General features: G+C 40.6%; 1 protein-coding gene across 1 annotated transcript; it reads right to left on the bottom strand.

The window, feature by feature from the left end:
• Positions 1-11011: 11011 nt before the first annotated feature.
• Positions 11012-105878, bottom strand: SGCG (sarcoglycan gamma). Its single transcript, XM_077806105.1, has 7 exons — positions 105684-105878; positions 88381-88482; positions 77172-77259; positions 53837-53956; positions 40399-40471; positions 20542-20665; positions 11012-11185 (listed from the first exon to the last, which is right to left on the bottom strand). The coding sequence occupies exons 1-7, from the start codon at positions 105876-105878 to the stop codon at positions 11012-11014; spliced, it is 876 nt and encodes a 291-aa protein (XP_077662231.1).
• Between the last annotated feature and the right edge of the window lie 13519 nt (positions 105879-119397).

Raw genomic sequence — 119397 nt, 5'->3', positions numbered from 1 at the left:
GATATAGGGGATGGAGCTGTTTCTGTTGACTGTGAACCGCTCTCCGCTGGTGCACTATGTTGGGATTCAGGCTCCGGCTGAGCCTCTTGTGTAGGGTCATCGGCTGCTGCCAGTTCAGGGTCGGTGGGGCCCTCTGGTGTTGAGGTTGCAAGTACTGGATTCAGTGCTGACACTGGGTCTGGTGTTGGTTGTTCGGCTGGTTCCGGTTCTGGGACTGGTTCCGTCTGGGTCTCTGGGACTGGATCCACTACTGCTGTTGCAGACATTGGCCTGGGGTCCGGGTCCATCACCTCTGACTGGGTCCTGATAGAAGTTTCTGGAACAGAGCTAGGCCTCACGGCTTGTTTAGCCTGGCTGCGGGTGACCGTTCCCACCCTCTTGGCCTGCTTCACATGATTGGCCAAGTCTTCCCCCAACAGCATGGGGATGGGATAATCATCATAGACTGCAAAAGTCCATGTTCCTGACCAGCCCTTGTACTGGACAGGCAACTTGGCTGTAGGCAAATTGAAAGAGTTGGACTTGAATGGTTGAATCGTCACTTGGATCTCTGGGTTGATTAAATTGGGGTCCACTAAGGAAGCATGGATAGCTGACACTTGTGCTCCGGTGTCCCTCCACGCGGTGACCTTCTTCCCGCCCTCACTCACAGTTTCCCTCCGCTCCAAGGGTATCTGGGAGGTATCTGGGCCTGTGGACGTCTGGTGTGATTCCGGTGCAATGAACTGTAATCTGTTGGGGTTCTTGGGGCAGTTGGCCTTTACATGCCCCAGCTCGTTACATTTAAAACATCGTCCAGCTGACGGGTCACTGGGGCGAGGAGGGTTGCTGGAGAACGGGGTGGTGGGACGATAAGGGGTCTGGAGGGTTCTTTGGGAGGTAGGTGGGGCTTTGGGTGGCCCCTGGTAATAGGGTGTGGTCTGGGGTGGTCCCTTCTGCTCTCTGCTCCAACTGCGACCAGTTTTCTTCTTCTCTGCCACCTCCACCCATCTGGCTCCAATCTCTCCTGCCTCGATTACAGTTTTGGGTTTCCCATCTAGGATGTATCTTTCTATTTCCTCAGGAACACCCTCTAAGAATTGTTCCATTTGCATTAGGAAGGGCAAATTTACTGGAGAGTCAACACTTGCTCCTGATATCCAGGCATCCCAATGTTTCACAATGTGGTAGGCATGTCGGGTAAATGACATGTCTGGTTTCCACCTTAGGGCTCTGAACCTCCGACGAGACTGCTCGGGTGTTATCCCCATTCTGACTCTCGCCTTGGATTTAAACAGTTCATACTTGTTCATGTGTTCTTTAGGCATTTCAGCTGCCACCTCAGCTCAGGGTCCACTGAGCTGCGGCCTCAGCTCTACCATGTATTGGTCAGTAGAGATGTTGTACCCAAGGCAGGCCCTTTCGAAGTTTTCTAGGAAGGCCTCAGTATCATCGTCTGCTTTGTAGGTGGGGAACTTTCTGGGATGGGAAGTGGTACTTGGAGAAGGATTACTAGGGTTTGTTGGGATATTTTGCTGAGCCTTTATCTTCTCCATCTCCTCCACATACTTCCTCTTTTTTTCCTTCTCCTCCAGTTCTTTGTCCCTTGCTTCCATAGCTCTCCTGTGAGCAGCCGCTTGGTGTTGTTCTGCTTCTCTCGCTGCCTCCCTTTCTTGTTCCTTCTTCAGCTGCATGAGTTCTATCTGTCTTTCATGTTCCCTTTGTCTTTCCTCAGCCTGAAATTTGGCTACTTCCAGCTGTAGTCAAGCCGCGGATTTTGCCATTCTAACCTCTCTGTTTTTAACTAACTTTACACCCGAGGTTTAGAAATAAACAAACAAAACTTGGCTGTAAAATTTTGCTGTGCTGGAATAGAATACCTATTCTCTGATAGTGATTGTCAGCCTACAGAAAAAGACAATTCCCTTGTCTCTGCTCTGGGCCCAAATTAAAGCAAAAAACCTCCAACTACTTGGAAACCTGCTTACCCAGCCCAAAGAAAAAGCAAATGGGTAGAACACACACCCCCTATTTACTTTTAGGAAGAAAAAAAAAAAAACCTCTGGGTTGGAAGACTGTGAATTTCCCTGCAGGAGTTAAGTACCCTGCCTCCAGGCAAAGAAAACCTGCAATTCACAAAGATAATCCCCTTTTGTCTCTGCTTGGCCACAGTTTCAGCTTTCAGTTTCAGCTGCTTTCTGGACTTCCTTTCCAAAGGAAAAAAAAATTTCCTTTTTAAAATCTGTATTTCTAGTTCAAAAAATCTCAACTGGATCTCAAAATGATTTCAGGTTAATCCCACCACTATGACACCATGTCAAGGTTCCTCCCCCACTCTGAACTCTAGGGTACAGATGTGGGGACCTGCATGAAAAACCTCCTAAGCTTATCTTTACCAGCTTAGGTCAAAACTTCCCCAAGGTACAAAATATTCCACTCGTTGTCCTTGGACTGGCCGCTACCACCACCAAACTAATACTGGTTACTGGGGAAGAGCTGTTTGGACGCGTCCTTCCCCCCAAAATACTTCCCAAAACCTTGCACCCCACTTCCTGGACACGGTTTGGTAAAAAGCCTCACCAATTTGCCTAGGTTACTACAGACCCAGACCCTTGGATCTTAAGAACAATGAACAATCCTCCCAACACTTGCACCCCCCCTTTCCTGGGAAATGTTGGATAAAAAGCCTCACCAATTTGCATAGGTGACCACAGACCCAAACCCTTGGATCTGAGAACAATGAAAAAGCATTCAGTTTTTTACAAGAAGACTTTTAATAAAAAATAGAAGTAAATAGAAATAAAGAAATCCCCCCTGTAAAATCAGGATGGTAGATATCTTACAGGGTAATTAGATTCAAAAACATAGAGAACCCCTCTAGGCAAAACCTTAAGTTACAAAAAAGATACACAGGCAGAAATAGTTATTCTATTCAGCACAATTCTTTTCTCAGCCATTTAAAGAAATCATAATCTAACACATACCTAGCTAGATTACTTACTAAAAGTTCTAAGACTCCATTCCTGGTCTATCCCTGGCCAAGCACAGCATACAGACAGACACAGACCCTCTGTTTCTCTCCCTCCTCCCAGCTTTTGAAAGTATCTTGTCTCCTCATTGGTCATTTTGGTCAGGTGCCAGCGAGGTTACCTTTAGCTTCTTAACCCTTTACAGGTGAGAGGAGCTTTCCCCTGGCCAGGAGGGATTTCAAAGGGGTTTACCCTTCCCTTTATATTTATGATAGACCGCAAATATGGCGATCAGCTGAACCCTGAGCACATGGGCAAGATTCACCAGCCAGATACCCAGGAAAGAATTCTCTGTAGTAACTCAGATCCTACCCCATCTAACATCCCATCACAGGCCATTGGGCCTATTTACCATGAATATTTAAAGATCAATTAATTGCCAAAATCATGTTATCCCATCATACCATCTTCTCCATAAACTCGAGTTTGTCTTTTGCCCCCACTTCTTCCCATGTTATAGTAATTATTAATGTACTATATTAATAAATCATGGGTGTCTTATTCAGAAGTGTGAATTGCCTTTTCGTTTGGGTTTGGTCCCTGTCTCATTCCACTAATACTTAGTAATGCAGCCTCATAAGACCTAAAAGCAGTCAAGTTACTGTGACTGTGCAGGAATGCAATCCAGCAGAGAAACTGATTGCACAAGTGCATTTTGCATCCTTAGCTGGGGAAAAATGTTGGTTTACTTTCTCATCCTCAGTTGGTTCTACCAAAAACTGTGAGAAATGAAGAACATAAGAACGGCCACACTGGGTTAGACCAAAGGTCCATCTAGCCCAGTATCCTGTTTTCCAACAGTGGCCTATGCCAGGTGCCCCAGGGGGAATGCACAGAACAGGTAATCATCAAGTGATCCCATCCCCTGTCGCCCATTCCCAGCTTCTGGCAAACAGAGGCTAGGGACACCATCCCTGCCCATCCTGGCTAACAGCCATTGGTGGACCTATCCTCCATGAACTTATCTAGTTCTTTTTTCAGCACTGTTATAGTCTTGACCTTCACAACATCCTCTGGCAAGGAGTTCCACAGGTTGACTGTGAGTTGTGTGAAGAAATACTTCATTTTGTTTGTTTTAAACCTGCTGCCCATTAATTTCATTCAGTGACCCCTAGGTCTTGGGTTATGAGAAGGAGTAAATAACACTTCCTTATTTACTTTCTCCACACCAGTCATGATTTTATAGACCTCTATCATATCCCCCCTTAGTCATCTCTTTCCCAAGCTGAAAAGTCCCAGTCTAATTAATCTCGCCTGATATGGCAGCTGTTCCATACCCCTAATAATTTTTGTTGCCCTTTTCTGAACCTTTTCCAATTTCAATATATCTTTTTTGAGATGGGGCAACCACATATGAATGCAGTATTCAAGGTGTGGGCGTACCATGGATTTTATATAGAGGCAGTATGATATTTTCTGTCTTATTATCTATCCCTTTCTTAATGATTCCCAACATTCTGTTTGCTTTTTTAACTGTCGTTGCATATTGAGTGCATGCTTTCAGAGAACTATCCACAATGACACCAAGATCTCTTTCTTGAGTGGTAACAGCTAATGTAGACCCCATTATATATATATAGTTAGTCAGTTTAGTTTAATTTATGTTTTCCAATGTGCATTACTTTGCATTTATCAACACTGAATTTCAGTTGCTATTTTGTTGCCCAGTCACCCAGTTTTGTGAGATCCTTTTGTAACTCTTTGCAGTCTGCCTGCGACTTAACTATCTTACATAGTTTTGTATCATCTGCAAATTTTGCTACCTCACTGTTTCCCCTTTCTCCAGATCATTTATTAATATGTTGATTAGAATTGGGCCCAGTACAGACCTCTGGGGGGCACCGCTATTTACCGCTCTCCATTCTGAAAACTGACCATTTATTCCTACCCTTTGTTTCTGATCTTTTAACCAGTTACCAATCCATGAGAGGACCTTCCCTCTTATCCCATGACAGCTTACTTTGCTTAAGAGCCTTTGGTGAGGGATCTTGTCAAAGGCTTTCTGAAAATCTAAGTACACTATATCCACTGGATCCCCCTTGTCCACATGCTTGTTGACCCCCTCCAAGAATTCTAGTAGATTGGTAAGGCATGGTTTTCCTTTACTAAAACCATGTTGAGTCTTCCCCAACAAATTATGTTCAAATTATGAACAAATTTTGTTCTTTACTATAATTTCAACCGGTTTGCCCGGTACTGAAGTCAAGCTTACTGGCCTGTAATTGCTGGGGTCACCTCTGGAGCCCTTTTTAAAAATTGGCATCACATTAGCTATCCTCCAGTCATTGGTACAGAATCCGATTTAAATAATAGGCTACAGACTACAGTTAGTAGTTCTACAATTTCACATTTGAGTTCCTTTAGAACTCTTGGGTGAATACCATCTGATCCTGGTGATTTATTACTGTTTAGTTTATCAATTTGTTTCAAAACCTCCTCTAATGACACCTTAATCTGAGACAGTTCCTGAGATTTGTCACCTAAAAAGAATGACTCAGGTTTGGGAATCTCCTTCACATCCTCAGCCGTGAAGACCGATGCAAAGGATTCATTTAGTTTCTCCACAATTTCCTTATCATCCTTGAGTGCTCCTTTAGCATCTCGATCGTCCAGTGGCCCCACTGGTTGTTTAGCAGGCTTCCTGCTTCTTGTGTACTTAAAATAAATTTTGGTATTACTTTTTGAGTCTTTGGCTAGCTATTCTTCAAATTCTTTTTGGGCCTTCCTAATTATATTTTTACACTTGACATCATCTTCCCTGACCAACTTCTACATATAAACTGTGGAAAAGCCTTTTGTGGTAGCTCTTTGCAGGCATCTGTGGAAGTGAACAGTGGGGATGGCATGCAGAAATAGGCATGGCAAATGGGACTACACACTGCACTCATCCAAATTCTATGGAGCACCCAGGAGTGTGCACCTTCCTAGAAGTAAAACAAAGCTTCAGAAATGTATCCTTCACCCGGGTCCCCCCAAAAGGGTAAGAGCTGCGAGGAGCTTAGGCTAGGATGTGATGATTGTTATAGAATCCATATGAACCATACATTTAGTGGTAGATTTCAACTTCAGGAACAGGGTTGGTAGAGAACTGAGCATTTTACACAAGTGAAATGTTCACTCATGTGACTCCTCCAGGTTTCCATATCCTACAGCAACGTTACCACTTATGCTGAAGAGCACTGTTGGTTTGCCTTTACAAAGGGACATATGTAAACCTTTTATGGCTTATTTTTAATATTTTTTTGTGTGTAACCTGATATCATTAGAAAAGTTTCCATGGCCTATATAAAAATTTCTATGGAAACAGGGATTTTTTAAAGAAGTAACGTCCCTTGCAGTAATCTCTACTGAATCCTGCTTATGGGCTGCATTCAGGTGGTACTCAAGTTTTTTTCATTGTTGGCTTTTTTTAAAGCAAAGTCATAGTATCACTAAGAATCCATTAGAACTACACTGACTGAAATCAAAATAGTATACCAAGTTTTAGATGTGGTATTGCTTGGTCTTAGCTTGACAACTGCTAAATCAGCAGTGTATAAGGTAAATAGTATAAATGGAAAATAAACTGCACAGAGTGTGAACACTAAAGTAGATATTTCAAGTTTTGCATTTTCAATACTCTAACAAATTATAAGTAACCAAAATAAATTGTTTTAAAAACAACAACAGCTGTTTAATATACTAATACCGCTTTCAACAAGATGGAGGGCTGGCAAACTAATGGACATATGTAACCATGAGCATGGCGATAGGCATTGTCCCCATCAGCTTATCGTTAGGTATGTAACATGAGCTTGGCATCAGGTTTGCACACTACTTTCTATGAATGTAACATACTCCTCAGTCAGCTCCACCATTCTCTATGAAACAGTTTACCCGACATTTGGCTTGCCTTTCCTCTGCTGCACTCCCAACAGATGGAGTGCAAAAATCTGTGGCTAGTTAGCACAACAGGCCTGATGTATTTTTTTTTCTAAAACATGTGAGCCCAACTGAGTCTTTGCACCTATTATAGTTAAAGGATTTCTTAGAGGCAACATCATCTGATGACAAAACAAATTCTAGATTATGTCCTGGAGGGAACTCATTGTTTAATCAATATTTTGTATGGGTTATAAAAAGAAATTTACAAGACTTTGAGAAGATGTCTCAGTGAACAGACAACTGGAAAATGGACTTGAGCAGTAATTCACTCTGATGTAAACATGAAAGGAGAAACTTTTCAAAACGTATTAAAATGTATAAAGTTTATTCAATGCAATTTGTCAGTTAATTTTTGCAGTTTCCTTTTGCATAAGGCTGTATAAAAACAGACAGGAATGCTGAAGGACTGTGGGAAGGGAGGTGAATTTCTAATAAGCATTTTTATACCAATATATTCCAATTCTCTGTCTTCCACCTTACAGCAAAAATTCCTAATAAAGTTCCTACAGTGATAAGAATTGCTGTACATAGTACCCATTCTTTTGGAAAACATTCTAATCACAGTCAGGTACAATAGGATTTATCATTCTGTTCTTCATTCTGATGATCTGCAACCACTTCCTGTACCTTCCCAGGTGGCAAAAGAACCAGCTAACCCCTAGCCCATGTCAAAACTGTAGGTTTCCTCTTACAACATCCATAATACAGCTACGTATTTTCAATGTAAAATTCTATAGCAAAGTTAAAATATTAGACACATCCATAGGTAATGATGGTTCAGTGGTTAGGGCACCAGCATGGGTGTCAGGAGACCTGACTTTATTTCCTTGCTCCACCACAGGCTGTGTGACCTTGGGTATTTCAGCTAGTTTCCCTGTGCCTCCGTTTCCCATCCATAAAATGGGGATAATAGCCCTTTCCTACATTGCAGGGCTGTTGTGAGGAAAATTCATGAAAGATGGTGAGGTGCTCTAGTAAAGAGGATGGAAGGAGGGGCCTACAAGTATGAGAACTAGCTAGCATAAAATAAATTGAGTTCAGTATTAATTTAACACAAGGGATACTGTTTTTATTCTAGTAGTCATTTTTAATGCAATAAAAAAAAATCCTCCATTTTCATATTTTTGATGCTTTTGCATGGAGAGTTCTGCAGAATCTATGTTTCTTGCTGCAGAATTTAGCCCAAGCTTTCTCTAGGGCACTTGGGCCTTTACTGCACTGAGCAAGTACAATCAGCAGGAAGCTTTTCCTGTCAGTGTCCAGCTGTAAATACTCCTCCCTGGGCAGTTGGGCTTTGTCAGTGGCAAGCACCTACCTCACAAATGTGTTTTCTTTATACTTGTATAAAATAAGTAGAGTTACTAGTTAATTCTGACTAATTATTCTGAGTTTTTCCACCAGTGCCAAATTAGTAAATTACAGGCAGTGCTATAAGATGTCTGTATCTGGTCTAGCTATGCCTATTTTGTGTTGGGGCTTAATCTGTAACAATAGGACAGTTGTTTTGATATTATTGTTTTGACCCACCCACCAATAAGTGGGTTTGTGTAACTTAATAAGTTATTTAACATGAAGCTGTAACTAAGCATAAAGGTACTACAGTGATAGGTCCTCCAAAATAAGTAGTAATGAATAAAAATAGCATTAAAGGGGCTAAGGCCCAGAGCTGCAAAGATATTTTGGCATCTAGGATGGGCTCCATGAAGGGACTCAGGTGCCATGACACTCAGCGTTGCCATGCCTAACTTTAAGGTGCTCAGAAAATCCAGGAACACCACTGAATCCACAAAGCCAAGTCAGGCACTTCGGCTCCCTATACAGAGAAATGGGAGAGAGAGGCCTAACAATGTACTCCACAAAAGCCAAGCAGAGAGCTGCCTAAACTAGCCAATGCAGGAGGAGTATGTGCTAAGCCCTGGCTCGCTCTCAGAGATTGATTAGGGAGCCACAAACAGGCATCTGCCAGCAGGATTTGGATGGCTTAGGTTCCCATGGTGTTTCTTATGGGCCTGAGTTAGGCAACTGCCTCACTCCACACAAAACAGCCAGAGGAGGAGGGGGTGCTCACCTCATAACATTTACCCTAGTAGTTTGAGCACTCACCTGGCCTTTTTTCACCCCTGCCAGAGAGGGAAAAAGGATTTAAACAGGATCTTCCACATTTCAAGAGAGGTGTGTCACCACTGAGTTTATGATGTGGGGCTTCCTTAGTCTCTCCTGTTGAAGCTGTTGCACTGTGGATAATGAATGAGTGATCAGAACAGGGGTCGTGTACCCAGCCTCTCACCTCCCATGTGGATGCCCTAACCCCGGGCTACAAAATTCTTTCCCTGGCACTCTCTCTTGCTGGCCCAATGACTAGTTAAATATTTATTCTCAGTGGACCAGTCATTGGGCCAGAGAGAGCAAGAATGCATATGTAATCCAGTGGTTAGGGCATCCACCTGGAGGTGGGCGTCTTCCTCCAACACCTCTTGCATTATTTATCCGAAGTGGAACAGGTTCATCAGGACAGACTGAGGGAATCCCACAGCCCACTGCTTAGAGAGCTCGCCTGAGATGTGGTATACTCCTGTTTAACGAGAGGCGGGTGGGACTTGAACCTAGGTTTCCCCTTCCCAGGTGAGTGCTCGAACTGCTGGGCTAACAGTTATAAGGCACTCAGACATGTGGGGGCCTGACCTGGTAGGCATGCACCAAGTGCACCTAACAGGTCTGTTCCCATTCAAAATCTATCGTCCTCTGTTTCATGAATCACTCCGGAGTGTAGGCAGGAGATAGGTGTCCGGACACTTAGATGGAGGCAGCAGTGCTCATGCCCAGATGCAGAAACATAGGCACCTAGGGAACTTTCACTCTGGAAAACTTAGGTGCTGTGAGAGTTTAGATGCCTACAGGGTTTGGTGGGGGTTGCGTGGCTCCCAGTGGACCCAAAATTTAGGTGCCTAAAACAGTGACTCAGTGCTTGAGTATTTTCGTGAAATCCCTTCCCTAATTCCTGTTGACATCAATGGGAGTTAGCCTCAAAGGTATTTAGGTGCCTCTGTGCCTAAGACCCTATAAGGCCATTAAGTCCCAAATTTGCTAATCCAGATGGTTGCAAATGGTTCATTACTGACGGCTCTTCACAGAGTAAGGGGTCTGCATTTAGGTGACTCATGGGCTTCAGGAAGAGGAATTTTTTCTACCTATCAAATAGCATCATGTATTTGAGAAAGCTGGAACCATCTTTAAGATTTCTTTTCTTTTCATAGTCCAGCTGGCATATAGCCAAGAGTAGCACAAATTTCCCAGTTCCAATTACAATCACACTAAAAAAGGCTTTCAAGTGAGTATCCTGGTCTATGCAGTACAAGGAGCTATTGTTGGAGTGGGATATACGAACATATTTCACTTTTGTACAGTTAATAACTCTGATGACAAAGAATGTTATAAATCAGTAATCTTGGAGATTTCGCATTAATTATTGTGATTTCTTTCATGAATCCCAGTAATAAGCAAATCTACATACACTTTGCCAGTGTAGAAACAAAGGATTTTATCAGTTTAACACATTTTGCACAGGACTCATACAAAAAGCACAGCTTTTGTGGTTTGTGTTATTGCAAGAACAAAATTGCATAGACTCTTTGCTGGCACTACCTGAATTCACCAAACAATGCTTTTGTCTTATCAAATAGTTCAAGTAATTCCTTAAACTGAATTTCACAAACTAATGCAATTTGCACTGCTAGCAAATGTTTACATGTATTAAGAGAAAATCATAGAGCTAGGAAATATTAACAATTACATAATCAACTGACTGAATAACAGTTCAGTGGTGCAAACAAATCCTTTTGATTTTTTTTAACTCACTATATGGCTGACTTCCAAATGTCATTTCTAGAACATTTAGATTAGTTCAAACACTTCTGTTGAAGTTAAAATTTTAATTGTGCTTTTTTCCTTACAATCTAGAATTCTGGATGCAAACTTGTTTCCCAGATTACAGTGATTGTTTTTAAAATCTTGGAAACTGCTACAAAACAATATAAAATTCAGTGAGACTAGCCAGAGAAAATGTGGCATAGTTAGGTACTTTATTGACAGACATGACTGTATTCCTGGCAAGTTGAATACCGACCAGCTGCTGACAAGTAAAGCTTTCCATCTGGACAAACACAGATCTCGTAGAGTTCCTGAGACCTATCAGACCCACCTCTTGTCCCTTCAGGCAATTTGGGCAGCCGCACAGTTTCAGCATCAAGCAAAAGCTGTATGGGAGAAAACAGGACAAATGGGTTTGTTAGAGGTAGCAGTAACAGAGTTTAAGGGGTTAAGTTTTCAGAAGCATCTAAATGACTTAGGCTATTAAGAATCATTTTCAAAACTGACTTAGGCACTTAGACCCAGATCCTCAAAGATATTTAGGTATCTAAATCCTCTTGACAGTGGGAGATAGGCACTGAGACCCAGATGCACAAAGGTACTTAGGCACCTAAATCTGGGGTTAGGGGCCTAAGTCCCAGTTTTAGGCTCCCCTGCAATTCACTGAACCCTGTGTACACCTAACCTCACTCGGTACCTATGTTCTTGTAATCAGAGTTCCCTCAGCATCTATGTTCCTGTCTCTGGGCATATGTACTGCTGCCTCAGTCTAAGCATCCAGGCACTTGCTTGCTGACCAATTCCTAGAGAGCAATTCACAAACCAGGGAAGATAGACATTTGCTCACCTAACTCACATGTGGGGCCCAATCTGATAGGCATACTCAGAGGCTGTCTACCAGATCGGGTCTCTCAGGTAAATTCACACAAAACAGCTGGCTCGGGGCATGGGGAAAGGAAGAAGGAAAAGGACTCCTAGCAACTTTTAGCCCAGTGGTTAGGTTTCTCACCTGGGATGTGGGAGAGCCTCAATCCAACTCCCCTTTCTACCTGATGAAAAGAAAGGATTTGAACAGGGATCAACCAATTTTTAGGTGAATGCTCTCATCACTGGGCTATGGGATATTCTGATGAGGTGTTTTCTCAATCTCTCCTGTTTAAATTTCACTGTGGATAACTAGTTAAAGGGTTATTGGGGGAGGAGAACAGAGTGAGAGAGAAAACGTAAGTGTGAGAGTGACTCTATAGCCTGATGGTTAGGGCACTCACACCCAATGTGGGAGTCCCAGAATCCTGTCCCCCTGCTCCAAAAGAGAAGGTTACTCACCCTGTGCAGGAACGTCGAGATGGTGTCCCTATGGGTACTCCGCTCCAGGTGTGCTTGTGCTCCATGCATCTCAGACTGGGAAATTTTAGGAAGCAGCATCTATCTTGCCTGCGCATGCACCCCCTGCAGTCTTGTGCCCTGCACCCAGGCTATATAGAGCTGTGTGGGCAAACCATCCTCAGTTTCTTTTCTACCGCAGAGCCTGTTGTAAAGAACTCCAAAGTAGAGGAGAGGAGGGCGCATGGTGCAGCACCAATAGGGACATACATCTCACAGAACCACAGTTACTGCACAGGATGAGTAACCTCTTCTTCTTCGAGTAGTGTCCCTATGGGTGCTCCACACTAAGTGACTTTTGAGCAGTACTGTCTACAGAGGGGTGGGGTTTCGGCGTTGAGTCTAAGACCAAAGACAGATCAGGAGAGCCAAATATGGCAACAGAAGCTTAGGCATGAGTAACTGCATAGTTCAGCAAATGTATGAACGGAGGTCCAAGTCACAGCTCTACGTATTTCCATGGTGGGAACATTCTTAAGACAGGCTGCTGAAGTAGAGCAGGATCTTGTGGAGTAAGTTAATACTCTAGAGGCAGGTTGAAGATCCTGAGACTGATAGCAGTAGGTAATTCAGCCAGATACCCATTTAGGGAGTCTTTGCTTGGAAATCGGCGATCCCTTAGTTCTCTCCACAATGGAGAGAAATAGTCTGGGAGATTTCCTAAATGGCTTGGTCCTGTTTAGTTAAAAGGCTAATGCCCTCCCGACATCAATGTAATGTCACATCTCCTTTATCCAGGGGTGGCTTAGGGTGGAAAACTTGAAGGTGGATAGGTTGATTTATGTGGAAGTCCGAAGTCCTTATTCTTAAAGGAGACTGTGAAGGGCGGGGGGTATGCCATCAGAGCCCCTCTCTTACCCACTCTTTGAGCAGAAGTAATGGTTACTAGAAATGCAGGTTTTATAGACAGGTGTAGAAGGGAGCAGGTGGCCACAGGTTCAAAGGGAGGCCTCATAAGACATCTGAGTACCAAGTTGAGGTCCCATGCCAGTTTAGGGCACCTGATTTGTGGGAAGAAGTTGTCCAATCCCTTGAGAAACCTCCTTATAGGATGAGTGAAGACCTAAAAACCCTCTACTGTATGATAGAAGACCGTAATAGCTGCCAAACACATTTTTATGGAGTTTAAAGTTAATCCTGTCATTTTTAGCTCTAAAATGTAATCTAGTACAAATGATAATAGGGAGGATGGAAGTGAAAAATATTTTAGGTCACACCATTGTTTTAATTTAATCTACGTTTAGTATATGTGTCACAAGTAGATTGTTTCCTGCTATGTAACAGCACTCTCTTCACATCCTCAGAACAGGTTGTTTCTAACCCCGTGAATTGTGCCTTGAGTCAAAGAACCCCAAGGGTTGAGGTGATGGATCTGACTGCCATCATGAGCAAGGAGATGGGAGACAGTCCAGAAAGTGATCAGTTGACAAATAGTGACCTGAGCAAACTAAGGAAACCATGTTTGTCTTGGCCACGTTGGAACTACAAGAATAACTTTGTCTTTGTCTTTCCTTATCTTAAACAGCACCTTGGATATCAAGGAGTTTGGGAAAATGCAAACAGAAGAACTAGACTACAATGAAGCAGAAAGGCATCTTCCAGGAAGTGGTGACCCAGACTGCCTTTCAAGTAGAACTGGGAGGAATTCTTTTACTTGGCTGTGGCGAACAGGTCTATCTATGGGATGCCCCAAAACTGAAATATGCGGTCGAGTACAGTGGGATCTGTCTCCCATTCATGACATTGAGGGACACGCCTGATGACGGCATCCACTGTGTTTTGTACACCTGGAGGGTAAGCTGCTGACATGCTGATCTGGTTTGATATGCACCAGTTCCAAAGCCTCTCTACTTTGATGCAGAGGGAAGGCAATCTCACTCCCCCTTGACAGCTTATATAAACCTCACTGATCAGAAGGAGGAAATGGATTCAGGCATTTCTGATTGCCCTGAGTTCCAGCAAGTTAATGTGTAAGGTGCACTCAAGAGGAGACCACCTGCCTTGAATAGTATGAGGGTCTAAGCGAGCTCCCCATCCCAGTACAGATTTATCTGTTGTTATTACTGATGTTGGGGATGGCTGAGTGAAGGGGAACCCTGCGCAAACATTGTGAGGGTTCTTCCACCTAGTCAAAGGATATTTTTTACTACCCAAGGCATGGAGAGTAGTTTGTTTAAACTCTGTTTGCTTGGCAAATAAACAGTTCTGTTCCACCCTTGGAGGCAGCACATGTGAAGTCTCACACGATTTATTACAATAGTGCCAACCTCCATATGTCCCAATAGCTGAAGATAGTTTCTGGCAGATGTTTGAGGGCTGACTTGTACTGTAGTGACTAAATTGATTAGAGTTATGAACGAGTGCGAAGGGAGGAATGCTTTGGCTGTTACTGCATTGAGATAAACTGCTATGAACTCCAGAATCTGCACCAGGGTTAAGGTGGACTTTCAGGTGTTTAATTGTAGTCCCAGCCTGAGAAATAGGTCTACAGCCCTCTGAGTGGCCATTGAAACTTCACTGAGGGACCACTTTTTGGCAAGCAATCATCATGTTATGGGAAAATCAGTGATCCTTGTCTGCAAACATGAGCCGCTACCAGGGAAAGAACTTTTGAGGACACTGAGGGTGCAGACAAGAGACTGAACTGGAGCACCGTGTATTGAAAGTGCTCTTGACCCAGAGTGAATTGTAGGAATCTTCTCTTATATGGAAGTAAGAATCTTGAAGGTTGAGGGCCAAAACCCAATCCCCTTGGTCCAATGATGCAATTATTGCTGCAAGAGTTATCATATTAAATACCTGAATCTTTATGAATCTTTTGAATAATCTAAGATCCAGAATAAGTCTCCAACTACCATTCTTTTTTGTAACCAGGAAGTACTTGGAATAAAATCCCTTCCCTCTGAGTTGTGTGGGAACAGGTTATATAGCACCCAGATTCAGGAGAGAGTTGATTTCCTGCCGCAAAATGTGTTCATCAGAGAGGTCCCTGAGGAGGGATGGGGAAGCAGGGGGTAGGCTCAGGGGAGGGAGGTAAAGTGGATGGAATATCTTGTAGAAATGATCTCCAACACCCATTTGTCCATAGTGATATGTTGCCAATTCTGCCAGAAATGAGAAAGGTGGTCACCAAAGCAAGGAACACATGGAGATTATTGCAGCAGGTAAGAGTGGGGATGGCAACTCAGCACCTTAACCAGCCCATCAAAATTGGTTGTGGGTAGTGAGGTTGATACCTAAGAAGTAGCTGATCTCTTCTTCTGGGACTGTTGTCTCTTATGCTGGGGTACATAATGTCTCTGGGAGGCAGGAAACTGGGTTGGATGAGATCTCCGTGCTATCTGGGCCTTACTGAACTTTCTTTTTTGTGCAGGGGTGTAAATTCCCAGAGAGTGCAAAGTGGCTCTATAGTCTTTTAAGTTATGAAGAGATTCATCAGTTTTTTCCACAAACAACTTCAATCCATCAAAAGGAAAGTCCTCAATTGTATTTTGGACTTCCCTCAGAAAACCTAGGCGCTGAAGCCAGGAGGCCCTCCTTGTGACTACTGCCATGGAGACAGAAAGAACGGCTGTGTCAGTGGCATCCAGAGATGCCTGCAGAGATGTTCTTGCAAGCAGGTGGCCCTCTGCAAAGATCACCTGGAATTGGTCCCTCTGGTCTGTTGAAAGATGCTAAATAAAAGCATTCAACTTGGAATAGTTAGTTTGGATGTATTTCGCCATGATAACTTGATAATTGGCAATCCTAAATTGTAAGGTAGCCAATGAGTATGACTTATGGCCAAATAAATCAAGATATTTTAGGTCTCTATCAGATGGAGCTGATTTAGTGTGGTGCTATCTCCCATGTTCATTCACAGCATCAGCCACGAGAGAGTTGGGGGATGGATGCAAAATAAAAATGCAGATCCCTTTGAGGGAATGTACTGTTTTTTGTCCACTCTCTTACAGGTAGGTGGTGTTGTGACTGTGGTATGCCAAATTATTTTTGCAGGGTCTAACAAGGTCTCATTAATAGATAGCATGATTCAGGCAGATAAAGAAGTGCACAGAATGTCAAGTAATTTATTCTAGGACTCCTTACCTCTTCCAGTGGAATTTGCAAGGAGACAGCTATCCTTTTAATGAGGTCCTGGAACTGTTTAAAATCATTGGCCAAGGACAGTGGAGGAGGCAAGACAATTTCATCTGGGGAGGAGGAAGAGATATTACTTGTAGGGGTAGAGAGTTGCAGGTTGTAGAGATTTCTTGGTCCAATCTCACTGCCTGCTCCTCAAAGGTCTCTTGTGGATCAGGAAGATTCTCATTCTTACAATGCCTACAGAGAAAGGCTGGTGGGGATTGTCTGTTCTTCTCCCGGAAAGAAGCATTAGAGGACATGGAGAATTGTTGGCAGTAAGTCATCCAAGCATCCCGATACAGCCACTGAGGTGGTACATAAGACATGGGAGGAGGCAACCAAGGGTATCCATACCAGCGGGTGGAGTGTGTCTCTCACAAAGATAGTCTGACTTTTTAGAGGTCTCGGGATAGAACATTCCTTGATAATGGAAGGGAGAGCCTTGGACAGTAATGTGGGCATCGTCCGCCTTCTTGTCACTTGGTAGAGGTGGAGCACTCATAGAGATAAGGCTGAGAGGTGCTCAGTACCGAGAATGGGTCAGTGCCGAACGGGGGAGATTCAGGTGTTTCTGTTACTGCCAAGTCTGAGGAAATCAAAACTCTTGCAGTACTGTAACAGTGGATGGTACTGATGAGGTAAGTTGGGCAGAGATAACTGTGGCAGAAGGCACCGATGGTGCTGAAAATCTCATGCGCTCTGATGCATGGCCAGTAAGTGTTGGTCTGGTCCTTTGCGAAGCTGAAGTGCTGGTCCTAGTGTCTGTCCGTACCAATTTAGAAGAGCTGGTCTTCTTCTTTCTGCTGCTCCAATCACTCGATGATACTGATCTTCCAGAGCTAGAACCCTGGTCACAGTACCTGAAGAATCTACAGCCTCGTGGGTACCAAGTTGGAAATTGGTAGGTGCTGAACCAGTTGTCTGAATTGGAGACTGTCTCTTTGCGGTAGATTCTCTACCCAGAGGACTTAAAGACCACTTTCTAAGTCTTTTTAACAGGAGTCCAGAGATTTCCTCTTCAGTGCTGTAGGGCAGTGCTGTGCTGAGGAGGTTGAAGTGGTTGACCTGTTCAGAGACCATTGTATGGGGGAGGAGGTCCTCCTGGCTGGGGCCAGAAGCTGGTCAGAGTGAGCTCTCCATTATGAGGAGACATAGTTTAAGTTCCTAGTTCTTTCTGGCCCTTGATTTTAATTGCAGACACAAATTACACTTTTGGAGAACATGTGACTCTCCAAGGCAGCAGACACACCAGGAGTGTCTGTCTCTGACTGGGATAGCCTCTCGACATGAAAAGCTGCATTTAAACCTAGGAGAACCAGGCATACCCTCCCAAGGTTGAAGTCCCCTGAGGGGAAAAACAAAAAAACAAAAAGCAAAAAATAGGTGAAAGGACAACAGTCCTTATCCTAAAAGTATAAGTAAAATCTTTTAAAAGTTTTTTTTAAAAGCTATAAAAAATATTACAGCTAACTAACATGAAGGAAATTTTAAGAACTAACACTAACTAGTAAGAATGAGATAAAAATACAGTTGCGGTAAGTTCAACTTGGACGAAGTTGAGGTTCCATCTCAGGCCAAGGCAGTTGAGAAGGAATGGTACAAGGCATAAGGCTGCAGTGGGCATATGTGTGGGCTGAACAGACACTGCTACCTAAATCTCTGATCTGAGGTGCATGGGGTGCAAGCACATCTAAAGTGGAACACCCATAGGGATGCTACTAGAAAAAGAACTCTTTAGTTCTCCACATTGCAGCAGCTTCAACAGGAGAGATTGAGGGAGGCCCATGGTCGGATTATCCCATAGCTCAGTGGTTTGAGTTCTCATGTGGAAGTTGGCAGATGTGCATTGAAATCCCTTCTCCTTCTCATGTGGAGGGGGACTTGAACTGGGAGTCTCCTGCATCTCACGTGAGTACCCTAACAACTGGGCTAAAAGTCATGAGGCAGCACCTTCTCCTTGTCAGCACAAAAATGCCTTAGGTGCCTATCTTGAAGAGAGGGTTCACAGCTGAGAATCACTAACAGAGCTAGGTGCCTAAGTCCAAGCTACAGTGAGGTGTTTCTCTCCAGGAGTGGCAGGGCTTAGCACACACCCCTCTTGTTAGCATCTCCCATTGGCTAGTTTAGGCAACTTCCCACTTAGGCCATGTATACATTACCACTTATGTTGGTAAAACTTTTGTCATTCAGGGGTGTGAAGAAAGCACAACTCCCCTCCCCCCGCCCCCCGAGTGACATAAATTTCACCAGCATAGGTGGTAGCGTGCAGAGCTGTGTCAGTGGGAGAGCATCTCCCGCCAACACAGCTACTGCTGCTCACTGGGGGTGGTTTAATTATTTCGATGGGTGAGCTCTCTCCTGTCAGCATAGAGCAGCTGCACGAGAGATCTTACAGTGGTGCAACTGCATTGGTACAGCTGTGCCGCTGTAAGCTCTCTAGTGTAGACATAGGATTAGGATACTGGCTTTTGTGAGTTACAGTCTAAGATACCTGTCTCTCCTCATTCATGGTAGATGGAGCCTAAGCACCTAACACAGACTTTGTGGATCACAGTGCTGTGATTTTCTAAATGCCTAAAAGTTAGGTGGAGTGACGCTCAACATCACAACACTTAAATACCTTAGTGAATCCAAGCCTAAGTGCTTTGGAAAATCTCACAAAGATGCGTATCTGTAGGCATCTAAATACCTTCAAAAATCTATCCCTTAGATCTCATTGAAAGTCAGTAGGATTTAGGCTTCTAGGGGGCAAGATCCACAAAGGGATTTAGGCATCTACCTGCCACTTTAGGAACCTAAATCTAATATTTAGAAAACACTGAGATCCTCTAAACACCCACTCAGCTGCCTCTAAAGCCTGTTCCCCAGGTGCCTAAGTTTTTTCCAGTGGGTATGTGCAAAACCACCTAAGTCCTAACACCACCTGCTCAGTGCCCTAGCTCCTGCTTAAGCCCCAGCAGGATACTCAAACTAGGCGTTCCCTGGCCTGTCTTGCCTACTATTGGATAGCACACCTACTAGATCAGACCTGCATAAAATACACTGGGGATACCAAGATAAGGAACTTTTCAGGCTAAGGCATATGTGTGTTCCTGAATACCCGACAGCCAGGTAGTCACCTGAGATGTGGAGATTGTTTTCAAATCCTTGCTCTGCCTCATTTGAAGCAGGGACTGGAACATAGGTCTCCCATATCATAAATGAGGTCCCTAATCACCAGACTGTAGGATATTCTGTGCTGTAGAAACTGTTCCACTATGTACAAATACTTTAATACTCATTGGGCCAGAGAGAGGAAGCATGAGAATGAATGTTTAGGGCTCTCACCTAGGAGACTGGTGTTCCAGTCCCTGCTCCAATGAATATATATTTTATCAGTGCTTAATTTGTGGCTGGAGCACCTCTAGGGTTGGCAGTTCATCACCCCAGCACCTATGGGCTTGCTGCATCAGTTATTAAAGTAAAAAAAATTGCTTGATCCCTGGCACCTAATTCCTTGATCCCTGGCACCTCTTTCATTACAAATTAAGCACTGTAATTTATACATAGAGGATCTGGTTCAACAAGAGAGATTGCAAAAACCCCACCCCTGACAGTCTGGTGGTTAAGGCATTCACCTAAGAGATAGGAGACCTGGGTTTAAGTTGCAAATCAGGAAATCACACCTATGTTTTTCCACGTCCCAGGTGAGTGCCCCCACCAGTGGTCTACTGAGTATAAAGGCGGACACGACCACCCCTTTAGTCTTTCACTAGAAAGGACTGACCTGGCTTAGGCACTTATCTCCTTTAAGATTTTTCTCCTAGAGTCTTTTCTTGCTTCCACTGAAATCAATGGCTAAAGTCCACTAACTTCAATGGGAGCTGGAGCTGGACATCTGTTCTCTCTTGCATTTCATTATGTATAAGGTTATCACACTACCTCTCATGTTCCTGAATTACAGAAACTGAATGGACCAAAGCAGAGCACTCACTTCATTTAAAAAAACGTGATGTGCTAGGACAGAAGTGACTTCTTAGCATTTTTAAAACTCTTTCAACACCATGTCATTTTATATTATTATTTAATCCCTGCCCTGTAAACAGATGTATTATTATGGCACCATTATCTGGAACTATCAGCATATTTGCTAAACCCTGAACAATTATAATACTTCAAAATGACAATGACATTGATGGCAATATCAAACAGCATCAATATAAACCACAATAATAACAACATGATTTATCATATTCACCACTCCATCACTGCTATGCAATTTGATATCCATCTGAGAGAGAGCTTCAATATTGCCAGCTTGTGCTTTAATATTAATCCCTTTTGGTGCATCCATGCTCAAAGACCGAGTTGGTGATTCCAATCTGAAAGCAAGTAGAGGAAATCTGGCTGTAGCATATTCTTAAAAAGTTATTTTGTAAAATAATTAAAAAACTTTTGAACTTATAAAACATTCTGAGACAGTGATGTGAGGAATTCTATAAAAGATGATAGGTTCCTATTTCTTTATGCAGACTTGAAACAGTGGGTAGTTGTTTCAAAACCAACAGAGTATCCCATATGACAGTGCAGAAAGAACTCAAGATCATACTATATGGTGCTTTAGGTACAAACACTGCAGTTTACGTTTCTAAGTTATAGTTTTCAGTGAGACCATAATTGTTCTGATACAAATATTCATATTTGAAAATGCATTTTTATAATCTTTATTTTCACTTGAAATAAACCAAAACATTCTAAACACAGTTGGTGAAATGCTAACCCATTTAAGTTTTGACATTGTCTTAAATGGGGCCAGGATTTCAGGATTTCACTCAGTACATTTATATGAAAAGGAGTACTTGTGGCACCTTAGAGACTAACCAGTTTATTTGAGCATGAGCTTTCGTGAGCTACAGCTCACTTCATCAGATACATACCGTGGAAACACGTTTCCACGGTATGTATCTGATGAAGTGAGCTGTAGCTCACGAAAGCTCATGCTCAAATAAACTGGTTAGTCTCTAAGGTGCCACAAGTACTCCTTTTCTTTTTGCGAATACAGACTAACACGGCTGTTACTCTGAAACCTACATTTATATGCATGCTATAAGTAGCCTAACATTTGAGAGCTATGATCACTAGCCTTTCCTGGAAAATACTTGAAATTAATCTGCAGAAAATACTCAGAAATAGCTAAAAGTAATAAAGTTAAAGTCTAACATACACCGAACATATTATATTAACAGTACCTTTGCAAACACAGTTGTGCCACAAGGTGGCAGAAAGGGACCATGTTAGCTGAATGATTGCTTCATTGTCTCAGCTACATGGAATTAATGGGGTTCTGTTTGTAAAAGAGATCAGGATATTTCCCACTTTGGATATTTGGCATTATTTACAAAATTAAACAAGAAGATCAGAAACAATAATTAGGTTTGGTTTCAAGCAATGAGTTCCATATACTCATTAAAAATCCAAATCAAAACCCACTGCAATAAGATATGTATGAATTTTGCTTCTCTCTGTGATTACCTAGTTAGGACCAGGTCATGTGAGAGCATTAGTACCTTTCAAGATCACACCCTGTGTACCTTTTACACCTGCACTATTAGCTAGTTCTGCTTGATGATAACAGACCCAATGTTAGGCCCTCAGCCGTAGTTACACTGCATGATACTGAACACAACTCTTCCTGCCTGTGTCCTTTAAAAAATAGTCAGTTTTAAAGAAAATAAATAATATAATGGCTCTGATATTTTCTTAACTAATTTATTCCCTTAAGTTTGTAAACAGGAAAAAGAATTGAAATCTTGTTCTTATTTGCACTGTACCTTTTTTTCCCCCCAAACAAATTATTTTAATAATAAAGGCCTCTCACCTTCCTGATGGGGAAGCAAAGTGTTCACCCTCCACCTAATATGCTTGTTGTGGCAGCAATGGTCCAAAGATCTAAGGCAGATCTCTTACACCTCCTACTCCTGCTTCCAAAATGGGTTGGGGAACATATCTCAACAAATTTTTCATTCATAGTCTTTTGGAACCACCAAAATGTGTTAGAACTGAGAGGTATTCATCTGGCTCTCAAATCCTTCCTCCCACAAGTGCAAGTCAGTAGTTCAAGTACCCACAGACAATATGCCAGTGATGCATTATGTAAACAAACAGGAAGGAGCTCATTTGTCTAGCTCTGCAAGGAGGTGTGGGACTGATATAGCCTACACAACATTTATTCAGTTGGTTCACATGTAGTGTGAAACCACAGCGAAATTGCAGATCTCCTGAGTGGAGATTCCTCACCGATGCATGAATGGTCTCTAAAAGATTTTGTGATTCAGGACATTTTCAATCTTTGGGGCTTCCTGGACTGTTTGCCACCAGATTCAATATCAAGTGTTCCTGTTTTGGTTTAAGAGCATGCTCAGACAGTCAATGACAGATACGTTCCTCCTTGATTCGGGAAGGGGTATAATTTATGCATTTCCTTATTCCTCATTTATGCATTTCCACTAAAGTTAAAGAAAGTAAAGAAAATAAGACAGGACTCGGCCAATATGATCCTAATTGCTCCAGTGTGGCCAAGACATCAATGGTTCACCAATTTACTCCTATCCCAAGGGAATAAAGATGCTTCTGGTGACAATGTACCTACTGTCCAGCAGGGAGGGAAAGTCTTTCAACCAGATCCACACTCATTGCATCTAACAGCTGGGGAAATAGGACTTTGATAGATTTAGAAAAGTCTTGTTCTATTACTGAGGTAAAACATATTTTAATTTACTCCGGGAAGCAGGCCACTAGAAAATGTACTTGAAGTTAAATTGATTTGCTATATGGGTGTCTAATAAAAGCATTACCCAGTCTCTGCTCCTACTCAGTATACCTTGGACTATTTATTCCCCTTAAAGCTATGGATTTGTCTAGCTCTTTGCTTAAAGTCCATTTAGCAGCAATAGCAGCTTTTCATATATTTATTATAGTAAATCTATTTTCTCACACAGCTGCGTTAAAAGATTTTTAAAGGGTTTATTGAATTTGTATCCACCAATACGAAATCCAGTTCCTATGGGATTTAAACTTAGTGTTAACACAGTTTATGTCTGTTCCATCTGAACCTTTCTCAGAATGTTCTTTATTTTATTTTTCTATAAAGACAGCTTCCATAATAGCAATCACATCTGTTAGAAGAACTAGTGAACTACATGCTCTAATGGCTGACCTTCCTTATACCTCTTTTTATAAGTTCAAGGTGATTCTTAGACCTCACCCCAGATTCCTTCCTCAAGTCATTTCAGACTTTCATGTTAGTCAGTATCTTAATTTACCAGTATTCTTTCACAAACCCCACACACATAATGGTGAATCCAGACTGCATTCTTTAGATGCAAAGGGAGCACTATCTTATCACCTGCACAGAACTGAACACCCTCTCCTGAGTTGTTTATATTGTATGCTGGTCACTGTAAAGGACAAGCTATTTCTGCCCAGTCTTTGTCTAGATGGATCAGACAGTATATAGAAGAAAATTATAAGAATTCTTCCCTCTTTACTCCTGACAGTCTTAGAGCTCAATGTACTAGGGCAGTTACTGTGTTTGTACCATGTGCTAGACATATTCTTCTTATTGAAATATGTAAAGCTGGCCCTTTGGAGTTCAATTCAAACTTTCAGTAAATATTATGCATTAGATTTGGCAGCCAGCTCTGACACACAGTTTGGCTGAGTGGTGCTTTAGTCATTATTTAATGAGGACTCTGCGTCCCTCCATCCATCCTTGGAATAGCGCTTGCCAAATTATCCCAAGACTGGGAATATGCAGAGGACGCTTGAAGAAGAAATGAAGGTTATTTACTTGTAACCAGAGTTCTTTGAGATGGACTCCACATTTTCACACTTCCTTCCCACTTTCCCCTCTTCTGCAGGTTCCTAATTGAAAAATACCCCTGGAGTCTTCATTAGTGGTGGAAGGAACTGAGGTGACAACTAGCACCTTGCTCCCTTTTATAGTCATGTCCTCAGAACATGTTCAAAGGTTGAGAGTTATGGCAGGAAGTGCACGTGTGCACTCTAGTAGGCATTACTATGAGAAGGATCCACCATCCAAGCTGCACCAGTTGGAGCATCCCAAGAGTGTGAATGTGCAGAGTATATCTAGTAGAACTCCAATTACAAGTAAGTAACCTTCATTTCTTGCATTTAATATTTATACATTCCTCTTTACTCATTCATGACAGAGTGCATAAGTGGCAGACCTCCCAAACAGGTGGGTCCCACTTCTAACTTATCTGCTTTGTAATTACGGTGCAGGGAGAAGATAAGCAGGGTTCACACCCACTCTGTGGTGGGATAAGGGAATTAAAACATTTAGCTCCCTTCTCACTGAAAGAGCATCTGGCTTGGAAGAGGCAACAGGTGATGAGAAGAGGCTGCTCAACAGGATACCAGGTGATTGGCTACCTATCTGAGCCAGTAAGTGCCACTTGTAAAAAACCTAGGAGGTGAATTTAAATTTTACGTTTGACTGAAGGAAAGATTCTGAATGGAGATGATGAAAGAGAATAGAAGGAAACTATACAAGGGACACTATGCTATATGCCTCCAGCACTGGTGCTGGTATTCCCTAGCCAATCAGGACCAGGACTAGTACAAGAGATCCTGTTGTCTTCTTTTCTGAGGACATCTAGATCCACAAAATAAAAACACCAGGATGAATAGTTTTTCTGCCCCCTCCTGTGTCTCAGGCTATAATAGCCACACAAGACAACAGACTAATGGTTGCACCTATTCCCCAGATTGGTGTCGCAGCTTGAAGTCACAATAGCATGGGGACATGTGTCTCCACCCTGAGGAGCTTGCAGGAGTCCAGAGTGACCTAGACAAATTGGAGGATTGGGCCAAAAGAAATCTGACTAGGTTCAACAAGGACAAGTGCAGAGTCCTAGCACTTAGGAAAGAAGAATCCCATGCACCGCTACAGGCTGGGGACTGACTGGCTAAGTAGCAGTTCTGCAGAAAAGGACCTGGGGATTACAGTGGATGAGAAGCTGGATATGAGTCAGCAGTGCACCCTCGTTGCCAAGAAAGCCAATGGCATATTGGGCTATATTAGTAAGAGCATTGCCAGCAGATTGAGAGAAGTGATTATTCCCTTCTATTCAGCACTGGTGAGGCCACACTTAGAGCATTGCATACAGTTTTGGTCCCCCCTCTACAGAAGGGATGTGAACAAATTGGAGAGAGTCCAGCAGAGGGCAACAAAAATGATTAGGGGGCTGGGGCACATGACTTATGAAGAGAGGCTGAGGGAACTGGGCTAATTTAGTCTGTAGAAGAGAAGAGTGAGGGGGGATTTGATAGCAGCCTTCAACGACTTGAAGGGGGGGTTCCAAAGAGGATGGAGCTGGGCTGTTCTCAGTGGTGGCAGATGACAGAACAAGAAGCAATGGTCTCAAGTTGCAGTGGGGGAGGTCTAGGTTGGCTATTAGGAAATGCTATTTCACTAGGTGGGTGTTGAAGCACTGGAATGGGTTAGGGATATGGTGGAATCTCCATACTTAGAGGTTTTTAAGGGCCGGCTTGACAAAACCTTGGCAGGCCCCAGTGGCCTAATGGATGAGGCATTGGCTTCCTTAGCCAGAGATTGTGGGTTCAAGTCCTATCTGGGGTGAAAAACTCCTTGACAAAACCTTGGCTAGGTTGATTTAGTTGGTCACTACATGCATCCAACAAAGTGGGTATTCACCCACAAAAGCTTATGCTCCAATACATCTGTTAGTCTATAAGGTGCCACAGGAATCTTTGCCGCTTTTACAGATCCAGACTAACACGGCTACCCCTCTGATGCTTAGTTGGTGTTGGTGTCCTGCTTTGAGCAGGGGATTGGACTAGATGACCTCCTGAGGTCTCTTCCAACCATAATATTCTATGATAGACAGACAACACACATGAAACACATAACACACTGGGAAATTCAAGACAAAGGTTCTCTTTTTTATGGAGTTTTTGTCGTAGCTTATAAGGGGAGGGGGAGATAATAGCATTTTTACTGATACAGATTAGCATTTGCTGTCTTTTAGGAGGAAGTGATTTATGAGAAGGGATTTGAAAGTAGAAATGATTGGTATTTGGAACATTGGAATTATAGAGAAGATCCCTGACTTAGACAGCAGAATGGAAGAAGACACAAAGCCACAGAAAGAAAGTAATGCACAACTCACTGGTGGAGTCAAAAGAACAACTGTGGGAAATAAAAAATGTTAGCAGAAACGTAAGCAGGGTAGAGTTGGGCACAGTCAAGAATGTGAGGATTGAAAAGAAGCCTGCATTTGATGCAGAAGGTAAGAAGAAGCAAATGGAGGATTTTGAAGAAGGAAATAATTTAAAGAGTGGCTGGACTGACAGAGGGAATCAGGACCATTTTCTGAATACAGTCTGAAAGTCCATAATGAATACAGGGCCACTTCAGTTATTGCTCAGAAGGAGACCTTATCTGGATGAAAAGTCCTACTGAACGAGTTCTCATCTCAGGTAGGCACTGTGCATACTGCAACCACAGTAGATAGCATTTTGAAGCCCATTCCTCATGGGAGTTTAGCTCTGAACTATCATCAAACCAGAGAAGCTTGGAGGCTGTATGCTTACCCTGATGCAATATGCGAGACTCTTATGTGCTTCCACCTGAGGGCCAGAAAGGATTCTCATCAGCCATACTGACAAGAAATGGTGGTGGGATGGGATTAAATTATGGAATGAAGTACCAGTGCACTAACTGGTGCCTGGATCTGACAAACTCAGGTACTGATTAAATTAAGTTCTGCCAATACAGTAAAGCATCTGTGAGCTAAATGGAGTGCAGCTAAGATATAGTCTCAGCAGGGTGTCAGTAAATTAAAGGGGTTTGATGCTGACAGCTACAGGAGCCAGTGTGCTTACCAGGGGTCTAGGGGACCAGCACCATCAACTCTGGGCTCTAATGTGCCAACCCAGCAGTGCACTGATTCACCGTAGAAGTTTGGCACCAATAGTTCCAAGTGCTATTGCACTGATTCAGCAGGACACTCGTGCACTGTAGGGTTCCATGCTTACAAGCCTCTAAAGGCAGTCAAATGCACAGATACAACATAGTGGTAATCCTGTCAGTTTGATAACAGTGGTGCTACTGGCTGGTTCTTTAAGTATGTGGAGGCTTGACTTCTCATAGCACTCATGGATGTTAGCCTTGGAATCAATAATTCAACCACAGGGTTATGGGATAGGGTTGTTTTCTGTATGACTTGTACTCAAAGCTGGAGATCCAGAAGTGGAAATTCTGCACTGATATTACTTTTAGAGAAGTGTTCAGAGGAGAATTACATGACTTATTGGACAAAATACTAATATATAAGAAAGGAAAAACAAACAAGGGTAACCAAAGACACATGACCTTTATCTATTCTAATGTTGTCTTATATTCTTTGACTAAAGAGTAGAACTGATGAAACTTCAGATTTATACAAGTTTTAAAGCTCATGGCATAACATCTTTAGAAAGTTTCATTGTGGGGATTTTATCAAAATTATTACTTTAAAAAGAAATCTAAATAGTTGTGAGGGGATGGGGGAATTGTTGTTGTTTGTTTGTATTATCGTAGCACCTGGGAGCCATAGTCATGGCTACAGCACAGCAGAGCCAATAAAGTGTTTTTTCCACTAGTCTTTACCACTATTTTTCATTGTGTCAGCTTGAATATTGCAGAATGCCATGTGACTATCTGGAAGATATTGTTTTCATGGGAATTATTACTTGAATACCTATATATTAAGATATTTACACAGTTTCCCAGTTGAATGGGATTTGGACAGACAAACTGCTAGTTTGTTGCAATCTGTGTACATTGATTAGAATTTAATTGCAATGATTTGTTACCTAAAAATAAAAATGATTTTGCAAGATGCCAAATAACTGCTGCAAAACATTATCAAAGAAAATGCCAAAAGCAGTCTTCTCACTTCTGTATCAAATTAAAACTCCCAAATTTGTAATCTGCTAAAATTAAAGGTCTATATGTGAACTGTGGAGTGATTAGGAGAAACCACAGCAAATATTATCACCAGTGATTTGTAATTTTGGGCACCTGAATTTTGTGGTGCTCAATTGGAGACAGCTTAAAAGGCTCTCATTTTCAGAAAATGTTAAGTACGCGCCATTTGAAAATCAAGTCCCTTGATAGTGTCTCTGATTAGGCACTCAAAAACAGAGGCATCCAAAATCACTAGTCACGTTTGAAAATATTTGCCTTTTTGTATACTTTACATTCAAGAACTTCAATGTAAAAAAGTGCAATTATAGGACCTGATTATATTCTTGAATATACCAGAAGATCTACTGTAAAGGAATATTATACTATTGCAATGGAGTAAGAAATAATACAAACTCATAATATCCGATAAATTCCTTAACACTGTTTGATTAGATCATGATGCTGCTAGTAAATTACAAGATCTTAATGTAATCAGTGAAGATTTTAAGATTTAGAGTCTATTTCTCTCTTTGCTACATGTGGGATATGTTTGTAAACCTCTATTGAGAAAAGTTAGAAATTTGTTTCAAGCATTTTAGTTAATATATTTCATGATGATGTCAGAATTCAGGTCCTACTTGAATTATTGTCAAATAATTGCAGCTGAGTTGTGACAAGACATGGAAAATGGTGGAAAAGTAATAGTGGACTTTTATTATTTGCAGTAATTTGGAAAAGCTGATAGTGGGAGTCCCGCCATGAACGGTGCTGACAGCAGGAGCTCCTGCTGCCTGGGGGAGCCATGGGCTGACAGCTGGGGCTTTTGCTGTTTGCCGCTTGGGGCTGACAGCAGGGGCTCCTGTTGCCGGCTGCCCAGGGTGCCCAGGTCTCCCACTGTCAGCCCGTGCACGGCACGACTCTCGCTGTCAAAACTGCAATGGAAGCCCAATATTGGGAGCTGCAATTTCTGCAATATCGTGAATTGTGTAGGACCTTAGCCATAATGTAACAAGTCTCTATTATGTGGCTCCATCACATGATGAAACACAGATAGAGACACAACACAGAATAAATCAGAAGAAAGTTTAAACCAGCAAGGCTTTTTCTTTGGATTTTTCCAAAAATAATTTATGACAATAAGACACTAAACTGTATGAACATTATTAAGCCAGTGCAGCCCCTTAGATCCTCTAATGCCTCTGCTAGGTCAGTCCTGAATCAGGAAGCCATAACTAACTCCCATCCTGTCTCTATACCATTCCTATGCTGAGGGGAGCTCAGGTTGCAGGGGAGAATGGAGCCTCATACATGTATGCATCGGTTCTCAATTTGACTATCATTTTGTGTACAATCAATCTGGAGAATATATAAAAAGCCAGTTATTTGTTTGGCATATGGAACAAGGGACCTTTAATCTTCTAAATATAGAACCATATAGAGGTCTATTTGTTAGACTGACCATATTTCTCAGCAACATAGATCTTGAGATGTCTCCCCCCCAATACAATTGTATAGGGAGGTCCACCTTGCTAGTATACAAGAAATAAGATTAATTTATATTACCTAACTCATAGACAAACACAGTCATCAGACGTCTTAGCAAATCATCAATCACTGGCATATAGATCTAAATATTCTAATATATTTTACTGTTTATAAATTCTTTTTAATAGGGTTGCTCCAGTGTATGTAAATAAGAGCTGAAAGCATTCCAATATTTAAAATATTTATGATGTAAATTACATTTATCTTATATCTTAGAAACTTAGTAAACAAAAAATATAACCAGGTTATTTCAGCTTGCAAATAATGAAAATCAAATATATATTTTTGATGAATGGGACCATTATAATTATATTTTAGTATAATTACATATACATTTTAAGTAGATTATTCAATTTATAACTCAGATGTATGATGCATATTCTTAAGAATAAAATTATTTGTCCACTTGCTAAGGTTGCTAGAAGTACATCAACAAATATTTTCTACTTTGCATCACTATCACTCTGTAATAGAGTGAAAATTCAAATGTGAAATATTAATAAAATTGCCACACAAGGTTCACTTATAGTTTTGAAATGATGAATTTTATAATTAGGACGAATCTCAGAAAATTTTTCAGAATGAGAGGGCTCCAGCCTCCACTTAGATTTATTTTCTTTACCCCATTCTGGAGAAGGACAATGGTGGTGTGGTCTGACCTTAGATTGTTCCTCGGATCTACCTTGTCTGGTAAGCTTCAGTCCTGGGTCCCACACAGATGATGTCCTGAGGATCTTGAGGCCTGTTCTCAAGAGCTGGAACTGAGTGAGTGGAATCTCTACTTACTGTAGCACTGAGGGAATTAAATTTCTGGCTCAGGGGATTGTTTTGAATCAAGGGAAGGCCTGTCAGGATCTGAGGTACACCTCATTTATTGCTCTAACAGGAACAATTTTAGGTGAGATTCCATTGACTTTCTGGTTGTAGTATAAAAGGAGCTGCAGACTGAAGAATGATCAGGGATATGAGATTCCCCTGAGCAGAAAAGGCACCTGCTGTGGCCGTCAGTTAAAGGAAGGGCCTGTTGCAGGAAGGGCAGAACTTAAACCCAGAGGACATAGTGGCTATCATACTCATGATAAGGCACAAACACCTAAGGAGATTCTCTGGGATAAAAGGAGGAATGGAAAGCTGCCAATGGGCAGAAAAGCTATTAATTAACTAATTATAAACTAATAATCTAAATCTATATAAAATGTTTATAAAAAACTAACTAGTTACTAATGAGACGCAGGGATGACATCACAGTTCCAAATCACTACCATGGGTAGTAAGAGGAAACAGGGTCAGTGGGGTTTGTGTGCCCTTTATGGCCTTGGCAGTAAGGGGAGCAAGGACAGGCAGGGTGTAGGCATGGCCCCAAACCCAGGTGTGCTTGCTAGAAAGTTCCAAATTCAAGCACAGGGTGCATATGCACCGAAAGTGAGATTGATGTAAAAAATTACTTGAAAAAATTATTTTGCTAAAGCTAAAAAATAATTTTTGAGATCTTGTCTCACAGTAAAGAACTCCCCTCCTGGCCTAATCTACTATGCCACCACCACCTTCAAGTTTTTAGAACAGGCCTCTTTGATGAAGTCTATAAGCCCTAGACCTTGTAGACCTCGCTGGAATCTTAGGCATGAATAAAAGTATGAACCAAAGAAGGTGAACCAAAGTTGGCATGGCCTTGGCAGAATAGTAACACTACAGGCATTAGCTGAACAAGTAAGCACATTCCTGATGAGAGAATGGTACAGAAACACATCAAGTAACTACATAAACACATACCTAAGAGATGGTACAAGAACTCACTGACCCTTTGTAAAGATAAAGAGGAGATGACAGGATAATGGATGAGATTGTTTTGTTCAAATTAGCACGTATAAAGCACAGGATAATGACAAAAAGCATATAGAATGTAATATGTAATGTGTTTGTACCAATGTTTAAAAGAAGACGTCATAGGAGGGTCATCTTTGTATTGGCCTGTTATGTTGACTGAGCTTTTACCTTGTCATGGGCATACATATGTTAGTGTCCCTGTGACCTGTTGGACAGGGCTTTGCTGAAAATAAACCTCACCGAGTGCCTTCGCCACTGAACCAAGCATGCTGTGGTCTTTTTTTTATGACTAACATTGAGGTCTGCTGAATCAGCAAGCTGCACTGTCTGCTGGTGCCAAGTACAGGGGAGCTCCCAAAACCAGCAACACTCTGCAATACTAACAGATCTCACTACAATGAGTTACACGCTGAGTTTGATAACGAATATACTCTTAGCACACTCATTTTTATTCGATAGAAAAATCTTGAATTATAAGAGAGCTATTCTCAAATTTCTTTTTATTGAAAAAGCTGTTAGAGTCAATGATTATTGTTTCATACGATAAACACTATTGATTTGTACTCAACTATGGCAATATTTTAGGTGACTTTAAAACAAAACAAAACAAATAAAAAACCTAAAAGCAACAAACTAACAAAAAACGCCAAACAAAACTATGAATGCTTTACTAAGGGCAATTCTTTTCACTTGTGCTCAGTGTTTCAGATGACCCATGCCACTTTCAGTTATAGCATTTTATCTCCATGACGTAATTCCATGGAAATGTAATTGTTCACATATAAAACTGAGGCTGTTCTCCATATCATAGCTATTCTTTGACCTTTTCACTGTTGTACTTTCAAATCCTCCACATTCATGATTCAGTTCTCTGTTTACTAAAGGTAAATTGTCATAACAAGAAACACTTCCAGTTGAACTGATTATACTATGATTAACTAGCAAGGTATTTGAATAAGTCAATATTATTTGCATACTCTTATGTTTAGCACTAACTATTTATTTCTCTTTCACATCCTACTCTATTCAGATTTGAACCCTGCAACATGTATTTGCATGATGAATTACCCAATAATTTCTTATTGTCTTCTATTTTAATTTGCCATAAAACAACTCCATCAACTTCAGAAGCCAAATTCACTGCTGATGTAAGCAGTAAGGATGTAAGAGGCCATATTTTTAAAGTTAAGTACACACAATTGTATATGTACTTTTGCATGTGCCTAACATATATGCAAAAACTAGATATGCACAGGCAAACACAGCTATTTGTGTGCCTAATTGATTAATAGGTTTACAGACTTTAAGGCCAGAAAAGACTATTATGATTATCTAGTCTGACGTCCTGAACAAAAATTTCACTCAGTAATTCTTTCATCAAGCCCTTAACTTCTGTTTGAGCAATGCATATTTTTAGAAAGATAGTGTGTCACCTGAATGCACAAATGCTTGATTTGTGCCTTCAATAATGTAAAATTGGACATGCTTAACTTTAAAATTCTGACTCTAAATTTCAAAAATATTTTTATTTTAGAAAATATGGTCTACTTAGATGTCATTTTGTGTTGACTTCAATTATACTTGAAAACCATTTTACACAGGCTTTACTCATCCCTCTCAGTGCTATAGTGTGCTATTTGCCCCTGTGCACCCACACATATTTCTGAATGGGATATTTGTCTTGAAGACCCACAAAATTCTATACTCATATCAGTCTATACATTCTCTTCTCTTCCTTTTAATCTGTGGGCATACTTCCTTCCTTTTGTCTTTTTGTATATTGCTTGATACTGGAATGATGTATGAACCAGTATGGATAAAATAACATCACCCATCAGAAGAACGGGTCGGTCTTAAGAGTGTCCCTTAAAATACGTAAGTATGGCAAGAACTATCTTAAGTCTGTGTGCTTAAGAGAAGAATGACACAATAAAGGGTTTTCTGAGTAATGAACCTGCAGCTTGTGCATTCTTTTATTTGAGAGTCCATTTGAGTTCTAAATAAAAGTAACAAAAAGGATTTCAGATAGTTCAGATAGAGCTTATCTGTGGTGCTCAGGGGTCAGAGGGAATGGTGCAGCACAGTCAGCTGATTCCCCCATGGTACTGATGAATAGGAAAGAGTTGATCCACAGGCAGACAGGTCTGGGGAATGCACATTTTCCAAGTGAGGTTTGTATGGCAGAACATTGACATGATTGAGCTTCAAGGATTATGGTTAACTGAATTATACTTTATGTAAGTAATTCAACTAAAACATTCAGAGTCCTGGGGCAACTACATTTACAAGATCTTCTTGATTCTAAAACAGCATTGAGTTCTAATGACACCTTCAAAAGGCTGTAAAGCAATTTTAAACAACGTTAATCAGCTAGTCAAAAGGTACCAGTTATGATCATAATAGCCTGGTGATTGGTTTGCTACTTTTCCACCCATCTTAAATACAGAGGTATTTTCCATCTATTTCGCCACTGTCACTCAATGTAGTAGTGTTACAAAGGGTGAGGAATAAAGATCAGGACCCAGATACGATTAAAATGAAACCTTCAGCTTCTCTTAAGCAGACAGTTGTGGTAAAGAGTGATAAGCAAAGCTATTTCAAAAGAGGTTTCTGTGATGACCTCAATTTTCCAATGTGCTGACTCTCAAAGTAATTAAAAAAGACAGAGGCCCCAGTGAATGTGATTGAATCTGGCATTTCACAGATGCTTCCAGCATAGCTTTTGAATGACTTTAATTGTACTATAATGCAACATATTCTGTCATAAAGGTTTACTCTCTATTAAAGGTACTATTTGCATTACTATAGTTAAAAGTTCTATTAGTATTTCCATTCTGAACCTTTATTTTCAGAAGTTTATAATTCTGTTGTAAATATTCACTCCCAGTTTAAATTTTTCATGCATTTTTTTACTATGTAAGCACATTTTTCTTTACTGAATAGAAGACATTTAAATTTTGAACATTATAAGTTATACAAACTTACTTATAAAACCTCTGAAAGTTAGTTGTTTGTGCACTGTGTGTGTGTGTATGTGTGTGAGAGAGAGACAGAGAGAGTGAGAAGTGCTAGCTAAAAGGCATAGGACCATAGAGTCCTAAAAATGTTTCTATATTATGATTACAAATGTATACTTATGTCATAACCTGTAAATCAACCAAGACTAACCAAAACTTCATACAAAGTAACAAAAACAAAAATAAAGACATTTACTCTCAGGCATGAAAGAAAAACTTGACCTATGTTAGCCAATACATATATGTTAGGCATAATATACACCACATTAATGGGCATTATGCAAAAAGTTACATTATGCATGAATGGTATGTCCTAGCACAGACTGGGATATACCTCTACATCCAGCTGGTTTGGAATGTGGTATCCAAAGCAGAGATAAGGAAAGTATAGAACTGGTGGGTTAGATTTTAGTGTTGAGTAAAGAGTTTTGTAGCTTGTAAAATCATACTATAAATACTACTAGCTGAAATGCATATCTTTGAAACATACCTTCTATGGACGGTAAACATGCTGTGTGATAAGATTCGCTTCCTGGAACGAGAGTATGTATGTCTCCTTTTTGTATTTTACTGCTTTGTCTTTAGACAATAAATTTGGCTAAGTCCAGTTATTTGGTCTCAAACATTTTTAAGAATGAACTCTGAGTGTAATCAAACAATTGACTCTACCTTTTAGTCAATAACTACTATATTTGTTAATTTATATTTAAGATGATACAGACTGCAATTCTTAATAAAGAGCCTATTAGACAGAGCTATGCAGGTAGTTTATAGTTGTCAAAAATAGGCATAAGTAGCTCAAAGTGACTGCCCCCCAACACATAAGATAATTTGAAAACTAAAAAAAAATTAATAAAGGTCTCTAAAATAAGAGAGAAATAAGATTTAATTCCTCACTGGAAAGGGAGTCTGAGATTGGATCACAGATTCCATGGCAGCAGAATTTCAGGACATATATCAAGGGGACAGTGCTTTGAGACATTTGTCCCTGGGATTGGCAGCTCTAGACTAACTCCATGTCTCTACTGGATCAAACACAACTCTGCAGTAAGATATGCTACTCAAGGAAAATCAGTGAATATGCCTGTTTTGTCCTATGTTGTTCTCCTTCTATCATGACAATGGTGGACCACAAAAAAATCTTACCTATATGAAATGAATGTTTAATATTCACCCACTTTACCAAATGCTCTGAATACCTCTCAAGAAATAAAAATAAACAGCATTAAAACAGGACCTAGTCAAGCATGTGTGAGACAGTGTTTAAAAATATATTCCAGGAGACTCTGAAAAGGTGTTGGGAATATAGCTTCCTGATGAGACGAAATATTAGAAATGAGATGAAGAATAGGAATGAAACTAGAAAACTCAACCCCACTTAATAAGTCAGTGTTTTACTATTATAATTACATTAGTCTAAAAAAAAAAAATAGCTGCATAACTTGTAGGCCATAACAGAACAAAAGTAGTATACCTGGAAAAATTCCTTTCACATTAGAACTCAAAATATTTTCAAATATAATCAATGTGCAGAAGTATGTAAATTGGTACGCAGCTTCTAACAGAGACAAATTGAGGTATTTCTTAATTACATGGCCAGAAATGGTGTCCCTGGAAAGATAGAGGATACTAACTATTTTAACTAGCTCTTTTCATGGATTTTATTAGTGCACTAACTGAAGAGAACAGAATAATTCAAACTGCAATAATGAAGTACTTCATGTTTTTTTTAACCAACCTGAGAATGAAAGAGTACATAAGCATGAATATACACCAAGCAAATTAATGCCAGTGTTTATAAAAATTATACTTCAATGGAATTGTCTCACAATTAGAGAACAGAAATGCTATACAGCTACTGAGACACAACTGTAGAATTACTTTTCAGTTATGTAATTCATTCCACTGTGATTGGCTGGTGTTTCTAATTTGCATTATGACAGCAAATACTAATCCCTGTACTTTGATTAGTTGAGAGCCATTATTAGGCAGTTAGCAGGTAGGCATTTGTATTACTGCAATAATCAAACAATGATTTTACAAATCAGTCTCTCTGGTTAGCCGCTATACAGCTCTCTATGTGTTTCCCTCAGAATTCTTATCTATATGTCCATAAGAAACATGACTACTTTAGTTTCGGACCCTATCCCCACCCTATTACCCATTTAACTCATACAAGCATATAATTGGATTACAAAACAAAGTCATTTTACTGGGTGGGAAAGGGGCTAAGCCTTCATCATTGGGAAGGAAATACTAAGAAGAGTCCTGTGGGGGCCATATTTGTTGTGAACATTTACATGGAGAGTTCTGATAGCAGCAGCCAATCACAGCAGATAGATTTACAGTAACTAAATACAATGGGAGGGGTGATAAAATACTTCAGCATAATCATATCCTCAAGTTACTATAAAGTGTACAATTACTACATCTTAGGCTAATAAACATCTATTCCCTTGGTGCCTTTTAGCTTTAGATACAGACATTTTCTCAAAACAGGGAGCATCCTCAAGTTGTCATTTAAAGATTCAGAGGAATGTCCAACACAATATCTCTTGTTAAAAACAGGGCTAGAATTTGTCTGGGGAAATATTGAAACCTCTTCAGAATATCCTGAAGGCCATTAAGAATTCATAATCTGGAAAAATAACTCAATGGTTAATTTTATAGGAATTTCTCAGATACCTTGATAACATTTTATGTGTTCAATATACGTATAATAACACTTTGACAAAGGTTCAACTCTCTGGAATATTGAGAACATTATTATTACAGTTAATAATTATGGTGATATTAAAATCTAAGAAAAGCGTGGAGCTGTGTAGGTCATATGTTCTCAGCTCACTTGTGAGCGTGGATATAAAAGTCTTGGACAAAGTACTGGCAGAATGCCCAGAACTGATTGCACTAAAAGTGATTCACTCTGACCAATAGGATTTATGCTCAGAAGGTCTACTTGTATGGCTCTAAGACATCTATTTAAAGGCCAATATCAGATGAAAATTAGTTCTGACCTTAGATGTTAGGTAACTATCTTATTGCTGCCCAGAAGGTTGGATAAGCAGACACACAGATAAACTATACAGCAGGGAGAACATACAGAGTAGACAACCGTTATCCTAAAAACTGAAGCATCTCACACTCCAAAAATGCAAATGCCTAGCTCAGACGAATTATGTTGAGGTTTATAAAGGATTTGTATATCTAAATGTAAAAGGTGAAAAACTGTCTAAATATTACTTTAGTAGTAGAAAACTAAAAATAATTTATATCATAGGAAGTGAACAATATGCCTTACAATGACAACCTCTAAACATGAGCTGTATGTTATTTAGGGATATAACGTATAAAAGAAGTAGAACACCAAAGTATTATAAATTATAAAAGAAAAAAAGTATTGGCATCACAATGGAGAGAATGTTTGAATTCTGACTCTAACTTTAGGAAAACTAGGGCATCTGTTTCCATCTCAAGGTAGAATTTCTCTCTCTCAGCATTTGAAAGGCTAGAACTAACTACTTAAATGAAGAAGATTTTTGGTCTGTGTTATTGCAGCTTTTATCAGCTTTTGTCTAATTTGAAAGGTGGGATTAAAAACAGGTGATGTGCACTGTAACTCTCTACCACTTGTCCTTCTTACTAGGGGTATAAAAAAAGTGAACCCACACCTCTTTTTCCTTCCGAGTGAGACTTATGAATGCAGCCACTTAATCTGGAAAGGACTCCATTTGTATTGCTTCACATTCTAAAGCAAATGGGATAATGAAAAGACAGACACCAAGGCAAGAGTAATGGCACTGCCCTGTCTCCATTATTTATCAACAAGAAGATATGGTCTAACAAACTTGTCACTTCTTATCGAATAAATCAGTCTCTTTTGAAATTCAACACTAGGGTTACAAATCCAGGAGACTGTGTAATTGAGAAAGACATTTGTGTCAATATTGTTTGCTTTGATGCACTAAACCCTAATGACATACACAGAGAACAATGAAGGAGGTCTCAATGCATATGCTATAAATTGAAGGGTATGAACATTAAGTGCTTTGCAGTTAAAACACCCTTGACACACAGGGCCCAAAATACATTTGAGGCTGATGGTTTTTATTCAAGTCTCAGTACCTCTAGTACTACTTGCTACACCCTTAACCATTTAATATCACATTAGCCTGTGAGACAGCCTGCAGAATATAATCATTTGACCAGAAGAAGCACCAGGCGGATGAAGAACAGAATATTAAATTAGACTCTAAAAAGGCATTGTGATATTTGAGGTGAGGGAGTAAGTGATATAGCTTGGTCCCTACCAAGCTAATCTGATCAGGAGGTACAGATTTAAATTTGGAATAACTTGATGCCAAAACAATGAACAACAGAATTTATAAACTCAATCTATTATTATATAATTATAAAATTAATTATTTTAAATAAATAGACTTTGGAACAGTTTCTGATCCCACTAACTCAATATATTGAACATGGACAACTAGTTGGGATTTTAGTCATTCCACTTGAGCACTGGCAACTCAAGAGCTGAACCTGTGCTTTTAGTTGGCATGGCCAACTCACTAAACAGATACTGCAAAGGGTATGCTTATCCATGAAGGTCAGCTTTTCAGTACACTTCAAGTATCCTGAAGGCTTTTCTTCAAATGTAACTATCCAGTTTGGAATTTCAGCCAGTGACATGAAGAAAGGCCCATGAACCTTAAACATGTTCTCTTTTTTCCCCCACACCCAAAATAGTGATCAGGGTAAAGAAGGAGCCCAGGGAATAGAACCACAGAAGAGGGAGTCCCTCCTGAAGCAGCAGACTGGAAGTGAGTGAATGAGAGAGCTAGTGTGGGTGGGGGAGTTGTCTCTTTCCCTCTTACCCTGATCTTTGACATAGCTATTTAAAAATTAAATATAAGACTATCACATGCTGAATGTAGAGTGAATTTATCTCTTCACCACAATCCAAACACGATTTACTTTGGCTAAAATACCCTAAAATTCAGAGCACTGTGTGTGAAAGAACAATATCCCAGGATTAGGGAGATCTGGAACATGACAGGTGCAGAACACATTTAAAGTAATTTTCTCGCCAGAAAATACTCCTTAATGCTACAGAGCTGGACTTTTTTATGTTTAAGTGGCTAGTCATCCTTTCCTTGGGTTGTGTGGCTTGACTGAGAACCACCACATACATCCTTCAAAGTCTGCATTTCTGCAGAGGTTTTCTATTGGCTTGTGCCAGATACCACTGTGGAGGCCATTTTTCCCCTAGTACAAGATTTGTCCAAAAAAAATCTTAACTACATACCTATTGGTCAGTGATGAAGTATTTTTTTAACTTAATGCAGATAAACGACTTCTACTATACCGTAATAAAGAAAAATGTAAATGTTACTTTAAGTGTTCCAAATAAAGTCAAGTATAAGTTTAGATGAGGGAAATTAAAAGCTTTAAAGCACTATAGTACATTACTTTAATGATCATGAATATACTCATCATGAATATATACCAATGATCAATCTCAAAAATTCATCTCTATGTGAATCCTCAAAATAATAGAACATAAATAAGTCACAAAATAGGACGAAAAGGGAATAATATTACCAGCAATTACTGTAAATATTGTTGGGATGCCCTAATGGTCACATTTATGTTTACCTAAAAGAAAATGTGAATATCTGTAGATAATTATATTTTACATAAAAGACATATATATTTTTTATGCAGAAGTGCTTACCTAAGTGGTTTAAAAGCCTCTGCTCTGACAAGTGGTGTCTCTACAGAATGTTCAAAGAGGGCCCCTTCTGGCCCTGAAAGACAGGAAAATATATAATGGAAAATGTAAGAAAATTATACACTGATTTGCGCGCCATTACAGTATCATAAATTAGATTTCTATACATTAACATCAAGGCCGATATATTAACAATATGTTTAAAGTTCTGAGGCCAATACCAGAAGAAGAAGAAAAAGGCAAAGTGAAGAGTGCAAATACAAATCACCAAAATGAATACAAAATCCTCTTGAAATGTACAAATAAATTGTTGAGATAGTTACTACAGTGACCCCTTCATATTCAAACAGTAGGGTAAATGTGAGATTTGCATTAAAATTAATAGCAGCTGCATAACTGAAACCCCACAAGTCTTTTGAAAATATTTAAGTCTTGAACAATACCACAAAAACAAAGATATTCAGAGTTTGGACTGAAATTTCTTCTCAGGTATTGCATCATACTGTATGGTAACATCACCAATTATTTAGACTTCCCTGTCTTTAGACTAAATTGGTGAGTAAAGCACAGACTTTCAGCATTAAGAAAAAAAAGACAGGGAAACACCAATTTTGACCATAAAATGAACAATTTAAACCTTAGTGACAGACATTTATTATAACTTGTGAATGATAATCATAAAAGAATCATAACATGAGTTCAAGACAGTAATCCCTGAATATTAATCTCATATTTCTGCATTGCTCTAACAAAAACAATCTGGTAGCAGAGACAAAAAGGAAAGGTTACTCACCTTGTGTAGTAATTGGAGTTCTTAGAGATGTGTGTCCTTGTGGGTCACACTTTAGGTGGCAGTGGGTCCCGGTGCCGTTGATTGGAGATTTACGGAAGCAGTGTCCGCGCGGGTCGCATGTGTGCAGTAGGCATCTCATGGTGTCGTTGGTGCCATGTGTAGCACACGCAGAACCCGAGCCCTCCAGTTCCTTTTCTAGTCCGCAGAATCCTCACTGCGAACTCTGAAGTAGAAGGGAGGAGGGCAGATAGTGGAGCACCCACAGGGACACACATCTCGAAGAACTCCAGTTACTGCACAAGGACATGCCTTATCTATGCGAGAGATAATGGAGAGAGCATGCTTAAAGGTTAAGACAAAACTGGCTTAATAATGCTCTTTGGCTACAATTTGGTATAGCGCTGTATTATACTATTCTACAAATTCAGGTCAAAAATATATCCACAGTACTGCCACAGTCCACCTGAGATCAACAGATGCAGATGTCTGAACTGAAGGCCAAAGGCCATGCTGTGAAGAGATTACGTGATGCCAACAGACCCCAGTTGTCAGCAGGTTGAATTGAACCTGGGGCCTCTAGAGCTAAATGCATGAGCCTCTACTGCAGGAGCTAAAAGCCATAAGCCCATAGAGCAGATACATTCATCTCTCTCTACTTAGTCTTGGTGCCACTAGATGGGATGGAACACCACACCCAGGAGGTGTGTGGGTTACATACTTCCCCTAGCTGAGGAAGCGCATCCCGCGCTTTAGAGACTTCCCCTTTTAAATGCTGGATGAGCCCCTACTTGTAACGCTAACAGACCCCGGTTGTCAGCAGGTGGGATTGAACCTCGGGCTTCTGGAGCTTAGTGCATGAGCCTCTACTGCATGAGCTAAAAGCCATATGGCTGTTAGCTAAGGCTGTAGAGCAGACTCATCAATCTCTCTCTCTAAGTGGTCTCGGCACCTCTAGCTGGGACAGAACCCCACACCAAGGAGATGTGTGGGTTCATAAAAGAAAAGTAACAGCCCTTAATGCTTAATAGACTACAAAAGTTATGACATCACACTCCAAGCGGGTAACTATGAGGAAGGGGATTACTTTCCAAACAACTGGTGTAGGGTTATAACGATGTAAAAGGTCATTTTGTTTCCATGTAAATGCTGTAACTAACTGTTTTAATAGGTAAGTGAGTGTATGTTACTAATCATTGAACCTTTAAGCAGTGAAAAGATGTGTTGGGATGGCTGCAATGTGGTTTAAATCGCCAACCATGTGGTGTGTCAGCCAGCCTTAACGCTATAATGCTTGCTGTCAGGAGCACAGTAAGTACATAACAATATTCAAATGCGCCATGGCAGAAAGAGGAAAAAGAAAACCCTCAGGAGCTGAGTATCGTAAACAAAAGGCTGAGAAGGAAAAGGACCAGCAAAACAGCAGGTATCCTTCCTGAAATATCTTCTCTTTAATCCAAATAAAAATGGAAGCAGTTCACAGCATCCAGATGAAGGAATTTTACTTGGAGAGGAGGTTAGCTCACATCTGCATGGAAGCAGTTTGGAACATCAAGATGAAGGTATATTACTTTGAGATGAGGTTAGCTCACATCCACAAAAAAGCAGTTTGGAAACTCAAGATGATGGAAACCTATTTCTAGATGAAGGCAGCTCACAGCATCAGACTGATATGGAAGTGGAGAAAATGTATTCACCTTCAGAGACACATGCAGAAATTGAAGTAAATGAAGTAGAAGAAAGAAATGATGAGGAAATTACAAACAAGTTACAGTATAACCCATCCTCATGGCCCAGATGTGATGACAGTGTGCGGGAAAATTCTCATGGAACGTGGACACGAACAAGTTCATGAATTTCCCTTCCCTAAGGATGGAAAATTCTCTGCTCATCATTACAAGAGGAAACTCATTAATGGGGAAGAAATTCATCAAAACTGGTTACAATATTCAGTGTCGAAGGACTCTGTGTTTTGCTTTTGCTGCAAGTTGTTTCGAAATTAAGCAATTGGTACATCACTTACTGAAAATGGTTCAAAGGACTGGAAACACATATCTTCAATTCTCTCTTCACATGAAAGAAGTACAACATTTGGAATGTTTTCAAAATTGGAAAGAACTTGAATTACAATTGAAAAAAGGAAAAACTATTGATGAAGAAAATTTATGTGTGATGAAGGAAAAAGAAGACTATTGGCAACAAATATTAGAGCATCTGATTGCTTTAGTGAGAGTTCTCGGTGGGCAAAATTTAGCATTCCACAGCCACGGTAGAAATGAAAAATTATATGCTTCAGGTAATAGAAACTTTTTAAAATTTGTTGAATACCTAGCTTTGTTTGATCCAGTCATGAAGGAGTATCTACATAAAATAACTGATCATGAAACACAGGTTCATTACATAGGAAAAAATATGCAGAATGAACTAATTCAAATCCTTGCAAATGCCATTAAAAAGAAAGTTGTAGAAGCTGCCCATGCTGCAAAATATTTTTCGATAATACTGGACTGTACGCCAGATATAAGTCATGTTGAATAAATGACGATGATCTGTTTTGTGGATATGGAAAAGTCTGCATATGAAGATAATGTTGAAGTGCTCATAAAGGAACATTTTTTGGGTTTCGTACCACTGAAGGAGGCGACTGGAGCATTTATGATTGAAATTATTCTACAAGAGCTTGAAACAATGTCATTATCTGTTGAAAACTTACATGGCCAAGGCTATGATAATGGGAGTAATAGGAAGGGTAAAGACAATGGTGTGCAAAGGAGAATGATGGAAATCAGTCCTAGGGCGTTCTCTGAATTTGATTGTCAATGATGCTGCTAGATGCTGTTTGGAGGCAAGCAATTTCTTTGACCTGGTACAACGTGTTTGTGTGTTTTTCCTCAGGCTCAGCATGCTGTTGGGAGATTCTGACTCGTCATGTAAATTCTCTAACTGTGAAACCACTTAGTCAGATAAGATGGGAGAGTCGCATTGATGCTTTGAAGCCTCTTCGCTATGAACTTGGAAACATTTATGATGCCCTAATTGAAATTTCTGATACTACCTTTACGAGATCATCTGGCAATACAGCACGTTCAGATGCAGAAGCTCTTGCAAATGGCCTTTCCAAGTTCAAATTTGTGACTTCATTCATTTTGTGGTATAATTCCTTTTCAAGATTAACCTTACTAGTAAGCAGCTTCAGGAAAAGAACTTGAACATACATTCTGCTATTCAAAAACTGCAGCAAACTAAAAATATTCTGGAGGAATTCAGAAGCGATGAAGGGTTTGAAAGAACACCGGTAGATTCTCTCGAGCTTGCTGAAGAAATAGCCTTTCTAACAGAATTTGAACTGGAGCCAGTTTGCATTCGGCAAAAGAAACAGCAATTTTCGTATGAAGGATGAAACACCCATTCAGAACCCAAAAGAAAGGTCAAATTTCTACTTTGCAGTCCTTGATACTGCTATTCATTCGCTTGACGAAAGATTCAACAGATGCAGCAGCTAGAGTCAGTATTTGGCTTTCTATGTGATATCCACAGCTTGCAAAAGAAAACAGCAAAACAGATAAGAGAATTTTGTATAAAACTGGAGTCGGCATTGACTCATGAAAATTCAAAAGACGTTGATGCTACAGATTTGTGTAGTGAGCTTCAGGCTTTTTCAAGATGACTTAAGAAACATTCCACTCCTGAAGAAGTACTAAAGTTTGTTTGTGAAAATAAACAGACTGTTTTCCAAACATTTTTATTTCGCTACACATTCTCTTAACTTTGCCAGTTTCCATAGCTAGTGGGGAATGTAGCTTCTCAAAGTTAAAATTGATAAAAGCATATCTGCGTTCAACAATGGTGCAAGAGCAACGTGTTGGACTTGCCACAATGTCAATAGAGCATGAAATAGCTGGTAAACTGGATCTAAAAGAAATAGTGACTGAATTTTCAAAACTTAAAGCAAAAGAAGTCATGTTTTAAGAACACAGAGTGTTTTTTATTTGGAGTGTTTTGTAAATACAGGTTAAAGTTAAAGAGCTTTCTTATTTCTTTCTATATTGGATGTAGTGGTAAAGGCAGTTAAAGCAGGTTAGTGTAATAGATGATTTTGGATTTGTAATAAAAATTAACATTTTTAATGCATTTTTATTTGAAATTGGACTGAAATATCATCTAGCTGTCATGCACAAATCTATTCTGAAAATTTTGTGTCTCTATTTTATCTGATCTCAGAAACATTGGCTGGACAGATGGACGGACAAACCGAATAATTAAGCCTCTGTTTAAAAAAAAACACTTAAAAAATTAAAAGGAAAAAAGGGACAAAATGTTTCCCAGTTTACCAAAAACCTCAGCCTAGATCTGTCCGTGGGACTTGGGGATGGGGGGCACCGATTGCGTGGTTCGCCTAGGGTGCCAGTTGCTGGCAGCTAGTCTTGGGCCACCCCTGCTTAGCTGCATTCCTTATCCACTATCATATCCCAATATCCATATTTGGAATCAAGTACTGAGACTATTTTTGCTGTTGCCAGGTCAGGACATTTCTGCGCTTACAGGTTGATAGCAGTGAGCCTTTTTTAGTGCTTTGTTTAGGTTGCCAGCGTCTATGCAAATGCATCACTTTCCTGACTTCTCAACAGCTACTACACTGATTATCCAACTTGTTGACCCTCTGACTTTAGCGAAGTCTTTTTTTCCATATGTTTTCTATTTTTAGCCTTCTTTTTCCATTTGTTTTATTACTCCCATTATTTGTTTCTCTTAATGCAATGGCAGAGGAAGTGAGGCAGAAACATCATGGCAATCTTTTAACAGCTTTGCTCTTGGGTTGCCACAGAGGATTATCTGCTCTGGACATGTTTTTTGTTTTGCTTGTGTGTCTATTGTATGAATCACAGAGTCATAGAGTTTAGAGCCAGAAGGCATCATCAAATAATCTAATCTGACTTCCTGTATGTCACAGGCCACCAACACCTCCCAGCATGTACACACTAAACCCAATAACTGAAATTAGACCAAAGTATTAGAGCCCATAGGAAACTAGACTATTATGTGTCACATGGAGAAATTAGGATGGACTAAGGTGCACCAACATCTGAGGTCCCTGCAATGGCAGGGAAATTATTAAGTAAAATTATACTCCAATAATCCTGCCAAGTGACCCCCAGCAACCGACTGCAAAAAAAAAAAAAAAAAAAAAAATATCCAAGGTCACTGCCAATCTGACCTGAGGGAAAATTCTTTTCCAGTCCCATATACAGTGATCAGTTAGACTCTGAGCACACAAGCAAGAACAGCTAGCCAATCACCTGAAATAAAAGATCCTCAGTACCACCTCAGAGCACTAGTCCACCCTGTCCAGTCTCCCATTTCCATCCACGGCAATCTCTGATGCTTCAGAGGAAGGAGACCAAACCACACCCACCAGAATACACGGGGGGATACCTTCTTGACCCCTTCAGGTGGCTGACTGAATTCCTGTAGCATGAATAAATAATTTATCCTAGATTTAGTGTCACTAGGTTCATGCATGAATTCACTTGTTTTAGCTGTAAGTAGTAACTTCTGTGTTATCTGTACTACCTTAAATTTAGCTTATATACTTTGTCTTGGTATTCTGCTTGCAATTTACATTATCCTGGTGGGATTATGATCATGACATCGTATAATTATAATGTAGTTTTAGTTGGTTGCAATTTTGCTTCCTTCTCTTGCATAATAATGAGGAAGTCTTTGTTACCCAGCACATTCACTGATGCCCCACTATCTATTTGGCATTCAATTTCCTGTTTGTTTATGTGCTCCTACCTTGTCTTTGCATCTGGTGAGAGTTTGAGCATTACAAACCATTTACTTCTGCTATTTTGCATTACATTAATGTCATATACATGCAAAGGTTCATCCTGTAAGCCACTGCTTGCTTCCTCAATATGGTGCATTCTTCTTTTCTTTTCTGTTTGCAAGCAAGAACATGTTTCCTCTTGCCACAATTATTGCCATATGGAGGGCATTTTCCATTATTATATTTTTCTCCATAGTATCTACAGGTCTTCCTTTGCATTTTGTCTGTCTTCCCTGCTTTGTATTGGTGCACTTGTTTCTGCATTAATATTGGTGTGTTTTTCCTTGCATTTTCATGCTTTCCCTGTGCTACTTGGTAACTTATCTCTGTGTCTGCTCCACTTATACTTTGCATTTGGATGTAAGCTTGTTCACTCTGAAAAATAGCTCTTTTTGGCGATGCTAAATGTTGTCTGATTATCAGCTAGAACCACAGCCAACATTAGACAAAACTTTTAAGAGGTATTGCTGACTATCACCTTTCAGCATGGATATTGGCACTCTTTTCAAACCAAAAAACCCCAAACTGAGCAAAGCTGAAATGAAGGTTTTAGTATGTATCATTAATTTAAGAGGAAAATATGTAACTGAGAACTATGGTTTAACACACACACACACACACACACCCATCTGAAAGCCAGGAAATTAAAATGTAAGGTTACATTTCAAATACAAAAAACAAACTATTAACAGAAAACTATTCACCTCTCCATGCACTATCTATAACACTTATGCATTATTGCCTTGGAAACTCTATTGTGACATTGCATATTTATATGAGATTACAAGTATGTTTCATAAAGGGAAAAATGTTGGTGTAATATTCTTAGACGCCTGGAAGGCATTTGCTTGGTATTGCATGGTATTTTGATTAAGAAACTAGTACCATACAGTCAACATGACACACATTAAATGGATTAAAAACTGGCAAACTGATAAGTCTCAAAATGTGATTGTAAACAGGGAATAATCATTGAGTGGGGCTACTTCTAGTGGGGTCCCACAAGGATTGATTCTTGGCCCTATGTTATTTAACATTTTTAGTAAGAACCTGGAAAAAACAAAATCATTAATGATAAAGTTTGCCAGTGATACAAAGATCAGAAGAGTGGTATGAGGAATCATGGGCCTTGAACATGGGGTCACAGATCTCCAGGTAGTGCTCAGACCCTGGCCGCCACTCCATGGCTCACTCTAAACTACTATGGCAGGTATTTCTCCTTCTGTACATTGCTCCCTAAACTGCAGCACTGGGATGTAAGGGTGCAGCATGATCAAGAGAGGCCAGAAAGCACACTTTCTATAGCCCTGCATCCCAACCAGATTTTAGAGGGACTCCTAGGGATTCCACTGCAACCTCACCCCTCGAGTCATGGCAGCTCAAAAGCATTATTAGCAATACAACCACTGGTTTACTGCCCCAAGGTATGCACTATTGTTCCAGAGAGGGGAGTCTCGTGTGCCGATTCTTCACGGGTCATTTACACCAATGCAAAGGTGAGCACAAAGTGAGTGTAAAACCTATTTACACTTACTTTGCACTGGTATAAATGATTACACAAAGTGCAGGATAACAGAAGATCAGACCCAGAGAGCAAACTATTTGGATTCAGTATTGTCTCAGGCCAATTATCTGTCAAGCTCTGGAGTGGAGGTGAAACCTTCTGCATAGCTATATTTCTACCTGCACAGGGATCCACCTGTTTTTTTTCTCTGCATATTTGCTCCCCTCTGTAGCACAGAAGTGGGGGTCATTTGGACCTTAGTTTTGTTTTTTTGATCACCATGAGAATTGTCTGGCACTATAACTCTGACAGTACTAGGTCAAACATCTCAAGCTTGATGAGAAAAAGGTGATTTCAGGAGTTAGGCTGCTCAGTGAACTCTCAGAATAATCATGTGGTTTTCTGAAATATAATTTTACTATAATTTACAAATGATTTTTTATCCTCTGCTATGCTGTATTTTAGTTGCAAGACAGTCAGCTTTCCTAATGAGTGATTAATGAGTTGTGGGTCTGGGGACAGAATAGGCCCACTGCTCCTCCTGCATGTCATAAGAGGCAACTAAAAGGGGGCTGCCTGGACAGGGATGGGCTTGGTCAGGTTAGAAATTTGCACAAGACACACCATATGATGAGCAAGTCAACGATGTCCGTACCAGTTTGATTGCAGCCCGGGTTAATAATGACCGTGCCATCTGTCTCCCACCAGGGCAGACGCGACAAGTATACTACTGGTGTAACTCCAACAAAGAGGATCCTGGGAAGAGATATCACCACCATAGCCACATGGAATGTAAGGACATTGAGACAAACAGGGAGGTTGAAAGAACTCACGTAAAAAATGGAACAATACACCTGACACCTCCTAGGAATCTGTGATGCTAGATGGAAGAACTTTGAAGAAGTATAACAGAAGAAGGCCATGTACTCTATTACAGTGGAGAGGACAAACATGTCAATGGCATAGGATTTCTTGTGCATGAAGATATCAAGAATTCAGTATTAGGATGCCACCCAGGGACCAGTAGGCTTATTTCTATCCGTCTAAAGGCAGTACCATTTAATATCACAGTGGTACAAGTCTACTTCCCTACAACAGACTATGACAATGAGCAAATTGAAGATTTTTACAATCAGCTCCATGACATCATCAATAAGGTACACAAGAAAGATTGTACAAGGATATTGGAATGCTAAAGTGGGTACTGATGCACAGGCAAATTGGTGAGATTATTGTGGTCCTTTCTGTAATGCGGTAACCAATGAGATGGGATTGAGACTTTTGGAGTTTGCCAGCTATAACAATCTGGTTCTTGCAAACACATTAGGAGCGCATAAAGCATTCAGATGATCAATCTGGCTGTGATGTAGACCATTAGGTGTGTGCCATGTTGACCACATCATGGTGCAAAACCGATTTTGTTCTGGGATTAACCAACCTAAAACAAGGAGCATCCCTGGTGCTGATACTGGAAGTAATCACAACCTTGTGATACTAAATTTTTGGCTATGGCTAAGAAAAATTGTCAGGCCAAAGTTCACCAGAACCAAGTTTGACTTAGAAAGACTCAGAGACTAAAACATTGCAGTCATTCAAAGCAATGATTGGCAGAAAATTTGGCTCGCTGCTTGCTCTAGAGGAAGATGTAGAAACAATGACCAACAATTTCAACGCTGTAAGGAATGAGGCAGCAATGGACATCCTTGGGAAACATCGTAAGAAGACAAAACCATAGGTCAGAAACTAAATACTATAAATGTGTGCCATCAGAAGAGAATTTAAAGAGAGACAAGAACAGCACTGAGGGAGCTGATAAATACAAAGCGATGGGCAGAAAGATCAAGAAAGGAATGAAGGTGGCCAAGGAGATATGGACTGAAAAACAATGCTCAAAAATTGAAGAGTGTATCAATAATAAAAATAGCAAACGAGCCTTCCAGGTTGTAAAAGATCTAACAAAGGAAAGATGGACTAAAGCTAATGCAATTCAAGACAAAGAAGGGAACAATCTTACAGAAGAAAGGGACATCATCAATAGGTGGACAAACTACTGCTCTGATCTATACAACCACCAGACAAATGGAGATCCTAGTGTCTTAGACAGCCCAGATTCAACAGAGGAGGATAACTTTCCAACACTACATGAAGTGGAGACACCTGTGAAATCACTCAAGAATGGAAAGGCTACAGATATTGACAACATCCCAGATGAATTGATGAAATTCAGAGGAGAAATAGTAATAGATGTACTCACCAAGATCTACAACAAGATCTGGTAGACTGATGAGTGGCCCTACACGTGGACTGTCACTAATCATCACTCTGCCAAAGAAAGACAACCTACAATTGTGTCAAAAATTAACGGACCATAAGCTTAATTAGCCATTCCAGCAAAGTGATGTTGAAAGTGTTATTGAACAGATTGAAGCCAAACAGACAATATCATCGCTGAAGAACAGGCTAGCTTTTGTGCTGGAAGAAGTACCACAGAACAGATTTTCAACCTTTGTGTTCTATGTGAGAAGTACTTACAACACCAGCAGGACATCTACCACTTCTTTGTTGACTTCAAGAAGGCGTTTCACGGAGTATGGCAAGAAGTTCTCTGGGAAACGTGAAGAAGTACAATGTTGGTCATAAGCTTATTCTTACCATTAAACAACTGTATGCCAAGGCCAGCAGTGCAGTTCTTGACAATGGCACAATAGGAGAGTGGTTTTGCACCACTGTTGGAGTCCACAAGGCTGCCTTCTTTCACCCACACTGTTCAACATCTGCTTGGAGTGCATAATGACTGATGCTCTAGAAGATCACATATGCACAGTCAGCACTGGGGGGGGGGAGGGTGGAGTGCGAACAATCTCAAATCTTCGCTTCGCTGAAGACATTGATGGCCTGGCAGTCAGCAAAGATGAATTGCCAACCTTGTGAAATGACTGGATGAAACCTCCATAAAAAATGGCACGGAAATCAGTGCAGAGAAAACCAAGCTGATGACAAACAAAGGTGATGGGATCAGCTCACATACCACTGTCAGTGGACAAGAGCTGGAGACAGTGAAACAGTTCAAGTATTTGGGGGCAATAATCACTGATGAAGGATCCAAGGCAGAAATTCCGGCAAGAACTAAGCAAAGCTAAAGCCAATTTGGAGGAATAAGAACATCTCCCTGGAATCCACACTGAAACTGCTGCACACATTGGTCATCTCCATTTTTCTGTATGTGTGCAAGACATGGACCCTTACAGCAGAACTTGAACAGAAAATACAGGTAATAGAGATGAGATGCTTCCGTAAAATCCTGGGCATCTCCTACTTTGACCATGTCACTAATGAAGAGGTCTGCAACATCACCCAATGCGCTGGGTCATATGAAGACCTCCTGATGACCGTAAAGAAGCGCAAGCTGAAGTGATATAGCCATGTAACAAGATCATCTGGCCTATCCAAGATCATCCTCCAAGGGACAATACAGGGGAAGAGAAGAAGAGGTAGACAAAAGAAGAGATGGATTGACAACATAAAAGAGTGGACAGGAATGGACTTCACAGAGACACAGTTGTCAGGGGTGGAGACAATTGGCTGATTGCTCATCAACGATAATGCCCCAACGACCAATGTGGTTATGGGAGTGATGATGATGATGATGAATAAGGTATATAAGAGATGAAAAGAGAAGTGAAGATGCGTCACTATATTGTACATAAAGATAAAGAATTGCAAAATATTCTTGATGTGTTTTTGAAGCCTGCATGTATCATGTGTCCACAGCTTACTCAACATTCTATACAAAACTAATAACATTGTCTTTAATGAACAAGTAATACTTTAAAAGAGCTTATTTTAAAAATTGTTATAGTGGGCTTGATTGTCCTCTCACTTATACAGCTTTTATACTGGAACAATTTAATTGACTTTAATGGATTTGCTCCTGATTTTCAGTGATGTGAAAGGGAATCAAGCCTTATACTGTATGTCTACATACTAGCTATGAAACTGCATAGTTATCTTTGCCAACTAGAAGATTAAAAGAGGAGTAGAATACATATTTTAACATCACTATTTCAATAAATGTATGATTTTGACTTTGTGCACAGATAGTCCTTTTCAAAATCAACTAACAATTGTCCAGTCTTTCATATCTTTGCTAAACATGCTAACCATGCTTTTTTGTTAAAATTTGGTGTCCCATGGGCATATAATAATCATTTGAAGTGGTTTCCTGGTTAAATAAAGTTGTAATTTCAATTAAGTTAAAAAGCAAAAAATCTTAAGATATAACCCTGAGGAATAAACATAATTTATGAACACATATATTTTAACTTAAATTTGTCTTAGAAGTGCTAATTGTACACTAACTACTACTGTTATATTTTTATACAGTGAAATAACTTGCCTTGATCCATTAAAATTAAGACCTCAAGTTTTTAGAGTACTAATAATGAAAGCAAGTTAAATATGGCAGTTGTAATTAGGTTCTAAAATATGGAAACTGAAATTGAAAGTAAGTTACGTAGCAATGTCAGTATTTTCTTTGATGAATTATTCCAATTTAAATCCAGAGCAACTGAACTTTAATATGTACATTTTAAAGCAATTTAGACCTGGAAAATGTTGTTAGTGGCTACAGGTCATGTAAGTACTAGTTTACAATGGAGCAAAGTAAAATGTCTTTATGTATGCTATCAAATGAAAGCATAGTAACTACTGTTCTGAATTAATGTTAATGTGCAGAACTATTCAGACATGATCTGATAACGTCCAAGGCAAATTTGTCTTTTGGTAAGTGACATTTTAAATGCACTATACTTAATAAAGTGCTATGGTGTAAATATCAAAGGCAAGGGGAAATAAGAGCATGTTGTCACTTTAAAAGAAGGTATAAAAAAAATCACTGTTTTACAGCAGAACTGGGCAAAAGTTCCATGTAGAATTCTCAATCCAAATGGTTACACAAATAAGACCATGCAGGATTCCCTCAGTCTTAGTTTATCAGTTACCATGTGTACTTAAAATAAGAAATGGATGAGAAAAACAGCTCAGGCACAACGTCTGCTACCCACAAGAGTTAGTTTAGGGTGAAGTTTATGCAAACCCCATTATAATGCTAATGACATTCCTAACCCAGCAATTAAATTTATTGATAAAGGTCAGAACATTTTCAAATTTTCCCTTTCCTAATGAGGTAAAGATAGAACTTGTGTTTACAGGCACATGGTTTAATGTAAATGTTATTTTAGATGAACTATGTGTGGTTTTGCTTTAGTTATATGTGGAAACGCATTTTTCAGGCATTTCTTAAATGTCTATTACGAACCTGTGATTCGAAGTTTATCTGTACCAACTAAAACTTCATTTTCATCCACTGTAAAAAGTGGCTTGCCATCTACGGAGTTGATCTGAAACTGTTGACCATGGACTTCTACCATTTTAGGACCTGAAAAGCATATTTGACAAGATAAATGATTATTAAGTGAACTTTCATAATGATTCCTTTCTTGCACTCTATACATAAATAATCAGCCATGTAACACCAGGTTATTCAAAATCCACTCTTATCAACTTTGTGAGTCATCTAAAGGCATTTAGGAATTGTGAAGATACTATGGTAATGGCGGACATATGAAGGATCTTTGATCATTATAAATGTAATATCGCTTCCTTAATTAACAAAAATACTGACGACATTGATATGTTTGCAACATCCTCATTATTAGGGAGAATAAGCTCTTCATAAAACAATCCCTTAGCTGTTTACACATCAAGTGCAGTTCTGGCTCCACATTTTACAAATGCTGCCTATCACGTTCTTCTTAAACCACATAAAATTAATTGAAAAATATTTTCAGACTTCGAATGCCAAAAAAATCATCCAGTGGACTGGCCATCCTATCAACACATTAAAATGAGTCAAAGCAGAGGGTTTGTCTGGCACTGTCTGGCCTGAAATGTAGATTGCCAGTTGTGAATCTATTTGGAGTTGGCTGATTGTTGAAGAGAATGACTCCTGTCAAGATCAAAGGGGGGTTGTGTTTTTCTTCTTCAAAATGGCAACTACCCTTCTTAACAGACTCACAGATTCCTAAATCACTAAAACATATTTTATTTTGATCTCCAAGAGTTGCTTTGTGGGCAAGCCTGTAACAGCCTAGACAATTTCCATCCCTATCCCCATTCAGGCCAATTCTTTATCATTCCCATTTCATAGACTCATAGAAATGTAAGGCTGGAAGGGACCTAGAGAGGTCATCTAGTCCACCCCCTACATGGGACCAAGTATATCAAGACTATACTTAACAGATGTTTGTCTAACCTGTTCTTAAAAGCCTCCACTGATGGAGAGTCCACAACTTCCATTGATAACTTATTTTAGTACTGTGACAAAGCTCTGTCCTTCTCTCCATGGGTTCCAGCTTTCCTGGCGGATTTCACTAGCCTCAGAGGCTCACTGTGACCCTCCATGTACCCCTTCTCTCTCTAGAGACAAGGGTCACAGTCTACTGAGCCATTTTCATCATAAGCCAGGGAGGGAGGTGAGGAGAAGCTATCCTCCCTTGCACAGTCTCTGTTGTCTCCCAGTCTTAGTGATTAATCGGGGGGCGGGGGTGGGGGGGGCAAAGGGGGAAGCCCAGGCCCGCCCTCTACTCCCGGCTCCAGCCCAGGGACCCTAATAGTATCAGCTATGGTAGCTGACCTTTTAGAAACATGACATGTACAATTCCCTGGGCTACTTTCCCACAGCAGCCCCACTTCCTCAAGCTGCTCTTCACCCTTAACTCAGGGCCTCCTTCCTTGTGCCTGTTATGGTGTATTCTGCTCAGACTCTCCAACAGCACAACTTCCTCCCACAGCTCCTGACATCCACACCCACCTGACTAACTGGGAGGCTTTTAACTAGTTTCAGCCAGTCCCTGATTGGCTTCAGATGTCCCAATCAACCTAGCGTTCTCCCTGCCTTCTGGAAAGTTCTTAATTGGCCCCAGGTGTCTTAATTGACCTGGAGCAGCTGCCATTTAACTTGTCCTGGTACTAGGGATTTGTTTAGCCTGGAGCTAATATATCTATCTCCCACTACTTTTCTATAGCCATCTGGCCTTGCCCCATCACAGTACTTAATTATCCTTACATTTGGAAAGCTTTTCCCAACATCTAGCATAAATCTCCCTTGCTGCAGATTAAGCTTATTACTTCTTGTCCTAAACTCGATAGCCATGAAGAAGAATTGATTACCATCCTTTTGATAATAGTGTTATCAGTCTTTTCTCAAGATTAAACATGTCCATTTCTTTCAACTTTTTCTTGGCCCATGTTTTTTAAATCTTTTATCATTTTTGTTGCTTTACTCTGGACTTTCTCCAATTTCTCTTTCTTAAAGTGTGGTGCCCCAAACTGGACACACTACTCGAGCTGAGACCTCACCAGTGCTGAGTAGAGTGGAACAATTACCTCATGTGTCTTACATATGACACTCTGTTAATACATTTCACAATGATATTAGCCTTTTATGCAACTGCATCACATGTTGGCTCTTATTCAACTTGTGATCCACTGTAACCTCCAGATCCTTTTCAGATGTACCACTGCTTAGCCAATTATTCCCCATTTTGTAGTTGTGCACTGATTTTTAACTTCCTAAGTGTAGTACTTTGCACTTGTCTTTACATAATTTCATCTGGTGATTACAGACCAATTCTCCAATTTATCAAGGTCAATTTGAATTCTAATCTTGTCCTCCAAAGTGCTTGCAACCCCTCCCAATCTGATGTCATCCACAAAATTTATAAGCATAATCTCCAATCAATTAACCAAGTCATTACTGAAAATACTGAAAAGCACTTGTCCCAGGACAGACTTGTGCAGCACTCCACTAGATACTTCCTCCCAGTTTCACAGTGATAACTACTCTTTGAGTGCGTTTTTTTAAGCAGTTGTGCACCAACCTCATTGTAATTTCATCTAGACCACATTTCTCATGTGGAGCTGTGTAAAAAGCCTTACTAAAATCAAGATTTATCACATCTACTGCTTCTCCCACTCCCTCCATTCACTAGGCCAGCGGTTCTCAAACTTTAGCAACCCATTTCGGGCAGGGCCGCTCAGTCCCAGGCCCTGTCCCAAATCCACCTCTTCCCCCAGGCCCCACCCCACCTCTTCCCGCCCCCTGCTCAATCCATCCTCCCTCCCTCCATTGCTTGCTCTCCCCCACCCTCACTCACTTTCACCAGGCTAGGGCAGTGGGTTGGGGTGCAGGAGGGGGTGCGGGATGCGGACTCTGGGAGGCAGTTTGGGTGCAGGAGAGAGTTTGTGTGCAGGCTCTGGGCTGGGGGTTGGGGTGTGGGCTCTGACCAGGTGGCGCTTACCTCGGGTGGCTCCCAAAAGCAACTGGCACATCTCTCTGACAGCGGCTCCTAGGTGGGGGGGCGGGGGGAAAGGGCAGTCTCTATGCGCTGCCCCTGCGCACAGGCAGAGCACCTGTAACTCCCATTGCCTGCGCCCCTACCCCCCTAGGCTGCAAGGATGTGCTGGCCGCTTCCAGGAGTGGTGAGGAGACAGGCCAGGTAGGGAGCCTGCCTTAGCCCCGCTACACCACCAGACTTTTAGCACCTAAAATCTCCTGGTTTGGCTTCAGTAGCCTCCAGGAGATAGAGGGAGGGGGAGGAGTCGATCAGTGGGGCCCACAGGCCCCCTGAAATACCATCAGGGACCCCCACGGGTTCATGGACCCCAGTTTGAGAAAATATGCTAATGAGTGTGAATATAATGTAACTGGAATATGCTTCATGCAAAAAGTCTCTTGTAAGGTATCATTACAAAGCTTATAATCTACTGAGTGTGGTCATCCTATTTGTTTAAATGTATCATTCTTGTATTTGAAATTAGAAATATGAAATATAACTCTCAGGTTCTATTGTAATTATGCAAAGTGTGGGCCATTAATAGCGGTTTGGAATCTTGATAACTCCCATTAACCGGGACAATTGACTGTAGATGGCTCTGTTTACTTGCAAGCCTTCCCGTGAGTCAGGCCAGGAAGAATGAAGGCTTGGGGTCTCACAGAACATATGACCATGTCACCTGGTACTGGAATCCATCTTAAACCTGGGGCTTTTCCATTTAGAAGGAGGGGTGGGACAAAAGAGAGACAAAAGATTCCCACCTTGTGCCAAAGCTATATAAGGAGGTGGAACAGAACAAAGGAGGTTCCAGTGATGAGAAATCCCCTAGTTACCACCTGAGCTGGAGCTAACAAGAACTGTAGCAGGGGAAAGGATTGGGCCCAGACTAGGAAGGAGTCCAGTCTGTGAAAGAAGCTTATTGGAACATCTCTGAGGGTGAGATTTTATCTGTAATCAGTTTCCTACTGTATTAGGCTTAGACTTGCACATTTTATTTTAGTTTGCTTGGTAACTTACTTTGTTCTGTCTGCTGTTACTTGAAACCACTTAAATCCTACTTTTTATATTTAATAAAATCACTTTTGGCTTATACACTAACCCAGAGTAAGTAATTAATTCCTGGGGGAGCAAACAGATATGCATATCTCTCTATCAATGTTATAGAGAGTGGACAATTTATGAGTTTACCCCATATAAGCTTTATACAGAGTAAAACAGATTTATTTGGGATTTGGACCCCATTTGGAACTGGGTATCTGGGTGCTAGAGACAGGAGCACTTTCTAAGCCGTTTTCAGTTAGGTCTGCAGCTTCTGGGGGACATGATTCATACCTGGGTCTGTGTTTGCAGCAGGCTAGCATGTCTATCTCAGCAAGACAGGGTACTGAAGTCCCAAGCTGGCAGGGAAAATGGGCTCAGAGGTAGTCTTAGCACATCAGGTGGAAGTCCCATGGAGGTCTCTGTGATCCAACTGTCACACCTTCAATCTATGAAAATGACAGTCAACTGTCATTCTGCACCTGCTGAGCCTGTAGTTGAATCTTTCCTTGGTGCTGTTGAGGTGGCTGGTGTACAGCTTCATTAGTCAGGAGCAAGGGGTAGGCTGGGTCTACCTGGGTCACTACTGGCATTTTAACATTGATTTATGTTTTGAAACCCCATAGTTTCATTGCCACTAATCATTTCAACATTGCCAGTAATCAAGCACATAAATCACATTTTGGACGCAGATCAAAATATGCAATTAGTACAGAGATACTTATGGTCACACATTGTCACAAATTCCTTACCTTCCTCTCTTCCCAGCCTGTGAGAGAAATAACTGATTTTCTTGGGGGTGGGGAAGTTGAGAAAGTGTGTGTAATGTCTGTATGTGGGAATGTTTGCAGTATTGTTTTAGCCATGTTGGTCCCAGGATATGAGAGAGACAAAATGAGTAACTTTTATAGGACCAACTTCTGCGAGTAAAAGTGAAAGGGACAAGCTTTCAAGCTTCACAGAGCTCTTCTTCAGGTCTGTAGAAGGAAACTAGAGTGTTCATGCTAAATACAAGGTGGGACAGATTGTTAAGCATAAGGAGTTCACACATGTTGTACGAGACCATTTAAAATTAACCAATTAACACCTCTGAAGTTGTAAGACAATGTGGTTTAGTAGGCAGATGGGTGTGTTACAAGTTGTTGTAATGGTCTCTAAGGTGCCACAAGTACTCCTTTTCCTTTTACGAATACAGACTAACACGGCTGCTACTCTGAAACCTGTGGTTGGAGAGTATCTACCATCGTAGCAGTGGAGATATGTCTTCAGATTTTGCATTTGTTGTTTTGACAGTGTCTGCTGCTGCTTTGAATTGGTGTGACCTACCCTGTGGGGAACTTGCTTGTGATGATGACCTTGTTGAAGCTGAGGGGTTGTTTGAAGGCCAGTGTTTTTTTTCCCCTGTATTGAAGACGGTTTCCCTGTGGTATGTGGGTGCCTCTTTCCATGATGAGATCTACTTCCTTCGTAGAGTATCCTTGTTCGGTGAAGTCAGTTTTAAGTGTGTTAAGACATGTATTCTGGACTTTCTTTTCAGAGCATTTTCTGCGGTATCTGAGATCCTGGATGTAGATAACAGATTTCTTGGTGTGTCTTGGGTGGTTACTGGATCTGTGAAGGTAGGTGTGGTGATCTGTGGGTTTCTTGTATATAGTTGTCTGTAGGGTTCCATTGTTGAAGCTGATAGTGGTGTCCAAGAAGTTGAAGTGGGAGGGTCCCAGAGCTCAGGCTGCAGCCAAGTCCGAGCCTCTTTATCACGGTTAAACAGACCCTTAGACTGAACAAGCTGGCAAGAGACAGCCGCATGTGTCCAGAGCTGGATTAACCTTAGGCTCTCCTAGTTTTAGGACCTACTGGTCAGCAAGGGGGCACGGCTGGGTCTGGGTGAGAGGGAGCGAGCTTGTTCACACAGCCCTGTTGGAGCACTTCTGCCAGCAGGAAAGGCAAAGCAGCCCCCTGTGGCTTGGAAGAAAATCAGCCGGCAGCCTGTTGCTTTTCCTCCCTCTCGTCTCCCTGTGCTGTAGGAACACACTGCTAGGTATCCGGTTAACACTGGTAACTGGACTCTAAAAATCTGCTTACCACAGGAACTTGTGCCAGCTGTGGGTGTAGTTTGAGCAGGCAATATCCCACCCCCAATTCCTCCAGAGGTCTGCTTAGCTGTCAGGGACGGAAGAAGCTCCCTCTGTCCCTCTCCTCAGCTGAGGCTAGCAGGCAGCTCCAGGACGCTGACTCCTGGGTCCTAGTGCCCATCACTGTCATCTTCTATGTGTGCTGGGTCCCATTTCTGGACAACTGGTGAGTGCCTGGGGGGAGGGGAGGTCGGGGTCAGGGCGAGGGTGTGGTGCAGGAAAGAGGCAGTACCAGAGCAGTAGGGAAGCTTGCACAGAACCTGCACACACTCTATCCAGCTCCAGCCAGAACTAATGCCGCTCCCATGTATAAGGAACAAATTCCCACACATTTGTAGGAAAAACAAAACAAAACATCCCATTTGGTATACCAGTACTTTAACTTTTACAGGACCTTCCATCGAGGGGCTTCAGATTTATGGTGCACTGTATTCAATACTGTATTGAACTGTACGAAAAATCAAAGAAATCCAATTTTTTTCCTTGATGTATTTTTCTGTACTGGGATGCTCAGGCAACCAAGTTCTTTCCTTATGCTCAGTGTAGTTCCACAGGCCAACACATTGTTGTGCTTTTAAGGGGTTGCAAAAGCACTGGAGGAAGCTCAACCCACAATGTTGCAAGTTTCTCCATCCCCTCTCCCTCGAAGATTTTAAATCCACTTCTTAGCAGGCTATGATAAAAAGACTGGCTGAATAGGCTAAAGGCAGGTTCTGTCCATTTGCTGATTCTCCAGCAGTTCAATCCATCATAAAAGTACCTCACATTTCATTTCTTTTGAGTTTCATTCAAAAACTGTAAAGCTAAATAAACCTTAAGCTAGTCCTCATTTTTCTGCCCCAATTCAAACTAACTTCTTTCCCAAGTGGAAAATATTGGGTAAGAATGGAATGTGTGTGATTCGAGAAGGGAATGAGAACACAGGCCAATTCCTGCTGACAGTTACACCTGTGTAACCTTATTGACTTCAGAGAGAACAGATTTTTTCACAAGAATAGATTTTGGTCCTTCTGCTTTTCCACACCTGGTATAACCAGAATCTCATTCACTTTCCTCCCCTAAACTCTGAGCACTTTAAGGGAAAAAATAAGCAAGGTCTGCTTGATTTACACATGCAAACGAAACAGGAAGCTCTCCCTTCATTCTACACCAGCCTTAAACAAACACCAGACCTGATGTAACAAGGCTGTCACTACAGCAGCCTTGGTTGGACTGTTCTTTTGAACGATCCTTAATGGTTCTTTTAAGATGCAGATTTTCAGTGAAATCTTTTTGTTTGGGGGCGGGGCAGAGAACACAACAGGGAATAGCTCTGTTTTGCTAACTCCTAGTCATTCAAAAGCTGAAAGTTTGTTTAATGTTTGTACAGTGATTTTGAAGAGCTAACATAGTACAGAAGTGGTAAGCATTAGCACTGTGCAACCATCTGAAGATCTGTGTCATTTCTAGCTGTTATCTTTTTCTTATAGAAAGCTTAAAACAAACAAATGCAAACCATATGGCGATGGTGCACATAGAACCTCATGTCAGAGCTACTGATCACACATTCTAGAATAGATAACACTTAGTCCTGCCATGAGTGCAGGGGACTGAACTAGATGACCTCTCAAGGTCCCTTCCAGTCCTGTGATTCTATTCTATGATTCTAATTGTGGAAGAGCTTAGTGACAGAATGGCTTGATGTGGTGAATCACTGTAGATTAACTACACAAACTGGGTGTCGTCCCACAAATAATATTTGGGTTCAATGTGGAAACAGTAATTATCCTCAGCCAGTACAACACTGGGAGGCAGCTTTCAGAGCAAGACAGCCTAAAATACAATGCCACCCAATGTAATTTTCCCACTACTACTTCCTCCACTTCAGTGGATTTTACACCTGAGTGGTTTTCTTTTACATAATAAAAGCTGGCTGCCTCCCAGACTGCAGTCAGAGTGAGATAGGGTATGTGGTGTAGAGCCCATAGCTTGGGGAAAACACCTGCAGGGCTTGGCTTTGCACTGTGTCATGTGGAGAGCTGAGGATAGAAGCACAAGGTTGAAAGAGGTGAGCAGGATGGGGAATGTTGCAGTCTTCTTCCTCATAGAGATGAGCACTCCACCACCTAGAAGGAAGGAGGCCTAAAAGAAGGACAGCGTAGCATCCCTTGTGCTACCTCTTACTCAGAACTATCTGTTTGAAGAATTGAGTGTAGCGAAAGGGTTAGATAGTAGTGAGAGAGTAAAATAAACTTGTTAATTTGTAAGTAGATAAATGTTTGATGACTTCATAATTCTTGTAATATGTAATTCATACTTAGCCCTTCCCTCCTATTAGCCTTAGGCTGCTCATAACCTTAATCCAGCCCTGCACATGTCTAATTGTAGTGTAGACATATGCTAAGAAAGAGGATTCTCTGTGCAACTGCAGAGCATTGGTATCCATGCCCAGCTGGTGTCCCATCTCTAGCTGTGGCTAATCCCTGATTTTTCAGAGAAAGGAGACAAAAACAAACAAACAAATATACTTCTGGCCAATTGTGCATTGAGGGTGGGGGAAAAGAGAGGAGGAGGAGGATCGCTTCCTAACTGTTGCAAGCAACTGGCTGAAGCCCTGAAGCATGCGATTTTATTATAATAATTTTCATATTGCAGAATTGCAAGTGTTATGAGCATGTTGAGAGCAATGCAAAGCTTCCTGTTTTCTCCATGGCACATGAAAGAAGGGAATGAACAGGTGGCTTCACAAATTTATAGACTCCTTGCCCCGAGCGCACCATCATGCCTTTCCAGACCAAACCAGTGCACAAAAAGGTCACAGAATTTGAAGTCAATATGCTTCAGTGCTTTCCTGAAATTGGACAATGTAAAATATTTCTTGTGTACTGAGAAAGATCAATATGAAAATGATATACAGTGACAGTCCAAAACTCTTCCATTGAGTGATACCTTAATTTGTAAGTGTTCCACTGATGTCAGTAGGACTTTCTTGCACAGTAAGATGCTTACTACTCAATGGGAGTCTGGATATCAGAATCTTGCCCATAATGACTAGTTTAATTTTTTCGGAGTTAATTTGCATTTCATTATGTTTAATTAACTTTAATCTCAAATGCATTGCTACTGACATTATTTTTCTTTATTTTCTCCTGTATTTCAATTTTTATTGTTTATATCTTAAAAAGGTTTCACTATTCTGTACATCCAAGTACACTATGGTATCACAGAGGACTAATAGTTACACAAGTTTAATACACACCTGCCATGCATCAAAACAAGAGGAAACAGGGAAAGAAGGATCAATTAAGTCTGCACAGTGCTTTATTGGCAGCCTCCTGTCGTTCTCTAAATGGTGGCTAATCTGAGTAAACTGAAGCTTACTGTTAAATAAAACAAGAAGTTATGCCTTGAAATTATGAAATCTATCGAGTCACTAAAATTTAAATACCCCTTTTACTTTACTGGGATCAAAACTCTACTTTTCCTCCTGGAATGGACAGTGTAAGTTCTCCTTTTTAGGAACAAAAAGAAAAGGAGTACTTGTGGCTCCTTAGAGACTAACCAATTTATTTCTTTTTGCGAATACAGACTAACACGGCTGTTACTCTGAAACCTTTTTAGGAACACTGATTCACCTCTAAAATTCTTCAATGAGGTTTGTAATTTTTCTTTCTATTAATTACTCTTGTATCATATCTTTGCTTCTCACTATCCAGCTGGACATTGATTAAAGTCATGCAAGTAATAATTTTTCTGCAGTATAGAGATCTTGATGAAATACATTTTGGCTCCTATCTTAAAAATAAGAAAGAAAGAAAAAATGAAGTTTTTAATGAAAGCCTTCTGGGAAAAGTAAAGAAGGGAAAACTAATGATTTTATGATGTTATTAATTAAGTCAAGTTTATAAAACTGGCTTCAGGGTTTTCCCTGTAAAAACATTATCAAACTCTTATGTACTACATGCTTCATTAACACTGTTCTCTGCCTATTATGTCTCTAATGAAAAAATATCATTACTTGAAAATGAAATGTCACAACACCGATAAGAAAAATAAAAATGATCTGACATTCTAGTGCAGCAATTTATAGAAGACAATTAATACTAATGAAGTAATATATTAAGTATTGACACTGTTTTATCTGTATTGTTATAACTTTGTTCCCATTTGTTACAAAAAAATTCATAGCACAAACATTGTTCTTACTTTAGCAGCTACCTCAAACTACAGTGATGGACATAGGAGATAGTCAACACTATGCCTAGAAACTATAATATTGCTTTCAAACTGCATAAATCATTTTGATTGTTACCATATTTCCATGCTTTATTGGTTGGTGTAGAGAATTTCACAGATTTTGCACTTCAAAGCATCCCGATTTTATAGTTATCGAAGTGGATTGTCACTAACTTTAGAATACTTAAAATGAACATCCAAACAAAGACCACAGTGATGTTATAGCTAATGTAAATATAATGTAATATAACGTAAATGACAAGGAGGAAGGCAAAGGTGAATTGAGCCCAAGGAGCTCACTGTGCTCGGATCTGTTAGCACAGACACTGCATGGCTTTGAGGCCTGTTCTGCTAGTGTGTTTTCCTCCACAGAATGACTTGATACATGTGGAATTTAGGATTCTCATGCTGTTGGTCCCTTGCATGATGTTGCAAAAGCAGATTGTAGTGGGGCAGTTACCCCGCTCCTGTGAAAGACTAGGCTGATTGGGGAAGCAGCCACAGCTGGGGCCATGCCCCAATCAGGCCACAGCTGGCCTTATAAAAGGGCTGTGAGCCAGGAGCTGAGTCAGTCTCTCTCTAGCTGTAGAGAGAGAAGGACTGGACTGCCTGGGAGATCAGGGTACCAGGAGTACAGTAGGGTTGGGGAAAGGAATGAGGAGCTGGGGAGCTCCAGCCTGGCAAATCCCCAGGCTGTGCGCCTTGATAAAAGCCAAAACAGGTACCAGGGTTGCAGAGGTGCAGCCTAGGGTTAGGCAGAGGCAGCTGGTCTGATCCCCTTGCCAGTGATGAGTGGTTTACAGACTGCAGTCTGCCTCAGTGAGTGGGGGGGCTAGATGATGACTGGCAATAGCCACTGAGGCAAGGTGGGGATAGAGGGCTGGGAGTTCCCCTGCGAGGGGAGACCCAGAGTGGGGATACTGCTGGGGCAGAACCCTGAGGTGCAGGGGCACTGGGGTCTGGGAGGGACATGGGAGGCGAGGGGGGGCAGCAGCAGGTGAGACCCTGGCTAGCAGAGGGCGCTCTGTATGCTGGAGAGCTAATTCCTGAGACAACCAGCAGGAGGCACCATGCCAGCAAGTCATCGCATTGCTACACAGATGGATTCAAGATGTGATTCTGGTCTTCTAAAGACAAAAGGCAATAGTCTCTTCATGAAGATTCTCCAGAAACTATGGTACAATCCTAATTATTACAGATCACCAACTGAAGATTCATTGGGGGCACACACTTATTATGCTAGAACACCCTGGGAGGAGGGATAATTAAAAAAAAAACACCAATGAGAATTCATATAATTACAAAAGTTTGATAAACGTTGACAATTAAACTAATTATTTTATTACAACTCAGATTATAAAGACACAAACCAAAGGTCATAACCATTTCTTTGATTTTTAAAACTGAAGTTGCAGTTTAAGACTGAAGTTGATTTTAAGACTGAACACTAATTTAAAGACTTCCTCTTTGACCTGAGGGAGAAAAGACTCAGGAAAGAAAGACTTTCCTTTCCATTTATCCAGGTCTTGGAGGCTTCAGTTAATAAATCAAAGTGGGTTTCATTTGTTGCACTCCTTGATCAGCTTATCAAAGAAAGTTCCAGCCTTTTCAAATGTTAAGGCCGAAGAGCAAGATGCAGCTACTGGGTACTGAATGACATCTTTTGAAACTGGATCCAGGAATTTTTAAAAAGGGATTATATTACTGAAATTAATCAAACGCTGCTCACATTTTTCCTATGGTTCCCCTCACTCTCTATTCTCCTTACAATCCTCTCTCCTTACTACATTCTAAATCCCCACTCACTCTTAGCACTGCATCTTCACTCATGGTGTGTCCATGCTTAGATCCATTTCCTGGTGGTCAAGCTTCCTGTCTTGCTTTCAATTTCCTTTCAACCACAGTTCTTCCAGGAATCCTCCCCATTCAATAATCTCCACTTTCCCTTACCTGAACTGTTGTCTCATGTCTAGTCTTGTCTGAGTTAGATTTTATGGCCATCTCATTGAGTTAGGGGATGCATTTTAGTCTATGAGGCTAAGTGATTTGTAATAACAAGTAATGCCTGGGTTCAGTGTCAAATCAATGTTTGTCAGTCGGAGGGATATTAGGAACAAAGAAAGGTAAAGGCAAAGTTGCTTGTTCTTCAGTTATACCACTCATTTCTTGGCATTAATTCCCCTGCGCCCCTCTCCCCCAAAACATATAACTCTACTTGACTTCAATTGTGCTTCCAAATGCAGCACAATTACAGGAAGTAGTCCGAAATATAACTATATGTACAACTACAGTACACATTGTCTTACCATGACCACATAACTGTATCATACAAATGTTCACATAGTGGTCCACCTCAGTTAACCTGACAGGCATCTAACCAGTTTCCAGTGGTTTTAAAATGTTATGCAGGAGCTACTGTCCTGGAAGGAGAAAGGGTCTGTGGCCAGGGAAGAAGGCTGAGGTGCCTCCTAATTGGGAACCACTTCCTCCTTCACTTGGCAGCATCTGAGCCTTGCCACATCTCCTCATACTGCTGGTGCTACCCTGTCATCATGGGAAGAAATAGAAAACAGCTAGCCAATGATGTAGAAGTTGGCAGGGTTGAGGCAAGAAGAGGAACTCTGTAATGCACATGTGGATGAGTAGGAGGGTCGGACAACTTGGTGGGAGGGAGGGAGCCAGGTAAGGCTACAACAAAAGGGAGCAGGGTAAAAAGAGATCTTAGTTCTTGTTTCTCCTTAAATAAGGACAAATAAGGATATGAGGGTTAAATTTTTGGACCTACTTTCAACAGGAGGGTCAAGCACATGTACCTATGTCTTAAGCACACAAATAAAATGAATTTAAGAAAACACAGAAAGGTTATCCCTTTCTGACCCAAGTGGTTAGCCAAAATTAGGTGTTCTGAGTGCAGTTTAAGACATATTTTACAGTGTACAGTGAGAGCTCCCAACATCAAGAATATTAACATTTCTGATACAGACAATGCAGGAGTATACCTACTCGACTGTCATTTGCTGTAATAATCACAGTCCTTTGCATTTATACTTCAGAGTCATTCATACCAAGATTTCAAAATCTTTAGAAATATTAAATGTTTCACACCACTTCTTTGAGGTTCTGTCAGCAAATATTTTACACACAGGTAGACTCAGGCATATAATTTTAGTGTCACAGTCAAGATCATGTGCAGAATTAGGAACATAATCAGAAGTCCTGATTCAATCCCCTACTCTCATCACATGATATGAACAGACATATTTTTATAAATAAACAATTGAGAACGTCTGACTTGTATCTCTACCAGTTAACCTCAATTAGCTCTATAAACTATTTTCAGGCCAATCTTTCAAAACAAAGCTTTAAAGTAGTTAAGGCTTTCCTGCTTCACTCTGCTTCTGCAAGTGAAGAGGCACTTACGCTCAGGTATCTCTGTGTGCATGATCAGAAATAAGTAGTGCCACTTTTACAGTATGTTCTGGGTTTTCCCCTGCCATCCAACAACAAATATGTCCCATCAAAAGAAGGGGCCACAGGCTGAATGGAAGTACGATGGCACAGAACAGGGGGCTGATATACTCCACTAAAATCTCTCCCTCAATCACACCTGTGGGTAACCTTTCTTTAGATGAAATCTGCAGTAAACAACATTGTCCCCTACATCAGTGGTTCTCAAAGTCGGTCCGCCACTTGTTCAGGAAAAGCCCCTGGCGCACCAGACCGATTTGTTTACATGCAGCATCCACAGATTCGGCCGATCGCGGCTCCCACTGGCTGCAGTTCGCCGCTCCAGGCCAATGGAGGCTGTGGGAAGAGGCAAGGGCCAAGGGACGTGCTGGCAGCCCTTCCTGCAGCCCCCATTGGCCTGGAGCGGTGAACCGCGGCCAGTGGGAGCTGCGATCGGCCGAACCTGCGGACGCCGCAGGTAAACAAACTGGTTCGGCACACCAGGGGCTTTTCCTGAACAAGCGGCAGACCGGCTTTGAGAACCACTGCCCTACATCACACAACTGTTGTGCCCCACCCATGATAGTGTGTTCCTGGAACAACCAACTGGATGCCAGGCTATAATCATGTAGATATGGCTCCTACAAGAGTTAGGTTATTGAGGGGCTGCAATGAATTGGTGAGTTGGGAAATGTGCATTAGCATTAATGACAAGGAACCTCATGGTGGAAGTGCTTCGCCTTTAGTGAACTTGGGGAGGATCTATGGTTTATGGGGGGAGCCCTAGTTCATTTATGAGAAGTGGATAGCTGCTGCTCCCAACTGGAAAATTCCACAGAAACTCAGCCAGTAAGACACAGTTTCCATTCCCCTATGTGGATAATTCTTAAGGTAAAACAGATATCTAAATCAGTCTTAAACACTTATTCTAAGATTCTAACATTTGATTTTGAATCACTTTCTACTGTAGGCACAACTGATTATAATTCTTTTGTTGAAATAGAATTTAATAACCTGACAAGACCATATCCCTGGACTGATCCCAAACTTATTCTCATAAATGTTCCACAACTGCAATTACTTATGTTTATAAACTGGATGGAATGCTGAGAAATGGTTCAAGCACTCTGGCTAATGTACAAGGCATTAATTCTGCAGCAAGGCCCTGTTCATACCAACTGAAACTGGACCACTCATTAAAAAAATCCACATGACTATGTTTTTCAAACTTATAATAGCAACACTGTGACAAATCAGGGTCAAGACACCCCCAAGAGGAGAACAGGGAGTTTGACCCCAAAAGAATAAAAGTATACAATGTTATTCTGCTATAAAAATATGTTAAGGTCTTTTATGAAACTTTGTAATGTTCTGAACTTCATGGTCATTATGAGCTAGGTATACAGACCGTGGTTATGAATGTATGTATTTGTGTATATATAAAAGCTTGCTCATAATTTGTGCTGTAACATTCAGCTCCACTTCACAGCAGGATGGTGAAGAATCAGAGGGAAGGGCTGCCTCCCCAACAACAGGAGACTAGCTCCAAGCACCTAGCATTGTACAAACCAGGAAAAGACAAATGATGGGCCATTTGTTTAATGGAAAAACAATGAGACATCCAGGCTATCACCTCAGGAGGGACTTTTCCCAACTCTGAATAACTATGGGTCACCATGCTGGGGTAGGGGGGGCAGTGGGGAGGTGGGGGAGAGAGAGAGAGAGAGAGAGAGAGAGATTGGGTGGTGGCGGTGAGATGCAGGGAGCCTTTTAAAAAGGAGGTTTGAAACTGAAGTTTTCATCCAGAAACTGAGGGACAGTCACTTGGCGGGTGCTGTCCACGAGATGCAGGATCCCCTCTACGGCAGGGGTTACATTGGGAAACTGTTCAGGTAATTTGAATCAGAAAAAGGAGTTTATTTAATTTGGAAGTGTAAAGCCTGAAGTTTCATCTTACTCCAAGCAGGTCTTTGGTGTGTAAACTGTCTGGAGTGTGAGTGCAAAAGTAAACTGGTGACTGGGGAACTGGTTTCATATTTTTTGGGGGTGATGAACTAGAGGAGGAAAGTCTGAGTGTCTGGTACTTAACAACTCGGGATGGATGGATTTGGAGAGACTCAGGACTGGAAGGGCTGTTGGTGTCACCCTGCAAGGACTAAATAGGCTGGCGGAAGGGAGGGATAGCTCAGTGGTTTGAGCATTGGCCTGCTAACCCCAGAGTTATAAGTTCAATCCTTGAGGGGGCCATTTAGGGATCTGGGGCAAAAATTAGAGATTGGTCCTGTTTTGAGCAGGGGGTTGGACTAGATGACCTTCTGAGGTCCCTTCCAACCCTATGTTCTTAGAAGTCAGGATGAGACCTTGTGCTTTTGGGTTGGCTACAGGTGTCAGGGCTCTGAACCAAAGCTGCACAGCATAAAGGCACCAAGGTTATGAGGCAGGAGGTAACAGAACTCCTTACTGGTATGGGTGATCACCAAAATATCATAACAGCAACATCATTCCCAGGATGTAATGACTGAGGATAATAGGTCTTAGCAGTAAACCTTTTCTAACTGCTTATTTAATCCCTCAGTCATTATTGTTTAAGCATGTCTCATGATTATCAGTCATGGAAGTATCATGCAAATAGTTAATATTTGTTTATGGTAATTCTTACTATGGCACAGATACTGTAATTTAAAAGAACACTAGTTAGAACAGAAGACCAATATGCTATGAATAGAATAAATAATATTGGCATTCAAAAAGAGCAAATAGGAATCACTTAATAAGCAACTAAATTTTGTACTTCTTTTTGCTAACCCTAATCTTAAAACAAATTTCATGCCTAACTCCCATTGAAATCAAGTGAAGTTAGACACCGAATCTGCTTAGGCACTAATGAAAAGCCCATTATGCACCCATCTGAATTTTTAGGTGCCTAAATAACTTTGAAAATCTGGCCCCATGTTTTTCTAGATTTTGTAATTGGTAGATCTCATCTTTTCCCACTTGGCTTTTATTCACAGACTGGCAGAGGAAAATGAGCTTCCCTGATTTTTCAGCTTCCACGTGGTTTCTCAACTTTGAATGAACTAACCCAAATGAAGAAAATATTCTCTTTGAACCAGCTAGTTAAACTGAAACAAAAAGTAATTAAGTCAAAAGCTTTTCTGCACAATACAGACTGAAAGTACTTAGCTTTGGAAAAATGCAAACATCAGCATTCGATCCACTGTAAAGTTTGAAAATAATATGGCTACTTACTTCATGTATTACATGACATTGTGAGACATTTATAATGCTTAAGTTAACCTCAGGTGTTAAAGATTTTTTCCATCTTATTCATATAATTTAAAAAAGGAGCACCCTTTAATACATCAAAATTTGAGGAGGGCTCATAGATGCAGCATTATTAAAATTAATTGAAATAGATTATAATAAGTTTTGGTCTTAACATAGGTTTTCATAATTTCAAATTTAATTTTAAACAAGTTTATTTTTTAAAAGAAAAATGCATTTAATTTAAATTTTTTAAATGTGATTTTATTATTTAAAAATTTGATTTTTATTCACAGTAGACTATAAAATGTTTAGTCAAATATAAAAGCAGCTGCTGTTAGAAGGCTGAGTTTGATTTGATTCTAAGAGGCAAAGCATGCCAAAATAAAGATTTAGGAGCCTAAAATTAGGCAAGCTGGTTTGGGTATTGCCAAAATGGGGTAGCAGAACAGGTTTTACAATGTGGGTCATAAAATACATACATTTCCCAATCTTTTCCAACAAACAAGCCCATACAAGTTTCAGAGTAACAGCCGTGTTAGTCTGTATTCGCAAAAAGAAAAGGAGTACTTGTGGCACCTTAGAGACTAACCAATTTATTTGAGCATAAGCTTTCATGAGCTACAGCTCACTTCATCGGATGTATACCGATATACAAGGATATGAAATAATTTAAATCAAATTGTGGTATTTTTTATAGACTACTTTTTATTTATCGTCTTAAAAAAAATTAGATTCAAAGATGATGTTTTACCACTTCAGAAGATCAGGTTTTGGGGCATTATCTGTTTTTCAAATCTAGACAACTTGTTCTAACTTAAGTATTAGATGTATAATATTTTTTTTACCTGTGGTTGTTTGGAAATGCCAGATTATTGTTACTTGTAGTCAGTTATTTAGTGGAAATACCAATCATTTAATAGATAATTTTTAAAAAATCTCTTCCCTTTTCTAGTTGATGTTTATTTAGTGGACATGCCTATATTTTTATGCATTTTGGAACTTCCAGGAATATTATGTAAATTTTGGTTTCTATCATGTAATCTAATTGATGTTATTGTTAAAGGCTATTAATAAGAAAACATACTATAAAATATTTATTAGGTAGTATAATAAATTTTAAACTAGGCAAAGAAACAAAATGCATTGTGCTATGTTATCCTTGCTTTTTTCATTGTGGTCATTTTCTTACTTTGCTAATTCACAAAATGCAGCCATTCTTAATCACTCTCAGTCAGTAGTAAACATTTGTTATGTTTTGCAGTACTAATTATTTATTTCTTCAAATGTATAAAAATCTCTATAGATGTCCATCTGATAAATTAAAACACACAATCTAACATAGCATAAATGTCTGCCCATACATAAATATCGAATACGCTCCTTTACTGCAACCCCAAAAGTCTGTTTTATATTGTGATGATGAAGATTTGGTCTTAAGCAGTAGATTTCCTTTTTAATCAAGAAATAAGTTGATATAGATGTGTTTAATACAATTATTTGACTTTATTTTTAATCAGGTTTGCATTTCTGTTGTTAACATTTTGAATAGAAATGGTGAGTTAGACAACACAAGCAGAATTCCTTCACTCCTTAAAGCTTCACACCCTATAAGTTGTTTTAGGGAATGATTTAAATCTGCTTAATTTTGTATTGTCATAAATATAAAGGGAAGGGTAAACCCCTTTAAAATCCCTCCTGGCCAGAGAAAAAAATCCTCTCACCTGTAAAGGGTTAAGAAGCTAAAGGTAACCTCACTGGCACCTGACCAAAATGACCAATGAGGAGACAAGATACTTTCAAAAGCTGGGAGGAGAGAGAGAAACAAAGGGTCTGATCTGTCTGTCTATATGCTGCTTTGCCAGGGATAGACCAGGAATGGAGTCTTAGAACTTTTAGTAAGTAATCTAGCTAGGTATGCGTTAGATTACGATTTATTTAAATGACTGAGAAAAGAATTGTGCTGAATAGAATAACTATTTCTGTCTGTGTATCTTTTTATAACTTAAGGTTTTGCCTAGAGGGGTTCTCTATGTTTTGAATCTAATTACCCTGTAAGGTATCTACCATCCTGATGTTACAGGGGGGATTTCTTTACTTCTATTTACTTCTATCTCTATTAAAAGTCTTCTTGTAAGAAAACTAAATGCTTTTTCATTGTTCTCAGATCCAAGGGTTTGGGTCTGTGGTCACCTATGCAAATTGGTGAGGCTTTTTATCCAACATTCCCAAGGAAAGGGGGGGTGCAAGTGTTGGGAGGATTGTTCATTGTTCTTAAGATCCAAGGGTCTGGGTCTGTAGTCACCTAGGCAAATTGGTGAGGCTTTTTACCAAACCTTGTCCAGGAAGTGGGGTGCAAGATTTTGGGAAGTATTTTGGGGGGAAAGACATTTCCTAACAGCTCTTCCCCAGTAACCCCAGTATTTGTTTGGTGGTGGTAGCGGCCAATCCAAGGACAAAGGGTGGAATATTTTGTACCTTGGGGAAGTTTTGACCTAAGCTGGTAAAGATAAGCTTAGTAGGTTTTTCATGCAGGTCCCCACATCTGTACCCTAGCGTTCAGAGTGGGGAAGGAACCTTGACATGTATCAAATCTATTTATTTTCTAATTTTTCCCTGAGTGTTTATGGTTGATAATCATACTCCTAATTATTGCCTTATATGTTTAGCATTCCATTCATTTCTTATTTTGAAACTACAACCTACAAGGTGTATGTATTGATGTTTTAAAGACAATGAGTGTACATCTACACAGCTCACAGAAACAAACATTCCAGCCCAGTCAACAGACTTGGGGTAGCAAGGCTCATGCTAGTGCTGGAAACCTAGCTGGGTAGTCAGCACTTTCAAGTTGTGGCTCAGGCTGGAGCTCGATCAGAGCCCGAGCTCAAAGCACTTTACAAACACTTTCACAATAGCTTGCAAGATTAGGTGAACATTATCTCCATTTACAAACAATCTTGCAAGCTATTGTGAAGATTAAGTAATATTTGTAAAGTGCTTTGAGACCCGCAATGGAAGGTGCTATAGGAATGTATCATGTTGCAGAAATGAATATCAGCCTCCAGAATATCTGCATGGAAAATGACAAATAATGACTAGGTGACATTGTGCAAATTGTGGTGTTGAATTTGTACTGAAGCAGATAGGCCTTTGCTGTGGTGGAGTTTAGCACTATCCACATAAATTCTACCTTTTGGATAGGTAGTAATACCAACTTTTTTATTTAGGATTCAAAGTCCTAGAAAGGAAAAAAATTGGAGTATTTGGTGAATAGGTTCGGTCACCTGTTGTGGAGATGTCCCTTGAATGAGCCGGTCATCCCAGTAGGAGTAAATTTGGACTCTCTGTTTTCCCAGGTAAGCTTCCACTACCAGTAGTTATTCGATAAACACCATCAGTGCTGTTGATAGCCCTAGGGGCAGAACTCTATTGATAATAGGAATTGCCCACCTGAACCTTAGGTATTTTCTGTGAGCAGGATCAATTGCTATATGAAAACAGGGCTTCGGGAGGTCAGAGCTGTGTACCAGTCCTGTGGATCTAAGGATGGAATTATAGAAGCCACAGTTACCACCCTGAATTGAATCTGCAGATGAAGGTGTTTCAAATCCATAATAGGGTGCCAGTCTCACTTTTGCTTTGGAATTAGAAAGCAAACTTCCCCTGCATTCTTGAGGCACTTCTTCCACTACTCTGAGACTTGGAGGTGATTGCACTTCTTGATGTAACAAGCTCTTATGGTAGGGGTCCATGAAAAGGGACAGAGAGATCTGCAATTGTATGGAATACCCCATCTCTATGATCTCTAGAAACTCTATAGCACTGATACTCAGACCTCAGTGGTTCAGGAGACAAATTAGTAACCAGCATTACCCCAAAAAAGCCACAGTAGTGTAAATTCATTGTTACATTTACTATAGTACAATATATATTCATATTTAAACAGTATGACGGGGAGATTACATATAATTCTCACAGCAAAATGACTGACCAAGCATTATTATTTTATCAACTACAATTGGTTAGTAACATAGTAAAAGCATCCTGATTGGTTAATAACTTAGATTGGTTAATATTTAAATCATAGTGTTTTAATATCATGTGCTGCAAAGAGCTGCAGGAGACACATTAAAGAGCCACTTGCTCGCAAGCCTCAGTCTGAATATCACTGATCTATAGTGATAAGGTTCCAGGCCCCACAAAAATAAAACTAATGGTTCCCAAAGAGGGGATGAGGGGTGGGTAGGTAGGTAATGGAAGAATAATGGAGAAGATGTACAATAAAAGTCAAATAAGAGTACCAATAAGAGTCAAATTCATTTCCTTGATGTCGATGCAGCAGGATGAACGGACAGCAAAGTGGAGGCTGATGGCCTCCTCCTCTAAGTCCTCTGTCTTTTCTTAGGAATTTCTAATGGTCTCTGTTGTGAGTAATAGGTTTGTCTCAAATATGGTTGTGGCCTGACTTGCTTACTTCTCAATGTAGGTGTGTAAACATCTAAAGAGCTCAGTATTGCTTGAGAATCTTTTAATGAACGTAAGGCTTCATCAGTCTTTATATTAAGCAAATCATATCACAAAAGTGGTGATTCCAAGAGAGTCAGATCACCCAGTATCGAGTAAGCTGTTGGTACCAAGAATGTCACTACCAAAGAAGGGGTGGACAGAAGCTATCAGTACCCTAGTGATGGGTACCAATGGTGCCAGAGCCAAGAGCCTTGGTGCAGAAGGATTTGAAGGGAGGTGCATAGACCTCCCCAGTAAAAATAGCCTGAGGTGAGCCTCTCTTACCTTTGTGTTCTCTTAGAGAATGACCTTCATATGACACACTTGTCAGGAATGTATCCTTTACTCAGGCACAATAGGTCCACGATTAAGCAGCATTACCATACCACAAGATGGGCAGTTTTTAAGCCTAGGGGACTTTTTTTCATCCATAAGGGCGGGACCTGGTACTGGGAAAGTCTCGTTAGGAAAACTAATGGAAAACAATATGGACTTTTTTAAAAGGGAGAATAAAAGACTAAAACTATTACTAACTGTTAACTAACGATCTAAAACTACAACTATCATGAACTATTTACACTAGAAAGTATAAATCACACAGTGAATGAAAGGGTTGGATACTGCCAAAGTTTTTATTCATAGCAATAGGCGGTAAGAAAGAACTGGGGGAGAGTTGGGGTCATGCCACCCTTTATGCTCTTGGGTAGGGGAGTACTAGGCCATGTAGGGTGCAGGTACAGCCCCAACAGCCATTGCTGGCCAAAAGAATCCAAACTTGAATGCATGAGATGAATGTGCACAAAAAGTGAAATACATATGGACAAGCACTCAAAGAAGAATGCTTGTCTTTTTAAAGAGTTCTGGATTCCTCAACGTAAGGTGATAATTCTTTTTTAAAAATATATTCAAAAAGAGTAAAAAAAATTATTGAACCAACACTTCAAAGAGGAAGACAATATTAGAGTTTTTTGTAGTGTAGATAATCCAGCAGTCACCAGAATTTGAAGAAATAGACATAATTCAGGCACTTTACCTAATTTGCTCTAGAACACTTTGAAGGAGGAGGTTTACTTTAGACATCTCTGTTAGTTGCCTCAGGCATGATACACCATTGTAGTGAATGTAAAGGCAAGCACTCAAGACCATATCAAATTTGAATTTACCACACTCAGATTCCAGCTGATACCCCCCTCTGGACAGAGAGAGAAAATGAAAGCACAAATACGCTATGGTTTCAATGAACTGCAACAGCATATATATTACTTCCTCCAGTCGGTTATACCCCTAAAGTGCCTAATTTAAACAAGTACAACCATATATATCAAAGAGTGTGAAAGAAAAACAGAAAGTAGAACCATTTAAACAATTTTGAAAAAAGCTAATGACAGTGAGACAAAAACAGACCAAACCTTTGGTTTTCCTGTCAAAACCTGCAGGAAACAAATGTTTTATATATTTATGGAGTTACCAATTAATTGGTGAGTGAGAAATATAATCTTAGTACATATTGTGTGGCAGGTGGGCTATTCAAATGGGGTTATCAAAATGAACAATTAGCATGTATACAGACCTTTATATATTCAAAGCTCTTTACAAATATTCATTATAATCCATACAAAATGCTAAACAAAGGAAAATAATTTAGACTTACCCACGTTTAATCTGCCTGTGACTTCACCATCTGAATTGCGAGCATTCACAGTCACATTATGAGTAGACTGTAAAAGTAGTGATGAGTCCTACAGTATCAAGAAAGATTTGCAGTTTTAGCAGAACAATTTATACAATTTATCATTGCCATATATATTATTAATAAAGTCATTAAAAGAGCCTTTGCAATAGAAAACCAGCCAAAGTGTGAAGTCTCTGAATTAATATTTTGGGTTTAGAGCTCTCATTTAGTTGACAGATGTAACAAAAACCAGAAAACCTAATTATTTTAATAGGCACACAACACACTGATGTACAGCAGAGATGGACCCAAACTGCAATCCTTGATTCAAATACCCTTTGAACTTTGGAGACATTCAGATCAGGAGCTGGTCCCCACCTCTATAATCAGCCTAACCAAAATCCCCAATCCAGCTCCCTTTCCCCCTAAATTCGTGGCTTGGATTACCTCCAACTGGCAGTTATTATCCATAAATAACTACTCCAAGTTTTCCTTCCAAATCTACCTTTTTCTGATGGTGTAGGTAGATGAGGAAGTCAATATTGTATTTTTATGACCCCACACACTTTTTTCCCTAGACTATTCCCCACTTTTTATCACTCTAAAACAGAATATATGGTAGATATATTTGGAAATGGCAGCATGTGGTACAAAACGATTATCAATTCCCCAAAACGTTACAATGTAAAATCTCAGAGAACCACATTGAGAATAATATAGTATCTTATGGGAATCAATTCATATAAGAAATATGGATTTTCCCTTCTTCCTCTAAGAGAGGAAGAAACTATTAAAACCTGATAGTTGGAATGACTTGGTAAAATTTTGAAAAAGTCTCCTGTTGAAATGCCATAACACTAGAGGTTTGAACCATTTATTGTCTTCTTGCCAGAATATTTTTTAAATTAAAACACAAACAAAAAACACCTTATTCAAAATACACAAAAATAATTTAAAAGTGTAGTTCTAAAATGATCAAAATCTACAACATTAGCCCAACAGCTACAATTACTGGCAATTTATCTTTTGATAAAAGTTTAGCACTTGAGTCCCAGACTTCCTGCACTCCCACAGAAAACTGGTCCTGTGAAAAACAATGAATGATGATGAAAGCTGTGTAACACTAATGTTATGATCCAAGGCTCCCACCTTGAAAACACTTACACACATACTTAACTTTAAGTGTGAGTAGTCCCACTGGGTCCAGTGTCAGGACAGAATTGTATTTAATGTAGAAATATAACTTTGTTGTAAATAAAACAAATCCACTAAGTCAAGTTAGCCATTTTGTCAAGGTGTCATGTAATCAAGCAGGTGACAAATAATGGAGCAACAGTTATTTCACACTCCAGTGCATTAGACAATAAAACCTGAAACCAACTAACCAATAAATAAAAGATTTTTAAAAAATCAGACCTGAAACTAAAAAACAATGGTAATTTACCTACAATAACTGTTGTTCTTCAAGATGTTTTATGCACATATACATTCCACTTTAGGTGTTTGTGTGCCCAACGTTCTTGAGTCAGAGACTTTTGCCAGAAGTACCGTGAGGGAACACATGTGCCCCTGCTCTCCTCATGCACCCAGACAAAAGCATAAAAGGGGCATGTGTGTCACCTTCCTGTCTGTTCTGTTTGTGAAAATATTAACCAAAGTCACAGGCAAGGTGGAAGGATTGTGGAATTTATATGTGCGCAACACATCTCCAAAAAACAATTACTGTGGGTAAGTAACTGCTGGGTTTTTTTCCTTCAAGTAATTGGGCATGTATACATTGCATGCATCCGATGCAGTGAGCTGTAGCTCATGAAAGCTTATGCTCAGATAAATTTGTTAGTCTCTAAGGTGCCACAAGTACTCCTTTTCTTTTTTGGATACAGACTAACATGGCTGCTACTCTGAAACCATTCCATTTTAGGTGACTCTGTAGCAATTCCCTTAGAGGTGGTGAGGTTTTGGATCGTCTGAAAAGAGACTGCAACATGGATTTACTAAAGTTAGCATAGTCTCATGAGGCTTGAGTGATGGCATAATGTCTGAAAGAGGTATGTACAGATGACCACATTGCCACTTTACATATATTTGTTATGGGAACACTGATCAGAAAGGCTGATGAAGTGGACTGCGCCCTGATGGAGTGAGCTATTACTCTCACTGGAGGAAAGACTTTCACAAGATCATAGCATTGCTTGACACAGTCAGAGATCCAGTGTGATATACATTGAGTTGATGCTGGTTGGCATTTGATTCTCAGACTATGCTATGAAAAGCCTATTACAGGTTCTGAATGCATTACTGTGGTCAAGGTAGAATGCCAAAGTTCTACGAAGCATGAAGTGTTTCCTCAGAGGTGGATGAATGAGGTGTGGGGGATAATACAGAAATTTTATCCTTATAACAAACCATATAGCAGGGGTGACTAACAGTTTGCAGTTTGTAAACTTTTCTTACTGACGTAATTGCCACATTTTAGTTGAGAGAGCATACCCTGAAGGCCTAAATGACATATGCATACACACTTGACACCCAGAGTGCGTGGCCGGATCAGGTGAAACGTGGAGATCCCCAGGGACCCCAAAGATTGCAACTATAGTAATCACACATTATCAATAAAACCTACATATACTAGTCCTCAGGAAGCACCATCTAATAAAACAATGACTATATATATATAATTGCTAATCAAATGATGGATTTTACATTACTGGTCCTTTCCCATGAGTTAGGGCAGTAGGGAGTAAATTGATAATAACCCTTTAGTCCTTCAACCCCAATGAAAGAAAGAGAGAAAAAGGAACTAATATCAATAACAACTAGTGCCCATCAGCTTATTTAGAACAAACATATCACACCTGATAGAGCAATACATAAATTCCATATGGTTGGATCATTTCATAGATGTCTCCTCTTGCAAGGCAGGAGTTTGAAGATTTTTTAGTTATTTTTCTGTCTCTTAACAGGAACTGAATTGTACTATCTTCTTACCATTTTTAATATGGAGCGTTGCCAGGTAGTTAATAAAATACTTCAAGTTCATGTTCCTAGCCAATTGTTTCACTTGGTTACGAGCTGCCCTCATTGCAATCACATCACGGGCACAATTGTGAAAGAACAGTATTTTAATTGCTGGTTCTCCCCATAACATAATCCTTTTTTCTCTGGACTTGATAAGGTCCTTAGTTGCAAACTTCAGGAACTTCACAATCAATGCTCTAGTTTCATCTCCTGGAGCTGGCTTGAGGGCAAAGGCCCATTGTGCCCATTCTATATTAAAACAAAAATCTACCAGCAGTTGTATACATCAACTTAGTTAGCAGTTTAGGGACAAATTCAGAGGGTTTACCCTTTTCTATGCACTCAGGAACACCCACAATCCTGATATTACATCATCTTGAGTGGCTTTCTAGATCAATTAGCTTGGTCTTAATAAATCTGATATCATTACAGTTCTTCATAACCTGTAATTTGTTCTCTTTGAAATCATCTTCCACTTCAGAAATTCTGTGTTCTGCTTCACTCATTCATCTGGATAGAACCTGTAGTGCACTCTGTCTCAGTCATGGTAGTCTGAAGGGTGGAAACTGTAGATTTAATTTCATAAGTATCTGTGGCAACCTATTGTACAGACATCAGCTGCATTCCATCCTGCTGAGGCACCATTTTGCTTGTAGAAGTAGGGGAGACAGATCTCCTCTGTTTTTGGTGTTTTTGGATTCAGAGAACTAGAAGACATCTTGGGGGTTTCAACAGTAGCATGCAATATTTCTTGGAATTGGATAGTGAATTCTAGGGGGCAACATTAGAAGATTCCCCTGGAGCCACTTCAGAGCTCAAGCAACCTGCATCCACCTCAGTCTCAGTGCCCTCTGCTGTCCAGATTTATTTAAAAATTAAAACCAAAAATCTTGTAAATATGAAAACCAGAAAGAAAGGATATCTCAAAACAAGTTGCCAAATGAGGAAAAGGAATTATTTCAGATTAATAAATTATCTTAAAAAAATTACAGAGCATAGAAACAGAAACAGAACCAATAATTCTTATGAAAAGACAGGAAGGGTAAAAAAAGATGAGTGTGTCAGCCTCTGAGCCTTAGGAAGAACAGTAAGCAATGGTTTAGCCTGAATATCCAAGGACAAGGAGTTATATTTAGGGTGGGGAACAAAGATCAAGAGAGACTGTGAGCTAAATCTATTATGTTTATATATTGGTAACAAATCAGACACAAATCTGGGCATCTCAAATGCACTTTTCTGATTGCTGCTGCTTGATTTAATAAAATAAGCAAGTGATCAATCTGGTAATGCAATGTGGTCCAATGTGATAAACTATATTCTGGATCTTTAGTTACCATTCACATATTGGTGACTACTTAAAAGTTAGTAACATATTTCTAAGGACTCATCCTGTGTGGCTGTCCCATGAATATGTACTAGCTAAGAGGCAAAGATTTCATCTAGGTCTCTGCACTGAACTCAAAATTAAGGCATAAATTAATAATTGTCTCCAGAGGATATGCATAGGAAATGCATTTTCTGCTATGTATTTCCTTAGCACTTTGTAGACCTCATTAGAGGAGAAAAGCTGAGATTCCAAGAAAAAAGACTATTTAGGCAAGTGAGAAAGCTGCTGTCATGGCTATGAATGGCCCAGTTCCCTAAGAGGCAAAGTTAGGAACTGAAATCATAACAAATAAACAATTTTATGAGAATACCTACTGAAATGATACCCAAAGAGATGAAGCCATGGGCAATTTTTTCTCAAAGTGTTAAAAAATAATTTTAAAAACCCCCCAAATGCTGAATGACTGTCAGTTCAGAAGGGCAGAAAGAGACAGTGACTCATATCCAGCAATCTAAGGCCTCTAATTTATGCCATCAACCAATGACGACAATAGAATCCTCAACAACTGTGCATAAATTAGCCACAGCCACACCTCTCTCTTCAGCCCCGTAGACAGTTAAGAGATGTATGGTGGAGGAGCTCCAATGGTGGCTCAACATTGAATAAGGATTCCCCTAGTCTGAGGGACTCCTTCAGCATCCAACTATGCTGATTTCAAAGCAGCTATGTGTTATATTAGTTAATAATCCTCAAAGAAGAAGAAGTTACTCACCTTGCGTAGTAATGATGGTTCTTTGGGATGTGTGTCCCTATGGGTGCGCCACTGTAGGTGTGCTTGTGTCCCTGTGCTGCTGATTGGAGAACTTTGGTAGCAGTGTCTGTTAGGTACGCACATGCGCTTTCTCTTCTGGTGCTGCGCCACCAGGCTAGTCAGTGTGTGCAGGCTAATGCCCCTCAGTTCCTTCTGTACTAGACAGTCATTGACAAGAACTCCAAAGTAGAGGGAAGGAGGGTGGGTTGTGGAGCACCCACAGGGAGACACATCTCAAAGAACCATTGTTACTACACAAGGTGAGTAACTTCCTCTTCAGGTAGTGTCCCTATGGGTGCTCCACTATAGGTAACTCTCAAGCAGTATCCTTTCTGGTGGGTTGTTAGGTCAGTTTCAGATGACAGCACTGGGGAGCCAAAGATGGCATTGGAGGTGGAGTCCCCTGTGATCACATAGTGTTCTACGAAAGTGTAGACTGACATCCATGTTGCCACTCTACAGACCTCTGAGATAGGGACATTCTTGAAGAAGACAATAGGTGAGGAGATCGATCTTGTGGAATGTGTATGAATAGGACCTGGAAGGGTCATGTTGTGAATTTGGTAACACTGTCTGATGCAATTTGAGACCCACTGAGGATATGTCTACACTACAAACCTAAGTGGACTTAATATAGGTCAACTTACAGCTACTGCAGTAATTACTGTGGTAGTGCATACCTACACTACCCATCTTGGGTCAGTGGTGAACATCCTTACCAAGAATGCTTCCACTGACCTAAGAGGGGCAGTGTGGGGACCTGAGAGCCCAGTCTCTCAGCAATGCTAGCAGCTCCCTCAGTGGGCTGCCCCTCCACCTCTGCTCCCACTTCCCTGCAGGGAGCAGAGGAAAGCCACCCAGGGCTTCTAGGCCCCAGATCCCCACCAGGATCACTGGGAAGCCACCCATAACTCCTCGCCTCCAGGGAGTGGGGTCCAGATGCCCCAGCTTTTCACCCCTCCAACCCCCACCCGATCCCTGCTGGGTGCCATGCCATGAAATTGACAAGGCTGCCTGGCTCCTGGCAGGGAGGAAGGGGCGGGCTGCTCAGCTGGGAGAGGGGTCCGAAGCTGGCTAGGCTTCAGCTCCCGCCTGGGACTGGGGGAAAGTCCTCTGGGCTTCTCACCCCTGCTCCCACGTAGGAGCAGGGTCCAGCTCTCCAGGGGAGCATAGGGGCAGCTGGGCTCTAGCTGCCCGGCTTTCTTGACAATTTCATGGGTCCTGTTGTGAAATTGACAAGACAGCCAATGTAAGGGACACTGCACCTCCCTAACTACGCTGACATAAGCCTTATGCCTCAGAGATGGAGTTATTATGTCAGTTTAGTAGGGAACTTACATCAGTGGGAGGAAGGCTGTAGTGTAGACACTGACATAATTACTGACATAACTGCTTTATGTTGAGCTAACTATGTAGTGTAGACCAGCTCTTAAAGAGCCTTTGGGCGGATATTACTGAGCCCTTGGATCTTTCCGCAATGGAGAGGAAAAGTCTAGGGGAGTTCCTAAAGGCCCTTGTCCTGTTAAGGTAGAATGCCAGGGCTCTCCTGACATCTAAGATATGGCCATTGGGGTGGCATAGAGCACAGTGTTGGCGTCCGTAGGTAGCCGTACTAAGACGATGGTGGTGGTCGTGGGGCCATCTGTGGGTACATCCTTCATAGTGAGCATCAAAAGGGACTTGGGAGGAGTATTGTGACACTACGTCCTCTGGCTCACTGTCTGAATCCTTGCTAGAGAGTGAAGGGGCATGGCATGGCAGTGGGGATACTTCTCATGCTTGGTAGAAGATTGGGGCAGAGGTCTTGGTACTGAGAGGTGAGGATTCGGATGCATCCAGCATGCAGAGGTCTCTGGAATGGTGGGATTCTGCCAGTACTCATCATCCCAGCATTGACGGCAGTGCTGGGGAGTGGGGAACGGAGACCTTGTCCACCCTTGTCTCTTAGGTGCCGGGCGAGCTGTCTCTGGCAGTACCAAAGTGGACTCGCATACTGGAAGTGTCTTTTTAGAGTGTTTGCTCTTGTCATTAAGTACCAATGACCCTGTGCCCATTGGGTCTGTGAGCCTGTCAGTGGTACCAGTAGCTGTTGGTCTTTGTGAGGCATGAGTGCCAGATTGAGATGGCCTTGGTCCCGGCGATGCTGAAGATATCAGGAGAGATGGTGATTGCTTACAGCTATATCGGGGCTCACTAAGGGACTTCCCACTGTCTTCTTAGATGATGTGTGAGAAGGGTCCACAGCCTGTTTCTTTAACCCACATCTCTTAAATGTAGAAGGTTGTGGGGAAGACTCATGTCTACCAGGTGACTGGGGCCAGAGAGCTGCCTTCATGAAGATGATCTTCTGTTGGAATGCTGTCTTTGCAAGATCTTGGCCGGAGTTGTTGGCAAAGACCACACTTCTGTTGTACGTGGCCTTTCCCGATGCAGTGAATGCACTGAGAGTGCTTATCCGTAACCGGGATCACCTCTTTACAGGTGCAGCACTTTTTGAAGCCCTGCAAACTGGGCATACCCTGTTGAGGGGAAGGGTCCCCAAAGGGGGGAAAAGGGTATGAAGAAAATAAAGTCTCTTTTTCTTCTTTTTTTTAAGGGTAAAATAAGAAAGGAGGAGAAAGAAAAAGCTACAACTATAACAAGGAGGCTAGCTAACTATAACTATGTAAACCAAGAGAACAATAGTCTTAATGTATTGCTAATGGCTCCATCTCTAGCCACAGGTGGTTGAGAAGGAACTGAGGAGGGTTAGCCCATGTGAACTGACTAGCCTCGTGGTGCAGCATGAGGAGAGACAGCACATGTGTGGGCCTAACCGACACTGCTACCAAAGTTTTCCAATCAGCAGTGCAGGGACACAAGCACACCTACAGTGCAGCACCCATAGGGACACTACTCAAAGAAGGTTTCAGAGTAACAGCCGTGTTAGTCTGTCTTTGCAAAAAGAAAAGGAGTACTTGTGGCACCTTAGAGACTAACCAATTTATTTGAGCATGAGCTTTCATGAGCTACAGCTCACTTCATCGGATGCATACCGTGGAAACTGCAGTAAACATTATATACACACAGAGACCATGAAACAATACCCCCTCCCACCCCACTGTCCTGCTGATAATAGCTTATCTAAAGTGATCATCAAGTTGGGCCATTTCCAGCACAAATCCAGGTTTTCTCACCCTCCGTCCCCCCACACACAAACTCACTCTCCTGCTGGTAATAGCCCATCAAAAGTGACCACTCTCTTCACAATGTGTATGATAATCAAGGTGGGCCATTTCCAGCATAAATCCAGGTTTTCTCACCCCCCCACCCCCATACACACACAAACTCACTCTCCTGCTGGTAATAGCTCATCCAAAGTGACCACTCTCCCTACAATGTGCATGGTAATCAAGGTGGGTCATTTCCAGCACAGATCCAGGCTTTCTCACCCCCCACCCCCCCGGGGGAACACACACACACACACACATAAACTCACTCTCCTGCTGGCAATAGCTCATCCAAACTGACCACTCTCCAAGTTTAAATCCAAGTTTAACCAGAACGTCGGGGGGGGGGGGGGGGTTAGGAAAAAGCAAGGGGAAATAGGCTACCTTGCATAATGACTTAGCCACTCCCAGTCTCTATTTAAGCCTAAATTAATAGTATCCAATTTGCAAATGAATTCCAATTCAGCAGTTTCTCGCTGGAGTCTGGATTTGAAGTTTTTTTGTTTTAAGATAGCGACCTTCATGTCTGTGATTGCGTGACCAGAGAGATTGAAGTGTTCTCCGACTGGTTTATGAATGTTATAATTCTTGACATCTGATTTGTGTCCATTTATTCTTTTACGTAGAGACTGTCCAGTTTGACCAATGTACATGGCAGAGGGGCATTGCTGGCACATGATGGCATATATCACATTGGTAGATGTGCAGGTGAACGAGCCTCTGATAGTGTGGCTGATGTGATGGTGTCCCCTGAATAGATATGTGGGCACAGTTGGCAACGGGCTTTGTTGCAAGGATAGGTTCCTGGGCTAGTGGTTCTGTTGTGTGGTATGTGGTTGTTGGTGAGTATTTGCTTCAGGTTGCGGGGCTGTCTGTAGGCAAGGACTGGCCTGTCTCCCAAGATTTGTGAGAGTGTTGGGTCATCCTTCAGGATAGCTTGTAGATCCTTAATAATGCGTTGGAGGGGTTTTAGTTGGGGGCTGAAGGTGACGGCTAGTGGCGTTCTGTTATTTTCTTATTAGGCCTGTCCTGTAGTAGGTGACTTCTGGGAACTCTTCTGGCTCTATCAATCTGTTTCTTCACTTCCGCAGTTGGGTATTGTAGTTGGAAGAAAGCTTGATAGAGAGAGTGAGTTTGTGTGTGTGGTTTTTGGAGGGGGGTGAGTGGGTGAGAGAACCTGCAGGAAATGGCCCACCTTGATTATCATACACATTGTGAAGAGAGTGGTCACTTTTGATGGGCTATTACCAGCAGGAGAGTGAGTTTGTTTGGATGGGGGGGGCGGAGGGTGAGAAAACCTGGATTCATGCTGGAAATGGCCGAACTTGATGATCACTTTAGATAAGCTATTATCAACAGGACAGTGGGGTGGGAGGGGGTATTGTTTCATGGTCTCTGTGTGTATATAATGTCTACTGCAGTTTCCACGGTATGCATCCGATGAAGTGAGCTGTAGCTCACGAAAGCTCATGCTCAAATAAATTGGTTAGTCTCTAAGGTGCCACAAATACTCCTTTTCTTTTTACTCAAAGAAGAATATCTCTGAGAGGATTCACATTTAAACACATACATCATGTTCTTTTAACTGCAAGGCAGAAAACAGAGCATATGAAACAAAGAGGGAATACAAATTTAGTAGTGCAGTTTCACTATCTAATAAGATGCTGTTCATGCTATTGGAAAGATTTGTTGCACAGAAAGATAAAATAAAGCTTAAACGAACATTCTTGGAGATGTTTGGGCTTTCTCTCAGCAACTCAAACTTGCTGGAATCTGTATGTGACTCAAAATGAAAGATGGCTTAGAGCTACTCAGTGGCAGAATCTGGCCCTGAAGAAGATTTTATTTAGTTTGCAGGTAAACACTGCTCTGCAACAAATTAATGCATGGATAATTTAAGACCTACTCAGAACCGCTCTTTCTTCATTGAAACTACTGGAAAGATGTTAATAAGACCCTTTAACACACCTCCAGATGTTGGAGCAGTTTCTAACACCAGCTTCTCTCTCTCTCTCTCTCTCTCTCTCTTTTTAAAATCAAATTGTTTGAGAAATGTTTCCTGTCTCTTTTCCAAGTATGTAATTTCCCCTCCTTCCCCACCAGCTATAAATAAATAAATTAAATAAATCATACCTGTCTGAAGCTCAGGTAGGCAAAATATAGTCCTACAGAGTTACAGCTTTTTTATGCATAAATATTTCACAGATTTAAAATCTGTTATCTTGTGTCTTACAGGTATTGAAATGGGAGCTTTGTATCATTGGAAAGGGAGATTTCTAGCTCCTCAATCAGATCCAGCACTTACATTCACCCTGGGACATTCCCAAGAATGGAACTTTAAACAAAACCTGTTTCTGGTAATTTTTAGAGATATTTAAGACTCCTTGTAAACCCTTAACAGTTGAACTCATGGTTACCAAGATACCTGGCTTTACAGGGAAAGAGATACAAAAGTAGACTCACTAAAAACATCTTAAAACTCTAAAATATTCCTAAAGTTTTAACACCATTCAGCTGGAATGACCTACATAACTCACTCATGGCTTTATCACTCAAGAGCAATATGCCTCAGTATTTCATGTTGGTGAATGTCACCACAGTATCTTAGTGCTGCCATAACATCTGAGCACCAATCTCAAACTCACGCTGATAAAATCTTTATGCCATGTTACACCATACTATATTTATATATATCTATATATATATATATCTATATATACATCATATTCTATACATGCACACATTTTATATATATTATTGATTTTCTTAATGGATTTCTGTACACTAATTCTCCTTTAGCATGGCTTATCGATATCTACTTACCACTCTAGAGTGAATTTCTTTGGCATACAAAGGGAATAAGAATTCTGACTCTCCTTCCAGTCGAAGTCCTTCTTTTGTAACACGTAAATGTCCCATCCCAGTCTGTGGAGAAATTGAAAGAGTAATGTGTGCTTTATTCTTACTGTAATTTTTATTTCCTTTTCATTTGTTAAGTTGGATCATTATAGAATTATATATTTTTTCTGCCTATGCTATTAATGAAGATAACTGCACTATAGGACTTAACAGTTTGGTTAGCACTGACTTCCAGACAATTCTTCTTAGGACATGAGGTATTTTTATAACCAGACATCCCAATACCTTTTATTAATAATGTGTTTTGAGAAAAAAGAAAAAATGTGATGCAAGAAATAAAGTTGTAATTGATTTTTGGATCTTGAGATACTTCATCAGCAAGAACAGGAAGATGTCTGGGTAGGAAGAAAAAAATCAACTAAATTCAGAAGTGAATATGTATTGACCATGTTCACACATCTTTTGTGCTTATTTTCCAAGAACGTGTGAACAATTTATTTTTGCATATACGAATATTCCCATAAAACAAAACTTTAAGATCCCATGCTTGAGTATTTGCTCTGTTGTTGGTATATTTTATTTGGAATGCAACAGTGCTTGACACACAACAGTGGGGGAGGCTTAGTGATTTTCTTTTCCATTTTTAATTCTTATTTTTAACTTCCAGGTCTTCTCTTCTCTTCTGTCTCTCTGTGAACACTCCAGCTCTCAGCATCTCTCAGAATTCACCTTTCCTTCTCTCTTTGCCAACTCCCTCAGTCATTTCCCCCCGCCCCCCTCTTTTAGGTCCTTCCTCATTCTCTGTCATTCCTTTCATCCCAGTTCTCTCTCCCTTCTCACTCACCATCTTGTTTCATTCTTCTTTTCCTCTTCCCTCTCCCCTGGTATATAGTTGGTAACATGAAAAATATGGCTATGGCTAATTCCAATAAGCAGAGGATCTGAAGGCTGCCAGATCTTCAGGATCTGGGCCTAAAAAACTTGCCTATGATCACTCAGGAATTCTGAAGGAGCAAAGAACTGAACCTGGCTCTAAGTCACAGGCTGGTGCCATAACCACTGAACCATCAGAGAGTATTTAATTTGTATATTTCATTCAAAATTATTCTATAAAAATGATGTGACACTGGACACCATAATTTGGTTCCGTAAATTATGTAGTATGCTTACGAGGAGAAGCAAATATCTTGCTGCAAATGTTGATATGGAATACCTACTGTGTAAGAAACTAACAGTGAGAGGAAAAAACTTTTTCAGTACAAAGTAAAGCACCTAGCCGCTTTTCTTGCATTCTATTTACGATACCAGTAAGTGATACTGTAACCCACATGCTTATCCTGCAGCACTGGATTGACTTAATATCCAAGGAAAGGAAGAGAAGCAGTGGGGAGGACTTATTAGTTCTATTTCTATTCAATATAGGCTCTTATATCACACTCATCCCTGTAGTATCTGAGCTGAATCCACTGTATTGTACATATGCAGAGAGCAGGGCAGGGCAGCTTAGTCAGTAGGGCCCAAAGACATCTGGAGAAGGGTTGTAGTAATTGCTAGATATGCTCAGTAACTGTTTCTGAAGCTGTATAGTGTTGCCTGATCCTTTTTAAGGGTAATAATACTTGTATTGCTTGCCAAGGAATCAGAAGATAATAAGGTTCTTTTCCCACAATCAGTTTACACAAAGACTAAAACCAATGAGTTCAATATCTTGTAGGGACTCTTGGAGTGTATGGCAAAGACACTTACACTGATGGCAAAGTAAAGCCTTAGAGATTTTTATCAGGATCACTTATAAAGCCAGAAAAGCTCCAAGCCACATAAACAGATAGGAATAATACAGTACTGGGGATATCTGTGCTATTATTCTTTGCATAAGCTCTTTGATTTGCATACTTACACCCTTCCTTCAGGACTTGGTGATAAAAGACAAAGGACCAGCTCTGCCTCTGGCAAGCCAAATGAGTCCGTTGGTCCAGGTTCCTCAGTACCCAAGATTGATGGTAGATAACAATACAACTGAAGGGTCAAATGGTGGAAAGCTAAAAGTGATGGAAATAGCTCTCTCTCCCTACATGATGGTTTACCCTATTATAGGGCCTGAACACCATCATGAATATTCATGTTAATGCCCAGCATTCCATGCCCAAATCTATTTCCTCAGCCACATAATAATGGAGTATACTTATCCTATAGATTAACATATTAATACATATTAATAGCATTTAACTTATTATCATACCCATCACTTCTTGCTTAAGCAGATCTGCAGTTATTGCTTCCATGTTCCTGCGGTTGCAATTTACCATTAGTTTTCAACTCCTGTCATTGAGTAAGCTATTCCTAGTTCCCAAAATCTGAGGGTAACCATTAGGCCATTTATCTGTGCCAAAGGCTGCAGGCCTACTATACTTACGCTAACTTGCTTAAGCTAATGTCTTACAGGATATAGGCCTGTAGGTTCCTTGCATTACAGCTGAATATAATAAAGACTAAGCTAGTCATATTGGCTACAACAGAAAGTAGACATTAATGGCAAGCAGTCTAGCAGATTCCACAAGTTCACCATTTGACAGCTCTAAGCCAATCAGAGATCTGGAGGACAAGGTTATAAATACAGGAACTGGAGACTCTGGACAAAAATGTGTCTACTCTGTGGACTGGGACACAATACCCGTATCACGTTGGATATGGGCTACAGATTCTCTGTCTTGCTAGAAACAAAGGAGACAATCAACTATTAGTTCAGGCACTGGAATTTGCTACTGGCTTCAAGGATCTTCTGAGGGAATATTTATATTGCAGTTACAGGGAGACTGCAGCTCATATAGACATACCCGACCTAGTTTTAATCTAGCTAGCTCAAGTACCAGAGCAATAAAGCCATGGGAGCACAGGCTTTAGCACAGGCTAGCTCCCCAAGTAATTACCCAGGGTTCTGGGCAGGCTTGCACAACCCACACTGAAGTCCGTATTGTGGAGTCTTCACTACTACCAGTACCTGAGCTAGATAGATTAGAGCTAGCTCAGGTATGTGTACACAAACTGCAATCAGACCCTCTCACTGCAGTGTAGACAAACCCTCATGGTTTTGCTGAGGAGATTCTGAAGTGCTTGGAGGAGAACTGAGAGGCTGCCATCCTCCTCAGTTTCTGGAGAATCCAGGTGACAAGACTTATTTTGAGGCCACATTACAAAGCCTGAGAAACCATCTCTGTGACAATATTAGAGGGGAATGTGTATGTGTGCACTAAGCTAAAAATACGTATATATTCTGTTGAAACCTTGCACTGAAAAATATGTAAGAGCAACAAAGTTGAGAAGTCTGTACAAAGATACACTGTAAGCCTGTGATCTACACTCACTGGCCAGTATGACAAAAATCCTCACTAGTGGCAGTATTTCAGTCCTTTTCTTTAGCAGAGGTTTATTGTCTCTCAAATCAAAACAGGTCACCTAATATACAAATCAGGTCTGTTCCCTTTTCCCATAGCCATCTGCAGGTCTCTATACCTCCTATACCAACACTTAGGCTCTACTACAGGAGAATCTCACTACAGGCCTCTCCTGTTTCAGGCTCTCTCCTGACTGAACTGAGAGCATTCAATTTTACACTTCCCAGCAGCCAGTCATATGATTTGGTCTCCTGGCCCCATTCCTACATGGGTCTGATGATCATCTCCCCAAACATCTGTTCCTAAAGGGGCCACACCTCAGAACACAAATAAGTTTACTGCCTAATAGTTTTGTTTAGGAAGTTATTGAAAAGTATTCCAAATAATGTTTGCAAATGTTTGTGTATGTATTAAATTTTTGTTCACTAATTAATTGTACGGTATGCTCTCTCTGAGGATGATTTGCAGCTGTTATCAATACCTATATTCAGGGTTTGATGAGCCATATCTCTGAGGTTTATGCTATGTAATATTTCTTTTTCCCCCCCAAAATGACTCAGACAGACAGAACTCTGGCCTGTGCTTCAGCAAAGAGATAAGCTATAGGTCCAGGAAAAAGGGGAGTGTAATTAGTCGAACATAATAGTTCCTCATAAACCCTCCTTGTCTGTTACATTGCAAGAGATCGGGGTTACAGTACAAATGTGCTTATGGAAGAAGAATCAGTGCAATAAATAATTGTTCATTAGTTGCTGTCACTGTCTTCTGTGCTGCTCAAAAATAAACGGAAAGACATGATCAACATCCCAGGGGCTTTAGTTTCAAAGGCGTGATTCTGATCCGACTAAAATCAATCATAAAAGTCTTGCCCTTGACTTAAGTGGAAATAGGATCTGGTTATAAATTAGATAATGCAGTTCCATACAAACACATAATACACTAGAAACTAGAAAAATCCCTAGATATTGCAGATGTCAGGGTCTTCTTGTAATGTTACACACTTATTTCATTAGGGTATATTTACATGTTTCCCAGAAGAATAAATTGGAATGCTGTTTTAGGTAAAGATAGTAACAAATTAAAACCAAAATGAGATATGGCAAAGAAGATTTAAGGTATCAATATAGTGCATTGAAAGAAAATCAGACAAGTTGAAAGCAAGAAAATATTTAAAAGAAATAAATTTGGGACTATAAATGAAGATATGTAGAAAGAAATAACATGGGAATTAGCTAACAGTAAGACTGCAAAAGAATGAGAGAAAGAAGGAAAATTCCAATATCATGAAATATTGAACAGCAAAGTATCAGTTCATGTTGTTCTCAGATTGTGACTATTACTGCAGCAAGAAATCAGAGAGATGATTAGAAAGCTCACTGAGTTATCAAGAGATATCTTCAGGCAGATAAAGAAAACAAACACTGATGGCAAGTCTGAAATTGTTGTTGCAATACTTCAACATGAGGGACTAGAGGCAATGAACTAACTTTGCTACAACAGTAATACAATGAGGACATACAATAAAATTATAAACTGTTCCTGAAAATCCTACTGCACAAGAAATTGACATAATAACGCAAGAATTCATGAAGCATTATTAATTGAACCTGGACTTAGCAATTATTCACTAAAATGTTCCTCATATGTGAAAACAATTTGATAAAATCTGCAGGTTTTCTAGAATAAGCCAGAACTATCTCATAACATTTTATATACTATAAAGTCTGTAGATACAGAAAATACACAAAGCATTTATATGGAAAAACTAATTAAAATACAATTTTACTTCTTCCTCATTTTCAAGTTTCATTTGAAATTAACACTTTATAATTTTAGGGAATATACAATTTCTATTTATGTGTTTGGGGCAAGATTTTCTAAAGTGACTGACCTACCCTAATTTGTGGCTGTGCAACTTGAGATACATTAAAAAACCTGATTTTCAAAATGTGGACACTCAGCCCTTTCTGTAGTATTTTTTCACACAACACACAGTCAACCTATGGAATTTCTTGCCAGAGGATTTTGTGAAGGCCAACACTATAACAGGGTTCAAAAAAGAACTAGATACATTCATGGAGGATAGGTCCATCAATGGCTATTAGCCAGGATGGGCAGGGATGGTGTCTCTAGCCTCTGTTTGCCAGAAGCTGGGAACGGGCGAAAGGGAATGGATCACTTGATGATTACCTTTTCTGTTCATTCCCTCTGGGGCACCTGCATTGGCCACTGTCAGAAGACAGGATACTGGGGTAGATGGACCTTTGGTCTACCCAGTATGGCTGTTCTTACATAATCAGACCCCATTAAGGCTTCCAGGGTTGAGACCTAAAAATTAAAACACTCCAAATCATTTGTCAGTTTTCAATATCTTGGCATTGGTATATGCCTGGTTTAGAATCAGGGCACCTAGTATCCACCCCAGTCTTCCTTGTGTTTCTCTCCTAACTTATCTTTCATTATTGTAAGTACATGTCGCACACTGTAGAGCTCTTATGGCTTGTTTCTTGTTTCCCTGGTGATTTTCTAGTTTTAGTGAGTCCCCATGATTTTTCAGAGTACAGATCATTTCATAACTTCTAATGAGACACGTTCTTTTGCGAAGATGTTTTCATTTCACCCCTTTATTATCTGTTTATTTTAGAATTTGTTTTTAATAGAGTTGTGTGAAATATTCATAACCAACTTTGAAATGCTTGAAATTTTAACATTTATTTGTTGCCAGTTGAAAACTATGTATTCTCTCTAAATATCAGTACTAAAATGGGATCATTTTTAGTGAAAGTGGTCCCACTTTCAGCGAAATTATTTTTATTGTGAAAAGATGAAATGTCACAGTTTTGAATAATTTCTCAGCCAAACTGTAATTTTAGAAATATTTTAGGGGATGAAAAAATCTGTGAAACAGAATTATGAAAAATGTTTCACCGTTTTTTCTGCAATTGCACACAGCTGTAGTTTCTAATTTCAAACCACAGCCTAGATCCTTCAAACAATATACAATACTCACATTAGAAAAGTCATGCACTTGTGTAATCATTTGCAAGATTGGGTCCCGAGTCCCTCTAAAAGTTCACTACTTTCAGCTCGTGGTTTCATCACTAACTGGTGTTTTGCATAGTATAATATATATATACTTCATCAACATGTATTCAAAATTTGCTACATAGAGTATCACTCCTTCGTTTGTACACCTTTTAATCTGTTTTACTACCTGACCACTTCAAATAGCTCCAGGAGTTGAGATCCATTTGGCACAGGTTCTAGACCTGAAAACTTGTGGCACCTTAGAGACTAACAAATTTATTTGAACATAAGCTTTTGTGAGCTACAGCTCACTTCATTGGATGCATTCAGTGGAAAATACAGTGAGGAGATTTATATACATAGAGAACATGAAACAATGGGAGTTACCATACATACTGTAATGATCACATACTGTGATCACTTAAGGTGAGCTATTACCAGCAGGAGAGCAGGGGGGGGGGAAAAACCTTTTGTAGTGATAATCAAGGTGGGCCATTTCCAGCAGTTGACAAGAACGTCTGAGGAACAGTGTGGGGTGGGAGGAATAAACATGGGGAAACAGTTTTACTTTGTGTAATGACCCATCCACTCCCAGTCTTTATTCAAGCCTAAATTAATTGTATCCAGTTTGCAAATTAATTCCAATTCAGCAGCCTCTGTTTGGACTCTGGTTTTGAAGTTTTGTTGTTGAAGAATTGCCACTTTTAAGTCTGTAATCGAGTGACCAGAGAGATTGAAGTGTTCTCCGACTGGTTTTTGAATGTTATAATTCTTGATGTCTGATTTGTGTCCATTTATTCTTTTACGTAGAGACTGTCCAGTTTGACCAATGTACATGACAGAGGGGCATTGCTGGCACATGATGGCATATATCACATTGGTAGATGTGCAGGTAAACGAGCCTCTGATAGTGTGGCTGATGTTATTAGGCCCTGTGATGGTGTCCCCTGAATAGATATGAGGACACAGTTGGCAACGGGCTTTGTTGCAAGGATAGGTTCCTGGGTTAGTGGTTCTGTTGTGTGGTATGTGGTTGCTGGTGAGTATTTGCTTCAGGTTGGGGGGCTGTGCGTAAGTAAGGACTAGCCTGTCTCCCAAGATCTGTGAGAGGGATGGGTCGTCCTTCAGGATAGGTTGTAGATCCTTGATGATGCGTTGGAGAGGTTTTAGTTGGGGGCTGAAGGTGATGGCTAGTGGCGTTCTATTATTTTCTTTGTTGGGCCTGTCCTGTAGTAGGTAACTTCTGGGTACTCTTCTGGCTCTGTCAATCTGTTTCTTCACTTCAGCAGGTGGGTACTGTAGTTGTAAGAATGCTTGATAGAGATTTTGTAGGTGTTTGTCTCTGTCTGAGGGATTGGAGCAAATGCGGTTGTATCATAGAGCTTGGCTGTAGACAATGGATCGTGTGGTGTGGTCTGGATGAAAGCTGGAGGCATGTAGGTAGGAATAGCGGCAGTAGGTTTCCGGTATAGGGTGGTGTTTATGTGACCATTGCTTATTAGCACCGTAGTGTCCAGGAAGTGGATCTCTAGTGTGGACTGGTCCAGGCTGAGGTTGATGGTGGGATGGAAATTGTTGAAATCATGGTGGAATTCCTCAAGGGCTTCTTTTCCATGGGTCCAGATGATGAAGATGTCATCAATGTAGCGCAAGTAGAGTAGGGGCATTAGGGGACGAGAGCTGAGGAAGCGTTGTTCTAAATCAGCCATAAAAATGTTGGCATACTGTGGGGCCATGCGGGTACCCATGGTAGTGCCACTGATTTGAAGGTATACATTGTCCCCAAATGTGAAATAGTTATGGGTGAGGATAAAGTCACAAAGTTCAGCCACCAAGTTTGCCATGACATTATCGGGGATACTGTTCCTGATGGCTTGTAGTCCATCTTTGTGTGGAATGTTGGTGTAGAGAATGTTGGTGTACATCCATAGTGGCCAGGATGGCGTTTTCAGGAAGATCACTGATGGATTTTAGTTTCCTCAGGAAGTCAGTGGTGTCTCGAAGATAGCTGGGAGTGCTGGTAGCGTAGAGCCTGAGGAGGAAGTCGACATAGCCAGACAATCCTGCTGTCCGGGTGCCAATGCCTGAGATGATGGAGCGTCCAGGATTTCCAGGTTTATGGATCTTGGGTAGCAGACAGAAAACCCCAGGTGTACCTTTATTTCTTCTGCTGAAGAGCAGTTTTGTAAGTTCTTAGAATAATGCCCATGTTGAATAAAAACTAATATCCTTATGTCTCAAACAGCAACTGTACAATAGGATTTTCTCTAGCATTGTAAGAAGACCTTGTAAAAACTATGCTAAATCAGGGCAAAGGGCTTTTTCTACAATGGTAACAGTAGATTCTATACTGAAAAAATAAACCTAAAAAAAGGTTTTAAAACAGGGGTTCTCAAACTGGGGGTCGGGACCCCTCAGGGAGTCACAAGGTTTTTACACCGGCGGTCGTGAGCTGTCAGCCTCCACCCATACCCCGCTTTGCCTCCAGCATTTGCAATGGTGTTAAATTAAAAACACTTTTTATATATTTATAAGGGGTGGGGGTCACACTCAGAGGCTTGCTACGTGAAAGGGGTCACCAGTACAAAAGTTTGAGAACCACTGTTTTAAAAAGTATAGATAAGAAAACCAGTAAGATAATTCACGCAATAGCAGTGACAGGCAATCAACTCAAATTAAACTGGTTCCTCTTCAGCAGCTATAACAAAATTAGGAAAATGAGCGGCAAGGCATTTATTATTAGGAAGCCAGGAAAAAAGGTTTTGTGTGTGCTACCCTATCCCTGAATAGTTCAAAATATCCAAATATTGACAGTCTGCACATAATATAATTACTGAAAAAACTGACAATGAAACTAACTACAGTGTAATCAAGATGTAGCAGAATGACCATCCAGGGAGCCCCTTTTCTGATACATTTATATCTTGCTTTTAAGTCAAATCCATGGAAAGGCTAAAGCAAGTTCAAACTGAGACATCTATTGTTGTGTCCCAAAGGTACCTTAGTTAAGACTTTAAAGATCCAGCTCTTTGTGCAGTATTTCTTGTTGCGATTACTATTTAAGGAACTTGCTTGGCGAACAAAAGTGTACTGTTTCATTGAGATAATAGGACTGTGGGTAGAGTTCGTTAATAAGCAATCAGCAAAAACAGGATTGGCAATGAATCTGGTGAAAGCTTGTGTTTGACTTACAATATCTATTGTAGAGCTAAGTATGTGAATGGTGTATTAACATTGCTGATGCCTCATCTTATTTTCTGTTGCAAGTATTCTATCTTCTGGCCTCACACAGACAAGTTTATCTGATTCTCGTTCTTAAGAGACAACAGAATCTTGTCAGTTGAAGATATTGGCCATGTTAGAGTACTCAGCAGCACCAAGTACTCCTAAAGGTGAGAGATTTATTTGATATCTACTGGTTTGGAAACTAATCTTACCCTAGCCATAAAATGGTTACACACAAAATAAATTACACTCACCAGGGCTTGGTTCGAATGAATATACTTAATATTCCATGCTCTAGAAAACTAAAAGGCTAGTTTGATTTCCACAGTTCTGTAAGTCAGTGGCTACAAAAAGCTTGTCCGGGCATGGAGACTTAGTACGAGATTCACTTTTGTCAGATTTTTCAACCTGCTGAGGTTTGCTTATCTTAAATGAGAATAATATTTAAGAAGAAGATGTACAAGGTATACTCAGGTCCTGTCATATTCAATTCTTAAACAGGAGGGAGGGATTTATTAAAGAAAACAGCTACAACTATAGTTAAAAAACTTGGCTTCCAACACAGCTTGAGTTCCAGCTTTGTCTTCCTTGTTCAAAAAAGATCACATATTTTCTGGAGCTCTATACACCATGTAGGATACATCTACACTTGAGCTAGATGTTATTTTCAGCTTGGGTAGATGTACGTGCACTAGCTTTGATCAAGCTAGCATGCCAAAAATATAACTGTAACAAGGGCGGCAGAGGCGGTATGATGGGCTAGCCACCTGAGTGCGTATGTCGGGTCACAGGCAGAACTTGTACCTGGGGCAGCTAGCCCATCCTGTTACTTCTGCCACTGCAGCTACACTTCTATTTTTACCATGCTAGCTCCATGAAAGGTAGCGTACATACATCTACCCAAGCGAGAAATTACACCTCCATCTGGAGTTTACATGTACCCAGAGACACATCTAATGGCTGGATAACACAATGCAAGTAAAAATATCATTATACCTGACAGATTTTACTTGGTTGATCTAATTAACTAATACAGCATACAGTTCACTTGTTCAGGAGCTGGATTTTTTAAAGGGCTGGATAATTGTATTTCCATTAACATTTGCAACTATGCAAACTAAAATAAAAACAAAGGTAATTAAATCTCATGCTTTAGGGTATAAGATAATTGCTTGCAAGAGTTATTGTCAAAAAGGATTTTCCTGTGAACAATACTACACAGTGGGCTTTTTGATGATCCCCTCTGAGGAAAAAAACAGTTACCTACCTTTTCATAACTGTTGTTCTTTGAGATGTGTTGCTCATGTCCATTCCACGTAGGTGATGTGCACCATGTGCACAGTTTATGGAAGGTTTCCCCCCTAGCAATATCCATCGGGTTGTTCCAGGTGCCCCCTGGAGTAGGGCCATCATGCCACTGCATATATGGCCCCGCTGACCTGCCACCTCTTCAGGTCCTTCTTGCTGGCTGGCTCCAACAGAGGGGTAGGTGGGTGAGTCTTGGAATGGACATGAGCAACACATTTCAAAGAACAACTGTTATAAAAAGATAGGTAGTCATTTTTTCTTCTTTGAGTGCTTACTCATGTTGATTCCAAATAGGTGACTCCCACACGTTTCCTAGGAGGGGGTGGGAATTCATTTGTGGATTGTAGTACCACTCTGCCAAATGCAGCATCATCCCTGGCCTGCTGTGTGATAGCATAGTGTGAGGTGAAAGTGTGGACTAATGACCATGTTGTAGTCCTCCAGATCTCCTGTATTGGAACCTGTGCCAGGAATACTGCTGAGGATGCTTGCGCCCTTGTGGAGTACACTGTCAGTGCAGGGACTGGCAACTTTGCCAAGTGATCGCATGTTTGAATGCAGGAGGTGATCCACAAATAAATTCTTTGAGAAGACACCAGGAGGCCCTTCATCCTATCTGCTACTGCAACAAACATCTGGTTCAATTTCCAAAATGGCTTCATCCGTTCGATATAAAAAGCCAAGGCTCACCGAACGTCCATTCGTTACCATGGCCCTTTTGTGGTTAGGTATCACATTTGTTATTTCTGTCCTAACTGGCTATTTTGGTTATTTCCAAGTTCCAAGTTGTGGTATATCTGTTAAGTTTAAAAGAGTATGAACTTAGGAAAGCCCCTATGCCAACCTGCTTTAATGCATCCTCTACGTTAAAGGCTGCAGCCATACATGGACCTTATGCTTTAGCTCATCACCATCTATTTTAGGGTTGCCAACTTTCTAATCCCACAAAACCAAACACCCTAGCTCTGCCCCTTCCCCAAGGCCACACCCCCTGCCCCGCCCCTTCCCCGAGGTCCTGCCCGCCGCTCACTACATTCCCCCTTCCTCGGTGGCTTGCTCTCCCCCACTCTCACTCACTTTCACTGGGCTGGGGCAGGGGGTTTGGGGTGTAGGAGGGGGTGAGGGCTCTGTCTGGGGGTGCAAGCTCTGGGATGGGGCCAGAAATGAGGGGTTCAGGGTGCAGGAGGGGCTCCAGGCTGGGGCACGGGGTTGGGGTGCAGGGGAGGATGAGGGCTCTGTCTGGGGGTTTGGGCTCTAGCATGGGGCCGGGGATGTGGGGTTTGATGTGCAGGAAGAGGCTCTAGGCTGGGACAGAGGGGTTCAGGGTTTGTGGGGGCTCAGGGCTGGGGCAGGGGGTTGGGGTGCAGGGGAGGATGAGGGCTCTGTCTGGGGGTGTGGGCTCTAGCATGGGGCCGGGGATGTGGGGTTTGGTGTGCAGGAAGAGGCTCTAGGCTGGGACAGAGGGGTTCAGGGTCTGTGGGGGCTCAGGGCTGGGGCAGGGGGTTGGGGCTTGGGGTTGGGGCATGGGCTTACCTCTGGCGGCTCCTGGTCAGCAGCGCAGCGGAGTGTTAAGGCAAGCTTCCTGCTTGTACTGGCACCGCGGACTGTGCTGCACCCCAGTAGTGGCCAGCAGATTCGGCTCCTAGATGGAGGTGCTGCTCTTGCCCACAGGAACTGCCCCCACAGATCCCATTGGCCGCGGAGCCGGTGCTTGGGGTGGGCGCAGCATGTGAAGGCCCGTGGCCCCCCCACCTAAGAGCCTGACCTGCTGGCTGCTTCCGGGGGTGCAGCACGGAGCCAGGACAGGTAGGGACTAGCCTGCCTTAGCTCCACAGCACTGCCAACTGGACTTTTAACAGCCCGGTTGGCAGTGCTGACCAGAGCCACCAGGGTCCCTTTTTGATTGGGTGTTCTGGTCAAAAAACGGACACCTGATCATCCTAATGTATCTAGGTGAAAGGTCCCAAACATATGTATGCTAACTTTCCTTAGCTCACCATACAGGATGTGTCCCTTGTGTTACAGTCAAAATATACTCTAATATAGTCCTATAAACCTATTATAATAAAACAAATAATCAAACCCCCATAAAAAAATAAGAAACTTATAAGAAAAGATATGTAGGCAAGCAAGGAGGCTAGCCTTAAATGTATCTCATGTACCTGTTATGTACGTCAGTTCACTGCCAGGACACTTCTGTGGTTGAATTATTTACCTGGGGTCAGAACTTCCCCTTAAACTCTATTTTCAGCCCCCCAAATACTTGAAGTTTAGCGCTGGCAGTTTATCTGTGCAAAGTTTATCTGTTCAAAGTTCATAGGCCTCAAACCTTATGCTAACTTGCTGAAGCTAATGTCTTACAGGATACAGGCCCATAGGTTTCTTGCATTACTGCTGAATATAATGCAAAGCAGTAAATATAATAAAGACACACTAGCCCACTAGGCTACAGTAGGAGAGTAGCAGTGAATATAACAAAAGCAAACTAGCCCACTGGGTTACACAGGAATCACGGGGGAGGGTACAAGTAAAGGTATTCACACCCACTTACTGGGAGATAGTATTTCTTCTCTGCCCTCTTTGAGATGGGGGGCAGAGAAGAAGGGGCCTGCCACAGTGTGTTAACTGGCCCCAGCATTGCTTTGTTTATTTGCAAGGCTACTCTGGAGGAAGCAGCTGCAGCTAGGATGTCAATCAGGATGTGCACCGACTCCTTAAGCTCCTCCATCTCCAGGCCCAAATTTGCCATAACCCTTTTCAGGAGGTCTGGTGGGCTCTGAAGTCATCTTGAGGGAGCATGGTACTAGGACCTGCAACTGCCTCATCCACCATGTCCATTGTGACCACCTCCTGGATGTCAGCACCAAAGTTGGTGCCAGAGTTGCGGTCTGATGCCGGATGGGAAGAGGCGGTAGGCCGCCTTTCTGAGACTACTGAGTATGAGCAGTGGGAAGGGGGTCCCAATACTGGGGGAAACCCCCAATGGTTCCAATACTGCCACTGCATCAGCCAGAGGTCTGGTGGCCAGGGAGGGCCAGTACCAAAGTCTGGAGGTGCATAGACTAGGTACCGGTAGGTCTTGAATGGAGCAAAGGATTTCCCTTTGGACCCTGAAGAGGATTCTTCATCTGGAGACCATGGCAATACAGTACCTGCTTCAGCCACTGGGCAGTGCCGAGAGACTGAGGACTAGTGTCAGGACAGAGACCGGTGCGTCAGTACCATGGGTGGAGTGCCACGGTGGTCGGTACCAGGAAGGAGCTTGCCAGACCTTGTTCCCTTCTGTCTCCAGTCACCTTGGCTGGGGTGTGTCCTTGAGGGGTCAGTGGGATCGAGAGGGACAGCAGTTCTTTCACAACCTGAAAGGCCTCCAGGATCAAAGGGGTGAGCAAATGCCTGGCTGCTCCTGGCAGTTGGTGGCGGGTACCGTTCTGGACTTGGCACTCTGGGTGGAGTCTCTGGCGCCATCAGTGGCTCAGGGGAAGATGGGTGGCCCAATGTGTGTCTCACTATACTAGTCCGTCTCCGCCTTTCTCTCTTCGGCACCTGAGAATGACCTCTCTCGGTGCACTGTTTCTTATGTTTCTTCCTTGGCACTGGGGATGGAGAACGGTGCTGGGAAGAATGAGGTGCTAGGGGAGCGCTCCACATGGGGGCCGAAATACTCAGCCCTGATTCAGAGTGGTTCAGCTCCTAGACTGGTCTGAGGGCTGCCTCCATGAGAATGGCCTTCAGCCGACTGTCCCTGTCCTTTCTGGTACGAGCTTTGAAGTCCCAGCAGATCTGGCACTTCTCTTTGATGTGAGACTTCCCCAGACACTTTGGACAGCTAGCGTGTGTGTCACTTACTGGCATCAGCTTACCACAAGAGGTACATGGCTTAAAGCCCAGGGACTGGGGCATGCCCAGCGCCGGGGCGAAAAAATCCCTCGACGACAGGAACAACTATTAACACTACTATATACACTAACTCTAACTAAGAACTATATACATTAACTACGATAACTATACAGAATATGAACAGAGAAAGTTCAACCACTGGTGAAGGACCCTTGCCACAGCAAGAGGGGTTGTTACAGCAACCTTCAAGGGCAGTAAGAAGGAATTGAGAGGGTATGGGGCTGGTGAGGTTCCTTGTACTGGCACGTACATGCGCTGTGCCAGAGAGCACTAGAGCCGGCTCTATGGATACCACTGAGGGAAAAATCTCCGGCAACTGTGCATGCGGTGCGCACACTCCTAGCATGGAATGGGCATGAGCAAGCATTCGAAGAAGAACTTGTAGTTTATCTTGCTCATTTTTGGGGAAGATGAGACTGCATATGAAGCAGCACACCCCAATCCTTTAGCAGTGAATTGCAGAAAGATCTCCAGAGTTTAATAAGGAGGGTCTGAAAAAAGGAATGCAAAAGGAGCAGCAGAAGCACCCTAAAAGTGAGGGGGCCACAGGAGCCCAGGGCCCTGCCCTCACACCACCCCTTCTCCCCAAGTCCCCACCCTTGTGCCACACATTCTACCTGAGGTTCTGCCCTTGCACCACCCCTTCTCCCTGCCCCCCCACCCTCACACTGCCCCTTCTCTCAAGATCCCACCCCTGCACCACCTCTTCCCTCCAAGACCCCTCCCCCCACTCGCTCCTCTCCACCCCCTACTCTGTTGCTCACCCTTAGAGCCTGTAAAAAGTGTGGCGGGGAGCCAGGGCCTCCTGTGCCCCCCATTCTGGTGTCCCTGGAATGCAATAATAGGCAGATGGCTAGGCAGGGACATAGCTGGGCCACTGCTTAGCTGGACATTTCAGGTACACAGGTCCTGCAATACAGAACTGGAGAGAACCCTTACAGTCAGTGCATTTCTACCCTCTCCTGACCAGAGGATGTGAGCCTGCTTTGCCTGTGCTGTTGTCCATGGCTCTTGTTGAGGCCTAAAGATAGTGTGCCCCATCTTGAGGCACTTGCTGCTTTCCTTGTGGATAAACAGGAAGAGACATAGGTTCCAGCAGAGAGAATTCCTGAAAGGGGAGGGAGTTTTTGACAATTTTTTTGCTCCATGACTCCTAAGAGAGGAGCCACCCATTGGCCACACAGGGGAGCCAAGACATGGGAAAATAAGTGGAGAAGTGGTGACCTTTACTGTGAACTTGAGCCACACACATAAAATGTTAGCCACTTACATTCACTGTTATTCATGATGTGCAATCACCAAAGTGCATATCTTCCAAATGCATTGCATAACAGTTTAAAAAATGAAACATGATCTAAGACCTTCTGTACCTGTAGTACACATGAAAAAAAAGGTGCTGAAAAGAATTTATGTGGGGGAAGAAGCTTGACAGGAATCCAATCATAATAACTATGCTTAGTAAGAGGCACTTAAAATTCACCTGCTTATAGTAAAAGAAAGAAGAGTATAGAGACAGCTCCATGAAGATAAAATGCCCCTTCATTTAGTGACTGTGGCATAATAAAGATAGATGATAGAAATGTTAACATAATTCCCTTTACTGAATGGCAGGGACAGAACAGTAGGAATTTACTGTTATTGTTTTCCTTGTAATAAGTCTATTCAAATCAACTGTGCACCACAGACTGCATGGTAGGATCAAATTAACTTAGCTTTGATATTCACTGAGGCATTTTACTGTATTCTGACTCAAGTTTCATCTTGCGGACTTAACCTAAGTTACACTTTAAACTACTATTTAAAAATTACATGATAATAATATACATATTGTAGTGAAAAGTTATTACATTTCTTCTTGAGCAATGTAGTTGCTTAACCTAAAGCATAAAGTAGTTTCAAATACTTTGAGCTTTAATTTATTAATTTGCTAAATCAATTTCTAAATCTTAAACAGTGGGGAAATAGACGATTAAAAAATCAGAGTTTGAGTGCAGATAGGAAAAGAAGCTGAACTAGTGAGAACAACATTTGAACACTAAAGAATTCTGGGGGTATAAACGAAACTAGAGCAATCACACTTTGAAAATGGCAGAAAAAACACACTGTGAGGCAAGAGCAAATAAAATCTCTGACAGAACTGTTCGAAATAACTGCAAATGTAAGGTCATCAACATAAACATCATTTTAAAATGATTTAAAAATTATAGAAGGATGAATGTTGTAAAAGATGACTATTGTGTATGTATTTCCAACAGAATGAGAAATTCTAATTAATGAGGTAAGAAAAAGACAAGGTTATTACATAAGAAGAAACTGGCATACATATGAAATAGGTGAGGTCATAAGGCAAACAAAGGAGGAGAATATGATTAATAAAGACTAGAAAGAGAATGGAAAATTAAAGAGGACACTTACTGGAGAAAACCACATCACTTTAAGAATCCAAATTGTCAAAGCAAAATTCACAACTAGGATGATAAGCAGGAGGAGGACAAACAGGTAGAGGCAACGCTTTCTCCAGCCATAAATGCCAATGTTGTAGACATATTGGTTCTCCGGCCTCTCTAGGCTGGTGCCTTGTGTTGTTGTGGTGTATTGTTCACGTACCATCTGCTACAGAAGTGGGGGGGGGGGAGAATTTTGTTAACTATGTACATTAATTTCTTTTTAAAAATTTTAAAGAGGTACTGTATATTCTTTTCTGTTTTAAAAACCAATTCTATCACAACATACATTCCAATATTTTATATATGCAGTAACTATTACAACTAGCTTGTTGCAGTACTAAACTGTGTATCACTGGAATGCCAAAGTTTGTTAGGTTTCCTGTATATGAAGAAGGAAAAGAGGTTTTAAAACTGCAAAGGAAAAATATGCTTGCTCAACCCTTTATCACAATAAATATTTAAAGATGTTCTACGAAAAGAAACATACAATAGTAACCAGGGTTAAACATCTTCAGTCACACTACATTATAGTTTTCAAAGAAGCACTTACTAAAACTTAAAGGCAATTAGTTACTTACCAAAATACTTTCCCTTAAAATATGAAGACTGTCACTACTTTACACCTTGGAAGTATGGAAGTTTACATTTGAGCCAAGAGAATAAAAACTCAACAGCTGAAGCTGCTTATCAAAAACCAACAATGGGTAACATGTGTCTCAGCTCCACTGATATAAAGGGGGGTGGGAGGAACCCCAAACCCTAATGTCCAGAAGTAAACAGATTTTGTAAATTCAGGTATTTCCCATAAATCAGGTAAGCCCTCTGGGCTCTTACATAAGAAAACATGTCCATTTTCTCACAGTATTATATTCCCAAATGAGAGTTGCTTCAGATAGGATTCACATGAAGTTTCTTATCAATTTTGAATTTACTCCTGGGAATTAGATCACTATGGTCAGCACAAAGAATTTTAAAAATGTGATTAAATTACATCCTTGCCCAGCTGCTGAATTACTCTAACTTATTAGGGAAGCTCTTTCCAAGTCTCCTGCAGAGTGATGCTCTGTCTGTAACAAGTAAGTGGTTCACAGTTCTGATCCCCAGCTTTAGGAATATCTGTCTTTTGTGATCTGTAGCTTTCTACCAAACCACGAGTCAAAGAAAATAGTCTAGGTTTACAATTAAACAGAATTTTATGTATTATTGTACGCCTACCTTCCTTGCATAATTATAATATTCATCACATTTCTATATCTCTTCTTTCATAGATAAAAAAACCTATAATTCATAAAACATTGCAAAGGCTATGTTTTATTCCATACTCAAATAAAAACTGGTGTAACAACTTGTGTGTTTGACCACTTCCAACATTTTCTTGCTACGGCAGTGATGCAATAATATTGTCACTGATTTGTTATCAGTTGAGCTAACCTCACAATGCTGGCAGACAAATCTTTTTACTTCCTGAAAATGCTCATGCTGGTATAAAGAAGCTGATAAAGTATAGGTAGGAGCTGAAGAAAATGAAAAAAAGAGTCCCATTCATTTACACCGCATGAAGGCAGGCAACTAAATACAGCAACACCCTTGCTATAACACCCTTCATAATAACGAACCTTCGGCTACGATGAACCCAGTGCCTGGATCCTGCCTTGAGCCCCGCCGCTGTGGCGCGAGCAGACAGCTCTTCTGGCCCCACAGCTGCTTTGGGGGCCGACAGCTTCTCCAGCCCCACAGCTGCTTCAGGGGCTGACAGCTCCTCCAGCTTCATGGCTGCGATGGGGGCTGACACCTCCTCCTGACAGCTCCTACAGCGCCGCTGCTGCGGTGGGTACTTTACTGATAAATTTTATAAGTTCTTGTATAAAAATGCTAGACGTCTAAATACTAAGATGGGTGAATTTGAGTGCCTGGTATGAAATGAGGATATTAATATAATAGGCATCACAGAAATGTGGTGGAACGATGATAATCAATGGTACATGGTAATACCAAGGTACAAAATATATAGGAATGACAAGAGCAGGTCATGCTGGTGGAGGAGTGACACTATATGTCAAAGAAAGCATAGAGTCAAATATAGGAAAAATCTTTAATGAATCAAATTGTGCAGCAGTTTGAAATTCCATGCTTGAATAATAAGAATACAGCAGTAGGAATACACTACCAACCACCTGACCAGGATGAAGATGGTGATCATGATTATGAAATTCTCAGGGAGATTAGAGAAGCTGTAAAAATAGAAAATTCAATCATAACGGAGATTTCAACTATCCCCATATTGACTGAGTACGTCATGTCAGGACAGGATGCAGAAATGAAATTTCTAGACACTATTAATGACTGCTTCTTGGAGCAGCTAGTTCTGCAACCCACAAGGAGAGAGGCAAATCTTGATTTAGTCCTAATTGGAACACAGGATCTGGTCCCAGGGGGGAATAAAACTGAACAATTTAAAATGAATATCTTTACTGAACATAATCCTCATCAAAACTGTGTTTACAGAGTGCAGGATGTCTGACTTGTAGGAGTCACTATGTAATGCCAGTATGCAGAAGTAGATTAGGACTCTGACTTCCCAGTCTGATGGAACTCAGGCACATGACAAGGTGAGATGCTTGGACTTCGGAGAGGATATCAGCAATTTGTCAAAACACTACTTATCTACCCACTAAGTAAAGATAACAAGCTGAAATAAATAGTGCAGCTATAGTAATTTTCTGCTAGAGGGAGAATGATTCAGGGGAAGTAATGATTCCAGTAAAAAGGGAGGAGAGAAACCTCAGGACCCCATTTGGAGATGCGTTCAGGTTAAAATCAAGTAGGGAGGGAAAACCCAAACTTGTATGACTAGAAGGATTTTTTCCCTTTTTTCAACCCCAGCAAACAATATCAAATATATACTATTGTCCCTAAAGTATATGTCACAATAACGTACTTGGAATTTGCATATTTTATGCATATTATAATTTGCACAGTAAACTAGTCTCATTAACTAAAAAGCAAGAGCTCCTTGAACTGCAATCTGTGGGAACAAGCACTGAGAAAGCAATACATCATACTGAAGTGTTTGCATACCCATTAGTACAAATATGCATAATAACTATGAATTCATCACAGCTAACCGCATTGTACATCATAACTGTTACTGCAATAGCTGGAAAGGTAGTCACTCTCAGCACAAACTTAACTGCTGCATCAGAATCAACTGTACTTAATGGTTGTATATTTGTGAAAAAGTACTGCTAAAAATACTATTTAAAACTTAGATCAAGGCTTCGCTTTTTATCTTTCATGCATAATTATTTTTTTCCATTTAAAATATCCTTTCTGATAGAAAAAAAATCTTTGTCATCTAATCAGAAACCTGCCTCAGAGTCAAAAGAGAGAGCAAAATACTTTTTACGTGATTTTATTAATGTTACTTTAGGTTCCTGCATGGGCTTAAAGACTAACCAAGATTTTCAAAATTGGCTATATTTTGGATACCTTTCAAGTCTTACATCCCCAACTTGAGATGCCTTAAAGGTGCTTGATTTATAGAAAGCATTAAGCAGCCTTCTCCCTTACATTCAAGCCCCTTTAAAGGCATCTCAAACCTGCCACCCCAAAAGTAGGGCACACAAAATCACCAGTCACTTTGGTAAATCTTGGCCTAGGTTTTCAAGTAATACACAGAGAGAAAGCAGAAGGAGAAAACTAGAGATTGTCTTCTCTGTTCACTTATTGCTATAATGGTATGACAGATGAAAGACCAATGAATAATGATATATCCATCTTACATCATTAGCCTGTTCACAGGTCAGCAAGACGCAATCCTTGATCCATCAAGTAAGAGTTGTCTCAGAAGCACTTTTCTCTTTAAAGGGACTCATTACATTAAAATACCATTTCTTGACTGGAGCCTTAAAGCCAACAAATCATGCTTCATGTTAATAAAATGTTGGCAATACAAGATAAAGAGAATGTTTAACCCTAGAGAAAGTGCAGTCTTCTTTTCTGAAAACACTCAAGGTTAAGGCAAACCATAGATATGTTGATATGAAATCTAGTGTTCACATTAGGGATAAACTCAAGCATCCCCATCTCCTAGTGGAAGTCACTACAAAACACTACCTTGAGGGATAGCAGCTTAAAGGAAATTGCTTCTAGAGTTTCAAAAAAGATGAACTGTTATTACTGTCCAAACCAAAGTCAAATCCAACTGAGGGTTAACAGAATCATAGAAGGGTGTCTAACAAATACACTGGTATAGGGTGTGAGTCATTTTCCCTTATACTGCAAGAAAACTACCAATAGCTAAAATCACTAGGAAATGAATGTGAAGTACACTGAGTCTGTTTGTTGCATCTAACCAATACATACCGGAGGAAACAAGAAAAGACATTAATATTGCACTCAGTATGCCATCTCTTAAATGCCTTCCAAACATGTGAATTTGTACAGTGGCTGAGGTGAAAGATTTCCTTCTGGTGACTAGATAGTTGGGCAAAAAGAAAAAAAGACTAGGTGTACTGGGTGTACTTTGATAGAGCTTATGGATAAACCCAATTCTTTGAGTTCCAGTATGTAGTCCAGTATGACTGGTAGAAGTGACATGACTACAGTTAACTGTTTTTGTTGGCACAATAGTGAGAATCGCTTCCATTTGCAGAGATTTCCTGGAAGTTTTGGAAGACGGAGCACTTCCATTAGCAGAGATTTTGCTCAGGGAACCATCTGCTGATGTTGATTTTGGTCCCTGAGGAATAGACTGAAGGGACTTTTCCATTAAAATCATCTTGAGGTGGAGATCTCTGTCACAGATCTCCACCTCAAGATGATTTTAATGGAAAAGTCCCTTCAGTGCCCTGCCTTTCAGGTTACTACAGTGGGCACATTTCTGAGGGATATGTGTCTCCCACAAACAACAGACACATGACGAGTGGCCATTGGAGACTGTCATCATCTCATGGCAAGAGTCACAGCATTTAAACCTGGGTGAGCCAGGCATCGTGGCTGTTAAAAGTTTCCCAAAGGGGAAGCGTGGGAGATAACAATTAAAAATTTTGTGGGGTGGAAGAAATGGTGTCTAACTAACTAAGTAAATGAGACATTCTAAGCTAAAACTCATCAAATTATTTCTATAGAAAAAAAGAAGAGGCAGCACGGCCACTGAGCTCCATCTGCAGCTGAGGACGGTTGGGAAGGAATTGAATGGGTCTGGTTGTGCATGCGCTACATGAAGTGCCAACTGCACCATGAGACAACTACTGCGTTAAGCACTGCTACCAAAAATCTCCGATCTGCTGCGCAGGAATGCACCAACGCCTGAAGTGGAGCATCCACAAGGACACTACTCGAAGAAGAAGCATGTTGATAAATTGGTGAGGATTCAGAAAAGAGTCATGAGCATGATTAAGAGATAGGTAAACATGCCTTATAGTGATAGAGTCAAGGAGCTCAAATTACTTAGCTTACCAAAGAGAGGGTTATGGGAATGACTCTATTAGAGTCTATAAGCACCTACACTGGGAACAGAAATATGATAATAGAGGACTTGCAATCTAGCAGACAAAGATATAAAAAGATCCAATGGTTGGAAGTTAAAGATAGACAAATTTAGACTAGAAATCAAAAGCAAATGTTTAAGAGGGAAGGCAATTAACCACTGGAACTACGTATCAAGGATTGTGGATGAATCTCCATTACAGATAATTTTTAAATCAAGACTAGATATTTTCCTAAAAGACATGCTATAATTAATGCACAGTGATTGTACTCAAAGCAAGAATAAATACAGGGAAATCCTACAGCCTGTGTTATGAAGGAGGTCAGATTAAACAATCACAATGGTCTTTCTGGCCTCGAAACCTGTGAATCTATACATTGCATGGATTTTAAGGCCTGAAGGGACCATTAGACCATCTAGTCTGACTTCTTGTGTAACACAAGCAGTCGACTTTCACGCAGTTACTCCTGCATGGAGTCCAGTAACTTGTGTCTAATTTAAGTGTATCTTCCAGAAAGGCATCCAGTCTTGATTTGATTCAGTTTCTCTTTTCTTTGACAAATAGCTGCAATCACCATTCTGGATTTCAACATGGTTTTGTTTTAAAAACATATGGGGTGTGAAATATCCTTCTTTCAAAATTGTTACACTAAAACTGAATAACTGGTTACATTCAAATACCATTTACTTCACTTTTTTTCATCATAATAAACAAAAAACATTTGTGGATTTCATATACCTTACCTATATGCCTATGAAGAATGACTACAACCCAAGAAACAGAAAATAATTCCATTCAAACACACAAGACCTTTGTTGCAATTTGTAAGATTTCTGAAAAGCTCTGTCAGACAACAAAGTCATCCTTATTGAGGAGTACATATAATATATTTTCACACAATTACACTAACATTTCCTTTTGCAACACATTGCAATAAGAGATGATCATAAAAAGCAGACTTTTAATTAAGAGTTAATTAATTTTAAATAGCACTAATTCAGCCAGTGCTTCTAAAGAGATAAACCAAAAGAAATTTTGTAAAGAAGATCTCATCTCTGTTGTTGTAATCAGTAAAAAATATTTCTCTAAAGAAAAAAAAATATGCTTTTATTGAAATCCAGATTCTTTCTGTTCAGATCTGCTTAATAACATTCTAAAATTGAACAGCAGCATAAAGAGTTAAATCAGGACCATCAAATCTTTTTCAACTATGTTTCAGACATTGCGCATCTGTAAGTTTTCTCCGCTAATGGTGGTATTTCCCCTTTGCATATCCACCTTGTGCTATGAACAAAACTGATTAATTTTATGATGGTAGGCTGTGATTATAGAGTGCAACCAGTATTATAGCATTTTGTTCCAATTTTCATACCTGTCACTCAGATCTCCTCCCTTCTGCTATTCACTAACATCAAAAAATTATATTAAGACCTAATTAATCTTCTTGAATTATGAGTTCTCATCAGCATTACCATGTATCAAACCAGTTTCTCTTGATAAGCATATGATATATCATGAAAAAATAAATACATTTTTGGGCCTGTATATGTCATTATACTTCATAACAATAGAACATTTCAGAGTAGAGAACTTTCTTGGCTTTAGAATGACATATTACACGTGAAAGTTTAAGTAAATATATCTAATTATCTATACATTTTAATGCTGGTCAGTATAGGATTGTAAATTACTTGAAAAAAATTATTGCTATGTGTTTTCTTATTTCCATCTTCCTAGGCTAAGAGGCTGGAAGGCTTTTCTCTACATGGAGGTGAAAGATTTCCCTTTGGGTTATTGTAATCTGCAGGTAGATTAGTTGTACAGTGTGATCCAAGCACTAGCTAACAGTTCAAGAAGAGAAAATGACTGAGTTGGGCTCAAGGGGGCTTACAGGAAGTTTGTCCTAGAGTCTCTCAGAAGTAGTTATTGTGTGCTAAGGTATGGGCTAGTTGTATTATTCAGAAACAGCTGAATGATTCCCATAAAAAACAAGAAAAATGCATTATATATAACAAGTACAAGAGGGAATTTAATATCATCCTTTAAGATTATATTAATATGGCAAACCTTAAATAGGTAATGCTAATACTCACTGATTTTTTAAAATAATTTGCAAATTCAATTAAATACTGAAAATTTAAAATAGAATAGCAAGCTATATAACTCTGGATATCCTCTGGAAATTTAAAATAGGACAATATTTTTGGTCAGCCGCCACTTCTGTATAAAAATGTATTAATTTATTTTCAGTCTGTGACAGATACATTTCACATCTACAACATGTAACTTTATATTCTCACACCATGCAATTTAACACAGACATTCATTTTAAAATCATGAACTCTTATTTATTATATTCAAACCCATGTGAACTAAATTAGGGAAGTAACATTGTCTTAGTTTCAAATCAGAAGGTAAAACAATTGATAAATTAAAATCAGATTTCTAGATACCAAGAAGCAGGCCAATGTTTAGCAACGTGCTTCTGTATCTTTAACTACCCACTGGGAAAGAACTCAATCAACACTGCTGGTTAATAATAGTAGGACCAGCTGTTACACAGCTTGAAATTGACAACAGTAAACTAATTTCAGCACTTACTTCCATCTTTCAAAGGGGAGTATATTTTGATTATTAGTATTAGGATTCAACATAACAGGATTTTCTTTATTTTTACTAGTTAATATTCTAAGGAGTAAAGACAAACAAAGGAGAAGAATAATCCAGTTTGATCCAAGGTTCAAAGCACTACTGGGCAGTGCAGAAAAACAACTCATAAATACGTTGTTACAATGTACTGTAGATTGTCTATATAAAAAGGATTCACCTTTGCTTTATCCATTCATTTCCCTTCTCCTAATGACAATTGCCACAAATTTCTAAGATCAACTTTTATATCATAATGCTACTGATCTCTGGGGTCTATTATAATTGTTGTTTCCAATGTACTTGATAAAAAATAAATTTAGTACCTAAACCTCACACATCACTACAATTTTCTACAAACAAAAGGTCATGTCCCTTTTTAGTATGCTTGATATTTCTAGTTTAATAGTATTTATTCAAATGTACTTTTAATAATTTCTACTAGAAATAAAAAAAACATTATTACTGTAGCCTAATCTATAAATTATGTATTAATTACATTAATTGCTTAATAATTCCCAGTTATCACTTTGAGGGTTGTTAGGTTCTTGTTCCAAGATCAGGCCCAGTATTATTAAAATTACTATATAGTTGGGAACCCTAATGTGCATGGTTGCAAAACACACACTACAGGAACTCTTCTATATTTACACTAATTTATCAATACATTTAACAAAGCTACAAACACTCCAATTCAGTAAGGTAAAGATAATACAGAAAGTACATCTGAACATCCATACTCACACCATCCCTTGCAGAACAACCTGAAATTTTAGCAATTCTCTTCCTCATCACCATCATCTACCTCCTCATCACCAGTGGCCATCATTCTGGCAACTCTCAAGGGCCATCTCTCTCTCTCCCGAAGCCCACAGGCTGGAATACAACTTTTATAATATGTTACACTGATGCCACTATGTCTAATGCATATTCAGTAGTGGTTTCTTGCCTCTTACTTATTTGTATTTCCTCACCCTACTATTGTTGAGCAAGCTCTCACAAGACTTGAAGCAGGGTTGTGCCTCTTTTGTTCATGCGATGTCTGAATAGGTAATATGTGAACCTCAGACATAGCTGAAATCTGGCAAGCAACATCATACACACAAGTATGTGGCCTAAGAGTCCTAGACATTTATGCATATAGTAATTGGATTTGACTTCAGGCAATTAGCCATCAACTGGAGAGAATGGAATCTGTCCTCTGGGAGGTATGCTCTTGTCAATCAGGTGTCAATCATAGCTCCAATAAACTCTATCATCTGTGATGGTAGGAGGGATGCTTTCTTGTAGTTCTCAGGAAGTCCTAGTTGGGAGAATAGGAAAAGGACATATTGAAAGGCTGTCTCCTTAAATGTGCTCCCACTACTAGAAGGAATTTCTGAATTATCTCACAATGCTAGGGAAAGTCAAAAGTGCAGTATGCTGCATTGAGAATGGTTGGGTTCACTGTAATTTCTGAGGGCTCGATGGCTTGCCATGGAAGTATGGAAGTACACATCCTCAAAGTCGAGAGCTTGGAGAGAGAATGATGGAGGCAAGCATTACCATTCTGAACCTGAGATGGAATATGTATTTGTTGAGTCTTCTCAGGTCTAGGACAAGACAAAGACCTGCTTTCTTCCTCAGAATGAGGATATGCTTGAAGAAGAAGCCTTTCCTCCTGAAAACTGGTGGAACCTTATCTATGGCTGCTAGGTAAAGCAATGAGGACACTTCTATTTGTAACAGGCTCTCCTGAGAAGCGTCTCTGAAGAGAGACAAATAAGGTGAGTAACTGGATGTGGGTAACCACAAGCGATGATCTCTAGAACACATCTGTCTGATGTCACGACAGACCACACCCAGTGAGGTGAGGTGGCTTCTGAACAGGATCTGATGTAGCTCCACATATTCTAGTCAAATGTGCTGATGTGTTGTAGGAGGGGGTTACATTGCTAAGCTGGAAGAAGATTGGTACCCTTTGATATACCTCACTCTTTTCTTGGCGTAGTACTCAGGTTGCCTGGGATGGTAGGATGGTGTCTGTTATCTTAACCGGGGTTGAGGATGATACAGTTTGCAATATGAGGCTGAGCTGTAAATCCACAGAGAGCACAGGGGGGCTTTTGAGTCATTTAACAAGCAGAGAACACTGTCTGAACACTTGCTAAATAGTTCTGCACCCTCAAAAGGCAAGTGCTCAAATGTGTGGTTTGTACTTCTCTCAGGATACCCAGTACCTGGACTCATGATGCTCTCTACGGCTGTCTTGGCCACCAGCTGGCCTTCTTTATTTTGTCTTTGAGCAACTTCATGTTGTCATACAGGGGCTTTAAGAGGAAGGGGTCATCCTGTCCCAAATTAGTAAGTCATACTTGGCCAGTAAGGCCTGGCAATTAGCCACACGCACTTGCAGGAAGGAAGAGTACAATTGTCAGGAAACTGGGTCATAAGCAGTCAGACCTAGTGGTCAAAGCAGGAGTCAGGATGAGGAATCAGAACCAAAGGTCAGAACTGGAGTCAGCAACCTACTGCTGCTACTAGGCTTAAGAACTAGCCCACTAGCTTTCTCATCCAATCAGGCATGGCAGTCTGTTACGCAGCCTAGTGTTCTTGTTAAGTAGTCAGGAGACTAAGCAGGCACATCTACAGGGCCTTATTCCTGACAACAATGTTCTGCAAAATAGGTCAAGCCTTTTGGGATTCTTGTCCTTAGGGGAACTCTGACTCAGCTTGGATTTTTCTTGTATTGCTAACATGACTCAATATCTTGGAGTTGGGGTGAATACAGAAGTACTGAATCCCCATTGGAGGCACCCAGTACTGCTTTCCTACCTGTTTTGCAGTGGATGTTATTGCGGCCGGCATCTGTGCAATCCAGACCAGTAAGGGGTTGTGTCACAATCTGCCCTGTAACTATGGGTGCTGTAAATGCGTTGCTGCTGTGGCTCACATCCCAGACACTAACAGCCAACAGACAAGCATGCAGTCCCTTGAGTGTCTGTGTGCTTTGCAGCTACAGTTCAGCACTCTGATCCCAACTGCCTGCCTACAACTCCAAAAGCCCCACTCTAGCTTCGATCACCCAATTACCTTATGTAGGGCCCAGTCCTCTCCCAGTCCCAAATTTCTCCCAAATTGTCTGCCCTGAAGTGCCCAGGCCTCTCCTAGTACACAGAGAGAAGTAAGTTTGCCACTCCCTTTAAACAAATAGTACATCTGCATTTTACCACTTTATTGGAGTTAAACACTCTTTTAATCAAAGCACTGGATTGGTTTATAGTAAAAAGTAAAACACATTTATTAAACAATATTAATAGGTTAAGTGATACCAAGTAGAAGGAATAAACATTAGAAAGGGTTACAAACAAAAAATGGTATTCTAAGACTAAAACTTAATTTTAGCCAGTTACAATCTTAGCCTAAGCAGGTTTCTCACCTTAAATCAATTTCCAGAGACTTCAGCCCCCTTGGTTGCCTTCAACTTGTAGTACCTCAAGTGATGAATAACTTAGGGGTTCTCTGCCCATCCCTTTATAGTCTGGTAAACCTTTGAAAACCATCTCTCTCAAAGTTCATTGACACTGCTTCAATAGGCAGGCAGGCTTCTTGGCAGTGCTGTCTCCATCACCTAGCAAGACTATTAAGAGGTTATTTTTCCCCATTTGCTCTCACGATGGCTTTGTTTACTTTACATGTAAAGAGGACCAAGCTGGTCAGACAAGCAAATACATAGTCCTTTGTGATCTGGACAAGCTACCTCCCCAACTATCTTGTGAGCTTTGATAATTTTGTTTACCGCATATGTAAATTGCAATCTCATTGTCACTGCTAAGCTCTGCTTCATTTGTCCTGAAGACTTGGGCAGACTTGTTCTCTACTTCGTTCAAATACAGACTTTAAAACATAATATCAGAGAATGTAGATAACTCAACATATATTAATACACACGTTCCACAGTAATATTAATCGCTAGTGTGTCATTAGTTTTCCAATGATATATTGCATAATACCTTTTAGATACAGATCATGATACCAATGTGTTGGGGTACACTGATCAAGCCATCTGAAACTCATTACTACATCCCAGGGAGCCCCTTGCCCTTTGGCCTTGAGATGCTCTTAGGGTCACAGTGTTATTGTGGCTGACATCTGTGACACGGCCTTAGCCAGTTCAAGCAGTCCCTCATTTATGGGGAGGGTGAAGCTTCCTGGAACAGAAGCTTGCAAGGTGTCAAACACTTGGGAGATTTCTCCAATGTGACCAAAGTCTCTATTGCCAGAATTTTGGCAATCCTCACAAGGAGCTCCTAGAATGACTTAATCATTTGGTACTAGTACTGGTTCCAAAGATACTACTTCATCAGGTGAGGAACATGAGGGTCCTCTGGTGATGATACAAGGAAATGTTGTGGCTCTACCTCTGGTTCTTCCTGGTACTCTGGTGTAGGTGGTCTGTCCAAAAACACAGATGGGGAGAATTACCACTTTTTCTTTCATGAGTGCAGTGGACACTGGCTTCTTGATTCATGAAACAGTGGACCCCAGTATCCGAACAGAGCCAGGGTGTTATACCATAGGAATATGTATCACTTGTTTGGTACTGGCCAGTCCAGTGCCATTGCTGATGAGACAATGGATACTGAGGGAAAGCTGATAGGGTCTTTCCATGGTGCTGGTGACTGACCTCAGAAGATGCTCTAAGATGGGAAGAAGTGAGGAGAAATAGACCTCTTCTAAGAGTGGTGCTGAAGTATATGGTGCTCTTGGTACAGTGGTCTATACCAGTGCTCTTTCAGCATTGAAGATGGTCCTGGTCCTGGTTCACTCAGGGTTGCATCATCTGCAGCAGGCATTGAAGGCTAGCCAATTATTACCCGCAGTTTGTATTTGTGCACTTGATTTTTCCTTCCTAAATGTAGTACTTTGCACTTGTCTTTACTGAATTTCATCTTGTTGATTTCAAACCAATTCTCCAATTTATCAAGGTTCTTTTGAATTCTAATCCTGTCCTTGCAATCCCTCTCAGCTTGGTGTCATTCAGAAATTTTAAAGCATACTTTCCACTCATTTATCCAAGTCATTTATTAAAATATTGAATAGTACCAGACCCAGGACAAACTCCTGTGAGATTCCAGTTTGACAGTGAACCACTGATAATTACTCTTTAATAATATTATAGAATGAGTCAAAATATTTTGACTATATCATGTCATAAGTTGTCATGTCATGAAATGATGATGTAATATTTGAAACATTTAAACTTTTATATTATAAAACATAATTGCTGAAATCTTTCAAATACTACATATTTTAATTACATATTATTTTACATTATTTTATATATTTTTATATTATTTATTTTTTAGACTGTATACATTGGTAATTGATTTTGAAATTGGTATTTTAATTGGTGTTATTCTAATTTACAAAAAATATTTAAAAAATAAAATAATAATTAAAAATCGCAAACCCAAACAAGCAGCTTTCCTGCTTCCCAGGTAGGCAGCCCCGGGGTTAAGGACTCAGGCAGCTGGCTGGGCAGCTGACCCAGATTAACAATTT

This window comes from Eretmochelys imbricata, chromosome 1 (assembly GCF_965152235.1).
Source record: "Eretmochelys imbricata isolate rEreImb1 chromosome 1, rEreImb1.hap1, whole genome shotgun sequence".
Lineage (NCBI taxonomy): Eukaryota > Metazoa > Chordata > Testudines > Cheloniidae > Eretmochelys > Eretmochelys imbricata.
The sequence above is the reverse complement of the archived record's forward strand: the minus strand, read 5'-3'. Positions and strand labels throughout refer to the sequence as shown.

Excerpts from the sequence above, each read along its gene's own strand:
- SGCG (XM_077806105.1), bottom strand. The coding sequence starts at position 105,878 with ATGGTACGTGAACAATACACCACAACAACACAAGGCACCAGCCTAGAG. Across the intron at positions 77,260-88,380 it reads AAGAAATTCACTCTAGAGTG|GACTCATCACTACTTTTACA; the intron begins GTAAGTAGATAT and ends TTGATACTGTAG. Across the intron at positions 53,957-77,171 it reads CACAGGCAGATTAAACGTGG|GTCCTAAAATGGTAGAAGTC; the intron begins GTAAGTCTAAAT and ends TATGCTTTTCAG.